The sequence below is a fragment of the Eubalaena glacialis genome, chromosome X, assembly GCF_028564815.1.
Source record: "Eubalaena glacialis isolate mEubGla1 chromosome X, mEubGla1.1.hap2.+ XY, whole genome shotgun sequence".
Lineage (NCBI taxonomy): Eukaryota > Metazoa > Chordata > Mammalia > Artiodactyla > Balaenidae > Eubalaena > Eubalaena glacialis.
In genome coordinates, this window is record NC_083736.1 from 122,249,768 (window position 1) to 122,393,946 (window position 144,179).

At 39.5% G+C, this 144,179-nt stretch overlaps 2 protein-coding genes and 3 pseudogenes across 6 annotated transcripts in view; 2 read left to right on the top strand and 3 right to left on the bottom strand.

Moving 5' to 3' along the window:
* PABIR2 (PABIR family member 2) overlaps nt 1-11,677 on the bottom strand; it is a 23,545-nt gene extending 11,868 nt beyond the window's left edge. For 2 of the 5 annotated variants that reach the window (XM_061178651.1, XM_061178649.1), the window contains exons 1-8: nt 10,627-11,677; nt 8,390-8,468; nt 4,002-4,058; nt 3,655-3,698; nt 3,516-3,570; nt 3,144-3,245; nt 2,696-2,778; nt 2,098-2,159 (exon numbers count right to left, since the gene is read on the bottom strand). In XM_061178651.1, the coding sequence (XP_061034634.1) occupies nt 2,098-2,159; nt 2,696-2,778; nt 3,144-3,245; nt 3,516-3,570; nt 3,655-3,698; nt 4,002-4,058; nt 8,390-8,468; nt 10,627-10,724 (580 nt within the window). In that variant the 5' untranslated portion in view covers nt 10,725-11,677. Of the gene's footprint in view, nt 1-2,097; nt 2,163-2,695; nt 2,782-3,143; nt 3,246-3,515; nt 3,571-3,654; nt 3,699-4,001; nt 4,059-8,389; nt 8,469-10,626 lie in introns of all 5 variants that reach the window. The other 3 variants (XM_061178650.1, XM_061178648.1, XM_061178647.1) reach the window with 2 other exon arrangements.
* Nucleotides 11,678-14,991: 3,314 nt separating this feature from the next.
* LOC133081903 (P2R1A-PPP2R2A-interacting phosphatase regulator 1-like) lies at nt 14,992-69,017 on the top strand (annotated as a pseudogene).
* LOC133082083 (annexin A2-like) lies at nt 36,982-38,242 on the bottom strand (annotated as a pseudogene).
* A 24,013-nt stretch (nt 69,018-93,030) lies between the features above and the next one.
* On the bottom strand, nt 93,031-115,229 carry MOSPD1 (motile sperm domain containing 1). The gene is made up of 6 exons (XM_061178500.1): nt 115,091-115,229; nt 103,218-103,471; nt 103,031-103,106; nt 101,340-101,557; nt 97,056-97,217; nt 93,031-94,634 (listed from the first exon to the last, which is right to left on the bottom strand). Exons 2-6 carry the CDS (start codon nt 103,369-103,371, stop codon nt 94,603-94,605), a joined length of 642 nt encoding a protein of 213 aa, XP_061034483.1. The 5' UTR covers nt 103,372-103,471; nt 115,091-115,229; the 3' UTR covers nt 93,031-94,602.
* A 5,676-nt stretch (nt 115,230-120,905) lies between these two features.
* Nucleotides 120,906-122,889, top strand: LOC133081904 (transcription factor A, mitochondrial-like; annotated as a pseudogene).
* The last annotated feature ends 21,290 nt before the right edge of the window (nt 122,890-144,179 follow it).

Here is a 144,179-nt window from a genome sequence, read left to right on the forward strand (position 1 = left end):
TCTTGATTTTATATATTTTAATATCAGAACATTTCCTGAGTTGAAGTCAAGTGGATTCAAAAGCATGCAGTCTGATAAAGAGCATATAAATCAAAGGTTGCTTTAGGCTACCTAGTGAAAATGAAGATTAGAAAATATAAGTTTGAAAGCACATCTGTAATCGAAAGCAATTATTAATTAATTCACAAAATTGATGTTGTACTGGCTACTTCAATCCCACAGATTTTCTCAGAACTGGGAATAGAAAAACTTTGCATCAGAAGAAATAATGCTTAACATTTTGCCACTGGGAGTGCAAAGACTAACAACCCTAAATTAGACAGAAAAGCCCCTTTTCAAATAAGCTATGATTTAAAACATGCACATACCTTGGTTTCGAAGCTCTTTATCTGAGCTTTAAAATTGAACGTTAAAGACAATTTAATTCATGGGCCTATCTACACTCCATTAAGAAATTAGCAACCATGAACTTAAACCTCTACAAGATTCTTATGATGGAAAAAGATCAAGGAAGAACAAATGCAACATTCATTTTTCCCCATATTATTAATTAATTCATACTATCTTTCCTCTGGAGCTATTCTGAAAATTACTGAAATTCAAGAAAGGTTATGTTTTCATTTGCTTTTTTCCATGCTTTAATATGCGGCTTTTCAAAGCTGCTGCCGGGCTTTCAACACCTCATTAGCAAAAGACTTTAGCCCTTTTTAGCAAGGAATCCCTCCATCTGCTGGTATATTTTGGAATAGCTTTGAAACTGAACAACCATATTACATTATTCCATCAACTTCCTACAACATATTTAAAATTAATACTAATAACTATACTAGCTTTAATTTCCAAGTTTTATTTTCACATAATAGCTCCTGAGAAGGTTCTTCGGATTGTATATAATTCCTTGCAGCCTTAAGGAAAAAGACTATTAGTTTATAAAATAAAATTTATTCACTAAATACAAACATTGTCACTGTATCAGCATCTATTCCCCAGAGCACACCATCTTTAATTTTAAGTTGTCTGAAATATAGCACTTTTTGAATCTGTGTATGATGCTATACCACTGGAAAGTCTTCGCCGAAGCTGCAAGTATCCGTTTACCTAACATTAGAAGAGTTGATTTGTTTACTAGCTCCAGAGGTGATCTGCACAAAAAAAACCACTTACTGAATTGCTTTTTTAAAATGATCATTAAAACTCTCATTTAAAATGACATCCAACACTTGTAATCATGTGGTCATATCCCCAGGAATAATGACTAAACCCGTGTTAAATTTCTTTGCCTTTTTTTTAATAGACTCCATTGGGTGCCCTCTATAAGCATGTAAAACTAGCACTGAGTGAGATCATTTTCGTTTAGTGCTTTGTGGTTTAAAATAAGGTAATTAAGAGAGCACCCCTTGGGAGTTTGGGGCTAGTAGATGCAAACTGTTACACATAGAACAGATAAACAACAAGGTCCTACTGTAGAGCACAGGGAACTATATTCAATATCCTGGGATAAATCATAATAGAAAAGAATATAAAAAAGAATGTCTGTCTGTGTATAACTGAGTCACTTTGCTGTACAGCAGAGATTGGCACAGCATTGTAAATCAACTCTACTTCAATAAAAACATTAATTAAAAAAAAGAAAAAAAAATAAAGTGTATTTCTTATAAACCACACACACAAAAAAAGAGAGCACCCTATTATATCAAAAACCCTATAGAGACTCAAATGGGAGGCATCATTTGGTGGTGACTTATATTTGAGCATACAGCATGTGTATGGACTTATTTGCTATGACATTAACACATATTTCTGCAATGTATCAACTTACATCTCTTTTATATTCAGATCACTGAGAGGCAAAATTTCTGGAATATATATTGATATTATGAATATCTGAATAAGATTCAGTTATGGAGTGTAAAAAAATATAGACAGTATCAAATAACTAATTCCCAGAATTTAGAATCAGTAAAGCATACATTGGAAAGAATATTTCACTATTTCTTTAGAAGAAAGGAGTCATGCCTTGAACTAATTTCAGACAGAAATGCTAATTTGTAATTCAAGCTAGACTACGTTTAATAGCAGAAGGGGGATGACACGTACCTTTTCTTTTAAGAGGACCAAGAACACTGGGCCTAATGCACTTGACTGGACTCTGGCTTCTCCTGCTTTAAAGAATAAACAAACAGGATGACATTAAAGTACTTTTGGCAAATCAATAAAATTGACAGATACATAGGGAGAAATGGACAACGCCTGTGTTGAAGGTTGAGTACATGATCTGACCTGGCATATGACAATCTGGAATAACATGGCATTTTAAGCTATTTTAAAAACTCGTTTTCTAAGACAAAATATCCACAACAGCTTAAAAAAAAAGATAAACCTTCTTAATAAGTTGTTTGGGATTTTGACTGGTCTACAATCTTAAAAAAATTTTTTTCCTTATCCTTATAAAGAATGTATTTTCAAGTGTGTGTGTCCCCTCTGAACATAAACTGGCATAAGTCTCAAAAAAATAAATATGGTAAAATGTTAATGGTAGAATATATAGGTGGTAGGTATATGGATGTTCACTGTGAAATTCTTTCAGTTTTGCTGTTTGACAATTTCCATAATAAAATGTTGGGGAAAAAGTTCACCAAAGAGACAAATTTAATGAACAGCCTTTCAACCACATTTAAAAAGCAGGTTTACTTACCTGGAAAAGCGTCTTGGACTAGGAACGGGACTTGGTGGTAGTCCGCTGCTGCTCACAAACATTTTTAAGGATGGTGAAAAACACTGCTAGAAAAAAACATATTATAATACTTCTAGTGCTCCAGTTTTCAAAAGGTTCTTATCAAAATGACAACAACAGCATCCTTAGAATTGCTTACCTGTCTGTCTCTCATACATGTGTTTATGAGAGAATACATAGATAGATAGATAGATAGATAGATAAGACAGACAGATGGATAGATTGATAGATTTTTTTCAAATTACTACTATAGACTTTTATTAATTTTCCTTCCAGTCATTGAATTCATCAAAATTGAGGTGATTTGTGTGTGTGTGTGTGTGTGTGTGTGTGTGTGTGTTTGTGTGTATTTTAGAGAGTAAACAGCTCAGTGTGTGAAAGAGAGTTAATATCTTGTCAATGAACCTACCTTTCCAAATCCTCTGGTGGGTGATGGTGCTGGAGAAACCGGAGTGAAGTCAATCCTTTTAGGAGAATATAATTTCTCTGGCTTGTCAAAATCACTATCACTCTGTAAATAGAAAGTGTTATTTCCTCATAATTCACAACTCAACACATCACAGTTCTTTACTACACAAATAGGCCTACATTTTTAGAGTAGAAATGTATAGACTCTAAAAAGTTGCAATCTCATATTCTGGTGGGAAAGCAGAGATCAAAAACACTGGATTCAAATGTGGAAACAGGAGAGCCAGAGGTAAATGAAAAAAATGAATGAAGCCAATGAACAATATAGCAGGTTCTAGAAAATATACAACAAGCATATATGTGAAAACTTTACCAGGCTCAAGCTCTCATCCCATGATTGGCTTATCTGCATTGCGGTTTGCACTTCTCTAAAACAGACAAAAATGAATGGCCATTAGTGCTCGTAAACAAGACATACCTTCGGCCACACCCTGTTCTTGTGAAGCACTAACCTTTCATGTGCAGTTTCTCTGTTCATCATATCCATGCCTTCCTCCTGCAAAGGCAAACATGTGCTGAAAACATAAAATTTATCCACACAGTTCTCTATTTCAAAGAAAACGAAAAGGACTTTTCTGCCTCATTTGACATCATCACAGTACAGCGGGACTGACATTTTAAGACTGTCACCTGTACCACATCTGTATTTTATCTGCCCACTCAGAAGAATCTGAACCTGTCCACAACTAACCAGAGTGGCAGCCTGACTCATTTTTAATATCTAAATCTGCAAAATGAAAATAAAATCAAAATGTAAAATGCAGAAAATTACAGATCTGAGCCAGTAAGTAAAATTTACCCTTTTGATTTGATGCAGTCTGCCGCTAGGAATCCGATTAGGTGAGGATGACAGCAACTGGAAAGAAAAAGTAAACATTTACTATTTTTGAATCACAAAGCAGCGGTCTGCTGTCAGTGCCAGTGTACAACCTCTTCCTAGATAATTTTTCATACTCTTCTTAGAAATCGAGCTCTTTAAATCACTGAACATTAATGCACTAGAGAGGCAGTACATTCAGTCTTTTTTTTTTTTTTGATCACAATGTAATTGATAAAGAAATCTGGTTACAAGAATTATGACTGATTATAATTTTAACCCTTGAAAACCTTCATCTCTGGCAAAAACCAAGAAGCAAGTAATTGTGCATTTCCTGGTTGGAAAACAATGCTTTAGTCTTCCTCTCCTAAGCAGGCAAAGGTAAGTAAACTGAGAGCCATTCAGCAACTAATGTTTCAACATTTTATCCTATTTGAAATGACCCACGAGTACATTCAGTCTTTAGAAAGTACACCAGGTGTCCAACCTCAAAGCACCATCTGTCGCTAGACAGGCACTGACTTTAACATTTTTCCCAAAATGAATGCAGAGCCGTGTACGTTTATGTAAAAAAAGACTCCAGGTCTTAGAAATAGCCATGACCTCACTTATCTAAAATAAGGAACTCTATACAAAGGGAAAGCAAAAACACTGATTCTATTCATTTTTATTACCAATGCACCGACGGAGGAAGACAAGCAAATAAGCCCAATATAATATATTGTCTATGATTAATGTTTATCGAAAAAACTTTAAAACTGCAATAAGGAGATTTTACTTGCATGATCTAAGTCAATTCTAAAATTCGATCACTAACGCTATCACCACAAAGCTTACTAGTTCAGAAAAAAATCAATGTAGAGGCAAGGTGCATTTTTAAGATAACTGTTGCTTTCCCTTAGATCATTTTTTAATAACACAAAGATGAAATGATTTGGGGGCCAAATTATGTTCCTTCAAAATCATCATAATCTGATCATGAAATGTAAGGTACAATTTATATCAACATCTTACTGAGTGGTTGGCGGGGGGAGAGTCTATAGCCATAATGTAAACAACTACTATTTATTCCATGATGAAATGCAAATGAATTTGTAATACTATAAAACCAAATATGACAATTATCCTGCTACAAGAGCCCCTATCCTATTCAAACTTTAAAAAAAATACTCATGTAGTGAGCATTATAAAATGGTGATAAACTGCTCTAAGGTTTTTAGGCAAAAGCTAATTCTGGTGAAATTTTTTAAAAGTTATCCACTAAAATAAGATTTTACCTCAAAAGAGATCCCTTCATTTCCCACCCCTTTCTTTTACTTCTTCCTCTCCTAGGCTTTGAAACGAGAAAAACTTTACCAGTAAATTCCTTTCCAAAAGTATTTTTTTCCATTATGAAAGTAATACATGTTTGCTGGTGAACTCTTGATAAGGTCATTTGAAAAATGCTAAGCTACTAGGCAAGTAAATAAGGCAGGAAAGACTCCATCAGGATACTGTGGCAGAGAGCATGAACATGTCAGTCAGGGAACAAAAGAAACCCCAAAGGCAACGAAATAATCAGGAAAGCCAAAGTACGGATTGCCAGAAGCTGACTGTGGAAAAAGTCACAAGCTTAGATGATACATCTATATCACACACAACTCGTCAATTTGAGACAGAACTGGAGAGTAGACCCGCAAGAGGGACAGAGAACAGCAGAGCTGTGTCTAGTACCAGCAACAAGAGCAATGGATGGGCTGAGCAAAAAGCCAAGAACCTCAAGGAGGCGCCAGTTAATGGTGTGAAGTTAGAGCAAAGGGCTTAAACGGGACCACAACAGAGGCCCCTGATACTGGGGACTTCAGCAGCATGGTTTTGAAGTGGAGTTGTGGTAGATGTAGTGAGATTATAAACTGGCTGAATTGTTGGCAAGGAATCAGAGGCAGTTGAGTGTGGATTAAACTTTGAAAAAGCTCGGAGAGGGGAAGGGAAAAAGGGAAAGACAGACGTACGAAAAAAAGAGAAGCTTGTCTTCCAGATATGAGATGTGTGAGTCGGGAGAAGAAGGTAGGAGGGAAAGAGCCAGCAAGGAAGAGACTGAGGACACAAGATAGAGCAGAGACGACAGACTAAGCAAAGGCACAGGGGAGTCCGACAAATTCCCAACCATTAGCAGAAAGCACCCCATGTGAAGGGAAAGACACTTCCAGGAGAAGAAAGCTGCCGGTTATGGAAGAGAGGTGTCTGCCTTCTCTGAGAAGTGAGAAGGGTCATCTGCTGAAAGTGAAAGGGGGTGAGGCAGGACGACTGCCGTTTCTGAGAAGATTTTTGAATATTGCTTTGGAGAACAGCATGGGGCCACTGGCACCTTGAACCCAACGTGCCTGGAAAGAATATATCTGCTTTCCCTTCAAACGACCAATTCCTCTTAATTCTCTACCCAGAATAAAGGCAACACTTTTCCCCTGGTCACCAAGAAACAAAATTTCAGTCACTCTTGAGTCCTCCTTCTCCCTGCCTTTCTAGCTAATCAGTTAAATAATGAAGGTCCTAGATCTGCACGGCTCTTTCTTCAGCCCTGCCCCCCCCCACCAGCCCTTTCCATTTCAGTCTGCAACACCTTACTTTGTGAGGGTTAAGACGGGACATAGGTAAGTATATTAAGATTTGTAGAGCACACGGTGATATAATGCATATGGTGTAATCAATATTATAATAAGAGCAGCCAAAGGGTGCTGGGGAAGGTGTCCCAAACCAAAAAGCCAGAGAGGAAAAGGGGACGGGGTGAGGAGGGCATAGGGATCAATAAAGAACAGTGGGTCCACGCGGCCCCTTCAGCAAACTCGTGCATTTTAGTAGAGCCAGAAGGAAGGTTATTAGTGAGAGATGCACCCCGCCAGAGTTGATAAGAATCTTCACATCTTAGAAAAGAGCCAAGTGAAGTTCAGAGGAGCAAAATCATTTTCCCTTCTTTGCTATGCTATTGAGATCAGAACACGGCTGTAGAACATATAGAAACATTTTTCACATACACAGCAAAAACGAGTAGTTCTATGTTCTAGTATCCTCAGGGAAGAAGGGGCAGTAAACGAAATCTCCAGAGAGCTACCATTTCCCCCTTGAAGTAGCTGTAGCCACTTCAGCTGGAAATCTTTCTTAAAAGTGTTATATTCCCCACCCCCATTTCTTAAACAGATTTGACCAAACAGAATGGCACTGGAAGATCTCTATTCTAATCCCAGCTCTGCCACTTACTAATTGTGTGATTCGGAGCAAGTTACTTAGATCGGCTGAGTCTTAGCTGTTGCCTCTTTTAATTGGGAAAAACATCTTTTGCCCTGCCTACTTCACAGGGGTTGCTATGAGAATTAAATGTGTGAAAGTACTTTGTAACATGTAAAATACCATATGAGTGTAGGTATTACTATAATTTAAGGAAAGGTTAATGACCCAGGTATCTGTAGGAACATCAATGATTTTACAGTTCAACGCCAGTGACACCCTCAGGGTCTATTAACAGGCTCTCAGCCCTAAGACCAAGCCACGGGCTGATTTTGTAAGAATCTCTGTCCGCTTTTCAGTTTTCCCCTCTCCTCCCTTGCTGCTAATACACCTTTAACCCAAATGTACCTCTTCTGATTTGCTGCTTCTCACACACTACTGGGTTGGAAGCTTATTATAATTGTGCATAAATTTTAGATGATTCAGAGGTCAGAGAGCCCCTCCTACAAATAAACTGATGAACCTTTGTGCACAGTCTATGGAAATCTGGTTCAGCCCTTTAGAGGTCTATTTGCTTACATCTCGTATCTTCCAGGGCGCTGCAATTACCGGATAAGTGGGCTCCACATGTGAAGGGCTACTACGTAAAAACCTCATCATAATTTCTCCCAACACAAACAACCAATGAAAAAGGTGTTTCCTGATGGCTCTGGCTATATAGACCAGTCACCATCAGCACCTCTACTGGAATACAAATCCAAGCATTTTCAAATAGACTTTACTTTGAATAGATAGCACTGTCCAACAGAAATAAACACTCTGCTACCATATACATGATTTTTGCATCCTAGGACTAATAAAGACCACTGTTCTCAGTTATAATTAGAAGTTAATCCTGACTTACCTCACAACCATGATGCAAGTAGTAACAAAAAACAAGGAACAATGTTTAAAAATACCAAGTCCCACAGCCAAGAAAAAATTCTAACCAGGTTTCCTTTTTGCACCAAAAGCTGAAAATAGCCACAGCATGAGCAGTAAACAAGACAGGTAAAATCATTTGTTTCTTTTGTAAGCAGTGGTGCATAGCACATCACCTCAAGAAAGAGCTACATTTTAAAGTGCTTCCCCCGATCCCAACTACTAACGATACTTACTCCTATACTTACCAAGCTGTGACGGCTCATGATGGCTGTACTATTCCTCCGAGTTCTAAACGTGTAAGGTTGAAAAACCTGGGAAAGGTCACTGAAAAATAAAAAATAAAATGATTAATGTCTTCTCATATAAGATATCCTTCGACTGTATTAACGCCAGCTCTCTGGTTAACACTGAAATCGACAATGGCTCCTCGTTTGATAAAATGAATCAACTCCTCACCGTCCTCTTCAGAGCTTCCGGAGGGGTGTGCTGTGGATTACAGGTTGGCTGATACTGATCTCCTCCGGGTTGCGGGACAGCTAGGAGAGGTATGGGGCGGAGCTCCAGACTGGTTGTCTCCAGCTCCTTCTGGTCAGAACTCACGCCCCCAGACCGGTTACCACCAGACACTGGCAGCCTCATCTGTTTACCCCAGAGGACCTACCCGCAAATGTTACTGCTTTCTACAGGTGCCGTGCCGTGAGAAGGGCTGGGGAGCCCTGATCTCCAGTGGGAGCCCTATCAGCACATCTCCCACTATTGCCCTAAACATGTGCTCTACTTTGGAACCCTGCTGTCCAACTACATCAGCACACCTGGAGTCTTGCGCATGTTGCCCCTTCTGCCTCAAATGCCTTCCCTCCCACCACCATCTGTCCAAACCCTTCCTCTCCTCCAACACCCATCGAAAATGCCAGACCCTCCACAAAGCCTCTCTTCATTGCACAAACCTAATGCGATCATTCCCTCCTTTGCATTGGGTGGGAGCACAATGGGAAATCAGATGCTTCTTCAGACACCGACTTTTTTATTAAAGGAAAGTGTGCGTGTGGTTTAAACCCCTTGGTAGAGGTGTTTTGGTCATCCCTGCAGTCCCTAGCAGAGTGCCATGCCCAGGACAAGAGGTCAAGAAGGATTTTCAGGGCTGAACCGGATTGGGCTTCAAGGGACCGTGGAGATCACCTAATCCAGCTCTCTGAAATTTTAAATGAGAAAACAGAGACTCGACAAGGCTAAGTGACTCATTCCTGATCACAGCCAGTTAGGGAGAAAATTGGGACTAGGCCTGGTCGCCTCACTCCTTCTTCTGTCGCATCATGCCACCTTTCAAATAATTACTTAAATCATGATTCAAAAAAACCCAGCATGTTATTTCTACAACAGTCTAAATGCAGGTTAACAGGATCACCCCAGTCCCCAGCAATTGCTGGCTTATGAGATTCAAAAAGACAACCAGAAAAGACCAGTTTATTCCTATAGTGTCAAAAATAAATGTAGAGCTGAGGACAGCATTAGAAAAGCAAAGAGTCACTCCACCATTCCCTCAGTTTTGAAATATAAAAAAAAAGGTGAATCTATTTTTTCCCCAAAATAAAGATATTATAATCAGTTTGACAGACAAGGATTACCTCTTCCTTTGCCTTCACTGTGCCTGATTAGTGTTTTTGGCTAATTCTACTCCCATCCCCTTTTTCTGGAGTCATTCCATTTCTACAGGGTCTCACGAATTGGCTCTAAGATGAATTGCCCACTTACAAAAGTGAAATGTAATAGGCTCAAGACGTCTGCCAACCTAACCTTCACTATCACAAGCGTCTACCTTAAAATAGACCCTCTGGTGACTTAATTCACATGAAAACACAAGACCTTACACTAAAATTCAAGGGTCAATTCTTTCGATTATTTTCGAAAACCTGTGCTTTCACTGACATGTCACCCTTCTTTTTTTATTGACCAGAATGCGTTTCAGGCAGTTTTAGGATCTGAAAACATTATGACAAATCCCAATCACTTAATAGGACATGAATACGCTATTTAATTACAAGTTATTAGATAAATTGCGATTTATTGAAGTAAACCTGTGTTAATGCCAGGGTTCCTAAACTAAGCTTAGAAATAGCAACTCTTAGACGCAGGTGTCAAGTTGCAATCCTAGTTCCAGGGGCTTCAGTCTGACATTCAGTGGTGTAAATTAGGCAGGGCAAGCAACTTGTTAGAAAAGCCAGAAGCTTCCTGTAGTTTCTTTTACAGTGGGCCAACAGAGCCCCAGGTAGAGAGGGCCCCATTTTCCCCACACTGCCCAGAGTTTGGGGTCAAACTTTCACTCCACCTTGGGACCCAAGTTACAGTCAAGCAGACAAGTCCCCACCCCCTCAGCATGGAGGACCCAAATGAGCTCCAACTCTCACTTGAGGGAAGGAAGACTGCTTGCAGGGGGTCGAGGAGCCCCTGAACCCTGCACTCCATCCTCCCCAACCGTGCTCACCTGAGCCCATGGATCAGGGGAGCGCTGTTGGATCTCCTCAGAGTGACCCCATCAGATGTGTCAGACTCAAAGTCCAGCTCCATTTTCTCCTGAGCCATGTCGGAGACTTGCCGGCAGGCACGGCGGACAGCGCTCAGCTCCTGGTGCTTAGCTATGGACTCCCAAGACTCTCACTGCAGGACTGAGCTGCTGGGGACCGTCAGCTGGGGGCGGGGGCTAAGGGGCGGAGGCTTGGGGGCGGGGGCGGAGAAAATCAGGAGAGGAGGGGGAGGGAAGGAGGATGAGGATGAGGAAGGGAGGATGAGAGTGAGGGGGGGGAGGAGGGTGGAGAGGTCGTGGTGGAGGGTGACAGGATAAAGGAAGAGGAACGAGGAAGGAGAGGGATGGAAGGAGGAGGTAAAAGAGCAAGAGGGAGGGAAAAAGGATAGATGGAAAAGCAGGAAGACAAAGAGGGTAAAAGGAGGAGGACAGAAGGGGGAAAAGAAGAAGACGGGGGGAAAGGAGGAGGGTAGGGTGGAGGGAAAAGAGGAGCGAGGGGGAGTGAAAGAAGAAGGACGAAGTATGGGGAAGAGGAGAGAGAAAGGAGGGAGAAGAGAAGGACGGGGAGGAAACTAGGCAGCGGCGGAACTCATGCTGCTATCTTTTGGCCAACGACCTCAAGCGGGGCCGGGCTACAGACACCCCAGCTGCCCGGGCAGCACTAGCACCGAGAAGCTGACAGTCGGGCAGGGCCCGGCCGGGCAGCCTCGGAGACTCCAGCTCCCCATGCTCGGGGACCCGGTCCAGTCCCCCATGCTCCGGGACCCGGTCCGGAGGCTCCTCAGCCCTGCGATCGGTGCTTCTCGTCTCCTCGCCCCCTCCTCCCTGCCTGGAGGACAGGTGGGGGGTTCGACCAGCCGCCGCCGCGGTGCCTCCCTTTCCGGTCTTGGGTTCTAATGGCCCGGGGGAACCCCTCGGAGCCAAGGCCAAATTCTACAACCTGCCGCCTCTCACGCCTCAGAAGCGGGAACCTCCGCGGGGCCAGGTCTTCCGCGTCCGGGGACCCATCGGGTCCTGCGCACGCGCCCGGCGGCCGCGCCAATGGGCCCACGGGCACGGAGCATGCGTGGGAGCCCCGCCCGGCAAACTTCCTCCAAAGGGGAGGAGCGTTTCCAGGGAGCCCGGAGCCTTTTTTGACTGCATTGGCCCGGGGACCCTGGCGCCCGATTTTGAAAAGGACCAATCGTTTGGAGATACTGGAGCATCATCTTTCCGGAGGAGTTTGGGCCAGTATTCACGGGAAAAAGAAACACGTGGTTTCCACGTTTTTTCGTTCCCAATTCGTATGCTCTGACTTCTGTGATCCTCGCTCATTTCTTAAATCCCTCGACTTTGTTGGTCTCTGTCTGGAGGGGCAGATTTCTTTTTCAGATCATCCATTTGGATGCACTAGACCAAAGGGAAGTGAATAAACAAAAGCAATGGGGTAAAAATAAAGAGAATCTAGTGAGAGTTCATATAGTTAGTGAGAAACACTCGTCTCCATTATACAAGCACCGTTCGCTTCAATGATACTAGGTAAAGTCCTGACGAACAAGTAGCAGAACCAGATTTTTTTTTTCCCTCGGCTTTACGAACGAAGACTCTAACGATCACGATTCAGCTTGTGTGAGACCTGGAATTACTTATTTTATTGAACATCTGCGTAGCAGTTACTGTGTGCTAGGCAGTATTCTAAGAGCTTTAGAAATATTAACTCATTTAATCCTCACCACTTGAATGACCCTGGGAGAGAGATGGCCTCTGTGCTGTGTTAATCATACATACCTAGAAAATACAGGAAACATAATAATCAGGAAATTTAAAATAAAAAAAAGAAAAATTCATCTTTTGTAAAAATAGTTTTACCTGCTTCTTCAACTCAGTTGTACCATATTAAAACTTGCCAAGCCTAATCGTCATTTTAATCCTCAATATTTATGTGTTCTGACGGTAATAGAGTTTTTAAACCACTTTTAGATAGTTTCCTTTAAATTGCCTATATTTTCCTGCCAGCTGGATTAGAAACACGAGCTCTGTGTTTAGATATCAGTAATGTTTAGACATGATGAGATTTGATTGGTCTATTCATTCAGAATATATCCATTAAACCTTATTACCTGCCAAGAATAGTAACAAACTCTTTGAAAAGTAAAATAAGCGGTAGAGTGGAGGTAAGAGCTACCTGTTTTCTGATGTACTCCATACTTTTCTCTTATTCAAACAGTTTGGTTTTGACCCTCTGTTCTGTATTTAACCATTGCCTTCTGCAGTCACCCTGACTTTACTAAGCTTTAGCTGCCATCTTTCATAAACTTTCCAGCTTACCCTGGGAACTTCAGCAGTGGCTTTCAGGAATCTTGGTACCAGCCCAGATTCTACTGCTACCTAGTTATGTGCCATTAATCTCTCTGGAATTTTATCAACTGTAAAATATAAATGATTTACCTACTTTACAGGATAGCTGTGAAGGACAGGTTATTTAAACCTGTATTTATTCATAAAATAATTTAATAAGTATTTATCGAGTACTTATGGGTACAAAAATAGTGTCCAGAGAAATATCCAGAGGCGCCTGGTCTGTCTTTTCACTTAAATAGAAGGGCAGAGGAATCTTGGCTTTGCCACTTAGTAGTTGTAATTTGAGTAACCCCTCCCGGCTTCGGTTTCCTCCTTTGAAAAATGGGCATTGTGATGGCGCCTAACTCACAGAGTTACTGTAAGCATTAAATGCGATCACATATTTCAAGTGCTTAGGACAGTACCTGGCACATAATAAGTGCCCCCCAAATGGTAGCTATTGTTAACCTGTCTTATATCAGGAATGGAGACTCCAAATCGTCCTCATGTCTGGGGTTTAAGTAACCTAATTCTGCCCAATATGACTACACTTTTCTTAGTCTATTCTCAGAATGAATGAAGAATGATTATGATACTTCATGTTATACATGAACTTGTCATGAACTGTCTCAAGATAATCCCATTATTTTAAATTCACCCCTGATTAGCTGAGCAAGGTTAATGATTGAACCAATTGAGATAAGTATGTGAAAACATTTTTTTTAAAACTGTAAAATGCTATACCACGTTATGACTATTTTAATAACTCCCATTTCACTCGTTTCACTTGCCTTCTCTGCCAGTTCTCTATATGGTTCCTAAAATGTGTGGTTTTTCAAAATTATTAGCATGGAGTTAAGATTTCACTACTCAGTGTGGCTCATTAACTGGTGGTGAAAAATTCTAAAAGAGCAGTTCTTAGAATGTTTCGAGCCATGATAGCATTGTTAAATGGAAACACTGGGATGTATACTAAATTCTGAGATATTTGCTTTAAGAAAATAAGCCTCCCTGCTTTAACCCCGATTTTTTTCTTAGGTGAATAGCTTCGAGCAGCTAGGTTTTATTCATTGTAAAAATATACTGTATGATTATGGTAAAACACACACACACGGAAAACAATGACTTGTTTGTGCGACTGGTTCAATTGTGTTAGCGCCTTACCAGGACCCTTTGGGAGTGGGTCGTCTCTAAGCACTTAAAAGTGTCCCCGCCCACACCCCCAGGCTTCAGTGTTTTTTAAATTGCAAAGGTGTAGGGTGTCTGTTGTAACAGGATGGAAAAATTCGTCCTGGGAGGTAACAAGCTTGTTGGCCTCAGTCATAAGGGGACACTGGGCTAACCAAAACTGAGAAAACTGAGTATTAGACTTAGGGCAGAAAGGATGGCGCTCCCATACACCTCATTCCATTCTTTCTTTCCTAAACAATGGTTAACGAAACCACGCCAGGGTTAACACAGGAGCGGAAGAACAACCAAGGTGAGTCTGCACTAGGGATAGAGAAGAGAGAACTGGGTTTGGGGGGGGAAAGGCGGCTCCCTCACTGCCTGTGCGCCCCCAGCAAGAATGACACAGGCGCCTGCGATAATGCTCATTGCTTGCGTGGTAAACAGGCGTCAGCGGGCTGGACCCAGGACGCATGCGCAGAGGGGCGGTGCCCAAATGATTTATCCAGGGCTGCAGATTGTAGTTTTTGTTTTGGCCGGAGAGGCTTACCCGGGGTTGCCTTGGCTGAGAGAAATAAGGGAGAAGGATTCACGGATTAAGATAAATTCCTCATTTTCATTACAGGCTTGGAGGTGGAGGATCTCAGTGTTGGTGCCCCGAGCTTGGGAGTTAGGAGGGTCGGAGCCAGTCCTGCCCCACTTTGTGCCCACCGGTGTTAGGGATTGTAGGGCTGCAAAAGTGAGCACGCACTCGTCTAAGCGCTTCCTCCTTTCTTCTCTTTCCCCCCTTTTCCCTCTCTCCCTACATCAGCTCCTCACTTTGACTTGTGCTTATGTGAACGGGAGCCAGAAAACCTTAAGAGCTCCAAACTAAGCTTCGGCACGGACATGGCACAGGAGAAAATGGAACTAGGCTTGGAGGTGCTGCCGAGTTCAACCACCACAGAAGACAACACTCTGAGAAGATCCAACAGCGTCCCTTTGATCAGTGGGCTTGGGTGAGCAGGACTGAGATACTGGAGGAGGCAAGCGGGGGCGGTGGAGGGTGGCAAGAGTTGCAAAAAAGTGACTTCCAATAGCATTCCCACCTCTTTATTCATCAAGGTTCTGCAGGTATGTCCGGTGTTCCTGGTGTCCGGAAGATCCCACCCTCAGTCTGGGGGCGGGGGGAGGCGGGGCGGGCTGACCGGAGGGCGAGCGCACACAGGAACCTGAAAGTCCTGACAGTTCATCGCTACCGGAAAGCAGCAACCATTCGGTTTGGAGCACGACTTTTTCTAACTTCACCCCATCTCTTACCCACTCTTGAAGAAACTGTGCACTCCCCACCCTCGCCTCCAGATCTTCTGTAATGACTGTAATTTTTGTCATTCTCTCCGCTGCTTTGTCACCTCTGACCTTCACCTTCAGCACACTTGGAATGGAAATAGTTGTCAAGCAAATAAGCTTGGGCCTTTTTTACACCTAGGTTTTATTTGAACGAAAAGTTGAGGTATCACAGAAAATTGATCTCCTAAATTTTGCATTCTCAATGGCCGATATTGCCCCTACTTAGTTCTTGGTGGGTGAAAAATTTTTTTCTCATATGTATAAAGCACAGATATACATACAGCACATAGACTGATATGCAGTATATTTGTGCTTTTTAAATGGTGTGGGGATTTTCGAGGAGGAGTTGGGGGAGGAAATGTCTAAAAGGCTCTTTAGAGCTCTGCTGATGAAAAAAGATTTAAAAGATTTAACTAACTGATGGTTAACTGTATTTCCTGCACATATCCAAAGATCTGGCATGACTTAAGCTTATTATTTCTTAAAATAGAATTTTAAAGTGAGGTCTTGGATCTCACATCCCAGTATCATAAGGTTTTCTCAGTATTGTAAAAATGTCTGAAAAATGCATTAACTGTTACAAGGGAACTCAAGAGACCAGATCTATCCTCCTTGTTTAATGTATGGGGAAACAGGCCCGTGAATCTCCAAAATGTCATAGTCAGTAGTAGAGCCAGTACTAGGAAGCTGTGTCTCCAAACTCCTAGGCTAGTGCTTTGTCTACTACTAATCAATATCTAAGCTGATTAACTAAACAGATGCAGCTTTCTGGTCATTTGAGTTAAGGGAGAATATGTTGTAACAAAATGAAAAGCAAACTAAGTGACCAGAAAATAATACATTACCTTTTTAAACAGGCAGATAGAAAAATAAAGGGTGGAGGCAGCTCTGCATGTTGTACTGAGAACAAGAACATTCTATAAATTGAGGATTCTACTCTAAATCCTGTTGTGTGAATAAATGAACTGTTATGGACACACTCTGCTAGTAGAAGAAAACACTTGAGGATAATGTTCATTTTATTGAAAGGCTTTATGAAATGAACAATTTGCAAATACGTAGATGACAGAGGATATATATTTGAAGGAACGTGTGGATCCTGCTGGGGCGGGGGTGGGTGGGTGACCAGGCCCCTTTTCCCCATCCTCGAAGTCCTGGAAGCAAAGAGTGATCCCAGTTATCCCTTCATACTTTGCTTTGTTCTGCAAAGGATTTGAAATTTTTGCTTTTATCATATTAGAGCATGGTTACAGTGTTGAATTCCATAGCTTAAGATCCTGATGCAGGAAGTGAATTTTGTACAGAAAGGTTAGGGGCAGTTGCATATTTATCTAGTAGGAGTTAACCCACAAAGCAGACCAAGTCCAGGGACTCTTGTCTGTCAAAAAGAAGTAGCATAGGAATGGTATATCACATGCCCGAGGTCATGTAATCAATAAGAAAAAATTTAGAGTAGAATTACACTGAGCCTTAGTTGAATTCATTTCCCCCCAGTTGTTTGCAGTTGCATATGTCCACTGCTCACTTTTCCCACTTTCCTTAAGGTGGGCCTCTAATACTCATTGCCTGGCCTCTATCACAGCTCACTAAATATTGTTGCACTTCTTTCAAGCAATTTTCCAATTTTGCTTGATGTTTCCTGTATATAAAGACTTTCAGTCTCTCTTGCACCAGCATTTGCAGAATTTCTTCTTTAAATGTCAACTCTTTAATACAAGTATCACTATTTTTTAAGAAGGTCCTGCATAGTTTTGTGTTCATCTTGTATTAATAAAAATACCAATGTCAAAAGTTTTAAACCTCTTGGTTCTTTATACTCTTTAGCCCCTCTAGTTGGCTGACTTCGATACCGGTGTCAGTGACTTTATTTAAAGGTAGTATTTTTTTTCTTCTACTTCTCTGGCCCTTATTAGAATTAGACATTAAATTCTTGGATTTCTGCCAGTGGCTTCCCCCTTTAAATACCGCTAGCCTGACCCTGCATTTAAACTGTTACTGCCTCAGTTTTGTTTGAAAGGTAAACGACTGCCTGGGGGCCAAATTGAGCCTGCTGATTGGTTTTGTAAATAAAGTTTTATTGGAACACAGCCACACCCATTTGTTTACTTATTGTCCTTGGGCCACTTTCCCACTACACTGGCAGAGTTGAGTAGTTGCAACGAAGATTGTATGGCCCACCAAGCCCAAAACATTTACTGTCCGGCCCTTTACAGAAAAAGTTTGCCAACTATCGGGTTTATTAAACTTGTGCAAACCTGGAAGAAGAATAGTGGCCATGAAGAGTGATTGCTTTGGGAATATAACTGGCATAAATATACTGTAGTTTAGACAGATACTGATCACTTAAACATTATCTAGTTATATTACTGCTTACTGATCACTTAAACATTATCTAGTTATATTACTTTCACTTTTTCCAAATTGTAAGTAGCACTTAATTCTAGATATCACCTAGGATTTTATGAATTCATGTTGAGTGACTCGTATCAGTTGAAATACATGCTGCCTCAATGATTTTTTTTTCAGTTATAGTCTTATTAAATAAAATTGGCAGACGAAAATTTAGGGGAGAATATAATTGTCAGCCTTAAGAATTAGCCCGGGCGGGGGGAGAGATAAATTGGAAGATTGGGGTTGGCATATACACACCACTATATATAAAATAGATAACTAATAAGGGTGTACTGTGTAGCACAGGGAACTCTACTCAATACTCTGTAATGGCCTATGTGGGAAAAGAATCTAAACAAGAGCAGGTATATGTATATGTATAACTGATTCACTTTGCTGTACACATGAAACTAACACAACACTGTAAATCAACTATACCCCAATAAAAATTTTTTAAAAAAGAATTACCCCCCACACACAAAAGACAGTGGAAATCTGTAACCCATTAGTTTCCCTCCAACTTCCTAGTAGTGACTGCTAAAATATATTCCTGTTCTCGTAGGGGAAAATGACTGGGAAAGGAAGTAAAAATTAGACCTGTACATATATCCTCTCAAAAAATATTGAGTTACTGCCTGTTATATGCAAGTTACTATTCTGCAAAGATGTATATCTAGGCTCAATAAGCTTTTTAAAAAAATTTATTTATTTTTGGCTGTGTTGAGTCTTCGTTGCCGTGTGCGGGCTTTTCTCTAGTTGTGGCAAGCGGGGGCTACTCTCCGTTGCGGTGCGCGGGCTTCTCATTGCGGTGGCTTCTCTTGTTGCGGAGCACGGGCTCTAGGCGCGTGGGCTTCAGTAGTTGTGGCACGTGGGCTCGGTAGTTGTGGCACGTGGGCTTAGTTGCTCCGCGGCATGTGGGATCTTCCCGGACCAGGGCTCAAACCCGTGTCCCCTGCATTGGCAGGCGGATTCTTAACCACTGTGCCACCAGGGAGCCTCTCAATAAGCTTTTAATAGGGAAAATAAATACTCAAAAGACTTCAATGTATGGTAGAATGACATGTGCTTAGGGAAAGAAAGTGCTAGGGTAATTAAAAGAAGGGAGTGAGAAGTGACAGCAGAATTGGTGAGGGATACAGGAAAGATTCTTGGACAGGTGGCATTTAAGATGGGCCCTAGCAGATTGACAAGATGCAGACTGGAAGAAAGGGGGCCAGATAGCTGGACAGCATTCCAAGAACACGGAACAGGCTTGGAAGTAGGAAAGCATAGGTGTATTCCAGAATGCTGGTCAACTCTGTCTGGATCACTGGCTCCCAAATGTTCATATGCTGACCAGTGCTGATCCTAGGGGACATTTTACCAATCCATGGTTTTAAAAAGTTACAGCATGCTTTCCTGGGCAGGACTGTATTTTACTCAGATTGTTAGTCCTGCTTTATTATTATTATTTTTTAATAATAGCCCTGCTTTTTTAAATAACAAAATATCCTTTTATAAATGAAATGATGATGTTGATAGTTGGTGAGATTTTTAAAGAATGACCTTACTTGGCAAGAGAAAATGGTAGCAACTGTATGTTTGTGCCAAGATTTTGTTTTGAAATTTTCCCAGTCTATGAAATCCAAAAGTCTGTGGAGCTAAATTGTGGAAGGCTTTGAAAGTTATAGGAAAGAATGTAGCTGAATTCAGCAGGCGATGAAGAGAGTCATTGAAAGTTCTGAGCAGGAGAGCAAGCTGATTGCAGTAGGGAAAGAACAGAGGTGAGCCAACCAATTAGGCTATTGCAGAGTCAGTGGAAAAGTAAAAATGCTTTGAATTGGTTTTTGGCAAGGAGCCTGGAAAGAATAAGATGGACATGAGAGATCACAGAGGTAAAACCTAAAAGACCTGGCACCTGATTGGATATAGGTGGCAGAAAAGAACATGTTAAAGATGCTTTCTTATTATCACTGGGGAAATATACACACACACACACACACACACACACATATAACTGAATCACTTTGCTGTACACCTGAAACTAACACAACATTGTAAATCAACTATAGTCCAATATAAAATAAATTTTTTTAAAAGTTATAACAAAAACAAAACATAAAAAGGAAAAGAGGACTTCTTCAGGGTCCCAACCCAAATCAGGCCGAGGCCCGCCAGGCGAGCACCTTCAAAGCTGGGCGAACAAGGACCATCTTCAGCATGCAGCGGCTGCTCGGCTTCAGTACGCTGTTGCCATGGGGGAATGTGGCCCAGTGTGGCAAAATCTTGCAAATTTTCATTTGGCCTACATATCTGAAAATCCCAGTTCTGTCGACCCCTGCTACTGGCTATCCCTCATTCATGTGAAAGTTTGGGAGTCGAGAGGGAGTTGGTACTAGCACATAATAGCTTCAATCATAAATTTAAATCGGTTACAGGTTTACACAGAAAACGATGTCTCTCCAAGGCCACAATAAATTATATTTATTCTTGGTAGCATGATTAGAGGTAACGTGGCATGCTTGAGGATTCCTTACCTTACATGGACAGTTGTTTAGGCTCAGCCAACCAAGGCTGTGTGTGTGTGTGTGTGTGTGTGTGTGTGTGTGTGTGTGTTCTATTTTCTACATCTGCACAGCTGTCTCCACAAAGAAGCCATTTACATCAATGGCATTGTTGTTTAAGGATTTGAAATGTTATTTCTTTAAAAAATGTTTGTAATGGATTTTAAATGACAAATGTTTTCCTTTTCTTCTTAGTGGTAATTCACAGGTGTTCCAATCTGATACATTAAGAACTCGAAGAAACAGTACATCGTGTATGGCACAGCACTATCTGGTAAGAAAATGCTTATAGACTTGCACTATTGGTCTTAGTCAGTGGTTCTCAAACTCGAGTGTGCACCCGGAAAGCTTGTTAGAACAGACTACTGGCCCTCAACCCCAGAGTTTCTGATTCAGGAGGTCTCAGGCAGGGCCTGAGAATTTGCATCTCTAACAAGTTCCCACTTTGAGAAACATTGCTCTAAACATTACTGAAGGAAAAATAAACACATTGACTGCGGTTATGATTGGTACAGCTGCTGCAGCTGCAGCAGAATTAACTTGTAAATCCCACATGGATTTAACATTGAGATTTGCTTTTATATATAAAACCATCTGGCTTTCAATTTTTAAAAGAACATTCTAATTTTGAGAGGAAAACTTGCAGGCTCTCCTAAGGGTAGTTTTCAGGCTTAGAGTTGGACTTTATCTCGCATTTATCTTTTTTTTTTTTTTTTTTTTTTTTTTTAAACATCTTTATTGAAGTATAATTGCTTTACAATGATGTGCTAGCTTCTGCTTTACAACAAAGTGAATCAGTTACATATATACATATGTTGCCATATCTCTTCCCTCTTGCATCTCCCTCCCTCCCACCCTCCCTATCCCACCCCTCTAGGTGGTCACAAAGCACCGAGCTGATCTCCCTGTGCTATGCGGCTGCTTCCCACTAGTTATCTATTTTACATTTGGTAGTGTATATATGTCCATGACACTCTCTCACCCTGTCACATCTCACCCCTCCCCCTCCCCATATCCTCAAGTCCATTCTCTAGTAGGTCTGTGTCTTTATTCCCATCTTGCCACTAGGTTCTTCATGACCTCTTTTTTTTTTTTTTTTTTTTTTTTTTTCCCTTAGATTCCATATATATGTGTTAGCATACTGTATTTGTTTTTCTCTTTCTGACTTACTTCACTCTGTATGACAGACTCTAACTCCATCCACCTCATTACAAACACCTCCATTTCGTTTCTTTTTATGGCTGAGTAATATTCCATTGTATATATGTGCCACATCTTCTTTATCCATTCATCCGATGATGGACACCTAGGTTGCTTCCATGTCCTGGCTATTGTAAACAGAGCTGCAATGAATATTTTGGTACATGACTCTTTCTGAATTATGGTTTTCTCAGGGTATATGCCCAGTAGTGGGATTGCTGGGTCATATGGTAGTTCTATTTTTAGTTTTTTAAGGAACCTCCATACTGTTCTCCATAGTGGCTGTATCAATTTACATTCCCACCAACAGTGCAAGAGGGTTCCCTTTTCTCCACACCCTCTCCAGCATTTATTGTTTCTAGATTTTTTGATGATGGCCATTCTGACCGGTGTGAGATGATACCTCATTGTAGTTTTGATTTGCATTTCTCTAATGATTAATGATGTTGAGCATTCTTTCATGTGTCTGTTGGCAATCTGTATCTCTTCTTTGGAGAAATGTCTATTTAGGTCTTCTGCCCATTTTTGGATTGGGTTGTTTGTTTTTTTGTTATTGAGCTGCATGAGCTGCTTGTAAATCTTGGAGATTAATCCTTTGTCCGTTGCTTCATTTGCAAATATTTTCTCCCATTCTGAGGGTTGTCTTTTGGTCTTGTTTATGGTTTCCTTTGCTGTGCAAAAGCTTTTAAGTTTCATTAGGTCCCATTTGTTTATTTGTGTTTTTATTTCCATTTCTCTAGGACCTGGGTCAAAAAGGATCTTGCTGTGACTTATGTCATACAGTGTTCTGCCTATGTTTTCCTCTAAGAGTTTGATGGTGTCTGGCCTTACACTTAGGTCTTTAATCCATTTTGAGTTTATTTTTGTGTATGGTGTTAGGGAGTGTTCTAATTTCATACTTTTACATGTAGCTGTCCAGTTTTCCCAGCACCACTTATTGAAGAGGCTGTCTTTTCTCCACTGTATATGCTTGCCTCCTTTATCAAAGATAAGGTGACCATATGTGCGTGGGCTTATCTCTGGGCTTTCTATCCTGTTCCATTGATCTATATTTCTGTTTTTGTGCCAGTACCAAACTGTCTTGATTACTGTAGCTTTGTAATATAGTCTGAAGTCAGGGAGCCTGATTCCTCCAGCTCCATTTTTCGTTCTCAAGATTGCTTTGGCTATTCGGGGTCTTTTGTGTTTCCATACAAATTGTGAAATTTTTTGTTCTAGTTCTGTGAAAAATGCCAGTGGTAGTTTGATAGGGATTGCATTGAATCTGTAGATTGCTTTGGGTAGCAGAGTCATTTTCACAATGTTTATTCTTCCAATCCAAGAACATGGTATATCTCTCCATCTGTTTGTATCATCTTTAATTTCTTTCATCAGTGTCCTATAATTTTCTGCATACAGGTCTTTTGTCTCCTTAGGTAGGTTTATTCCTAGGTATTTTATTCTTTTTGTTGCAATGGTAAACGGGAGTGTTTTCTTAATTTCACTTTCAGATTTTTCATCATTAGTATACAGGAATGCAAGAGATTTCTGTGCATTAATTTTGTATCCTGCTACTTTACCAAATTCATTGATTAGCTCTAGTAGTTTTCTGGTAGCATCTTTTGGATTCTCTATGTATAGTATCATGTCATCTGCAAACAGTGACAGCTTTACTTCTTCTTTTCCGATTTGGATTCCTTTTATTTCTTTTTCGTCTCTGATTGCTGTGGCTAACACTTCCAAAACTATGTTGAATAATAGTGGTGAGAGTGGGCAACCTTGTCTTGTTCCTGATCTTAGTGGAAATGGTTTCAGTTTTTCACCATTGAGGACAATGTTGGCTGTGGGTTTGTCATATACGGCCTTTATTATGTTGAGGAAAGTTCCCTCTATGCCTACTTTCTGCAGGACTTTTATCATAAATGGGTGTTGAATTTTGTCGAAAGCTTTCTCTGCATCTATTGAGATGATCATATGGTTTTTCTCCTTCAATTTGTTAATATGATGTATCACGTTGATTGATTTGCGTATATTGAAGAATCCTTGCATTCCTGGAATAAACCCCACTTGATCATGGTGTATGATCCTTTTAATGTGCTGTTGGATTCTGTTTGCTAGTATTTTGTTGAGGATTTTTGCATCTATGTTCATCAGTGATATTGGCCTGTAGTTTTCTTTCTTTGTGACATCCTTGCCTGGTTTTGGTATCAGGGTGATGGTGGCCTCGTAGAATGAGTTGGGGAGTGTTCCTCCCTCTGCTATATTTTGGAAGAGTTTGAGAAGGATAGGTGTTAGCTCTTCTCTAAATGTTTGATAGAATTCGCCTGTGAAGCCATCTGGTCCTGGGCTTTTGTGTGTTGGAAGATTTTTAATCACAGTTTCAATTTCAGTGCTTGTGATTGGTCTGTTCATATTTTCTATTTCTTCCTGGTTCAGTCTCGGCAGGTTGTGCATTTCTAAGAATCTGTCCATTTCTTCCAGGTTGTCCATTTTATTAGCATAGAGTTGCTTGTAGTAATCTCTTATGATCATTTGTATTTCTGCAGTGTCAGTGGTTACTTCTCCTTTTTCATTTCTAATTCTATTAATTTGAGTCTTCTCCTTTTTTCTCTTGATGAGTCTGGCTAATGGTTTATCAATTTTGTTTATCTTCTCAAAGAACCAGCTTTTAGTTTCATTGATTTTTGCTATTGTTTCCTTCATTTCTTTTTCATTTATTTCTGACCTGATCTTTATGATTTCTTTCCTTCTGCTAGCTTTGGGGTTTTTTTGTTCTTCTTTCTCTAATTGCTTTAGGTGCAAGGTTAGGTTGTTTATTCGAGATGTTTCCTGTTTCTTGATGTAGGCTTGTATTGCTATAAACTTCCCTCTTAGAACTGCTTTTGCTGCATCCCATAGGTTTTGGATCGTCGTGTCTCCATTGTCATTTGTTTCTAGGTATTTTTTGATTTCCCCTTTGATTTCTTCAGTGATCACTTCGTTATTAAGTAGTGTATTGTGTAGCCTCCATGTGTTTGTATTTTTTACAGATCTTTTCCTGTAATTGATATCTAGTCTCATAGCGTTGTGGTCGGAAAAGATACTTGATACGATTTCAATTTTTTTAAATTTACCAAGGCTTGATTTGTGACCCAAGATATGATCTATCCTGGAGAATGTTCCATGAGCACTTGAGAAAAATGTGTATTCTGTTGTTTTTGGGTGGAATGTCCTATAAATATCAATTAAGTCCATCTTGTTTAATGTATCATTTAAAGCTTGTGTTTCCTTATTTATTTTCATTTTGGATGATCTGTCCATTGGTGAAAGTGGGGTGTTAAAGTCCCCTACTATGATTGTGTTACTGTCGATTTCCCCTTTTATGGCTGTTAGTATTTGCCTTATGTATTGAGGTGCTCCTATGTTGGGTGCATAAATATTTACAATTGTTATACCTTCCTCTTGGATCGATCCCTTGATCATTATATAGTGTCCGTCTTTGTCTCTTGTAATTGTCTTTATTTTAAAGTCTATTTTGTCTGATATGAGAATTGCTACTCCAGCTTTCTTTTGATTTCCATTTGCATGGAATATCTTTTTCCATCCCCTCACTTTCAGTCTGTATGTGTCTCTAGGTCTGAAGTGGGTCTCTTGTAGACAGCATATATATATGGGTCTTGTTTTTGTATCCATTCAGCCAGTCTGTGTCTTTTGGTGGGAGCATTTAATCCATTTACATTTAAGGTAATTATCGATATGTATGTTCCTATTCCCATTTTCTTAAATGTTTGGGTTTGTTATTGTATGTGTTTTCCTTCTCTTGTGTTTCTTGCCTAGAGAAGTTCCTTTAGCATTTGTTGTAAAGCTGGTTTGGTGGTGCTGAACTCTCTCAGCTTTTGCTTGTCTGTAAAGGTTTTAATTTCTCCATCAAATCTGAATGAGATCCTTGCTGGGTAGAGTAATCTTGGTTGTAGGTTTTTCTCCTTCATCACTTTAAGTATATCCTGCCACTCCCTTCTGGCTTGCAGCGTTTCTGCTGAAAGATTAGCTGTTAACCTTATGGGGATGCCCTTGTGTGTTATCTGTTGTTTTTCCCTTGCTGCTTTTAATATGTTTTCTTTATATTTAATTTTTGATAGTTTGATTAATATGTGTCTTGGTGTGTTTCTCCTTGGATTTATCCTGTATGGGACTCTCTGTGCTTCCAGGACTTGATTAACTATTTCCTTTCCCATATTAGGGAAGTTTTCAACTATAATCTCTTCAAATATTTTCTCAGTCCCTTTCTTTTTCTCTTCTTCTTCTGGGACCCCTATAATTCGAATGTTGGTGCGTTTAATGTTGTCCCAGAGGTCTCTGAGACTGTCCTCAGTTCTTTTCATTCTTTTTTCTTTATTCTGGTCTGCAGTAGTTATTTCCACCATTTTATCTTCCAGGTCACTTATCCGTTCTTCTGCCTCAGTTATTCTGCTATTGATCCCATCTAGAGTATTTTTAATTTCATTTATTGTGCTTGTCATCGTTTCTTGGTTCCTCTTTAGTTCTTCTACGTCCTTGTTAAATGTTTCTTGCATTTTGTCTATTCTATTTCCAAGACTTTGGATCATCCTTACTATCATTATTCTGAATTCTTTTTCAGGTAGACTACCTATTTCCTCTTCATTTGTTAGGTCTGGTGTGTTTTGACCCTGCTCCTTCATCTGCTGTGTGTTTTTCTGTCTTCTCATTTTGCTTATCTTACTGTGTTTGGGGTCTCCTTTTCACAGGCTGCAGGTTCGTAGTTCCCGTTGTTTTTGGTATCTGTCCCCAGTGGCTAAGGTTGGTTCAGTGGGTTGTGTAGGTTTCCTGGTGGAGGGAACTAGTGCCTGTGTTCTGGTGGATGAGGCTGGATGTTGTCTTTCTGGTGGGTTCGTCCACGTCTGGTGGTGTGTTTTGGGGTGTCTGTGGCCTTATTATGATTTTAGGCAGCCTCTCTGTTAATGGATGGGGCTGTGTTCCTCTCTTGCTAGTTGTTTGGCATAGGGTGTCCAGCACTGTAGCTTGCTGGTCGTTGAGTGAAGCTGGGTCTTGATGTTGAGATGGAGATCTGTGAGAGATTTTCGCCGTTTGGTATTACGTGGAGCTGGGAGGTCTCTTGTGGACCAGTGTCCTGAAGTTGGCTCTCCCACCTCAGAGGCACAGCCCTGATGCCTGGCTGGAGCACCAAGAGCCTTTCATCCACACGGCTCAGAATAAAAGGGAGAAAAAAATGGAAAGAAAGAAAAAAAGAGGATAAAATAAAATAAAATAAAATAAAGCAATTATAATAAAAAATAAGAAAAAAATTATTAAGAGTAAATTTATTAAGAAAAAAAATTTTTTTAATTTTTTAAAAATAGATTTATTAATTTTTTATACTAAAAATAAGAAAAAAATTATTTAGAAAAAATTTATTAAGAAAAAAAAAATTTTTAATTTTTTAAAATAAAAAATATGAAAAAACTTATTAAAAATTTTTTTAAAAATAGAAAATAAGGAAAAAATTATTAAGAAAACATTTATTAGGGGAAAAAAAAAACAAAAAAAAAACAAAAAAAAAAACGGACGGACCTAACCCTAGGACTAACGGTGAGAGCAAAGCTATACAGACAAAATCTCACCCAGAAGCATACACATCTACACTCACAAAAAAAAGGAAAAGGGGAAAAGTTAATATATCCTGCTCCCAAAGTCCATCTCCTAAATTTGGGATGATTCGTTGTCTATTCAGGTATTCAACAGATGCAGGCACATCAAGTTGTTTGTGGAGCTTTAATCCGCTGCTTCTGAGGCTGCTGGGAGAGATTTCCCTTTCTCTTCTTTGTTCGTACAGCTCCCGGGGTTCAGCTTTGGATTTGGACCCGCCTCTGCATGTAGGTCGCCTGAGGGCGTCTGTTCCCCGCCCAGACAGAACGGGGTTAAAGGAGCAGCTGATTCGGGGGCTCTGGCTCAGTCAGGCCGGGGGGAGGGAGCGGTACGGAGGAGGCGGGGCGAGCCTGCGGCGGCAGAAGCCGGCGTGACGTTGCAGCAGCCTGAGGCGCGCCGTGCGCTCTCCCGGGGAAGTTGTCCCCGGATTACGGGAGCCTGGCCGTGGCGGGCTGCACAGGCTCCCGGGAGGGGCGGTGTGGAGAATGACCTGTGCTCGCCCACAGGCTGTTTGGTGGCGGCAGCAGCAGCCTTAGCGTCTCATGCCCGTCTCTGGGGTCCGCGCTGATAGCCGCGGCTCGCGCCCGTCTCTGGAGTTCGTTTAAGTGGCGCTCTGAATCCCCTCTCCTTGCACGCCGCGAAACAAAGAGGCAAGAAAAAGTCTCCTGCCTCTTCGGCAGCTGCAGACTTTTTCTCGTGCACCCTCCCGGCTAGTTGTGGTGCGCTAGACCCTTCAGGCTGTGTTCACGCAGCCAACCCCAGTCCTCTCCCTGGGATCCGACCGAAGCCCGCGCCTCAGCTCCCAGCCCCCGCCCGCCCCGGCGGGTGAGCAGACAAGCCTCTCGGGCTGGTGAGTGCTGCTCGGCGCCGAGCCTCTGTGCGGGAATCTCCGTTTTTCCCTCTGCGTCCCTGTTGCTGTGGGATCCGCGCTGATAGCCGCGGCTCGCGCCCGTCTCTGGAGCTCGTTTAGGCGGCGCTCTGAATCCCCTCTCCTTGCGCGCCGCGAAACAAAGAGGCAAGAAAAATTCTCTTGCCTCTTTGGCAGCTGCAGTCTTTTTCCCGGACTCCCTCCCGGCTAGCACCGAAGCCCGAGCCCCAGCTCCCAGGCCCCGCCCGCCCCGGCGGCTGAGCAGACAAGCCTCTCGGGCTGGTGAGTGCTGGTCGGCACCGCTCCTCTGTGCGGGAATCTCCGCTTTGCCCTCCGCACCAATGTGGCTGCGCTCTCCTCCGTGGCTCCGAAGCTTCCCCCCTCTGCTACCCGCAGTCTCTGCCCACGAAGGGGCTTCCTAGTGTGTGGAAACCTTTCCTCCTTCACAGCTCCCTCCCACTGGTGCAGGTCCCGTCCCTATTCTTTTGTCTCTGTTATTTCTTTTTTCTTTTGCCCTACCCAAGTACGTGGGGATTTTCTTGCCTTTTGGGAGGTCTGACGTCTTCTGCCAGCGTTCAGTGGGTGTTCTGTAGGAGCAGTTCCACGTGTAGATGTATTTCTCATGTATCTGTGGGGAGGAAGGTGATCTCCGCGTCTTACTCTTCCGCCATCTTGCCCCTCTCGCATTTATCTTGAATTGAAAATATAGTTTGTTTTTCATGGTGTTATGATGCAATCTCTAAACTAGAACTCATCTACAAATTATCCTGTAAACATAGGAAATATGCTTGTACATCAGTAAGCCAAAGTGAATAAATGATTCACTCTATGAATCATTTTATTGAGGTGAAATTCATATAACACATAGTTAACTATTTTAAAGTATACAATTCAGGGGCATTTGGTGCATTCACAATGTTGTTCAACCACCACCTCTCTCTTGTTTCAAAAAGCACACATCCTTGTCTTGTTCCTGATCATAAGTGGAAAGCTTTCAGTCTTTCATCATTGAGTATGATATTAGCTATAGGTTTGGGTAAATGCACTTCATCATGTTAGGGAAATTCCTTTCGACTCCTGCTTGCTGAGTATTTTTATCATGAAAGGGGTGTTGAATTGTTTCAAATGCTTTTTCTGCATCTATTGAGATGATCATTTGTTTTTTCCTCTCTATTCTGTTAATATGATTTATTACTTTGATTTTCTTATGTTGAACCACCTTTGAATTCCTGGGATAGACCCCACTTGGTCTTGGTGTATAATCCTTTTAATGTACTATTGGATTTGGTTTGTTATTATTTTGTTGAGGATTTTTTCTGTATTCATAAGGGATATTGGGCCGTAGTTTTCTTTTCTTGTAGTATCTTTGCTGGCTTTGGTACCAGGGTAATGCTGATCTCATAGAATGTGTTAGGAAATGTTCCTCCTCTTGTATTTTTGGCAGAGCTTTATTAGGGTTGGTGTTGATTCTTTAAATGTTTGGTAGAATTCACCAGTGAAGCCATCTGGCCCTAGACTTTTCTTTATTGGGAGGTTGTGGAAACAGATTCTATCTCTTTACTTGCTTACAGGTCTTTTGAGATTTTATATTTCCTCTTGAGTTGGTTTGGTAATTTGTGTGTTTTTAGAAATTTGTCCATTTTGTCTAGATTATCTGAGGAAATTGTTGATATACAGTTATTCATATACAGTTTCTCTTATATGATTTAATATGATGGAAGCTATAGAACATTTTTTTTTTAAATATACCTGCTGGCTTTTTTTTTAAATTTATTTATTTATGGCTGTGTTGGGTCTTCATTTCTGTGCGAGGGCTTTCTCTAGTTGTGGCAAGTGGGGGCCACTCCTCATCGCGGTGCGCGGGCCTTTCACTGTCGTGGCCTCTCTTGTTGCGGAGCACAGGCTCCAGATGCGCAGGCTCAGTAGTTGTGGCTCACGGGCCTAGTTGCTCCACGGCATGTGGGATCTTCCCAGACCAGGGCTCGAACCCGTGTCTCCTGCATTAGCAGGCAGATTCTCAACCACTGCGCCACCAGGGAAGCCCTATAGAACATATTTTAATGAAATGTTATAGCTTGGAACCTATTTTAAAATATTGCCTCCTAATCTTAAAACTGGACATTTTCCTCTTTATAAAATGATATTCAATATTATTCCCACAAATGTACTAATAGTATATTGGGAAAAAAATAGAACTGTTCATTAAACAAATCTTTCTTCCTCTACCCACCCGCTCATTTACTCATTCATTCAACATTTACTGAGCACTTGCTTGTCTATCAAAGCCCTCCATACCAGATCAGCTCAGTGCTTTGTGACCACCTAGAGGGGTGGGATAGGGAGGGTGGGAGGGAGGGAGACGCAAGAGGGAAGAGATATGGGAACATATGTATATGTATAACTGATTCACTTTGTTATAAAGCACAAACTAACACACCATTGTAAAGCAATTATACTCCAATAAAGATGTTAAAAAAAATTTTTTAAAGCCCTCCATACCTATCCAGTCTTCTTTTCTACTCAGCCAAGTCAACAAATATTTTTAGGAACCTACTATGTATTAAGCCCTGATCTACTTGCCAGGGAGATCTAACCTAGTTTGAGGGATTTAGAGAGGAAATGACATACTCGTTGAGATCTTACTGCTGTGTAGGAGTTAGCTAGTTTGGGATATTGGTTACAGGAACAGACAATATTCCAGGTTAAAAAAATGGCATGTTAGAAGGCCTAGAGTGTGGTGTGTAGAGAACAGAGTGTGTAGAGAATTTGAAAGAAGTACATTCTAGCTAGAGTGGAAGATGAAGCGGTGAGAAGTGAGGTTGGAGATATAAACTAGTGCAAAATCTTGTGGGGCTCACCAAGTCATTTTAAAGATTTTGCACTTCGGGAATTCCCTGGTGGTCCAATGGTTAGGACTTGGTGCTTTCACTGCCAGGGCCCCGGGTTCAATCCGTGGTCAGGAAACTAAGATCCCACAAGCCACACAGTGTGGCCAAAAAAAAAAAAGATTCTGCCCTTTATCCTAAGGTCAGTGGAAAGCCGTTAAAGAATTCTAGGTCTGTGATTGACCTGATCAAATTTGCATTTTTGTTTTTTAAATTTAATTAATTAATTAATTAATTAATTAACATTTATTTTTGGCTGCATTGGGTCTTCGTTGCTGTGCGTGGGCTTTCTCTAGTTGTGGCGAGCGGGGGCTACTCTTCGTTGTGGTTCACAGGCTTCTCATTGTGGTGGCTTCTCTTGTTGCAGAGCACGGGCTCTAGGCACGCAGGCTTCAGTAGTTGTGGCACGCGGGCTCGGTAGTTGTGGCACGTGGGCTTAGTTGCTCCGCGGCATGTGGGATCTTCCTGGACCAGGGCTCGAACCCGTGTCCCCTGCATTGGCAGGCGGATTCTTAACAACTGTGCCACCAGGGAAGTCCCAAATTTGCATTTTTAAAAGGTTACCCTGGCTGCAGAGGGGGAAAGTATTGATAGATTGGAAGAGGACAAAAGTAGATACAAGAAGCTCAGATAGGTAACTGCAGTAACCCTGGCAAACAGCTGATAGTAACTTGGACTAATGTGATGGCAGTGGGCATGGAGAACGGTGGCAGATGCGTGAGATATTTGAAAGGTAGAATCATTTGGTGATAGATTCGATGGAGAGGGGGAAACAGTGGAGGCAAAGATGACTACTAGCTCTCTGGCTTGGGCAACTGATGGGATAGTGGTACCACAGAAGAAGGGAACATTGGAAGAAGAGTGGATTTAGAAGGGAAGATGAGTTTAGTTTTGGACATGTTAAGTTTGAGGTTCTCAGATCTTTAAGTGGAGATGTTATGTATACTAGTTTGAAGCTCGGGATAGAGATCTGGGCTAGAGATACATTTAGGAATCATCAATAGATTATTATTTAAAGCTATGGGAATGAATGAAATGACCTATGGAGAGAGTATAAAAGGAGAAGAGAAGAGGCTATAGGAAAAAGCTTTAAAAATCACCAGATTTAAAAATCAATCTCAGAAGAGACCCCACCAAAGAAGACTACGATGGAATGGTCAGAGAGGTGGGAGGAGACTCAGAAGAGAGTATCATGTTAGGTGGTCAAACATGATAAAGACTGAAAGGTGTCCTTTTGAGTTACCAAAATGGAGCTAATTCATGAACTTGAAAGTTCAGTGGAGTAAAGGGTAGGATGAGAAGCCAGATTGGATTGGGTTAAATAATGACTGAGAGGAAAGGACCTATAAATGGCACCATACATATGAGCTTGATTATTTGGGGGGGCAGATTACCCTTTCTATGCCTTAATTTCCTCATCTGTAAAATGGGAATGTAATAGTATCTGCCTCATAAGTTTGTTGTGATTATATTAATCAGTGTAAAGCACTCAGCACAGCACTGGTACATACTAAATGCTCAATAAATGTGTTTTTGTTATTAATAGTACATATGTAGAGACACTATATACCTGACATTTTTTAAAATGCATAATTTTCCTTAGGATTTCTAGGCTCTTAATTCCCATAAGGTTCAGCTTAATATCATGCATATTTAAAATAAACCATCTTGTACAATGGATTGGGTTTGGCAGAACTGAAGTCATTTTAACTTATCTGATGATGGGAATTTCAAGGCTTATTGGTTTAGCTTGCTGTAACAGCATTATGCATATGCTTTTATTTTGTTCCAAGTATCACCTCATTATAAGACATATGGAGGTATATAGTTGCCTTAAGTATAGATAGGCTGAGTTATCTAGGAAAATGACATAATAATTAGAATGTTTGGGGCAGAAGTAACAAAATTCAATTAGAAGTGACTTAAACAATAAGGGACATTTATTATCTCAAATAACAAGAAGTCTTATGAAAGGAGGTTCCAGGGTTGGTTAATTCAGTGGCTCAGGGATGTCATCAGAGACCCAGGTTCCTTCCATCTTTCCACTCTACCATCCTGAGCAGCCTCACTAACCTTTGTACCTAGTAATTAGACCCAAGGTTCAGAATCACATGTATAGCATGATCTTCTATATATTTACACATGTCGAGAAGGATATGTATCAATCTATTATTAGTAGTTATCTCTGGAGCATGGAATCATAGGAAGAATTTTACTTCCACCTTATGCATTTCTATACTATTTAAATGTTTTTCACAAAGCGTCAACAATAGAGGTGTTTTCATTTCTAGCTGATATACCACATTGCAAAATAGAAACATCCCTGTTGAAAAAATATTGTTTTGAAAATACAGTCGTCCCTTGGTATTGGCGGGGGATTGGTTCTAGGACCCGCGGATGATACCAAAATCCGAGTATGCTCCAGTCCCATAGCCCACCCTCCATATCCAAGGGTTTGAATCCTCGGATTCAACCAGCCACAGATTGTGTATTAAATTTGCAATCTGTGGTTGTTTTAACCCGTGGATGGGAACCCTCAGATACAAAGGGCCGACTGTATATTTATTGAAAAAAATCCAGGTGTAAGTGGACTTGTGCAGCTCAAACCCATGTTGTTCAAGGGTCAACTGTACTTGAAAAGTGTTATTGAATGATATCATGAACCATAAGTTTAAGGATCCTATCCCATACTAGACTGTCCTTAAAATTGACACTGCAGGAATCTAGAGTATTCAAATTCCCAGAGACAGAAAGTGGAATGGTGGTGGCGGTGTTGTTTAATGGGTATAGAGTTTCAGTTCTGCAAGATGAAAAGGATTCTAGAGATTGGTTACATAACAATATGAATGTACTTATTTAACACTACTGACCTGTACACTTAAAAATGGTTAAGATGGTAAATTTGATGTTATGTATATTTTACCACAATTTAAAAAAATTTTAACTGGCGCTGCTTTTAATGTATTAAAATGTAGGTAGAACAGTGTTTTAGAAAAAATTGCGGTGATAGAGGGCATTGAAGAATCACGGGTGCCATTTAACACACAAATAGAGACGTATATTTACAAACCTTGTAAAAATCTGCTATCTCACAATTATTTTCTTAATTAAGCTCAAATGTTTTCTTCACCACTATCAGGAAATCACCCCACCCCATTTCTGATGAGCAGAAACCCGAGGCCCTCTTCTGGCTATGGAGACTATGCCTTCCCCTTGAATTACCCCTTTGCTGTATCCCCTAAGACCTCCGAGGTTGGCATGCCTGTTTCCCCACTCTTCTGCTCGGAATTCTCTTCCTGGAACCTCTGTTAAACTTGGTGCAGCCTTGTCTTTTCTCCAGGAAAAGTATCTCATCTTCCTGTCAGAAACGGTTGTACTTTACTTGAGCAATTTGTCCGTTTTAATTTTATGGCTACCAGTATTTACCTGATTAGGTTTTGCTTTACACATTGGCAAATATGAACTCTAAATCCAATCGATGGCCCACCCAGTAGTGAGTGTGTAATACATTCCTTGCCCTGCATTATGCTCTGTCCTTCTAGCCTACATTCAATTCATGTTCAGTATCTTCGTAAGCCACCTTAAATCATTTTGGGAACTAGGCAGAGACATTCATAAACATAGCATACAACCCTTGTTCAGAATTTTCTAAGTGCTTTATCTCTAGTAACTACAGTAGGAAATGGGTTAAAAATAGCAAACCTAGGAAAGTTAAACATCATTTAAAAAAAATTTAATGTCTTTACAATATTAGTTTTCTGTGGTCTCTCTTAAATGGAACTAAGCATGACCTTTCCTCCTATCTTAATTCCTTCACTAGAGATAACACTTGGGAATCAGCTTCACCCAGCACCCTCCCAACCCCCCACTCCCACTCCTACCCTCCCTGCCCTGTGACATCATTCCTTGCTGCTGGGACTCTTGCTTCCTCCCAAGGACTTTTTTTTCCCTAAAGTGTGAGAGAATGGCACAATGGGAAATTTACACCAAAGATACCAGTGAGGTTTATTGACATCTCAGGAAACTAGTTCTATTTTAATACCTTGTTTCATGTAGAAAAATTATCTGAGGTAATTCCCTTGCATATACCACGTACAGTACTTAATCTTTGGGAGAATTCTCTTCCAGATGCCTTTTCTACAATTAATTTTCCACGTTATTACTAAAAGAACCAACCAAGTCCCATAAATGATCCATATTTTGTCCAATTTAAAAGCTTTACTGTGGCTTATACTTCTATAGCTCAAGTTCAAATCCTACCTTCCCCAGACATTTCAAACTATATGCTTGCAGATGTCATCAACTTCAGTCGGGCAATCTTCTCAGGATTTCCTGGATAAAGTTTTCCAGTAGGAAATTCTGAGCCGTTGCCTGAAACTAAACTGATTCCTTCCCATCTCTTAGATATCAATTAAAAATAATCTCTTCCAGGAAGTCTTTCATAATTAGTTAAGAACAGTTTGCCACACCATACAATTCTCTTCTTTTGGCTTTTTAAAAAATAACAGTCATTTATAAAACAGCTAAAGTACCATATTTTTCTGTATATAGGGTGTATGTATATATTTAAGTTCAGGTTAACATGTCTTTTCAATTAGATTATAAATCTTATAAACCTTAGTATTGCACGTTCTACATTGTGAACTTTCTGGGCATTTGAATGAGGATGATATGAGCATCAGTAATATGAATTAAACTTGTTAAAATTCTGCTTGTTCAAAGATATGTGTGTGGACATATATTGGATTGGCCAAAAAGTTCGTTCGGGTTTTTCTGTAACATCGTCCTAAAATCCGAACGAACTTTTTGGCCAACCCAATATATTTGAACTTTTTAAAGGTAAACCTAAATTTTTCAGATTTGGTGCATGTTGCCGCACAACTTCTCAATGATCAATGCTAATAGACGGGCACATTGGGGGAGAATATCCAAAACTGTGGATAAATCACAATATTTTCTACTTGCTTTGGAAAATAGATTATTTTTTACAGTATGCCTTAAGAGTGGGCATACTTTTTTTTAAATTAGCAATAATATCTAATGTTGGAGAAGTACAAGGAAATCAATTTTTTCATACACTGCTGGGAAGTGAATTTGTATAAGCTTTCTGTAGGGCAGGTCAGCAATGCGTGTCAACAGCCTTGTGACCCAGAAATTCCAACTCTATGAATTTATCCTAAAGAATTCACTAAGGATGTGTGCAAAGATTAGCTTAAAGGTTATCATAGCATTATTTATAAAAAGCAAGCAGAAAATGTGGCAACAGTATGAATGTCCAGCAACAGGGAACAGATTAAATGAATGAGCCTTCCTTATCTGTGTTTGAGTCCCAGTTCTAGCAATTATTAGCTGTATGACCGAGCAAGTTGCTTAATTTCTCTGGCCCTCAGTCTTCTAATCTTTAAAATGGGGACAATAATAATGTCAATTTTTCTACATGAAACAAGGTATTAAAATAGAACTAGTTTCCTGAGATGTCAATAAACCTCACTGGTATCTTTGGTGTAAATTTCCCATTGTGCCATTCTCTCATGGGATTGTTGGGAGAATTGAGTGAGATTAGACACGTCTGGCACGTAAATAGGTGCTTCTTATTATTATGGTACTTCTATATGGTATAATATTCAGCCTTTAAAAATGGTGTTGCAGGTGAATTTTAACATGGAAAGATACTTGGAATGTATTTTGGGTTAGTTTTGTTTCTAAAGTAAAAATTCAGTTTATTCATCTGTTTACTATACAGTACAAGAGAGGCAAAGTGTTTCACATCATAGATTTCACTTCCAACTCCTTGGAATGTTCATTTCTTTGGCTAAAAGGAGAAACTTGCTGGGAAAGTCAGGCAATGCTTAGGCAAGGTGAGGGATGGGTACAAGGGGGCTGTTAATTGCAAACTGAGTTTCTAGAACTGTCACCTGGAATCATAGGAGCCCCACTTCTGGACACTTGTGCCATCTCAGGCATCACCCCCACCACCCAGGCACAGGGACGCTTACTGGTAGTTACCCTTGCTGTCCTCCTGGATGTGGTAGTACAGGGCCCCGCCATACTTTCTCTTGAATTCAGACCTAATTTTCAACGTGTCCCCTTCCTTCACTGCAGGAGACTGTGGTTCTAATCAGGACCGTATCGTGAGTCCACTTGCCCTTCATGGAGTTGTACAGTCAGTCAGCAAAATACAGGGACCTCTTGTTCTGAATACACTTGACCAGGTTCAGGAAAACATTTTGCAGGTCTCCTTTGCCCTCCTTCTTGATCATAAGGGCTATTGCTGTTGTACCTTTCAAACACTTTCTGGAGGTGACACACACCGCTCTGTCATGATGCTGATTCACTTGGAAACATCAGTTCCTTTGCTGTTCATTCCAGCATTATAGAGATCTCAAGTATGTCGGGCCAGTCAGTTCATAGTCAATGACAGATCCATCCTCTGCTCGTCTACCCTTTGCAAGGGCAACTATCAGCTTGCAGAAGTCATCAGATGTGTCAGAAGCAATGTCCTGGGACTTCCTGGTGGTCCAGTGGTTAAAAATCCACCTTCCAATGCAGGGGACATGGGTTTGATCCCTGGTCGGGGAACTAAGGTCCCACATGCCATGGGGCAACTGAGCCCACGCACCACAACTTAGAGAGCCCATGTGCCACAACTAGAGAGAAGCCTGCTCGCCGCCATGAAAGATCCTGCGTGCTGCAACTAAGACCCGACGCGGTCAAAAATAATAAATAAATAAATATTTAGAAAAAGAAAAAGAAAAGAAACAACGTCCTTCTCCAGATCAAGCTTGTACATTTCCTTGTAGACTGTTAATTTCCTGCAGCCCCTGGTTGGTCCCTGAGCAGGTGATTTCAATGAGAGAGTCTTCATCTGTCACCAGCCCCTTCATGGAGCAGGCTTTCAACTTGGAATCCTCGTACTGAGTGGGTGTTTTCAGAAGGCCCCAAATCACCTTCTCCAGGTGGTTGGACAAGTCTGACTTCAGTGCTGATGAAAGTTCCTTTTTGGTCCTTCTCTGATAGGCAAAAGTAATATTCCGTCTCTGTTCATTGCTGCAGTTGGTCAAAATGTTGACGATGGTGACCTCATCCACACCTTTAGTCTTGATGACCGTTTCAATGTTCATAGTGTCCCGCTCAGCATCCCAGCTGGTATATGCTTTGACTGACCTGTCTACATTTGGGGGTGGATAGTGGTCACCTTCTAAACTGCACTTGCACAGAATTCTGTGAACAGTAGACATTTTGATAGAAGCTGGACCAGGAGCTGAGAGCTGCAAGTGGCCCCAGATGTGGAGCTGGAATGTGTTATTAAAAAAAACCAAAAAACTCAAACTGCAAAATAGTATCTGGAAAAATAAACACTGAAATATTTGCTATGGTCATCTCTGGAGAGTGGATGATGCTTTTTTCCCCCATTAATTATGTTTTATACTGAGCATGTATTGATTGCTTTATAATGAGAAAAAAAGTGAGTCAATTTCTGTTGAAAAAATTAAAGATCAGGATGATACTGTAACAATGGATTTGTGTTATTATACATTCGTCCAAACCCATAGGATGTATAACACCAAGAGTGAACTCTAATATAAGCTATGAACTTTGGTTGATGATGTGTCAATGTCATTGAACCTTGGCTGTTTCCTCCATCTTCTAGCAGATGATTAGAAAAAAACTGATTTCAACACTTTCTTCAGAAAAATATGATTGGTGAGGTAATATCGCCTTTAAAAGTCATATGATAAATTTTAAAATGTAATAAAAATTCAGACTATCTGCTTCATAAGAACATTTATTTGTCCAACACGCTCCACTTACTGCCTTTCTTGACCACCATCCATCTATAGTTTCGGCTAGAACCCCCAGGCCAACCTTTAGCTCTTTTTACTTTCTTATCATTTCTCCAGTCTGCCTCCTTGTCTTCATCCCTCCCTTTTTCGGTCAAACCCTTGTCATCTTTTACCTGGCCCGTGACCCGGCTTCTAGCCCCTCTTCCCTCCACCCTCAATTTGTTTTGCATATGCTGCTAGGGTTGCCTTTCTAAAATAGATATGATCTTCTTGTCTAAAATACCTTTGAGGTTTAAGACCTCAGAGGGACCTATGCTTTAGGTTTCCTATTAGGCTCAAAGGCTAAAGTACAAAAACAACAACCTGGTTTCAGCCAAATTTCCCCCAAGTTTGCTTCTTGCCATGCACTATCGTGTGCCAAGTTTCAGTCACCCTGAATCTCTCTGTTCCCCAAACATGGCTCTCTGCCTGAGCATCTCTTCCCACTCCCTGAAATAGCCTCCCTCCTCTTTTCTATCTAATGAATTCCTGCCCTCTTCTGTGATGCCATCTCGAAGACCCCGGGCAGAATCATATTCTCTGTCCTTTGAACTCCTACAAATCCTAACTTGTTCTGGCACTTACCTGTGGCCTAGTTTTCCCTACCTGGACTTTGAATTTCTCAAGGACAGGAAAATGTCTTATTTGTCTTTGGATCCTCAGGGCCTAGCACAGTGCTTTAGCATATGGTAGGTGCTCATTAAATACGTTTGAACACACAATTCAATGTGATCTTAAGATATAATGTGAACATAAGATATGGTAAATTCATTATCTAGCATTTCAAGAACCAACCAGGCTACAGCTAGAATTGATAAATGAATTCTAGAGGTAATTTTCAAGCCTTATTTTCACACAGCTTTAAATCTCTCCATTCTTTCATCTCCCTCTTGTATGGGTCTTCATAAGCTTTGAGAAAAGACCAAAAAGGACAAAATAGTCCTGCAAAAGAGAAAGGGCCTAGACAGCAAGTATCTGACCAAGCAAGAGTAAAATGTGTTGAACTCCTTGAACATGATTGCCTTTAGTCATTCCTTATTATGAAAGTTTAGTTTCCCCAGCTAGATTCCAAGGTATTTGGAATTATTTTGTTTGTTTCTTTTATATGCTTATTAAGTTCGCTGCTGATTTAATGACTGTTTCAGTTTTTTCTGGATAATGCCTATCACTAAGCTTTAATAATGAGCTAAAAATGGCAAGGAAAAATGAAGTGATTTTAAGGTCTTAGTGCTTTGGGAAGGGACAGCTAGAGTTAAACAAAATGTTCTATTGATGTTCTGCCCCGTATTTATGTTAACAATTATTTTGTTCTGTTATGATATATATAGACTTTCAAGTAGTATAATTTTCAGACAAGATTCAATTGGATTTTTAATTTTTAAAAACTTTAAATTTAATTAATGCTGTTGCTAGCATGCATTAGGCATTCAAGAAATATTTTAAGCCATTCAACATTGACTTAATTAATGTTTAGAAATAATCAGAAACATTAAAGGAAACTTGACTTTTATATTTTAAATTTCAGTTTGTGCCACCTTCTCCCATTCAGGCTTCCACCAGTCACCTTCATCAAATCAAACAGGTAAGAAGAAGTTTTGAGAAACTGACAGCTGTTCATTAAAAAAAGTAAATTTTATTTTTCTTTTAAAAAATACCTGTGGTTCAGTAATTCTAAGTGAGGTCACATGTGATTAAGTTTTTAATTCCAGGAATGGTTTCTCTAAAAAAAAAAAAAAAAGAAAGAAAAAAGAATCCAAAACAACTAAGGAGCCCTCTATTTATTTGGGTTATTAACTATCTTATTAAACTGATAGTTTCCTGAAATACTGCATACTCTTACCTTGAATCTAATTTCTTTCAGGGATCTCAAAGAAGATGATGAATGCTATATATGAAAATTAATTTTCAGGTTCATAATAGCCATAGTTATCATAGTTTTCTTAAATCCCCAGATGAAGAATTTTTTTTGACACATAAAACGGTCTTTATGCTATCATCTTGTGTTCACTTCTCAGTGATTTGAGTTCAGGGACACATTGTACCTCACTGTCTTATGTTTTGTGTGTGTGTGTGTGTTTAATAGCAAAAGCCTAATACAGAATTAAATCTTTGATTTATCCAAGGATTAGCCACAGAACTCAAAAGATCAAATCGCCATTCCACCACAGGTGGTGGGATTTTTTTTTTCACCCAACTACAAGCAGACTTTTGTTCAAGGCGGGGGCGCTTAACTGTTATGAAGCACTTATTATTCACTTAGCACTATAATAGGTCTCATCTGTGGTCTCATTTCATCCCACAACAAATTTATAAGGTCAGAAACCAAAGATGGCAGAAATTTAGTAATCTACCAAATGTCCAGAGTTAGCAAGTGTCAAGCGAAGACTTAGCCCCAAATTACTGGATTCTTTTACAGCTACCCTCACCATGTTTTCAGTGGCACAAAACCCAGAGTATCTTGTAACCCTAGTTTTTTGTACTCCAGCTCCTGCTTCCTTTCCCTCTCTCCCTCTCTCCCTCACACCATGGCTTCCCTAACGCCCAGCTTATCATCCACTAGCAAGAAAGTATTGTTTAAAAGATCCTTTTACTTTTTAGTAAATAAGACATTCTTTTACTGTTTGTCTTTGTGAGTATGTAGCTATTTAAGAAATTCTTAATGAAAGAATCTAAAACTAGTAGTTAAAGGGACCTCTGATTTATTCGTGCAATTTTTTTTTGCTTCCCCTAAATTAGACCAAATATTTTAACATTGATTACTACATGTTTCTATTTGATTATGAAGCTTGAAATCAGGACTAATTTAACTGGTTAGTAATATAAATTGTAAAGCAACTTACTTCCATAGTGACAGAATATATATTATAAACATTTAAAATGAAACACAAGTGGTGATCATTTTTTGTAATATATAGAAATACTGAATCACTATGTTGTTCACCTGGTGAATTATACTTCAGTAAAAAATAAATTAAAATTTAAAAAATTTAAATAAAATTATAAAACAAAAATTAAAACTAAAATAAAATAAAATGAAACACAAGTAGAAAATGAATGAAATGGGAAAATAGAAATAACATTAACTTTCAATCTGGGTGCTGATTGAATGGAAAATTAAGACTTATTTTCAGCAGTTTAATTGTCTGATAGATATCTTAAGTTGCATATTTCTTTACATGCATTCTTTAACCATGACTTCTTTTTAGCTATTGAACTTAACTTAACCTTTTAAGTACAAAACAGAAATGTCTGTTTCTTGCCTCATTACATTCTGAACTTTCACTCTAATGACATTAACAAAGGCATTTACTTAATTTCATTTTGTAGCAAAATGGGGGAACTAATAGTAGCTACTTCATAGGATTTTTGTGAGGATGAAAGGATTTAATATATGTGTGGTTCCTGGCACACTACATTAAAAATCGTTTAATGGAAATTTTAAAACATGCAAAAAAGAACCTCCATGTATTCAATATCCAGCTTCAACTATTGATTACATTTTGTACATCAGTTTTCAACTATCCCCTTCTGTTTTGGGGGGAGGAGCGTGCTTTAAAGTAAATCCCTAATATCTTTTTACCCTTAAATACTCAGTATGAATCTCTGAGGACTTTTTATTTTACATAATCGCAATACCATCATCACATCTAACAGAGTCATTCCTTAATTTTATCTAATAACCAGTCCAGGTTAAATTTTCCTGATTCTCAAAAAATGCCTTTTTCACTGATTCAAACATGTTCCAACCATGAGCTTTTAGGTCTCTTTTATTTGAAACAGCCTTCCCCTCCCGTTTTTGTTCCATGACACTTCCTTATTGAAGAAACCAGGCCATTTGTCTTGTGGAAAGCCCCACATTCTGATTTTGCTTCCATGATTTTGCTTCCATGCTTCCATAATATGCTCTTTTATTCCCTGTATTTTCTACAAACTGATTTGATTATATTTGCTTTTATTCTAAAACAAGCACACAGCCCCAAGTCAATATTAGGTTCTGGGTCAACTTTTAAGTAAGGGTATGGTTTAAGTTGCCCTTTTCCTATTAGGCATTTAATGGACAATTTCTTCTTTTTTTTAAATGAAGCCATTTATTTATTTATTTATTTTAAAATTTATTTATTTATTTTTGGCTGTGTTGAGTCTTCGTTGCTGCACGCAGGTTTTTCTCTAGTTTTGTGGTGAGCAGGGGCTGCTCTTCGTTGCGGTGCGCGGGCTTCTCATTGCGGTGGCTTCTCTTGTTGTGGAGCACGGGCTCTAGGCGCGTGGGCTTCAGTAGTTGTGGCACACGGGCTCAGTAGTTGTGGCTCGCGGGCTCTAGAGTGCAGGCTCAGTAGTTGTGGTACACGGGCTTAGATGCTCTGCAGCATGTGGGATCTTCCCGGACCAGGGCTCGAACCCGTGTCCCCTGCATTGGCAGGCAGATTCTTAACCACTGCACCACCAGGGAAGTCCCGGACAATTTCTTCTTGACTGTGGTAGTTAGTTGTTTTCTAGGTATTAGAGAGCTTGAGAACATCAAACTAGAAGTTAATTTTCTTTTTTTTTTTCAGCTTTGAGATATAATTGACATATAACATTGTCTAACTGTAAGGTGTACAACGTAATAATTTGATATGTGTATATACTGCAAAATGATTACCATGGAAGTTGATTTTCTAAACATAGTAATTCTTCCTAAATATTCAGGAATTATTCTTTTTATGTCATTTTCCTTTCCTAATAACAATTGAGCTTATACTTCAAGAGGTTTGAAAGCACTCAGCCTTTATTTCCCTCTCTCCCAGTCCCCTGAACAAATAACATCCCTGCAGAAATAGTTCGTGTATTAGTTTGCTAGGATTACCCTAACAAAGTATCATAAACTGGGGGCTTAAACAGAAGTTCATTTTCTCACAGCTCTGGGGGCCTGAAGTCTGAAATCAAGGTGTTGGCAGGGTTAATTTCTTCGGAGGGCTGTGAGAAAAGGATCTGTTCCAGGCCTCTCTCCTTGGCTTGTAGATGGCCATCTTCATGTTCACATGGTGTTCTCCTTGTACAAGTGTCTATCTCCAAATTTCTCCTTTTTATAAGGACATTAGTCATATTGGATTGGGACCCACATTAATGACCTTATCCTAACTTGATTACCTCTGCTAAGACCCTCTCTCCAAATAAAGTCATATTCTGAGGCACTGAGGGTTAGGATTTCAACATATGGATTTGAGGGGGGAACAATTGAACCCGTAACAGTTCGTTCACAGCATATTATTCTATAACTTTACATTTATTTCCCTACTTGTTAAATAAAAAATAAAATCATTGGTACCCAATAAGAACTTGACTTTCTCTGTAGTGCCTTCAGTAAAATCAATTAAAAAATTATCTACTTACATACTACCTCTGCATTTCTAGCATCCCTTGTATTTATATCTTCACAAATGTAAACTTTAGCCACACATTTTACAGTCTTCTTTTTATATTACGTAGCTTGGATAGATTAAACTGGGTTTAGACACAAACGTAGGGGAAGTTTATGAGATGAGGCCATTTAAAACAGATTATACCAGCTGGAGTACAGGGCATGAATGTGATAGGGACAATTTAGATATTGTCTGTTACATAAGGTGTGCCTGTGAGCTTTTTCTTCTGCTGGCCAGGTTTCACAGTTAGTCTGTCTTATGGACTTTGTTACCATTTTTTAGTCTAGTAAAGCAATGACATTAGATTTCTGTGATTTGTTTTTGAGTTTTCCTTGGAACCTACAAAGTACCTAGTCTCTCTTATGAAGAGACCCCTCTAAGGGAATAGCCTAGCTTGTTTTAAAAGAAATTTAATTTGATCTTAGTTTACAAATTGTTTCATTCCTTCAACAAGGATTTATTGAGCAAGGTGCCACTGGGCAACTAAAATCTTTCAAGCATACTCTCCTTCAGAGAGCAAAAGTGGGTGACTTCCTATTTTCATTTTTACCTTAGATACTAAAAAGTTGAAAGCTAAGTTCAGTGCTCAAGTACAACTGTCCTTAACCTAGGTTTCTAGCATGCAGTACTCTTTGCCCTTGACAGTTACATGGCTCTTGACTTTTAATCCTTAATTTAACAATCTTATTTTATTATAAGCCATCTCATATCCGTTTTGGAAATAGGCAAGATGTAAATAATAAAAGTGTCAACCCACTTTTCCTAATGATCCTAAAATAGCTGATGTTGGGGAATGCTCCAAATTTCAGTGGGAGAAACAATAAGCAAAATTCTGTCCTAGTTCTGGGAAAACTTGCTCTTTACTTGTGGATTGAGTGAATTACAAAATACTTTGAGCTTCTCCCTAGAGGAAAACATCTATGTCAATATTAAATGGAAGAACTATACTAACAATTACATTTCGCTGAAAAGATTTACTGTTATTCCATTGTTTTAAAAGACTGATTAACTTCTTAAACTTCCTTTCCCAATTTCCCTCATTTTCCATAATGGCATCAAAATAGTCAGTCTCACAGTTTTAAGACTCAAAGCTCTAGGTTCATCTTCAATTCTTCCTTATTTTTCTACTGTATCCAATTAGGCATCTAATCCTATTAATTCTTCCTTGACGACACCTTCTCTGTTCCCATTACTACTTCCTTCTGTCCCTTGGGTCCAGATTACTGTAATAATATTCTAATAGATTTCCTATCTCTGCTAATTTAATCCGACTTCCACAACCAACACCAAAATATCTTTTTTTAAACATTATTTTCATCTTTTTCTCTCCTGTGCAAAAAGGTACAATGGCTTCCCATTACCTTCTGAATAATAATCAGAAGAAGAATAGCTAGGCTGTATTGAGCACTTACTATGTGCCAGACCTTTTCATAGGAGCTGTACAAACACCTCATTATCCTTATTATTATCATCATCTTTATAGGATGAAGAAACTGAGGCTCAGGTTAAGTTGCTTGCCTAAGGTCACACAGGTAGCAAGTTATGGAGCTGGGATTTGACTCAGTTCTGTTTGGCTCCAAAACCAGTGGTCCTAACAGCTATGCTATTCTGCCCAAACTCTTTAAATTCAATCTCTTCCATTACTTAAGATCCCATAAATCTGGTGCTCTTACCAGTTTTCTTTCTCATTGCTCTGTAGTGCAAATTGCCTTTCAGCCAAGCTAGTCTCACTACCGTCTATATATAGTCTCACTAACCTGCCATATTCTTTCTCTCCTCTAAACTTCTGTTCATATGGTTCCTTCTGCTGTTACAGCCTCCCCTCCACCCTCTGCTTGTCCAGATTTTAAACATCTTTCAAGGCCAAGGTCAAATTGTAACTCACACAACTCACACCACTCTTTATTACAGACTATTTATGACATTTATTGTTTATACTGTAGCCAATAATATTTAAACTCTTTTAATCACGCACTGCATCAATAAAAACTGAGCACATGCTTCCAATTTATGTATATTGTATTTACATTATCGCCATATACTGTGAATATAGTGTATATTGAGTGCCAGCATATAGTGTGAATCATAGAATATATGCAAGATAGAGATATAACAAGGATGAGATGAAGATGAAATGATGTTTCTAGAAATTTTTAAATTTTATTTTATTAATTATAGATGATTATTGAGAGTCAATATGAATTCATATTTCCAATAGTCTTGAGGATTAGAATTACTTTAGCCAGCTCCTTGACAAAGCAGATTAGCTAAGCATTGTGTTTTCAGTCAGGGGGCTGATGAGGAGTTGTGCCAGGAGAGGCTGTTGTCTGCACAGACTTGCATTACTAATCTCTGTCCAAGGTTTCTCGTGGGAATCTTGTTAAGGCACTTGTCCATTTTGTGGTGCTTGATTTAGTTCAAACTAGATAATATATCCATAGGCCCGCCTAACCTGGCACAGGCGAACTGCAATTAGTTGTACTTAGCTAAAGGCCAAAAAAATGCTCTTCTCTCACAAGATCTTTGGACCCTATGGGCTGAGTGAGGGCACCAGTGTCAATCTGTATGTCTAATATCGGCAAGCTTTCATTTCTTACTGTCTTAGATTTTAAAGTATATAAATTAAATTTCTATTTTTTTTTCTTTTTTCTTCTCAGTGGATCATCTTGTACACCTCCTGGGCTATGACTATGCTTACTTTGGAGATTGACTAAACGTATATAATAAAGCTTGTCTTTCCAATATGATTCTAGGCCCCTTTAAGGGAAGGCTCATCTGCTTATTTCATGTTCCGCATAATATTTAGCACCATATTTCCCCAGCACCATCCTAAGTTCTTCATTATTTGTGAAGTATGTTTTTAGGAATGCCAGGATGAATTTGGACTGTGGGTTGTTGCGGTTTTCTTTAACTATTTAACCATTTTTAAGACTACAATTCAATGGTATTAACTACATTCACAATGTTGGGCAGCCATCACTACTCTACACTTCCAGGACTTTTTCATCATCCCAAACAGAAACTCCGTACCCATTCAACAATAACTCCCCATTCTACCCTCCCACTCCTGTAACCTCTGTTCTACTTTCTGTCTCTATGCATTTGACTATTCTAGGTAGCTCATATAAGTAGAAGCATACAATATTTGTTCTTTTGTGTTTGGTTTATTTCACCTAGCATAATCTTTTCAAGATTCATTCATATTGTAGCATGTGTCAGAACTTCATTCTTTTTATGGCTGAATAATATTCCATTGTATGTATATACCATCTAAAAAAACTATTCATCTGGTAAAGGATACCTTTTGGCTATTGTGAATACTACTGCTATGAACACTGGTATACAAGTATCTGTTTGAGTCCCTGCTTTCAATTCTTTTGGGTATATACCTAGGAATGGGATTGCTGGATCATATGATAATTTAATCTTTAACTTTTTGAGAAACCAATTTTTTCCCAGAGTTTGCACCATTCTACATTCCCACTAGCAATTTATGTTCCAGTTTCTCCGCATTCTCACCAACACTTGTTTTTTTCCCCCATATTTTAAAATAATGCCTATCCTAATGCATGTAAAGCAGTATCTCATTATGGGTTTGATTTGCATTTCCCTAATAACAAATGATGTTGAGCATCTTTTCATATGCTTATTGGCCATTTCTATATCTTCTTTGGAGGAACATCTATTCAAGTCCTTTGCCCATACAGATTTTCCTCAACTTGTGATGGGTGTATGTCCCAATAAACCTATCATAAGTTAAAAATATCCTAAGACGAAAATGCATTTAATGCACCGAACCTTCTGAACATCATAGCTTAGCCTAGCCTATCTTAAACGTGCTCAGAACACTTACATTAGCCTACAGCTGGGCAAAGTCATCTAACACAAAGCCTATTTAATAATAAAGTGTGGAATATCTCATGTAATTTATTGAATACTGTCCTGAAAGTGAAAACAGAATGGTTGTCTGGGTACAGAATGGTTGTAAGGGTATCGGATGTTTACCCTCATGATTGCGTGGCTGACAGGGAGCTGCCATGGCTGCCGCTGCCCAGCATCACGAGAGAGTATCTGACTGCATATCACTAGCCCGGGAAAAGGTCAAATTCAAAATCGAAGTAGGGTTTCTACTTAATGCACATTGCTTTCGCACCATCGTAAAGTCGAAAAATTATAAGCAGAACCATTGTAAATTGGGGACCATCTGTATTTCAAGTGAGTTGTTTTGTTGTTGTCGCTGAGTTGTAGGAATATTTTATAAATTCTGGATATTAATCCTTTATCAGATATATGATTTGCAAACATCTCCAATTCTGTGATTGTCTTTTCACTCTCTTTTGATGCAGAAAATTTTAAATTTTTATGAAGTTCAATTTATTTTTTCTTTTGTTACCTGTGTATCATATCCAAAAAAATCATTGCCAAATCCAATGACATGAAGCTTTTGTCCTATGTTTTCTTCTAAGAGTTTTAAGTCTTACGTTTAGGTCTTTGATCCATTTTGAGTTAATTTTTGTATATGGTGTAAGGAAAGAGTTCATTCTTTCTCATGTGGATGTTCAGTTTTCCAGCACCATTTGTTGAAAAGACCGTCCTTTCCCCACTGAATGGTCTTGGCATTCTTATTGAAAATCAACTGACCATGTACGCAAGGGATTATTTCTAGGCTCTCTCTATTCTATTCCATTGGTCTATATGTCTGTCCTTATGCCAGAACCACACTGTTTTGATTACTGTAGCTTTGTGTAGTGAGTTTTAAAACCAGGTAGTGTAGTCCTCCCAAGTTTATTCTTCTTTCCCAAGGTCATTTTTCTATTTTGACAGAAAATGCCATTGAGATTTTTTTTTTTAAACAATCACTTTTGTTATTTATTTATTTATTTATGGCTGTGTTGGGTCTTCGTTTCTGTGTGAGGGCTTTCTCTAGTTGTGGCAAGTGGGGGTCACTCTTCATCGCGGTGCATGGGCCTCTCATTATCGCGGCCTCTCTTGTTGTGGAGCACAGGCTTCAGACACACAGGCTCAGTAATTGTGGCTCACGGGCCTAGTTGTTCCGTGGCATGTGGGATCTTCCCAGACCAGGGCTCGAACCTGTGTCCCCTGCATTAGTAGGCAGATTCTCAATGACTGTGCCACCAGAGTAGCCCTGCCATTGAGATTTTGATAGGGGTTGCCTTGCATCTGTAAATCACTTTGGGTAGTATTGCCTTTTTAACAATATTAAGTCTTCCAATTCACAAACACAAGATGTCTTTCCATATGTGGGTTATTTTTTAAAGTAACTATTTATGTGAAAAATACTTGCATACTTATAAAAAGGTCAAACAATATGGTAAAGTACAGAGAAAGAAAGAACAAATTGCCACAGATCTCACTACTCATTGATAAGTACTGTTAACTTTTTGGGGAACATCCTTCTGAGCACCTCTCATTTACAGTTTTACATAAAAAGCATCAGTGGTTTTTTCCTACTTAATATGTAATACATGTTTTTCAATGTCAATGACTAGATTTAAATCATGCTTGTACCATCATTTGCTTAAGCAAACCCATGCTGAAAGACATTTAGTTTGTTGGACTGTGAGTACTATTTGTTAATATCATAGTATTAATGGTTGGAAAAATAGTTTAATGTTTAATGTTTGATGTTTTCTCTTTTGAATGAAGAAAGGTACAAAGTTTTTCATCTAATCAATTCCTGCATATCCAATGTATTATAATGCATAAGTAATAGATCTCTGGTGCGTTAGGTGCAACAATGAAGAGTAGAGAACCAGACACTTGTTTAGAGATTTGTTTATACTCTAGCTCTACTATAGCCCAGTGAATAATAATAAATGTACAGCCAAATGAAGGAAAACTTTGTAAAATCATAAGAACAGGGTATTCAGTTTATTCTCACGTTCTCACCTTTCAGGAAGAAGCCATGGATTTAATGAATAGGGAAACAATGCATGAATGGTGAGTAGTGTGCATTGAATTACTATTCTGATCATATTCAGTTGTATCTTTTTTTTTTTAGATAGGTAAACTTCAGTACTGATATCTTTTCTTTTGTAAGGAGGTACAAACTGCAATACAGATGGGTCAGTCTTGGAAAGAAACTTTGAAGTATGGTATGGTATGGTATTAGCGCTTCAATTTTGTAGAAAATTTGAAATTTTTACTGATTTTTAATGTTGGCACTACCTAGTTTTGCTGTAATTTCTAGAAATTTAAACTCTCATTTGAAACTAAAATTATATATGCTGCATAATTTTTTATTGCTCTTAAGAAACAGTTTATGATTTACCCATAAAAATAACTAATTGTTTGAGAGTGGGGTTCAAAGTAAATAGTTGTCTGATACAAAACCACTGTTCCTGTGGATCAACTTCCTCTCTGTCCTAGTGAGTCTAAAAAAAGTTCAGTTGTGCTGGTTGAATTGCTTAGATGATGAAATGATAAATGATTTCACTCCCTTCTATGTAATTTATTAACTATATATTAGAGTTTTAAACCACAGACCATGGATTTACTGGGAAAATACTGCATTTTTATGCCTGTAATACATATACTCCTACTAACATTTTAACGTACAGCCTTTCATTTAAACATGTTTGGAATGTAGTTACATTCCTTGCTAACAATTTTTATGTCCCTGTACATATTATAATTACTAAGTTGTGGTAGTTGAATGATGTTTAGGGTTCTTTTCCATAGACATCTCAGATAATGACAAAATAAGAACTGAGCTGAAATTTGAGTAGAAGAGGTTCTGGTTAGATGTCAGTTTCTAGATTTGGGGATTATTAGGTAGGGAAATGGGTCATCAGCAGAAGCAGTGACATCGTATTTTCTTTTGAGCCCTGAGCGCCTTAGATGGCCATCTATTCCTGATTTAGGAATAAGTCCTGAAGAATGAGTAGATAACCTCTGGAGCCTGTCACTTTTCATGTTTTGGTGCTAATACAATTTATAGAGGCTCTTGGATTCCCTTAACTGACCCAATTCTAATTACTTTAAATGTTGGTGTGAGTGAATAAATCTGCAAGTGTGTTAGAAAGAGGAAAGAAACATGTAATATAACTTTACTTGTGTCTTGGAGAAGAAGAGAGCACGTTTTAAAATCCTGAATTGTGTGGTCCTGATTTTGTCCACATAAAATCTATAAACATTTTTATAGTTGTTTATTTTTGTTGTCCCATTTGTATCTTAGTTCTAACCAAAGCTTTTTTGATCCTTTCCTGGACACAGCATTGTAGTTTTCAATAACACAGCACAGGTCAAACCCAAAGAGAAAGACTGAAATTTAGGATTTGTGTATATGTTAGGTATTGCTCAATATTGAGTAGTCACATTCTAGGTCTTTTTTGGGTGCTAGGGAAGCCCCTTATCCGGCATGTAGCTCTCTTTCCCAAAGGGCAAAAGGTGCCTTTGCTTATTGAAGTGAATCTTGGGCTCCCTGCTTGCTTTAGGATGGTGAGAGCTCCATGGTACAACCACTGACACAGTAAGGATTCCCTTCCCCGTGCCGTAGCTATCACCCTCAGCACTTGATAAGTGAGCAATAGGTGCTACAATTGGACACTGCTTATAAAGAGTAACAACGATTGAGAGAAACCACCTTCTCCAAAGTCCACTGATTTAATTCTAGCACCCCCAACAGCTTCTCTCACCAGGGCGACTGAGAAGGTAAGAAAGGAGTGTCTAAAAGTCTGTGTCCCTTGAAATACTTATAAAACATCAATGTTTCACCACCCAAATCTTTTGGGGGATACATTTTGCTATAGTTATATCTGATTCAAAATGGCAGTTTTCCCTTTCATTTCTTAAACTATTATTTACATATTACAAAAGTCACCAGCCTTTAAGTATACGATTTGATTAATTTTGGTAAATGTGTACAATCCTGTAACCGTAACCATAATCAAGATATAGAACAGTTCCGACACTCTGAACAGTTTCCTCGTGATCTTTCGCACTTGATCTCCTCCCCCTCCACCCCTGCCCACCCTAGGAAACCACTGGTCTGCTTTCTGAGAAAAGTTATACCGGGTTCAATCCCTGGTTGGGGAACTAAGATCTGCAAGCTGCACGGTGCAGCCAAAAAAAAAAAAAAAAAAAAATTAAAGCTCCAGGTTCTGTGACAACCAAACAAGTAATGTCTTTTTAGCTAAATTAAAATGTCATTGTTTTGGTTTATCATTTTGTATTATTGAAAAGAGTCAACTAAGAACATGTGAGAACATGTGAACATATGAAGAATCAGTAATTCATTAAGCCTGTCTGAACATAGCCTTCCTCTGACCCAGCTTGTTCGTAAGGATCAGAGCTAACTCTCCAATGAACGAATGAACGTTTAACAACCGTACCCGCTCATTCACTCATGATTTTCACCTTGTCTTAAGGCAGGTCACAGCCAGGAATACAGGTCCTTCTAGCTTTTTTCCCCCACAACTTGGGAAAATCCTGAATCCTTATAAGTTACAAGACAGTTTTCTGTCCTGAGGCTTTCCTGTTTTTACCTAGATTTAGAGAAAAGCAATGAAATCATGTGATGTGGGATACTACATAGAATCCTCTTTTAGTGTATATCCTTAGATCTGTTATAACGAAATAGTCACAGCTGATCTTGTTCAAATGTTTTCTTGTAACGATTATAATTTTATTTTAGAAGTCAAAGCCCCAACCAACACTGTTAGACCAAGTATCCTTGGACCATTAAAAAGAAAAGGTACTTTTATCTACCAACAGAAATAAATATAACTTTATTTTCATAAGATATCACATAAAATCAAGTATTATACAAAAATTCATTTTAAAGGATTTATTTATTTAAAATATATTTGATAAATTACTAGAGGCCTTTTGTTTTACTGAAATGAAACTATATGTAAAGACATTTTGAAAGCTATAAAGGGCCATATAAATGTGAATTGAAAAGTTTAATTCCAGTTTAGTCAACTATTATGATTTTCATTATATAATTCGCCAAGCTAGCTGCCTTAAATACTTTCTGAAACAAGGTGGGGAATGAATGAATAAATAGAGTGATTCAGCCATCAAGTATTCTCCTGAATCTCAACCCCTGACCTGCCCCACCACTACACGTACACGTTGATATCATATGAATAAATTGACACAAATTAGATCCACTTACAACACTAAAAATATACGCTAAAGTGTATGTTGATGTTTCAGTTGTTTATGGGGGTTATGTTTGGTTAAATATATGGAAAATGATCCACCTATTCAGTAATAAAAGGACAGGGAAAGAACAGAAGTGTTTTTCATTTTTAAACTGCCACAGTTCTGGATCCCCTTTCCCACCCCTGCCTCACTAAGCTATGTACTTCTTCCTTTTTTTTGATATAACTACTGAATTATAGGCTTAATACAAAGTTAAACTATAATAGGGAGGGAAAATGGATAAATGGGAAAGGAGATTAAACTTAAAAATGTATATTTGTGAAAAATCCATTAAGATGGGAAAGAAGAAGGAGAAAGAAGAAGAAATGGAAGGGGAGGGGGAGGGGGAGAGATAGGGGAAGGAGAAGGAGGAGAGCAAAGCTAGAGGGAAGGAAACTGAAATGTACTGCCGTGTTCCCTGCATTTGGCATGAATTAATGGCAATCTTCCTAACAACATACCGAACTCAGCGTGTACTCGTTATATTCTAAGACTAAGAGGAGATCAGTTCTGGAAAATGCTCTTTTACAAACTAAGCACATTGTTTTATGACAATGGATCAATGACCTAGCTTAAGTGTCTTTTACCTGTGCTGTGAAGTTTGGGCTAATGTTGAAAAAAACATTCAAATGTATTAGCAGTTGAAGAGCTGTTAGGAAGTTGGGGGGTCATTTGAGTATTTAAAATCAAATACACTTAAATTAAAGACAGTGTTTTACTAAATTAAAATAATTCTTCTTTTAAGATAACACATAAAATGTTTCATGACATTGAAAATGCCTGGAATTTTCTTAGAATTTATGATTTTAAAAATTGTTTTTATATTTCAATTTTGACATAATAGACTTGGTTTCCATCCTGTGTTTTGGTGGATGTGGCATGTTCCACATGAGCTTCTTGTACCTGGTTTTCAGCTGCTCTGGAAGTTGACTGCCTCATTTCTTTGAGGTGTCCCTAAGAACTCCAAAGCAAATCCTGTAAGTACCACACGGTCTATATGTTTTAAGTCAGACCCTCCCAAACATAGTCTATACAGATCTGGTCAAAGTTTATCTGACTTTCCAGATGTAACAACAGATTAAGCAGAAATTTAATTTTATTTATATATTTTGGAATATGAATATTTATTTGGGAAACAACAAAGTATGTCCGATTATCACATTAATACAAGTGAAGTGTGGGGAAAGATGGTATAAAAAATCAAAAAGAGGTCCTGGGGGGAAAAAACAAAAAAGAATGAGGACTCTCTGTAAAGTGGAGGAGAAATAAGGGTTAGAGTCTCCAAGCATATGAAGGCATATTTTATGGTGATTAGCAGCAATTACTTCCTTTGGGAACAAGCAAGAAAAAATAAGGATTCAAGTGGGAATTCTGAGAAATCTACAGAGATTGGGCAGCTGTAAATATTGTTTTACAAGTAATAATGATTTTAGCAAAGAAAATTTTAATTTTCTTCTATAATGAATTTGTTTTGATTTGTCTTGTTTTTAATTTAAACCAAAAAGGAGAGATGAGTAGTTTTTCCATAATGGTGTAAGTGTATCTGGCATGGGACAATACCTAGACCTCTTTCGAGCTTTATGAGCCATGATTATACTCCTAAGGAAGGTCTGGAAATCTCTATTCCTAGGGATATTTTTTAATGAGTAGGTGGCCTTAGTGTTTTATCATTCAAATATATTCCACCCTAGAAGTTATGGACTTGATCATCAGTTTTACTCACATCCAGACATGGTTATCACATGAATGTGTAACATTTACTTCAAAGTGAAGATTATAGCATGTGTTTTTTTGAGATTAAGTTTTTCTCCCTAATCTTTGAAAATGTATTTATTTTGTTCATTGTATGCTGTAAAAAAAAATCGATCTATTTAGTTCATTGTGTATGTTTAGCAAAATAAGGAGAGCAGTAACAAAGTTTTAAAATAAGGAATGAGATTAAATTATGGTACATCCTTACTACATAGCTATATAAACTTATGTTGTAGAACTTAGTTACTAATATGAGAAAAATTATAATCATTAAAAACAAAAAGTAGATTACATATCAGTATTATATACAGTACAAATCCAATTTTGTTTAAAAAAATCATGTATACACACACATTCAGGAATTACTGAAAAATGGTTATCTCTGGATAATGGTGATGTAAAATTTTTTTCCTTTTGTTTTTCTGTATTTTATAAATTAATTGCAATGAACAAGTTTTACTTTTGCAATTAAAAGCATAATAAACACGTTAGACAGAATATATCTACCTTGATCTGCATTTTTGTCATAGGTGAAATGACATTTGAACATCAGCCAAAGAGATTTTTCCAAGACACAACCAACGTGCTTTCTTCTGATACTACCCAACTGTCTGATAGGAATGTATTGTGAGTATTAACATGAGATTTTAAGCATTCGTTGGCCACTTTTAACTTGGTTTTTAAGTCTACTTTGGTTATTGTATATACTCAGAAGTATGGTATATTATGAAATATTTTTAGAAGTTTTAAAAAATGAATATCCCAAATGGATACTATAATATTAACTTCAGTTCTTCTCCCCAACACTTATGTGTGACATTAATATATGGTAGACACATTTTTATTTTATATCTTTATTGGATTATAATTGCTTTACAATGTTGTGTTAGTTTCTGCTGTACAACAGAGTGAATCAGCTATATGTATACATATATTCCCATATCCCCTCCCTCTTGAGATTCCCTCCCACCCTCCCTATCCCACCCCTCTAGGTTGTCACAAAACACAGAGCTGATCTCCCTGTGCTCTGCGGCTGCTTCCCACTAGCCATCCATTTTACATTTCGTAGCGTATATATGTCAATTCTACTCTCTTACTTCATCCCAGCTTCCCCTCCCCCCACCCCATGTCCTCAAGTCCACTCTCGACGTCTGCGTCTTTATTCCTGCCCTGCCACTAGGTTCATTGGTACCGTTTTTTTAGATTCCACGTATGTGCGTTAGCATACAGTATTTGTTTTTCTCTTTCTGACTTACTTCACTCTGTATGACAGTCTCTAGGTCCATCCACCTCACTACAAATAACTCAGTTTAGTTCCCTTTTATGACGGAGTAATACTCCATTGTATATATGTGCCACATCTTCTTTATCCATTCATCTGTCAATGGACATTTAGGTTGCTTCCATGTCCTGGCTATTGTAAGTAGTGCTGCAATAAACATTGTGATACATGTATCTTTTTGAATTATGGTTTTCTCAGGGTATATGCCCAGTAGTGGGATTGCTGGGTCGTATGGTAGTTCTATTTTTAGTTTTTTAAGGAACCTCCATACTGTTCTCCATAGTGGCTGTATCAATTTACATTCCCACCAACAGTGCAAGAGGGTTCCCTTTTCTCCACACCCTCTCCAGCATTTATTGTTTGTAGATTTTTTGATGATGGCCATTCTGACCGGTGTGAGGTGATACCTCACTGTGGTTTTGATTTGCATTTCTCTAATGATTAGTGATGTTGAGCATCTTTTCATGTGTTTGTCGGCAATCTGTATGTCTACTTTGGAGAAATGTCTATTTAGGTCTTCCGCACATTTTTAGATTGGGTTGTTTGTTTTTTGATATTGATCTGCATGAGCTGCTTGTATATTTTGGAGATTAATCCTTTGTCAGTTGCTTTGTTTGCAAATATTTTCTCCCATTCTGAGGGTTGTCTTTTCGTCTTTTTTATGGTTTCCTTTGTTGTGCAAAAGCTTTTAAGTTTCATTAGGTCCCAGTTGTTTATTTTTAATTTTATTTCCATTACTCTAGGAGGTGGGTCAAAAAGGATCTTGCTGTGATTTATTAGACACATTTTTAGAAGTGGGGTTTTGGCATTAGATTAAGAGGTATTAGAGATATACATAAAAATGCAAGCTTGGAAAAGAGTCATCTTCTGCCCCATCTTTTCTATCTTGGATTTTTGTGTGCTTTGTTAGGCTGAGCATATTATTTAAAAGTGTGCCAATAAAGCAAGTTTTAATGATCAAAATGGGAAATACAGTGAATGGATTTTTATTACTGTTACTGTTGGTTTTGTTTTACTGCTCTTATGAAACTGCTCTTGTAACTAATGCCAGTTCTTTGCTTCACATATTTTGCATTCATTTGTAGACAAAGCACAGAGATCTCTTGAATTCTGTTATCAATGAGTGGTATTTTCTTTTTCCTAGTCTATCTTCAGATGCTCTTGATAGAAACAGCAGCAGTGCAGGGTCTTCTCATAATTCACCAGCTAAAATCAGCACTGTCACAAACTCTCCTGTGTTGCCTTCTGATTCTAGTTCTCTATTCATTCTAGCAGATGAGCTTTTAACTAAGTGGTTTACCTATCCCAAGGCTCTCCCCAATAGAGCAATGGAGAAACAAACATGCACTCGCTTGATCTCTCTCTCTCTCTCTCTCTCTCACACACACACACATACACACACACACATTGGAGCAATAACAGGATTGTACGTGGTATAATTTAGGCTATTTCCTATTTATCTTTTTTTCTCAGTTTCCTAGAATTCTGTTTATCTATATAACTTGCATGTCTAATTCCTGGGTATGCCCTTAAGAGCAATGTAGTAATACTTTCAAAGATGTTTTCTAAATAAGAAGTATGTTGATGATACAATCATACATCTTCAAGTTGCTAATGTATAGAAATATGCTGTACCTTGATTTTTTAAAAAAATAATTGAGAGCTCTATCTATTTATGTGAATTAAAAAATAAATAAAATTATACATTCTAATGAAATATTGTTCCATTAATCAACAGGTAAAATGATTTTTCAAATTATGTACTGAATATTTATGCTAGTTTTTAATATTTTCAGTAATTGCTAGTTTCCATTTGGTAAGGAAAAATCATCTATCAAAAGCAATTTTAAAACTAATCTAGTTATACTGTACTGATCCAAGGATTGCCAATTTTTGACATGAATCCTTGGATGTTTAATTTGTTGGGGAAGAATAGGTAGGGGAAGCAAGATGAATGGAAGCTAATTGAATAGCAAGAAAATAATATGTAACTGGGGCTTCACTCAATTTGTACTTAACCTGATTATCTCTGATCAATTTTGTACTCTAAGTGTGGAAAAAAGACAATGTGGATAAATTGTGGTCTTTTACATTTCTATGAATTACCTTTTGTTCATCATCATGACTACTGATTTGATTAAATATAGGCTTAATATGTTAGGGCTTTTCTGCAAGAAACATGCACTTCCAGTTGTTCCCAAAGGGCTATAAAGGTTTGTTTAAAACCCAATTTTCTATTCAAAAGTCTTAAGGATTTTTTAAATAAGAAAAATCATGTATTGAAAATTTTAAATATAAAGTAAGTGCTTTAGGTAATTGGGGGTAGTATTAGCATTTTGAATAATAGAAATGTATCTTCATGAAATGAAGTTGAAAATTGGTTTAAATTTCCTCAGCTAATGAAGGTAGGAATGGCTGTCTAAAATATTTATTAAACATTTTTCCTTGTCATTAGAAATAATCAGAATGATGGAAATCTGATGTAGGTATATTCCACATGGGAAAAAGATTGGCATCAAGAATTTTTTGACAATAGCCCTGATGGAATTGATTAGAATGTATATATATGGTGGGGGGAGATTCTATTCACCTATGAATAAATGAAACTGAATATTTCTGAGATGACTGGGATCATATGGTCTCCTGAAACTGGGATAGGATTCTACAAATTGGCTAAGGACAAGTGAACTATCAATATTGCCTTTGTTACTTAGCTTCTTGCCAGACTTTAGTGGACGAGTTGTGAACATATAAGGGGGCCCTCATGGAATGAGGTGTGATTGCAGTGGTGTTCCTTGCTGAAATTATAGATCAATGACAGAAAAAAAGGTCCCCATGCACTATCGACACTTCAGCAAAAAAAGTTTTTCAGAATGATCAAGTACAAAGACTAAGGATGGATAAAGTGAACAATGGGGGTGAGACTACTACTCATTTGTGTGAGGAACTTTCATCAATAAATCTTGGTAATCTTGATTATCTCATCTCAATATACTTTTTTTTCAACTCAGACAATTTCTTTCACTCTATTTGGTTAGTTTTTATTGTTTTAGTTGAATCCTAGGATGCCACAATCACTATAATATGCCCAGAATTGAGGACTTTGTACTTGGTTTTCCATTCTGTTACCTTTCGAGCTTGTGTATTGGGGGCCTGCATATCCTAAATGATTTTCCATTTATTAATTTTCAGACCAAAGCAATTCTAACTTTTACATGAGGTATTTTGTGGTTGATTTTTTAAAATTATGGAAAGACTATGTTTTGTTATCCTAAACATGCCAAGGAATTGTCATGCCAGTTTTCCACAGGGAAGGACATGTATTAGTTTCCTAGGGCTGCCATAACAGAGTACCACAAACTGGGTAGCCCAAGACAACAGAAATGGATTATCTCATAGATCTGGAGGCCAAAAGTCCAAGATCAAGATGTCAGCAGCATTGGTTCCTTCTGGAGGCTTTAAGGGAGAATCTGTTAATGTCTTTCTCCTAGCTTCTGGTGGTTGCCAGAAATCCTTGCCTTGCAGACATATTACTCCAGTCTCTGTCTCCATCATCACTTGGGGTTCTCCCCGTGTCCCTGTGTTTTCACATGGCCTTATAAAGACATCAGTCATTGGATTTGGGGCCCACCCTAATCCAGCATGACCTCATCTTAACTTGATTATATCTGTAGAGACCCTATTTTCAAATAAGGTCACATTAACAGGTGCTGAGGGTTAGAAATTCAACATTTATCTTTTTGGGGACACAATTCAACCCACAACAGGATAGTTTTGGTATTTTGATTGTTCCAATTTTCTTAAATTAGTTTTTTAAATTGTCTATCTTATAACCCATCTTTAAAAAAATGTAAGAACAAGAGGTGATCATATTGTATATGTGTTCGTATGTCTTCTTCCTATATATTATAAATGTATATATGTGTATATATATGCTAGTTTTCACATTGTCACTAAGAGGATAAATGAAAATGGAAATAGTTTTTCATATATTTTAAAAACATCATTTTTAACCCTTAAATATGTGTTCGTGTTCAATCAAGTATTCCTATTTTACTTATAACCTTACAAAAGAGCAGCGCTCAGATACATCCTAACATGAAAACTCACTGCAGTAATAAATTAGATTCTCAAACCAGGGAAAAAAATATGGTTCTTAAAATTTATAATGACTAAGTCAACTAATCAAGCTTGTAATTTCAAGTATATTCAATACGTATCTAATGAATACTTTCTGTGTACATAAACTATACTTAAAACTGTAGGTTATATGAAGATGAGTGAGATACCATTGCTATCTTTAAGCAGGATAACATAAGTGCAAAAATAATGGTACAAGGCAGTCTAAGATAATATGACTATAAATACACATATGAAAGGACCTCTGTACTATAAAAGTATGAGAGAAAGACAATATTGAAATCACAGAAACTTAGAACTTAAAGGATTTTAGAAGTCTTTTAATCTACCTCTCAATGCAAGAATCCTTTTAAGAACTCCAGACAGATTACCTTTTAGCCTGAGTTTGAAATCTTGTGATTTCAAAGTGACTGACTGAACTCCCTCACAGGCCAGTTCATTCTATTGTTGGACAACTCTCACTATTAGAAAGCTCTTACATTAAAAATGGGTATGGAGTTAGAATTTGTATCTACGTGGCCTGTTTCACTGGCTCTTTAGAACTGAGGCAAATCAAGTGAGATATTAAAAGCACATGAGTTAAGATTCTAATTCTACATTAATCTTTGTCCCTGCTCCTTGAATTATTAGTACTCCCACTACAGGATATTTAATCTCATCTGCTAAATGAATTTTTAAAATTCACCTAGAAGCAACTATATATAAATATCCATGATGAAAATGCATGTATGGTACTTTGGATATCTATGGAGAAAACTAATTACAATTTGCCTGAAGTGTTTTTAAATATTTTAAATCTTAAAAGTTGAGCTTGAAAAATATATCATATAGGTAGACTTCACTCTCAGATAGTTGAAATTGTGCATTTTTAAAAGGCCAGAGAACAATAGGTTACTCTGGTGAAAAGGTAGCTTTCTTTCCCTTAAATTCCATGATATCTCACAGCATTTCTTAAAATGTGCTTCTTAACCCAAGAGTAAATAAGATTGATTTTTACAAATGTCCACAAGGTATAGGTGGAAAGGAATAGGAATAGGAATCATATAGGAATATAGGAATCTTGGAAACTTGCTCAACTTTCTTAATAATGGGAAACAATGGCCCTAGTCTCTCAGAAGAAATGTGTTAAACTGATGCAGTTATTAACTGAATCCCATAAATTGCCCAATAAGCTATTGTATGAAATTGGAGATCTCTGTGGCATTACTGACAGCAAAGCAAATTGGTAACATTGGTTCACACCAACCTTTTAGGCGAGGGAACAGCCTACATTATTAGTGAGTACAGAAGTCAGGAAGCCTGACTTGTAGGTCCAGCTCTGTCACTAGCTCTGTATGACTTTGGGCAGGTCACGTCACCTCTCTGGGTTTCATATTTCCAATCTGTAAAATAGAGTTGGACTAGATATTTGTAAGATCCCTTCTGCCTCTTAAAATTTTATTGATTCTGTAAAAACATCTGCCTTCATCTTTGCTAGCATGACAGTGAAAGTCATGATGACATTAAACTTCAGAAGGCCTTAAGAAAATATTTAGGAAATTAGAGAGCTTTGTACCTAATATTTTGATTCTTTCTGGCAAAAAGAAACTCATTTTGTTCAGCCTCATCAATAGTTTCCTCTCTTCTATGAATTATGCATGCTTTATGATGAAATGTGGAAAGCTAATTTCCCCCTGGTTTCTTGTTTTGTGTGGATAGATGATCCTCTAAGGATTTCCATATTAATAACAAGTTCCCACTGACAAAACACTAATCATAACATTTTCTTTCTACTATAACTACAGCTTGAGACAAAACAAAATAAAGGTATACTTGGCATATTTGTTTCAAAGAAGCAAAGGAGACAGGGCCAAAAGCAACATCAACTATAAAAAATTCTGTCCCAATACACATTTGGAAGTACTCAACTAGTACTAAAAAGCAGATAACCAACAAAATAGCCTTTCCTTTTTCCTTGATAATTATTATATGGCTATAAGAAAAATTTCTTCCTCTAATTTCAGTTTAGTTGATTTTTTGGCATGACTCGTGTTTGGTAACTCTCCATTGACCACAAATGAAAAAGGACACACTTGAAAGTCGCGAACAGCTGGTCTGTGACTTTGTGCTGAGGAAAGAAATATTTTGAAATTACACTATCCAGCAGAGGAACCTAAACATACTTTTCATTTCTAGTCCCGCTTTCCTGAGAGGAAGGGTTTAGTTTGCTTCCTTAGCTAGACATATTAAACTCTGCAGTGGTTTACATCAAGTCTTATTCTTAGATAATCTTTTCATAAGTGTGAGGTCTTTGGAGAGGAAGGTGCTAAGGCTAGCATGTTCGGGCTGTCAAGGGAAGTTCAGCTAAAACTCCCTTAAACTTGATTTGGAATACATTTCCATGCCACATTGATTAGCAGAGATTTAAAAAATTTTATAATAGACAAGGCTGTTAAGAGTGTGGGGAAAGTGGTATTTGAATTCACTGTGGTAGATTCCTAATGTCCTTTCTGGAGGAAGTTTGGTAGTATGTATCAAAAGCCTTCAAAATGTGTACATCTTTTGATATAGCAACTCATAGGAACTTTTCTTAGGGAAAAATATAGGACAGGTTGAAATGGATGTTTACTGTAATGTTCTTTGTCAGTGTGAAAAACCTAATGTTTTTAACAAATGGGGCTGGGGCAACTGAATATCCACGTGCAAAACAATGAAGTTAGATTCCTGCCTTACGCCATAGGCAAAAATTAACTCAAAATGGATCAACGACCTAAATATTAAGACCTAAAACCATTAAACTTTTAGAAAAAAAGGGGGTAAATCTTTATGACCTTGGATTTGGCAATGGATTCTTAGCTATAGCACTAAAAGCATGAGCAACAAAAGAAAAAAATAGATAAATCGAACTTTATAAAAATTAAGAACTTTTGTGCATCAAAGAACATTAACAAGACAGTGAAAAGACAACCTATAGAATAAGAAAAAAATCTGTAAATCATATCTGATAAGGGTTTAATCCAGAATATATAAAGAATTCCTATAACTCAGCAACAAAAAGATAACCCAATCAAAATATGGGCAAAGGACCTCATGAATAGACATTTCTCCAGAGAAGATATACAAATGGTCAATAAGCACATGAAAAGATGTTCAACATCATTAGTTATTAGGGAAATGCAAATCAAAACCACAAAGAGATACCACTTCATACATGAGGATGGCTATAATCAAAAAGACATATGATAGCAAGTGTTGGTGGGGATGCAGAGAAATAGGACCTTCGCACATTGCTGGTTGGAATGTAAAATGACACAGCAACTGTGGAAAACAGTTTAGCAGTTCCTCAAAATATTAAACATATAATTATCATATGATCCAATAATTCCACTCCTTGGAAACAAAGACTCAAACAGGTACTTGTATGCCAGTGTTCCTTGCAGCATTATTCATTCACAATAGCCAAAAGGTGCAACTTGTGTCCATCACCAGATGAATGGATAAAAATGTGGTATATCCATACAACAGAATATTATTTAGCCACACAAAGGAATAAAGTTCTGACACATGCTACAACATGGATGAACCTTGCAAACATTATGCTAAGTGAAATAAGCCCGACACGAAAAGATAAATACTGCATGTCGCCACTTACTTAGAATAGACAAATTTGTAGAAACAGAAAGTAGATTACAGGTTACCAGGGGCTGGTGTGAGGGAGAATGGGAAGTTATTCTTAATGGGTACAGAATATCTGTTTGGAATGATGAAAAACTTTTGGAAATAGATAGTGGGAACGGTTGTACAACATTGTGAATGTAATTAATGCCACTGAATTGTATACTTAAAAATGGTTAAAATGGCAAGTTTTATATAAAAAACAAAAAACGTAGTACTAACACTAAAGAATCAGTTAAGCCAGCACTTATCAGGGTGTTTTATAAAATGTGAATAAGTAAGTGTCCTGAAGAATTAAAGAAGGGAGAGGCCATGGAGAATCTATGGTCAAGTAAGTTTGGGAAACTCCGTTAATTCATTTCTTTAACATTGTGAAAGCCCAAGAAAGGGGATATGGTATGGAGCATATTTAAACTATTTAACCTAAGTTCTCTTTTTGGAGGGTCATCTTGTGGAATTGATGTTATGTAGAATGCCCTTTGGGAAACATTGGATTAAACAAATTACGGTACATTCATTTCATGGAAATCTCTGCACCCATTAAGAATGATGACATGGTCATATATTACTTGATATGAAAAGATGTTTACACTGTATCATAAAGTAAAAAAGCAGTGTGATTAATGGGATCTCATTTCTGTTTTTAAAAAGTATATGTATATATTTTATAGGGATCTATAACAGAAAAAAGTCTGTAAGGCTATATGCCAAAATGTTTACGTCTCTGGGAGATGGGAAGATGCATGATTTTGTTTTCATTTGCATCTCCCTTTGCTTGTCTGTATTTTCAATTTTTTGCACATGGCATATCTGTTACTTGTATAATCAAGAAATAATAGAAGTTAAATATGTTATAGAAACTCATATGCAGTTATTAATTATGTGAGGGACAGGATAAGAGGATCAGCACTCCCTTACTGCTATTGGATTCTTCACTTACTTCTATTTGAATTTTCACTGAAGGAGAGTCAAAGAGCCTATCAACTATTGGAAAGTTCTACTCATTCAAAAATTCCCCCAGATATTGAACTAAAGTCTGTCTTCCATCCTTTGGTCTTAATTTGTCATAGGGAATGCCACAAAATAGGCAAAGTCTATCACCTCTCCCATAGATGTAGACTTTCAGATGCTTGGCAACAGCTACCACGTCTAGACAGATCTTTTCTCCTCAAGGTTTCCATTCTAGTCTTTTTTTCTCTGAGATGGTTTCCAGGCCTTGTTACCATCCTGGCCATTAGCCTCAAGTTTGTCAATATCCTTCAAGTGTGGCACCCAGAAATGACCACAACACTCCACACTTGTTTTTCACATTTCATTATCAGTTCCTTAAAGACTGTGATATTATTAGATCCCTCTGATTAAAAAAGTGATTTCAGAATATTTCCCAGTGTGGTGTGACTGTACTCTGAATCCTATCCTAAGATTATATATGAGAGATACTCAATTATCTATTTTTCCCATCTTTTAATTTCTAAAGCTATATAGATGAATAAAATATTCCAGATATGTTCCTCATCTGATCTCCTGCATTTATTAAAACCTTAGTAGAATTTTTTACCAAACACTGAAAGGAGAATGAGAGAGCTTCCACACTGATGCGGAGGGCAAGGGATTCCCTGTAGTCTGGCCAAGGAATCTGAAGAACCTCTTGTCCTATACCATTTTCTACTGTTTGTCCCAGTTATTTGGTACCAGTTTTTAGATAAGGTCAAGCTGCATCCACATTAATTGGCCTCCTTACTGAGAGGCACCTCACAAGATGACAGTGACAAGCCAGGGTTCATGGTGATGTACTGGAATATCATTTCTTGTCATTGATCTGATCCCAGATCTCCCAACCAACCTAGTGTATATTGGTCTCCTTTCCAGCCTAATGAATCCTTTCCTTTTATTCCTTTTGCCAATCCTTCCACATGGTAGGCACTATTTAAAAGAACCTGGTTAACTGTATATACCAGCTCCAAATAGCATTGGGCCCAATGCCTTCCACCATGCATATGTTCCTATGTGCTTAGTTTTTTCAAGAGAGTAGTTTCCTAATTGTAGAGACTGCATCTTGGTACACAATTTGCACAGGATACTTAATACTTACACTTGCTAAGCAGATATAACTTTAAATTTTCAACTTTTGAAGAGTTTTCATTTATGCTATTTTAAAAATCAACTCTGTTGAGATATAATTTACACACTTACTATAAGTTTCACCTATTTTAAGCTTGCAGTCAAGATATAGCCACTTCCATTGTCACAGAAAATGTCCACTGACTCTTTATAGTTAATCTTCCTCTACTCCTACCACTGGCTCTAGGTTACCACTGATCTCCTTTTCTTCATCACTATAGATTAGATTTCTCTTCTATAGAATTTCATATATATGTATAAAATCATACAGTATATACTCTTTTGTGTCTTGTTGCTTTTGCTTAGAATGTCCTTGAAATCCATTCATGTTGCTTCCTGTATCGGTACTTAATTACTTTTTATTGCTGAGTTGTGTTTCATTGTATGTATATTCACCTTTTGATGGACATTTGGGTTGTTTCCGGTTGGGGGTTATTACAGATAAAGCTGCTATGAATATTTGTGTTTAAGCTTTTGTGTAGATGTGTATTTTAATTTCTCTTAAGTAAATACCTAGTAGGATTGCTATATTATATGGCGAGTGCATGTTTAACTTTATAAGAAATTGCCGATCTGATTTCCAAAGTAATTTTACCATTTTATATTCCTACCAGCAATGCATGTTCATTTATGTGCCTCATGTATGTAGTTTGTTTAAATAATATTTTGATTTTGAAATCCTATTTTTCCAAAGGATTTGTTGTGTTAAATGTTGCTTGAGATAAGAAAGCCATCAATGAGAGTGAGGAAATATGTTTAAATATTTATTTTATCAAAAATGCTCATCAGATTATATTTGTTTTCAAAGAATTTACCTTGTATATCTTGGGTTTTGGTATTTGGCCAAATGCAATTATTCATTACTGTTTAAAATGATCAGCTAAAGGGAATACTTCCTTCAAAAGATAATCCTATTTGATTTAGAAAATAAACTGACTTGACTTTCTCCAGAGGCTTCTGAGATTCTCAGGAATAGCATCATATAACTTCCCACTCCTTTTAGATAACTTCAAGATAAATTCATAGATAAATCATAGTCAGTTCAAGAGAATCTATGGCCTGCTAAAGTCTCAGTGACATGCTAAATGTGTATGTAGGCTCCCAAACTCCCTCACCTACTGGCAGGAGAAGAGTCTGACTTTCATAGGCATTTGCCAGTGTCCTGTTGGTTAGGGGGTTGTGGGTACCTGGAAAGATATGAAGCATGGTATTAGCCTTTGGATCTTGGTGACAAGAAAGAAAGAAAAAAAAAAGCAAAACAAAATAGTGGATGTACTTGGTCTATTTCATCATACCCAAGATCCAAGCATTTAATAGAGCACATGTTACCAAGCAACAAGCTTTGCTAATTTCACTTTACCAAACAGGAACTCCAGCAGAAGTGCCAGGGTCGTCTGAGTCTTGTCTGGGACTCCTCAAGTGTTGGGCAGGAGAAGGAAGCTATTTGTGTACTAGAAAATGTGGTACCGCATTCACCAGGCTATCAACTAAAGGATTTTGCTGTCTCCTTTCCTACACTGTGAAAGCAGGGGTGGTGTACTTGCCTTTAGGGATGTCTATCCCATCGTAGATGGTCTGCAACAAACAGATCCAATACTGTTTTCCTTCGTGACATAGGACCCACATAATATCACATTTGAGGACTATTGGGGGTCATTAGGCAATGCTTGCTCTATGTCAGAGATATAACCCTTCTTTTTTTTAAAAATTTATTTATTTATTTATTTATTTTTTTAATGCTATTCTTGTCTGCTTACATTCTTTTTATGTATGTATGTATGTATGTATGGCTGTGTTGGGTCTTCGTTTCTGTGCAAGGGCTTTCCCTAGTTGTGGCAAGCGGGGGCCACTCTTCATCGCGGTGCGCGGGCCTCTCACCATCGCGGCCTCTCGTTGCCGAGCACAGGCTCCAGACGCACAGGCTCAGTAATTGTGGCTCACGGGCCCAGCTGCTCCGCGGCATGTGGGATCTTCCCAGACCAGGGCTCGAACCCGCGTCCCCTGCATTGGCAGGTGGATTCTCAACCACTGCGCCACCAGGGAAGCCCCAGAGATATAACCCTTCTGCTCCTAGTTTTTTTGTTTCCATGAGAAGCTTTTCTTCAGTCTCCAATTTTCTCTAAGCTATTTAAAAATATTATTATTTACTCCGTTCAAAGATTCATCTTCCCTTTAGAAATCAAATATTGAAGGACTGCATTACTATATTATATTGAACTTTTCTTGGTTGTAAGCCTTTCAGGGAACCTGGCTTTATCTCTGTGACTTTATGGGAATCTCATTATTCAATGATAACTGAAACCAGGAAAAGATATATCTCGGGTTCAGATTCTTAGGTTGAGTGGTTCAAAGTCCCATATTATTTCTTACGAATGAAAGTGGCTTTTTTTTTTAGAAACAAAGCTCACTTCTCAGGAAGTTGAATAGCAGTACTACACTTTCAGAGACTAAGCATGTTAACAGAAACTAGGCACTGTCTCTCTGCTGATGTATTATTTATTGTATTTATATTGTTTCTTTCCCCAAAGGACTTGAATTAGAGACAACCGAAGTTGATAGCTTGTCTTTAGTTTTGTCCCACCTTGCTTTCTGTTGCCTCTTTCCCTCCAGCTGCCCAAGTGCCAGCCTTCCCTCCCTCTGCTGGTACCTTCCAGGTCTGCCCTCTTCCAAAAGGGGCCGGGGCTGATGCTCCAGAGGTTCATCTTCTTCCCCTCTTCTAATCAAAACTCCCATCCTAGCGAGTCTGTAATCAGTTTGGACATTCTGATTAAAGTTCTTCGCAGGAAAATTAAAGTGACCAATAAATTTAACTCTGAGGGGAGGTGTTTGTATTTTAAAGCAGTAATCTAGCTCTAACCTCAATCATTGGATTTTGTGGGGTTGGTGGTCAGGGGATGATGTAGCTGGGAGCTTCTGTTCCCTTCCTGTCCCCTCTCCAAGTCTCCCCCAAGCACGACATGGAGTAAGCAGAAGCCATGGGCCCTCCTCTCCTATATTGCCTTTTTTAAAAAATAAAAATAAATAAAATTTTAAAAGTTTTTTTAAAAGTTTATATTTTATAATAAATACTCATAGAAAAATTGGAAAAGTCAAAGAACTACAAGATTAAAAATTTACTAATAGTCTTAACTCCCAAAGGTAATCAACAATATTTTGATGTACTTCCTTCCAGTCTTTTCTTCTATGCGTATTTTTGAAATATTTTTGTGATCATGCTGTATATATAATTTTATGTGTTTTGTTTTACTTATTTAAAATCTTAAAAGTTTTTTATGTTATTATAAACTCTGACTAGAAGCTATAAGTATATAATTTCTTCAATTAGACCCTCATTTGGGGGCATTTAGGTTATTTTCCTTTTTAAAAAAATGAACTATAATTGACCTACAACACTATGTTAGTTCCCTGTGACTCATTTATTTTGTAACTGAAGGCTTGTACCTCTTAGTCTCCCTCACCTATTTTACTCAGCCTCCCAACCCACCTTCCCCTCTGGCAACCACCTGTTTGTTATCTGTATCTATGACTCTATTTCTGTTTTGTTATGATTGATTGTTCATTTGTTTTTAAGATTCCACATCTAAGTGAAGTCATACGGTAGTCTTTCTCTATCTGACTTACTTCACTTAGCACGATACCCTCTAGGTCCATCCATGTTGTCGTAAATGGCAAGATTTCAATCTTTTTTTTTAAAGTTTAAAAAAAATTTTTTTATATCTTTATTGGAGTATAATTGCTTTACAATGTTTTGCTAGTTTCTGCTGTTAGTTTCACAACAAAGTGAATCAGCTATATGTATACATATATCCCCATATTCCCTCCCTCTTGAGACTCCCTCCCGCCCTCCCTATCCCACCCCTCTAGGTGGTCACAAAGCACCAAGCTGATCTCCCTGTGCTATGCCACAGCTTATAGCTGAGTAATATTCCATTGTGTATATATACCACATCTTTATCCGTTCATCTATCGATGGACAATTAGGTTGCTTCCATGTCCTGGCTATTGTAAATAGTGCTGCAATGAACATTGTGGTACATGACTCTATTTGAATTATGGTTTTCTCAGGGTATATGCCCAGGAGTGGGATTACTGGGTCGTATGGTAGTTCTATTTTTAGTTTTTTAAGGAACCTCCCTACTGTTCTCCATAGTGGCTGTATCAATTTACATTCCCACCAACAGTACAAGAGGGTTCCCTTTTCTCCACACCCTGTCCAGCATTTATTGTTTGTAGATTTTCTGATGATGCCCATTCTAACTGGTGTGAGGTGATATTTCATTGTGGTTTTGATTTGCATTTCCCTGGTGATCAGTGCTATTGAGCATCTTTTCATGTACCTGTTGGCCTTCTGTATGTCTTCTTTAGAAAAATGTCTATTCAGATCCTGTGCCCATTTTTAAATCAGGTTGTTTGGAGTTTTTTTGATGTTGAATTGTATGAGTTCTTTGTATATTTTGGGTATTAACCCCTTATCAGATATATCATATGCAAATATCTTCTCCTATTCATTAGGCAGCTTTTCGTTTTGTTGATAGTTTCCTTCACTGTACAAAGCTTTTTCGTTTGATGTAGTCCCATTTGTTTATTTTTGCTTTTGTTTCCCTTGCCTGAGGAGACATATCTGAAAAAATATTTCTAAGACCGATGTCAACAGCATACGCCTATGTTTTCTTCTAAGAGTTTTATGGTTTCAGGTCTTACATTTAAGTCTTTAATCCATTTTGAGTTTATTTTTATATATGGTGTGAGAAAGTAGTCAGTCTGGTTTGATTCTTTTGCATGTAGCTATTCAGTTTTCCCAACACCATTTATTGAAGAGGCTGTCTTTTCCCCATTGTATATTCTTACCTACTTTGTCATAGATTAATTGACCATATATGTGTAGGTTTATTTCTGGGCTCTCTATTCTACTCCATTGATCTATGTGTATGTTTTTGTGCCAGTATCATACTGTTTTGATTATTGAAGCTTTGTACCGTAGTGTGAAAGCAAGGAGTGTGGTACCTTCAGCTTTGTTCTTCTTTCTCAAAATTATTTTGGGTATTTGGGGTCTTTTGTGTTTCCATACAAATTTTAGAATTATTTGTTCTAGTTCTGTGAAAAATGTCATTAGTATTTTGATAGAGATTGCATTGAAGTTGTAGATTGCCTTGGAGAGAGTGGTCATTTTAACAATATTAATTCTTCCAGCCCATGAACACGGTATATCTTTCCATCTGTTTGTGTCATCTTCAGTTTCTTTCATCAGTGTCTCATAGTTTTCTGAGTATAGGTCTTTCACCTCCTTGGTTAGATTTATTCCTAGTATTTTATTCTTTTTGATGCAATTATAAATGGGATGGTTTTCTTAATTTCTCTTTCTGATAATTCATTGTTAGTGCATAGCCATGCAACAGATTTCTGTGTATTAATTTTATATCCTGCAACTTTACTGAATTCATTTATTAGTTCTAATAGTTTTTTGGTGCTGTCTTTAGGATATTCTGTAGTATCATGTCATCTGCAAACAGTGGCAGTTTTACTTCTTCCTCTCCAAATTGGATTCCTTTTATTTCTTTTTCTTGTCTGATGGCTGTGGCTAGGACTTCCAATACTATGTTGAGCAAAAGTGGTGAGAGTGGTCATCCTTGTCTTATTCCTGATCTTAGAGGAAATGCTTCTAGCTTTTCACCATTGAGTATGATGTTAGCTGTGGGTTTGTCATATATGGCTTTTATTATGTTGAGGTATGTTCCCTCTATACTCACTTTGTTGAGAATTTTTATCATGAATGGATGTTGAATTGTGTCAAAAGCTTTTTCTGAATCTACTGAGATGATCATATGATTTCTATTCTTCAGTTTGTTAATGTGGTCTATCACATTGATTGATTTGTGGATATTGAACCATCCTTGCATCCCTGGGATTAACGCCACTTGATCATGGTGTATGACCCTTTTGATGTGTTGTTGGATTCAGTTTGCTAATATTTTGTTGAGGATTTTTGCATCTATGTTCATCAGTGGCCTGTAATTGGCCTGTAATTCTCTTTTTCTGGTAGTGTCTTTGTCTGATGTTGGTATCAGGGTGATGCTGGCCTTGTAGAATGAGTTTAGAGGTGTTTCTTCCTCTTCAACTTTTGGAATAGTTTGAGAAAGATAGGTGTTAAATCTGTATCCTCATTATTGTCCCCATTTATTTAGGAGGAAACTGAGGCTTGGGAGAATTAATCACTTGCCCAAATTTCCTCCTAAAAAATGGGAACAACAATGGTACCTACAGCATAGAATTACTGTGAAGATAAAATTAATTATCTGCTGCATGTAAAATGCTAAGCTACCTGGCAAATAATAAGCACACAATTTTAAAAGTGCTGGTTGTTATTGTTCTTATTTACTAGCTGGTCTCTGTAATGAAGGGAAGAGGCCAGTCCTAGTATCATCCAGTACCCCCTTCTAGGCCCTCATGGCATGCAATACTGGGTTTCCATTTATGCTGGTGTTATAAAACTTCATTTAAAATAAATTTAATTCATGAAAGGTAAGTTGATTTAAAGAAATCATTAGGTATCAAGTATCAGGTGGTATGTGGATATGGCACAGATGATGATGAATATATATGAATGCCTACCTCAGTGATTCCTCATTACTAGAATAAGTTTAAACTCTGCAATGGGACAGCCACTCTATTTAATATTGCACTGTGCAATATTAATATTAATTATTAATATTTAATAACAATATATTATAATATTACAATAATATAATAATTCTGCTCCCAGCACTCCTGATCCCCTTTAGCCTGCTCTACCTTCCCTTTTCTCTTTTCACCTTCTAACACTGTCTATAGTTTACTTATTACTTTTATTGTTTGTATCTCTTCGCTAGAATGTAAGCTCCCCCGGGGCAGGAATCTTTTTCTGATTTTGTTCACTAAGTGGATAAAGTGCCTAAAACAGTGCATGGCCTGTAATAGATAGTCACTAAATATTTAGTGACTGACTGAATGAATAAATGTGGCATTCACAGTCCTTTATAGTCTGGTCCCAATTTATTTACAGCCTCACCTCTTGTCCTTCTCCCCTCTGTGTGTCACTGATACTAGCAGTTTCCCATGTACAACATTTGCTCCCCCATCTCTGTGCATTTACTCATACTCTTTCCTTTGCCCTGAAAAAATAATCATGGATCCATGCAAATATTTAGTTATAAGAATGTTCTTCACAGTCTGGGTTTGTATCAGTGAAAAATTTGAAAACAGCCTCAATATTCATCAATAAGGGATAAGTTAGAGAAATCATGGTAACTTCCACTTGAGGAAGGGCAATTTGACAATATCTATGAAAATTACAAATGTGCAGAGCTTTTGAACCGGCAGTTGTGCTTTAAGGAGTTTATCCCACAGATACACTTGCTCATGTACCAAATGAATATGTGCTGGTGAGTCACTGCAGGGCTTTAGTCACTCCTATTAGACACAACACTGACAGAACTCATTACATTATTATGTACAGCTATATTTATTGACGTTGGAAGATCATAATAGCTAACATTAATTCAACTTGCCATGTGTCAGGCACTTTGATAAGTGTTTTTATATATTTTTATCTCATTGAATCCTCGCAACAGCCCTGCAAGGTGGTTACTACAATAGTCCTCATTTTACACAGGAGGAAATGGACTCAGTGATGTTAATTTACTTAACCAGGATCAGACAACTAATAAATAGCAAAGCTAAGATGTCTGAAATATAGTATGACAGCACATTGTGTACTATGATCCACTTTTGTAAGAAAAAAATACATATAGATACGTAAATGAATATATGTGCATATAAAATGATTGGAAAGAAATACACCAAAATATTAACACTTACATGGTGGGATTGTGGGTGGTTTTTATTTTCTTCTTTTTACTTATCATTATTTTCTGAGTTTTCTGTTAAATTTTGGGGCTGACTTAGAAGGAAGAAGTGAAGCCAGGAGGCATGAATTACTTGTGTCATTTTAAAGATGACTAAATTTTCAAAGTTTCTTGGTAGTGTGGAACAGTGACACCAATATGAGGGGGGAAGTGTTTTTAGGCTGAGAGGGAAAAACTAGCAGGGAGGGAGAGCTTGCCCAAAGGGAAAGAGGATGGCCCCTGGGGCCAAGTGCAGGAGAATGCAAGAGGACTTAGTGTCAAGGGCCCAGGTGGAAGAGGCAGCCTTGAGGAGGAAGTCCCTTGTTCTCTTGAGGCTGAGGGATGGGGGATGTGCAGGCATAGGCGAAAATGCGGAGAGCCAAGGAAGGGCAGGGTAAAGAGCCGAGAAAATCGAGGGAGTTCCTGCTCGATGACCTGGGTCCTGTCATTGAAACCCAATGCTAGGCCCTCAACTGAGAGGTCGGGGTGAGAGTGGGGAAAGGGACCTGAAGAGAGGGAGAGGATTTGGAACAATCACTGAGAGAAATTTGATACAGATATATAAAAGGACTGCCTCGCAGCCCTTGGGGCCCCGCTGAGGCTGACTGGCCTGGCTTTGTAGCAGAGCCAGTCTCATGACCTTCTCCAGCAATAGTTAGCAGGCTGGGACTGGGGGATGGAGAGAATGGATGGTGGGGTTTTCACAGGGCTGGGGATTGGCAGAGCAGGTACTGCAGAAGGTCATGGGGAGAGTGAGTCCAGCGTTCAACACTAGCATGGCTAAGACAGCTGATCATGGGGCCAGCTTGGAAGGAGGAAAGGAAGCTGGCAGGCTACTGATGACCTCTGGGCAAGGAAAGGGGAGGAAGAACAGGCCGGTGGTCGTGTGGCCAGAGTGGTAGCGAGAGACCCATAGGAGGCTGAGGTCAGAGAGGTGTTTCTGAGTTTGATACGTTGAAATGGTCCCCTACAGGGCCCTTGGAGGAAGTAGAAAGGAGCAGCAAGAAAACTGCGCATGATAAAAGGGTGAAGACGGCATTAAAATAACTCCTACCTGATTGAGGGCAATTTGGCAATATCTATCAAAATTACAAGTTCATGTTCCTTTTCATCCAGCAATTCAGCCTTGAGGCATTTCTCTTACAGATATAAACACTTACTTGCTTTGATGCAAGATGAATGCGCAAGGTGAGTCATTGCGACACTGTCTATAGCAGCAACAGATTGGAAACAGCCTAAAAGTCCACCAATAGTGATTTGATTAGTTAAATAAATTGTGGTTCTTAAATGGAATGCTAGGTAGCTGGAAAAAAGAGGAAGCTCTTTATGTGCTGATATGGAATGATCTCTAAAATATTTTGTTAGTTGGAAGAAGCAAGGTACAAATCAGTGGGAATAGTTTGCAATCTCTTTGCTAACGTATGCGTAAAACGTCTCTGGAAGGATACATAAAAAGCTGTTAATGTCGGTTGCCTCTGAGGAAAGAGAGCTGTTGTCCTTTCGCTTTGTACGTTTTTTTTTTTGGTTTTTTGTGTGTTTTTTTGCTGTATGGAAGTGTAATTACAAAATAAAAATTGTATATATTAAAGGTATACAACAGGATGTATCTTTTGAATTTTGAGCCACATGAATATACTACTTTACTGAGAAAATTAAGTAAAAACATTATAATACATATGTATATGTAATATGAATCTCTTTTATAGGTATTAAATCATTTATTTAAAAGCACAACAAAAACTCCCACCAGAGATTTGCTTCAAATTAGTTTGCCAGGGTAATGGGTGGGGATTTGGATGAAATGAAATTGATTATGTGTCAATAATCGCTGAAGCTGGGTGATGGGTATATGGGGGTTCATTTTCTTTCGAAACATGAAATTGCCATTTTTGTGGGTCAAAAATTGTCACATTTTGGCAGTTTTATGTGGCTTAAGCCAATGCTGTTCTCATTATTTTTATAAATTTTCCATAATATAAAAGTTTTCAAAGAAAGGAAAAAAATGAGCTCCCACCAGGCCCTTGGTAGGAACATTCATGTACTTTCTCATCCTGGCTCTTATATCTAATAATTGAGTGGAAATTCCCATTCCCCCATTGACTTCTGAAACAGCAGTACTGCCTTGCTGATTTCCCTTCATTGTGGAACCCAGCACTGTTCTCAGGATTTTTCCTATTAACAACAATCTCTCCCCATCCTGTTGTGTGTTAATTGGGTACTACCTTATCCTTATTGCTGGTAAAGCTCATCCTGTTCTTGAAAAATCACTTCTTTAGTTTCTTATGATCACTTAATGTCCTCTTCCTGCCTCACAGTCTATTATTAGCAATCCTAGCTAATTTGGGGCCATGCCCTTATCCAGGCTACTTCTATTGATATTTATCAATCTAGGGGCTGATGTCTCTAGGACATTCAGTTTTCGCACCACAAAGTTCATCCTAAGTCATCAGTAAGCACACTTGTGTTCAACCTTTCAGCTTCAGGTGTTTTTGCTTATGCCTGCACTTCTTATGTTACCTCAGAGGCTATAGTGATTTTGGCCTGGCCCCTGACACCTGCTAATCCAGACCTTGTTGTCTGTCCTCAGGAGGCACCTCTTGTCTATAACCCACAGTCTGTTGGTCAGCTCTGCTTGCATGTCCTATTGGCACCCCAAACTTAATTAGTTCCCCCAACATTAAGCTTCTCCTTTACCTCATCTGTAAAGAGCCTTCCGCAACCCACTCACCCTAGGAAGTCTGGGTTTAGCACACCTCCTCTGTGCCATCCTTTACCACACTGAATTGTGCTGGCCTCTTTTTTGTCCTGCCAGCCCCAGACCATGAGCTTCTGGGTTAAAGACAGAGACCATGTCTTGTTCTCCCTTGAATATCATACCTAGCACAGCATCAGGCACTATGGTTAAATGCTCAAAATAATATATTTTTAAAATTTTAATTCAAGATATTTTCAACTTACAGAAGATCATATGCAAAGGTAGTAAAAAGAAATTTCACATACTCTTGATGAAGATTTATCTATCGTTAGCATCTTATTACATTTACCATTGTCTCTCTACGCGCGCGCATACGCACACACACACACACATGCACGCACACATTTTTTTCTAAAACACTTGAGAGTAAGTTGCGGACATCCTGTCCTATTGCTCCCTCATACTTCAATGTGTGTTTCCTAAGAACATTCTGTTATATAAACACAGTAAAGTTAGCAAATTCAAGAAATATAACACTGATACAGTATACTATTATAGAATCTACAGGTCATACTCAAATTTTGTTCATTGTCCCAAGAATGTCCTTCATAGCTGGTTTTTGCCTAGTCCGTGTTCCAGTCTAGAATCACCTGTTGTATTTGGTTGTCACGTCTCTTAATTCTGTTAAATCTCCTTAAACCTGGAACAGCCCTCAACCTTTCTTTGTCTTTCATGACATCAACATTTTGGAAGAGTACAGGCCAGTTATTTTGTAGAATGTCCCTCAAATTGGGTTTGCCTGATGTGTCCTCATGATGGGAGGTTATGCCTTTTTGGCAGGAGTAAAACATTAAAAAGGCATACAATGAATTTTGGTGATGTTAACTTTGATTCCTTGGTTAAGATGATGTCTGCCAGGTTTTTCCACTGTAAAGATACTGTTTTTCTTTTTGTACTTAATAACTAATGTATTGGGAGGTACTTTGAGACTACATGAATACCATGTTTCTCAGAAAACTTTCACTCACTAGTTTTAAGATTCATTGTTGACTCTTCCCTAAATCGGTTATTACTATGGTGGTTGCCAAATAGTGATTTTCGAAATAGTACATATATATTGATTAAGTGAATCACTCATTTGTCCCACAGAAGGGATGCCTCTTTGCTAGGACAGCAGCCTCTGGCTGGCAGCTTGGCTCTAAAGCACAGTGATACTTTGCAGTGCTTGGAAACCTTAGATGAGGTCGGCTCTCCTGCAAGCCCCACTGGCCTTTATCAGGGTCCAAAATGGACTCCATGGCTTTCCCAAGATGGTCTCCATGCTGTGGGCTAGCAGCAGTAGCTGCTCTTACTATTTTCCATCAAACTTGAGAGCAGAGAAGGTAATGGGGGTACTTTTGCCTTTCATTTTGACTTGTTTGAAAAACACAAAATGGAATTCAGTATTCTGCACAAGCTCTTCTGCCATTCTGGAGACCCACATTCTTAGGCACTGGAGTCAAGGCATCATTTTCATATGGATTCATGTAGAGAAGAGGAAAGGACACCATGAGTACCTGGAGGGCAGAGGGAAGTACGTGTTAGGGCTATTTCTGTCTGGGGACTATATTAGTTTGCTAGGGCTGCTGTAACAAATTACCACCAACTGGGTGGCTTAAAAGAGCATAAATTTATTCTCTCACAGTCCCAGAAGCTAGGAGTTTGAAATCAAGCCTCTGGGGAAGGATCCTTTCTTGTCCCTTCCAGCTTCTGGTAGCCCCAGGCATGCCTTGACTTGTGGCTGCATCACTCCAATCTCTGCCTCCATCTTCACATGGCCTTCCTCCCTCCGTGTCTGCGTGTGTCTTCACATGACATTCTCTCTGTGTATGTGTCTATGTCCAAATTTCCCTCCTCTTATAAGGACACCAGTCATATTGGATTAGGGCCCACCCTAATGACATTAGTTAAACTTGATTATATCTGCAAAGATCCTATTTCCAAATAAGGTCACATTCACACGTACCCAGGGCTACGACCTCAACATATCTTTTTGAGGGACACAAATTAACCCATAACAGGAACCATGTCTGAAATCCAATCCATGTGAGAACACGAAGTGGAGTGCCATTCCCTGTAATGCTTCAGCCCAGTATAACAACTCTCTGTCCTTCTGACTCACTCTTGGTTGGTGTGCCAACAAGTAAGGAAGGAAAATGGGAGAACATGCTCAGCGCCATTGAAATAGGCTTCAGACATAATTTTCAAGTGATCACAAGCTATTCATGTAACCATTACATACAGGACGATAATAGAGAGCAGTCACAGTTGCAAGTCTCTTGCCCCTGCATTCCCTCATAGAATTCTCATAATTAGGATATAAATAGATTTGCCACCATTTGACAAATGGCAAGCATGAGACCCAGAGAGGTAAAGTAACTTCCACAGGTCACACAGCTACTGCTAGTAAATTCCATGCAGGCCAGGATCGTGTCTCTGAAGCACAGAGCCTAGCCCCATGGTAAGCACTCAGTAAATATTTATGGGCTGAATGAGTGAACAAATGACAAAATCTGGGCCAATAGCTCTGGTTCTCAGTTCCTGATCCATTGCTCTGTTCACTGTACCTCACAAAAGAGTATAGACTAAGGTGTGGTCCCAAGGCAATGACTGGAATATAGATGTGACTGGGTCAATTTCAGATTCTTCTGCTATATTTGATAACCTTCTGAATTCTGTGGTAATAAGCGTGTCAGTCTGGAATTGATTTTTTCATGCTTCACACCTGATAAACTGATCAAAAAGCCATTTTGCCAAGTACATAGTCACTGACTTTATTTATTTTTTTTCACTTGCTACGTCCCCAGGCTAGCATTTATTTATTATTTATTTATTTATTTTTAACATCTTTATTGGAGTATAATGGCTTTACAAAGGTGTGTTAGTTTCTGCTTTATAACAAAGTGAATCAGCTATACATATACATATATCCCCATATCTCCTCCCTCTTGCGTCTCCCTCCCACCCTCCCTATCCCACCCCTCTAGGTGGTCACAAAGCACCGAGCTGATCTCCCTGTGCTAGGTGGCTGCTTCCCACTAGCTATCTACTTTACATTTGGTAGTGTATATATTTCCATGCCACTCTCTCACTTCGTCCCAGCTTATCCTTCCCCCTCCCTGGGTCCTCAAGTCCATTCTCTATATCTGCATCTTTATTCCTGTCCTGCCCCTAGGTTCTTCAGAACATTTTTTTTCTTTTTTTTTAGATTCCATATATATGTGTTAGCATATGGTATTCGTTTTTCTCTTTCTGACTTACTTCACTCTGTATGACAGACTCTAGGTCCATCCACCTCACTACAAATAACTCAATTTTGTTTCTTTTTATGGCTGAGTAATATTCCATTGTATATATGTGCCACATCTTCTTTATCCATTCATCTGTTGATGGACACTTAGGCTGCTTCCATGTCCTGGCTATTGTAAATAGAGCTGCAATGAACATTGTGGTACATGACTCTTTTTGAATTATGGTTTTCTCAGGGTATATACCCAGTAGTGGGATTGCTGGGTCATATGGTAGTTCTATTTTTAGTTTTTTAAGGAACCTCCATACTGTTCTCCATAGTGGCTGTATCAATTTACATTCCCACCAAGAGTGTAAGAGGGTTCCCTTTCCTCCACACCCTCTCCAGCATTTATTATTTCTAGATTTTTTGATGATGGCCATTCTGACCAGTGTGAGGTGATACCGCATTGTAGTTTTGATTTGCATTTCTCTAATGATTAGCGATGTTGAGCATCCTTTCATGTGTCTGTTGGCAATCTGTATATCTTCTTTGGAGAAATGTCTGTTTAGGTCTTCTGCCCATTTTCGGATTGGGTTGTTTGTTTTTCTGATATTGATCTGCATGAGCTGCTTGTATATTCTGGAGATTAATCCTTTGTCAATTGCTTCATTTGCCAATATTTTCTCCCATTCTGAGGGTTGTCTTTTCGTCTTGTTTATGGTTTCCTTTGCTGTGCAAAAGCTATTAAGTCTCATTAGGTCCCATTTGTTTATTTTTGTTTTTATTTCCCTTTCTCTAGGAGATGGGTCAAAAAGGATCTTGCTGTGATTTATGCCATAGAGTGTTCTGTGTATGTTTTCATCTAAGAGGTTTAGACTGTCTGGCCTTACATTTAGGTCTTTAATCCATTTTGAGTTTATTTGTGTGTATGGTGTTAGGGAGTGTTCTAATTTCATTCTTTTACATGTAGCTGTCCAGTTTTCCCAGCACCACTTATTGAAGAGGCTATCTTTTCTCCATCGTATACTCTTGCCTCCTTTATCAAAAATAAGGTGACCTTATGTGTGTGGGTTTAACTCTGGGCTTTCTATCCTGTTCCATTGATCTATATTTCTGTTTTTGTGCCAGTACCATACTGTCTTGATTACTGTAGCTTTGTAGTATAGTCTGAAGTCAGGGAGCCTGATTCCTCCAGCTCCATTTTTCTTTCTCAAGATTGCTTTGGCTATTCGGGGTCTTTTGTGTTTCCATACAAATTGTGAAATTTTTTGTTCTAGTTCTGTGAAAAATGTCATTGGTAATTTGATAGGGATTGCATTGAATCTGTAGATTGCTTTAGGTAGTAGAGTCATTTTCACAATGTTGATTCTTCCAATCCAAGAACATGGTATATCTCTCCATCTGTTTGTATCATCTTTAATTTCTTTCATCAGTGTCTTATAGTTTTCTGCATACAGGTCTTTGGTCTCCTTAGGTAGGATTATTCCTAGGTATTTTATTCTTTTTGTTGCAATGGTAAATGGGAGTGTTTCCTTAATTTCTCTTTCATATTTTTCATCATTAGTGTATAGGAATGCAAGAGATTTCTGTGCATTAATTTTATATCCTGCTACTTTACCAAATTCATTGATTAGCTCTAGTAGTTTTCTGGTAGAGTCTTTAGGATTCTCTATGTATAGTATCATGTCATCTGCAAACAGTGACAGCTTTACTTCTTCTTTTCCAATTTGGATTCCTTTTATTTCTTTTTCTTCTCTGATTGCTGTGGCTAACACTTCCAAAACTATGTTGAATAATAGTGGTGAGAGTGGACATCCTTGTCTTGTTCCTGATCTTAGTGGAAATGGTTTCAGTTTTTCACCATTGAGAACAATGTTGGCTGTGGGTTTGTCATATATGGCCTTTATTATGTTGAGGTAGGTTCCCTCTATGCCTACTTTCTGGAGGGTTTTTATCATAAATGGGTGTTGAATTTTGTCAAAAGCTTTTTCTGCATCTATTGAGATGATCATATGGTTTTTCTCCTTCAGTTTGTTAATATGGTGTATCACATTGATTGATTTGCGTATATTGAAGAATCCTTGCATTCCTGGGATAAACCCCACTTGGTCATGGTGTATGATCCTTATAATGTGCTGTTGGATTCTGTTTGCTAGTATTTTTTTGAGGATTTTTGCATCTATATTCATCAGTGAAATCGGCCTGCAGTTTTCTTTCTTTGTGACATCTTTGTCTGGTTTTGGTATCAGGGTGATGGTGGCCTCATACAATGAGTTTGGGAGTGTTCCTCCCTCTGCTATATTTTGGAAGAGTTTGAGAAGGATAGGTGTTAGCTCTTCTCTAAGTGTTTGATAGAATTCGCCTGTGAAGCCATCTGGTCCAGGGCTTTTGTTTGTTGGAAGATTTTTAATCACAGTTTCAATGTCAGTGCTTGTGATTGGTCTGTTTGTATTTTCTATTTCTTCCTGGTTCAGTCTCAGAAGGTTGTGCTTTTCTAAGAAGTTGTGCATTTCTTCCAGGTTGTCCATTTTATTGGCATAGAGTTGCTTGTAGTAATCTCTCATGATCCTTTGTATTTCTGCAGTGTCAGTTGTTACTTCTCCTTTTTCATTTCTAATTCTATTGATTTGAGTCTTCTCCCTTTTTTTCTTGATGAGTCTGGCTAATGGTTAATCAACTTTCTTTATCTTCTCAAAGTACCAGCTGTTAGTTTTATTGATCTTTGCTATCGTTTCCTTCATTTCTTTTTTTTTAATTTTTTTTAAAATTAATTTATTTTTGGCTTTGTTGGGTCTTTGTTGCTGTGCGCGGTCTTTCTCTAGTTGCGGCGAGCGGGGGCTACTCTTCGTTGCAGTGTGCAGGCTTCTCATTGCGGTGGCTTCACTTGTTACGAAGCATGGGCTCTAGGCAGGTGGGCTTCAGTAGTTGTGGCACACAGGCTCAGTAGTTGTGGCTCGCCGGCTCTAGAGCGCAGGCTCAGTAGTTGTGGTGCACGGACTTAGTTGCTCTGTGGCATGTGGGATCTTCCCAGACCAGGGCTCGAACCCGTGTCCCCTGCATTGGCAGGCAGATTCTTAACCACTGCACCACCAGGGAAGCCCTTCATTTCTTTTTCATTTATTTCTGATCTGACCTTTATGATTTCTTTCCTTCTGCTAACTTTGGGGTTTTTTTTGTTCTTCTTTCTCTAATTGCTTTAGGTGTAAGGTTAGGTTGTTTATTTGAGATTTTTCTTGTTTCTTGAGGTAGGATTGTATTGCTGTACTGACTTTAATTTTACTTGAGGTACATAATATTCATCTAAAATTATATTTGCACTAAAGGTGGGCCTTATCACATGGACAGTTTTACTATAACAATGTATCAGGGAAGTAAAGAATTCAGCATGTTACTTTCATATCTTTGAAATGGAATGTTGATACACCTGAAAAATATAATACTGTAAGTCAACTATAACTCAATTAAAAAGTAAAATTTTTAAAAAAAGAAAGTGAAAAACAAAAACCCAAAACCAAACAAAACAGAAATGAAATGTTGATGTTCCTTTATGCCCATTTCTGGGTCTCCATCAGTAGTATCACTGAGGCAGCTGGGAAGGCACCATTTAGCCTAGCCAATAGGGACTCATTAACAGTGTACTCAACCCGATGCTAGGTACAGGGGGAGAAAGAACAGAAAGAAGCTCTCTCAAGGAGCTTCCATTCTAGTGGGTAATGTGGCATCCACACTGAAAACAATGAGCAGAGCAAAGAGAAGACTAACATTTGCTAGGCACCTACTAGGTGCCAGACACTTTACAAACCCTGTAAGGCAGGTATTATCCCCATTTGCCCCATCTGCAAACTGAGGGGCAGAGAAGTTAAGACAACTTGCCCAAGATCACACAAATAATAAGCAGTAGAACTAGGATTTGAACCCAGGCCCCTATGACTCAAAATAAGAGAATAATATGAGACAGCTTATAGTCATGTGCTCTGGGTCAGATGAGATGGATTGAAGAAGTTTCAGAGAGATGCATGGAATCTATGAAGGCCAAGCTGGGGCCTCTGGCAGATAGTGTGTCAGGAAGCTGACAGCCCGTGGCAGGTGCTCCCATCACAAACCCCTTTATAACCTGCCCGTTACAACCACCTGTTCCCACTGAAGGGCTCAGGCTCTGTCCACCTCCGCTTCTGATGGACTTGGGGAGGTGGGGAAGGAAGCTGGTTCACATTTCTACATTTGACTCCAAGGGCCCCCTCTCTGAGCCTAGTTGAACTGTTTACCTTTCAAGTGCCTGACCTCCTGGGGCAATTTCTCTACGCTTCTCAACACCAGAAGCACAGAGGAGCTGAGAGGAGCCTCTCTGCTTTACCACAGGACCCCAGACCCTCCGGACCTGTCCTCTCCCTCCTGCCTACCCTTATGCTTCTATTCACATGCAAGGCATGACAGGAATTTAACATGTTTCTGCTTTTTTTCCATTTCAGAGAGAAGAGCTGGCTTAGTCAGACATAGAACCTCCCCGTCTGTGTCTGCTCAAAGCATTACCAACCAAATAGCTCCATCTGAAACATCAGACCTGTAGATTAAAATTTAAAAAGGGAAGATGCATTCTCTGACATTTTTTTCCCCAATGAAGAAATTAAGATGGAAAAGGAAAAGTTTGTTCCTAAGTCTGTAGTTCTAATCCTCAAGAGTGAAGGAGTGTGGTGTGTAGGGTAGGGTTCTCTTAAAAAATTTAAATTTAGGGTATGGTGTGTGGGGTAGGGTTCTCTTAAAAGAAAAATTGTGTAAATGAAGTGTTTTGTAGGGCACTTAAAAGAAATGCAGGATTGTGCTTGATGTTTCTTAACTTTTTATTGTGAAATAATTATAGACTCATAGGAAGTTCCCCTTCACTCCGTCTCCCCCAATGATTACATTGCACATAATTATAGTACCATATAAAGGCCATAAAGTTGACATAGGTACAATGTGTGTGTATAGTTCTACGCCATTTTATTACATGTATAGATTCATGGAACCACCACCGCAATCAAGACACAAAACTATTCTGTCACCACAAAGATCTCCCTGGTGTGCCCCTTTATAGTCACACCTACCCCATCCCCCTCCACCATTCCTAACCTCTGGTAACCATTAATTTGTTCTCCAGCTCTATAACTTTGTACTTTAAAAAGTACAGTTTCTGTAAGAAAATGGATTGGCACCTCTAGTTTTCACAGAATTTCAGGCCTGAAGGAGTAACTTCTCCAGCCCAGTCTCCCATCCCATGCCCAAATTCTGTCTACGACACCTCTTCCAAGTGTCCAGCCAGCCCCTATGACATGCAAACCAGAACGTTCTCCAGGATTTTAGGAGTGTTGAGGTATTTGATATAAATATTTAGACCAAGGACATTGTTTCTTTCCATAAATTTATTCAGTAGTTAGCAAAACTCTTACCTTTAGATTAAATATTACAAAATGCCCTCTCACCTGCTGATTTTTCCCATCACACACTGTCCTGTCCCAAACAAACATCTCCTTTTTCCATTCCTTTTACGTAATGAGAGGGAAGAGATGCGGGAAGCCTGGAAGGCTCACAGAAAATTCCAGAAATCCCTTCCTTAACTACAGATTAGTCTGGCTCCCAGCAGCTGGGGCCTTTCAAATGTATGTGGTTCATGTGTGGAATTTATTTCTTGGGCTGATTGTGTGTTATCTACATGGTATCTACAAGGGTCATTCTGTTAGATAATCCGAACTGGAGCCCAACTCCCCAGGACTCCCTTGTGGGGAAGAGAGCTTTACGGGGCACCCTATAGCCCATTGTAAGAACATCAGAAAATAATGACTCAAAGTCATGGTAAAACTGGAAGGCGCTAGCAGAAGCGAAGCTATGGGGGTTCCCCCACCTCCTCTCCCCTGGACTATTTTGAAATCTTTTCACGAGCTTAACTCGCTCTTCACGTCACAAAGAGCGCTGTGCTCTCCTCAACTGGATAGCAGCACATATACAGATCCAGACTCAGACCCATTAGGACGCGCCCTTTAGAATAAATTCAAACTAATGGTTCCCTCCATAGCCAGCCCCAGAAGTAGAAGTGGGGAAGGCATCTGACTTTGGCCCAGGAGACACTGCAGTCTACTGAATGTCCTCTTCTTGAAGTTGGAACAACAGTGCCCCAGCTCCCTACTTTCTGAGTAGGGGCCCCTGCCTTCCAGAATATTCCTGACTTCCCCTTAGGTGGGGAGAGTATGAGCAGTGAGGAAAGGAAGGACAGAATGCAGCTAGCTTTGTGCTCCACCCCAAGTGCCATTCCTCTGGGTCCACATCACAGCTTACAACCCAAAGGCCTTCAGTACTCGTGTCTCAGTGTCTTCCCCCTCACCAAATAACCCATGGGTGTAACTTGTAATTTCCAAAGTGAAAAGGTATTTCCAACTAATTTAATAATCTTGACATGTTCTCAGCTGCCTTTTAGTTTTCTCAGGGGGTAGTTTTGTGGCTACTCTTGTGCTATCTTTTTCTTCAGCCTGTGGTAAGTGGAAAGAAGAGAGGGCCGGCTCACGATCAGGATGCTGGTCTTGGCTGTGCCCTTTCCTTGCTGGAGGGCAATTAACTTCAACTGTCAGAGCCTCTGCTTCCTCATCTGCACAAGAGGGATAAATAATAACTGCCCTCCTAACCTTACAAAGGTGCTCATTTAGATAAACAGATCTTAGAAATGTCTTTGTGAAATTTTCAGAGGGAAAATATAGTGATCAAAATATTCAAATACAGTATTAAAATACTATTTAACATCTCCTTCAATGTTTAGAAAAACATTCTTAAAATAACTTTCATAAGTCATCTATTTTACCTTAGGTGGCTTTATTTGGGCCTCTTTTGACTCAATTCTTAGTATTGTTCATTATATTTTTTATCATGAGGGCAAGGTTGGCCGTAAAATGTTATGAAATCTATTAGAATGTGGGATTTAAAAAAAAAAAAGAATGTGGGATAAAGTGATCCAAATAGGTATTTACAAGGCAGAGAAGATACACTAGGAATTTGATTTCATGCACGTAGACAATTAGCTTTGTTGAGCCAGTGGGTTTACTATTTTTCAGTAGGAATACTGTTTTACAACAGCAGGTTGCGTCCAGGTCATTTGGTTGTAAAGTAGAAAGTCAATCATAAGCCCTGCGGGCCCCTCTCACCAGGCCAGTTTGTGCGCCTCTTCACCTAGTCTTTTTTTGTTGAGGACAGATTGCCCTGAACTAGATCCCTGGGGCTTTGAACTGAGAACTTCATCAGGTTTCTGCTAGAGGCTAATTAATCATCAGATCAGCTCATTGCAAAAGCAAGCAGCCATGCTGATCCCCTGAGTCATTAGGGCAGCAGAAATACTCTTTCTTTCTTTTAGGAAACGGCCTAATCTCCTCCTAGGATTAGAGGGAGAACTTCCTAAGATCTAATGAGTTTCTGCTAAACTTGGGGTGTGCTCCCAGAATTACGCTTTTTCTCTACCTTTTCCTGTAATATTCCTTTCAAAATGCTACCCAGAACACAAAGGGTCCTACTGCATTGCCCAGCAGTGCTCAGCCATTTCAGGCTCCCTTCTCAGTATAAGCAGAGCTGTAGGCTAAAACTGCCCAGCTGGTTGGAAAGTGAAACCTGCCTTTCCTGCCTATACGATGTCAAACTGGCCTGACGGATTTTTAAAAATGCATTTACCAGTTATGTGAGTCTATAGCGCATCTTCTCTCTGTTCTGGGAAAGCGTATGGTTTGCAGTTTGGTTCATATTTGGGTCAACAGATACTGTCAAGGGGGACTAACTTTGATAATTGCTCCAGTTTTTTTTTTTCCTGACCTCTGACCGCTCTGAAATATTTAGCTGTCTACACGATTCCATAATAACTGGTTGAAAAGTGAAAAAGTCTTTCAGTGGAGCAAGTGATTGCGTGCATAATAGCAAACTGTTTGGTTTTCTGTTGTTGTTGCTGTCATCATCGCTGTCGTCGTCACTGTCGTCATCATCTGCCAGGATGACTGGTTGGTCCTCTGTTGTGTAAACACATGCTACCATCTCCTTTTCTTTTTCCACTGAGTTAACCCAAAAGTGAGCCCCCTAGCTGGGAGGCAGCATGCTCTAAGCGGTAAAATCATAAACTCTGAAGCCGGACAAATCTACGTTTAGCTGTGGAGACCTTGAAAAGGCCAAATAATATCTCTGAGCTTTAGTTATCTCATCTATAAATTGGGCATGATAGTATCTGCCTTGAGGAGTTGTTGCAGGATTGTTGGGATGCTATTTTAAGTGTCTACCCTGGACCAGGGAGTTGGTGCTTCTTAACTTTCAAGTCACATACAGATCACCTGGGGGATCTTGCTAAACTGCTGACCCTGATTCCGTAGGTCTGAGATGGGGCCGGAGAGTCTTCACTGCCAGTGAGCTCCAGGGGATGCCCATGCTGCTGGTCTACCGACCACACTTGGAGTAGCAAGGGTCTAGATAACATTTGCAAAGTACCTAGCACAGTTAGTGCTTAATACATGGTCACTCCAAAATAATTCAATCACTCACTTAACTGAGAAGAAACCCTTTTTCCACAAAAGTAATACCAGTCTGCCTATAGCTCCATTCTCATAGCCTTTGCAAAATACCTCATTGGGATTGGCCATGGTTGGTAATTTCTGAAAGCAGGCGATGGGTAAATGGGAGGGGTTCATTGTACTATTCTCTCTGCTTCTGTACATGTTTAACATTTTCCATACCAAGGTTTTTAAGTTAAAAAGGATTCTTAGGGCAGTGATACTATTCTATATGATACTATCTATGTGATACTACTCTAATGGTTGATACATGCATGGCATTATGCACTTGTCCAAACCCATAGAACATACGACAAGAGTGAATCCTATTGTAAGCGCTGGACTTTGCTTGATAATGATGTGTCAGTGTAGGTTCCTCCATTATAACAAATGCACCTCTGTGGGATGTGGATGGTGCAGGAGGCTATGCACGTGTCGGGGGTTAGGACAGGGGTATATGAGAAGTCTCTGTACTTTTTGCTCAGTTTTGCTGTGAACCCAAAACTCCTCTAAATAATAAAGTCTATTAAGAAAAGCCCACAAACAAACAGCCTGCAAAGAGTAGAAGACACAGGTAACCTAGTACAGTGATCAGCTCCAAAACATGTTCATTAGGGGAGAGAGGGAGCTTTCGTTTCAATTTCCCCAAATAAATCCATTCCTAACCTCGTCTGCCGTGACTTGTGATTGTGCAAAAGTAATTTACCCATCCCTCCCAGGGTTAGCACATTTTTTCCCTTTAGCATCATCACAGTTCACGCTTCATTTTGTCAAGAGAGGTTTTGCATTGTTTTCCTCTACCTTGGTGCACTAAAATCTGTCTATATCCTCGTGAAATCATTTCATTTATTCTCTTCACTTTGTTGAATGAGGGCTTTCCCCCATCCTGAACTGCCCAGCTTGTGTGTTCATTAAGTCAGTGATTCACAAAGCAATCTCCCAGCTAATTGGAAAATGCATTTAGTGAGCTGGACATTCCCCATCATCATCTTCCTTGAACTGGGCCCCATTTTTATTAGGTACTGAGCTGACATAGCTCAGGGTAGGTGCCACTTTAATTTTTTGGACATAGTTAGATTAATTAAGTGACAGGGGCAAATTAGAAACTAAATGAACAAAATAAAGGAAACAGCCAGCTTGAGTTTAGTCCAGTATCCTAATTGATTCTTCTTTTTTTCTGCCTATGGCTTACTTCAAGGGTCTTTGATGTGGTAACTGGACAAGGTCTCATCCCAGTGGCCCGTAGCTGGGTCAACTCTTTGTTATTTTGTTTGGTATTTAATCCTGGAGAGTAATGTTCTGCTCTGGTATGTTGTTTAATCACTTCAAGATTACAGGTGTAGCAAATATTTCCCTAATGAAATAATCACTAACTTGACATTCTGCTGCTGGGATAATACAGCGAGACTCCCTCCATTTGAATCTCCTAGTGTAGCTACACCGTCCCAAGCACTCCCCTACCTGCAATTTCCTTTAGGTCTATTTTAAATTGTTCCTTTTAGGCCTGTTCTCTCAAAATGTCAGGGCTTTAGGTGCTACTTGAAATCTTCAATCTCTTTTATAATAGCAAAGTTTTGAAACCTCAGAGTTCTGTTTCCATGTTCACGTTGAAACTCTGTAGGTGTCTCCTCAGCAGCTGCTATATAGTCTTTCTACTTAATTGTTCGGTGAATGAAAACGTCGAGGAGACACTCGTTTCCAGAATCCCTACTAGAAACCTGAAGCTTTACACGCTGACTTTGTATAACCCCTTCTGAAGTGAATTCGGGTGGCAGAATTGTGCAGGCCTAACGATTTCGAGGCGGCAGAAACACCTACAGTGACAGATAATTACAACTATTGCCATGCCTCTTGCTGTGCGTTTCCTGTCTGCTAGCTGCCTTCAAGATGAATCATATTCATTTTCACGATGACAACTTCTTTACCATGTCCCTGATTAAATTCTGTAATGCCGGTGGCCCCTTGGCAAGCTTGGTTCCTTCCTCACTAGCCTGTGTTCAGCCCCTTTAATCATGGCAGAAAAGAAGTTTTCTTCATGGTAGACAGGAAATAACGGCACACACAATCACAGTCTCAAATATCTCCCTGGAAATCGTTTCAAAACAACTCACCTCACCTCGTGGCACATTTATCCTTGCCTTTTCTTGTGAACCCCGCTACTCTTTGTGTATGAGTCAGCCCACCGTTTAAGACCAGTTCAGGCCTCTCCAGCTCCTACAGCATTTGTGGGGTGTGCCAGGCACTTCAGCACTGAATTGGATCAAAGGCTATTTGAGGTGCCACCACACACTCGGATGTGGGCTGCCAATCTACACAGTGCAGACACAGTGTACGATCACTTGCCGGTCACCCAGTTCTTGTTGATTGTATCGTGTCAAAATGCGGCACGTTTGAATTAAACGGGAGAACGTGAGTTGAATCAAGTAATCTCTAAAAGGGAAAAATCCAACCGGTTTATGATTCTGGGGATCTACTTTGAAAACTCATTTGGGGGCGGTCCTTTTACAAAACTGGGAAGTTACACGCTGAGGAGGGGAGTCTCCTACTGCCCAGGGGAGACATTGGTTATGAATTTACTCTTTCATATGAAATACTGTTACTGAGTCATCCAGAATTAACCCCTTCCAAGATTATAAAGGAATTAATTCTCCCATTCTGTTGTCTAGCACCTTGATGGTTTCATCTTTTTATATTTAAATTTTTGATCCATTTGGAGTTTATCCCGGTGGAATGCATCAATCCAACTTCAATTTTTTTTCTAGGTGGCTATCCAGTTTTCATGCCATTTATTGACCAGTATATTTTTTTCTCCACTGTTTGCAGATGACACCTTTATCTAAATTCCTGGATGTATTTGGGTCTATTTGTGTACTCCAATTCTTTTCCATTGGTTTGTTCACAGGCCAATGGCACATTATTGGAATTATTGGAGTTATATAAAAGTTTTAATTTCTGGAAAAATTTCTCCCTTTACTCTTCAAGTTTTCCTAGCTATGCTATTTCTTCATATGAACTCTAGAGTCAACCTGTCTAGGTGAAAAAAAAAATACCAAAACTTTGTGGTATTCTTTTTGGGATCATGTTAAATTTATGTAACTTAGAAAGATAGGAAATCTTTATGATGTTAAGACTACACATCCCAGATGTCTTTCCATTTGTTCAGGTCTAGTTTTGTGTTTCCCAGGAGTGTTTTATTTTATTTATTTTATTTTTATTTTTTTAGGAGTGTTTTAGTTTCCCTTATAAAAGTTTTGGGACTTTAAGTTTAAACCTAGGTTTTTTAAATTTAATTTTTTTGCTATTGTAAATGGACTATTCTCTACATTATATCTTCTAACTGGTGTTTGTATGCATGTGCGTATCTATGATTTGTTACCTTGGAGTGGGGCTTTCTAACTATGATTCAAAATCCAGAAGTCATAAAAGATTCATAAATTCAACGACTCCAGAATAAGTTTTGCATGGTAAAGACACCATAAGCAAAGTCAAAGAAAAATGATAAACTGAAAGGAAATATTTGCAACTCATATCACAAGGAGCTCCTACAAGCCAATAAGGAAAAAAACCACCCACCCACCAGAAAGCAGGGGGTGGGGGACCAAAGATGCAAATAAGCTCTATGAAAAGATGGTCAACCTCACTTTTTTTTTTTTTTTTTTGGTCAACCTCACTTTTAAGTTAATAAAAATTAAAACTACACGGATATACCATTTCTCAGCTATCAGATAGGCAAAACACATAGCTAATGAGACTGTGGAATGCACTCTCATGCGTTACTGGTAGAACTAGTCAGGAACTGGTAAAATGAATTATGCTATAAGCCATGCAAAATATTATGCAGCTGTAATAAGAAGAAGGAGGATACTCTTTAACTACTGATATAGAAAGTTCTTCCTGGATATAGCGTTAAGTAGAAAAAAGCTAGGTGCAGTACAGTATGTAGAACATGTTACCATTTATATATAAAAGCATTAAAATAAGAATATATATTTGGAGAAACAAACGAAGTGTATATAAACTCATAAAAGTGGTCACTTGTAAGGAGCTGTGTGGACAGGGATGGCGCGGAGAGATTTTTCACCTTTTTATAGTTTTTGATTTTTGAAGCACATAACTGTTACCTATTCAAAAACTGTAAAAACAAATTAACTCCTTTGGTAAATTAAAAAATTTAAGACATTTTAGCTCACAGATTTCACTTCTTATTTTTGCTTATTTAACTCACAGGAATAGGAGACAGCTTTAGGAAACAGGAGACTTTGAGTTCCTCAGAGATATACCGAAACAAAATGTGTCAATCGTTGTGAAACTTAGGTCTCCATTTTCTTTTATTTTTTTAAAGTAATTTCTGTCCTGTACAATGTGTTATCACATGCACACACACGTGCGTGCACCTGCACACGCACACGCGCACACACGCGCGCACACACACGCACGCACACACACGCGCGACTTGAGATGGACAGAGAAAGAAGGATAACCTTCAAACACAAGGGTTTTTTTTTTTTTAACAAAGTTCAAAATAGATTACATTTATGTGCTTTTTAGTCATTACACAACGTACAGACATGATCCATTTAATGATTTATGCTCCCCAAATGGTTAAACAATGAGGATTTTCTATGAAAGAGTATAAGTAAAAGCTTTTACTTTAGAAGCAAAGTACTGTTTCCTGCAAAACCCAACCTCAGGCGTACATCTCGTGTTTACATATATCCCTTGAGAATACTACAGTAGCAGTGCATAAGTTCATTCTGTAAAAAGATCTGGAAGATGATTTTCAAGAGACTCAATACATTGTGCTCTCAGATAAAAATCCTAAGTCAAAAGATCAGCTACTATAACAATAAGAGTTAAAACTGCATATATATGTTAGAGATCAGAAGAGGCTATAAAGAAATGTACATAGTTGTGCTTTGGGGACTTTTTTTGGTAAAGTTGTTTTAATAATAAATACAAACTTAAAAAATGTCTCAGTGACTGATAAAAAATAGACACAGATATTAAGGATTTTTTATACTTGGCTTAGAGTTTAAAGGTGAAAAATCATCTCCACATAAACCACCTGGCATTGGTAGTCCCAATCTGGGCCAGTAGCTTACAGTCAGGCAAAGGGCTGGGGAGAAAAGATAAAGTGATTTTTCCTCCTATTAACATAAAGCATTATCCAGAGGTAAAGCCAGGTGTACCAACTAACTAAACAAATGCCTACCTTCCCTCAGAATTCTTAGACCAAACAGAATGGTCACCCTACTTCTTGGTGGCTGGACCACAACCTATCCTGTAGTTCACCAGATGAATTAAATATGTCCTGTCTTCTGTGAGACCCTAAGATAAACACGATCCCTCAGTACTTTATGCTTTTTCATTTTTTTACCTTCTACACATTAACTGTAAAACTCTTGTTTTAGAAACACCATGGCGACTGTATATAATGATAGAGGACAAGGCATAATTTATATAGTAACATTGATGTTCGTAGCTAGGAAATAAATGTAATTTTATTTTCAGGCTGGTCAGTTTGCTCTTTTAGGCCTTTAAAGGACACATGACCTCAACAATCAAAGTGAATTAGAAAAAAGATGAGAAAATAACAAATGTCTTAATTAAAGTCTTTTGCACAGTAGGCTTAGATATAAAAAGAATTTCTTCAAAAAATTTCCTAAGTGTCACTCAGAAGCTTCCTTGCTGTCTGTAACATAATGTGCTGGAGTCCTTGGAATAAAATTATAGAGTAATTTAAAATATATATTATACATTTGCAATGATTGTAAATCAATCAATAGTTTGTAGCATGTTAATGGGGTGAAATAGAGATAAAAGGCAGTCCACATTCATATTTTCAAGATAAATTTACTTCAGAAGTCAAGTGAATTCCTTGCTCATGTTCTAAGTATAGCCATTGTGATAAGACCTGAAAGAAAAAATTGGAGAACAGTTAAGGACATGCATTTTACAAAATCTTCCATTCAATAAGTAATTGTTTACACCTCAATGAGCAAATAAAACACAGCACATAGGCAGGCACTCTACCAAGAACTCAAAATCAACTTGAATTTAGCTGCTACTATACAGAAGAAATCCAATTTACAGCAATAGGCAGTCATCGGATAGATTTAATGCAATCACTAATGTCTGGCCGTAGCTAATTTTTTAACCATCAAATATATCTCTCACTTTATCCAGTCACATCAACTATAATAATAGCAGACATGGCATTTTAAAGTGTCAGTAAAGCCTGCTAATTTCATCAACAAAAACAATGCAAGCCTGTTTGTATCCCAGGGCCCTAAGGCCACAAAGAGACAGAAGCACAGTATTTCTGCTTAGCTTGTTTCTTTTGAAGAGACTCCATACATAAAACCATAAAAAAATTTAATAATATAAGAATATCCTCAGTCCTAAATGAGTGGTTTTTAAAAAGTGAGTGATAAAGTACAGAGAAGGAAAATAATCACATAGGACTGGAGCAGTCAGAGAAGGTCCCCCAAAAGGTCAAGCTGAAGTAAGCCTAAAAGATGGACAGGAAAGATATAGAACAGTATGATGGGCAGGCATTTCAGGTGAGCGAATGGCAAGAACAAGGGCATGGAGGTAGGACCGGGGCTCCAGATGAGCTTTTTGGGGATCAGTAAATAATCTAATGCACTCTAATCAAGAATTTACATAGGGAAGCAGCTAGGCAAGAGTAACTCAGAGAGGACTCAGAGTGTGGAGAGTCTTCAATGCCAAACTATGGGGTTATACTTCATTTTATGGATTATGGGGAATCACTGAAGGTTGTCGAGTAGGGAGTGGTGGTGGTGAAATCAACACAGGATGGAAATCAACCTGACAGTAATGTGATGGATGATTTGTGGGGGGAGATAATGGGGGTAAAGGGGAGGAACAGGAATAGGAGGGACACAGACAGAAGTTGGAGACAACTTAGAAGACAATTTGGAAATTTTAAAAAAGGGAGCACACCGAGGAATTCTGAGAGAGAATACTGAAAAGGGTTGGCACCTCAGAAGAGGTGAGAGGAGACGATGAGGAGAGTCATTCATCACCAGAACCCTAATCCTTGACACATGGTAGGTACTGAATGAATGTTTGTTCATTTGAACTAATTATAAGATTTCAAGCCAGGATGACTGAAAGAATGATTCAACAGGAAACAAGGGAACTGGTTTAAAGAGAAAGGGTCACAACATTAAACAAGGCTGCCCTGTTCATCTTTATCACTGTATGCGCTTTGTATGTTTCCCTAGGATCAATTCCTAGAAGTAAAAATGCCGTATCATGGAATGTATGCATTTTACATTTTATACATGTTTTATACCATTGTAAATCAGCAAAAGGAAAATAACTGAAAAATACAGTATCAGGTACTAGATAAACAAGCTGAAAAGAACTAAATGTGAGCCAACAATTAAATCTTAAAATGCACTTTACCTCAACGTGCTTTTGAAGCAATCTGTTTTTCTTTTAAAAAAAGTCAAGCCACCACCATCACCCCACACACACATAAAGGCCACCACTACCACTCCAGGCCATAAAAACTGCCTACACAGGGAGGGACAGAATAGGGGTGGGGCAGTGGGAAGTACAAACTATTGGGTGTAAGATAGGCTCAGGGATATATTAGACAACACAGGGAATAGAGCCAATATTTTGTAATAACTGTAAATGGAAAGTAACCTTTAAAAACTGTATTAAAATTTTAAATAACTTTTTTAAGAAGAGAATCAACTGTAATCAATAGACCTTGGGCAAGCCATTTAAAGATTCTGGGCCTTGATTCAGGTTAGGAATCCTTGGCTTACTGAAGTTTAATGTTAGTGTTTCCATAATTCTCATGTTTTTTTGTTTTTTTGTTTTTTTTTAAATTTTTTTTTAACCCCACATTTGTTTATTTATTTATTTTTGGCTGTGTTGGGTCTTTGTTTCTGTGCAAGGGCTTTCCCTAGTTGTGGCAAGCGGGGGCCACTCTTCATCGCGGTGCGCGGGCCTCTCACTGTCGCGGCCTCTCTTGTTGCAGAGCACAGGCTCCAGACGCGCAGGCTCAGTAGTTGTGGCTCACAGGCCTAGTTGCTCCGCGGCATGTGGGATCTTCCCAGACCAGGGCTCGAACCCGTGTCCCCTGCATTAGCAGGCAGATTCTCAACCACTGCGCCACCAGGGAAGCCCAATTCTCATGTTTTTACAAATGTATTTTGCAAGTATTTAGGACACAATTTAGTCCAGAAGAGAATTTTTGAAGAAAGAATGGAATAAATAAAAGAACAATGTATTATTCTTTTCAAGAAAACAAATTGCCTACACATATGCCCCAATGCATCTTTAAAACACTTACCTAAGATATAAGCAGCCACTAATTTTTGATTGACACTTAAGTGGAGGTAGAGAGGCACCAGCGATTCCACATCCCCCAGCGTGGGAAGCATCAGAGCTGCAATACACACCACTCCCAGGAAGACAGTTAGTAAACTAGGTCCTGAGGAGACAGTTCTGTTTTCTGTAAAAAGATAAAAATCCCTGAGCTTGCTTCTAAAAACAACTTAAGACAAAAGTTCATTCACACAGACTGGCCACCACTCACCAGGATTCTGGTTTTGTCTAACTTAGCTCTGATTCTTTCCCCATCTTTCCCATTTCGTGGGGCCTTATCTGTTGGACTTATCTGGAAGCCCATTACAGGATGGAATGTGAGGTAGTGAGTTCCTACTGAAGAGAACAGTGGTCATCATCCTTTCCCCACTATCCCACCGGAATTCGTAGAAAGTGTTCAAGCATGTATTATCTGTGCAGAGAATGGGCTAAAAATAGATAGAAATTGAAGTTCTGGCATTTTCTTCCCATACCCCCAATGCATTGCTTGTGTGTACTGCATTTTGGAGCCCACTGCAGTAGAGCTCCACTACCTTCTGGGAGTATCTTTGGTAGGTCTCGAGACAGGTTTGGTCCTAATACCTGCAGCATCCTGCTATCATTTTTGAAAGTGTTAAGGCGGCAAAAAGGTTCTACCTTAATGTTACTAAAGCTGCCTATGAAAATTCTTGCCTTCCACTCTACCCCCATTTATAGCATAGAAGTAAGAAAGCAGCAGAAACAATGTCAGGCAAATATTATGCTAAATGAAATAAATCCATCACAGAAGGACAAATACTGCATGATTCCATTTATATGAGGAATCTAAAATAGTCAAAGTCATAGAATCAGAGAGCAGAATGGTGGTTGCCAGGGGCTGGGTTGCTAATCAATGGGCATAAAAATCTCAATTATACAAGATGAATAAGTTCTAGAGATCAGCTGTACAGCATTGTGGCTATAGTTACCAATACTATATTGTACACGAACATTTGTTAAAAGAGTAGATATCATGTTGTGTTCTTACCACAATAAAATAAAATTTAAAAATATTTATTATCGGCCTGCTATTCTACAGTTCTGGTTGTGTGTGTACAATATTCATACCCATATTTTTAAGAAACCCACCAGCATTTTCTGTCATATGGCTTTTCCCACTACCCTTCCTTTCATTAAAAGGAATAGCCAACAGCAACACAATCTTTGTGTTTTATTAATGAAATAACACTGTTCATTTTATTATTAGATGCAGCTTTTCTAAATTATTAATACCATAGCTGTTGTGTGAAGTTTAATTGAGCCTCACCAAAGACAGACAGGTGCAAACAAATTCAAATCTTATAGTGATTATTGCTTGAGATGAAACAATAGCATAAATGCCTAAAAACAAGTCTGTCTTTCGCTAATGAATGTAGTACTTTTATATTTATATTTGTTGCAAAGGTAGGTTTTCAAGGAAAATATTTATGACAACTACACTGTTCAATGCAAACCCACAGTAAAGATTATGTCAAGGAATTTTTACTATTTAGAGAAATTCCAAAAACATTCACATAAATGCTTGACATTTTTCAAAGTGGAAAGTTTTTCTGATACTACAGGGTTGTAAAAATTTTAGAGATATAGAAAACATAAAGGTTCCTCTGTAATCCCATCCTCCTAGAGATAACACTGTTAACAGCTTGGTATAGATCCTTTCAGATTTTATAAATGCCCATATAAACACGTAAAATGATTTTTTACTTAAATGAGACCATATTATACATACTGTTCTATAACTTTTTTTCTCTCACTTGGAAATATATTCGAACCTCTTTCTATGTCAATATATAACTATCTACCATTCTATCAAATCCTTGTAAATGTCTTCCTGACATTCCATCTTATGAATATTCGTAATTTAATCAATCCCCTAAAAGACTTTTAGGTCAGTTTCAATTCTTTATTATTATAAACCATAATAAAGAACGTAGTTTTCTTAAGCCAGAGAGCACTGGCTCAAACCTGGCATAGACATAGCAGTTCATTAATAATGTAATTAAGACAAACCCTCTAAGATTCAGCTGAATCTTTTTAAAATAACTTTTTAATGACCTGGGCTTTGATATTTTGTGAAAGTATGCTTTGTGGGTTTCTCTTCAATTTCTGTTAAATGAAAAAAAAAGAATATATATATATATATATATATATATATATATATATATATATAAAATTGTATTTATGCACATAGACGAGGTCTAGAAAGTAACGTGGAACACATGTAAGCAGATCTGTTAAGTGTGTGGGATTATAGGTGCTGGTTGCTTTTTTTAATTTGTTACTACTATATGTCTTTTTATATAATACATAACTTGAGAAGAAATTTCTCATTTGTACTGCCTTTCACCACATTTTAAAATCCAAATCTTTCACGATACAGCCTCCAACGATTTTTCCAGCTAAACTCACAGAGAGACCCTCACAACATTGTTGTACCTGCGGGGAGCGGGGAGCTCTACCGTGTGCTGTCGCCCTTGCTCTAGAGACTAGCGGGGACCGTGGAAACCTTGTAAGACAAAGAAAACCAGTCCAGCCGACCCTACCAGCTGAGAAGTCCAGCCTTCCTAGTGAGGCCCGCGCACATATTTCCTGCGTAACCACTGTATGCCGGGCACTGTGCTGAACAAGTGATGAACTTGATGAACAAGACAAATAAGGTGAACATAATGATGAACAAGACAAATAAGGTGTCTGCCTTCCTTGAGCTTCCTGACCAGGATGGCTTAGAGAGGTGTGTGGGTTTTTTTTTTCCCAAAACAGAGACCACCATGTGCTATGCCAATATCACCTATTCTATTCATCTACCTACTCCAATTTTACAATTAGAAGAATTCTCTAATGTACTTCAGATACAAAGGTTCGTTATAAAAATAAAATAAGAATAAAATGCTCAATTAATACACATTTGTATTTTAGGATGATTTTCGCTTGAATTCTAACAATTTAAAAATAAAAGAAAAAAATATATATATAAAGCAGTAAACTTTTAACCCTTATTATTGTTCGGCATTAAACCAGTCTGTTAAATACCAAAATGATCTGCAACGACCACTTTACTTTAAATTATAAAATTAACACCCCAAACCAAATGCTCAAATGGCCTTTCTTGTTCTACAGGAGGCATTTTAAAAGAGGAATCTTGCATTTCATATCTATTTATAAGTCAACTTCACAGTATTGATTGGACATCGAAGTGACATTTGACAGAGATTCTCTTTCAGCTTCGAAACATGAAAAACTGGTCCTGTCGGTTAATAATAGTTGCTGAGAAGAAAACAATCTACTAGTTACTACCTAGTTCCTAGTCTCGGTATCACCAGAAAATCTGGGCACTCCTTGCATGGAATGAGAAGACACTTGGCTCCAGTAAATCAAAGAGGCATTACTCCCTGTCTTGTCGAGATAAACATTCTAAGATGAACAAACTGATAGAGATCTATGAATTAATGTAATGACAAGTAGATGGTTTTTAATCCCTCATATATAATGTTGCCATTTCAAGGACAGCTGCTATCACATTCATATATCACGGTCAAAAAGTTTCCATGCTTTTCTATGGAAAATTTTATCTTCCTCCCCTTATAATAGGGTTGGAGGGAGATAATGAGAAGTTCAGAGGGAGGCGGAATGACGTCCAAGAGTTGAATATGAGGATAGTGTCGCTGTTGAAAGAATATATCATAACACTCCTGAATATCTAAGCTGGAAGGAAATGAGGAATGGAGAGGGATTCAATTAATAGCCCACAGGGGATATTATAATCTACTTAGTTTAATTAACTTCAACTTTAATGAGATTTTTTTTTTCAAAATAATATGAACAGCGCACCAAGCTTGGCCTATTGCCAAACACAATCTCTCTCCTTCTTCGAATTAATTAAATGAGAAAGGATATAGGAAAGTCACAGAAACAAAAGTATAGAATTGCCAAATTGTGCTAGCATTATAAAGTACAGTGCCTGCAGTCTCAGGTTTTATAGATTGAAAAGGCTCTGGCAATGACTGCCCTCTCCTTACAGCCTCATCTAGTGGGAGCCCTTCTCTCCGCTGAAAGGCCAGCTCTAGGCCTCTTGTTCGATTCTAGGTACCTGATCTCTACGTTCACTTTTGAAGTAGTCGACTAGGTTTAGAGTGGCAGGTTATTGTTCTAGTAATTATTCTTTGCTCCCTGATTCTCTTAAAGTAAGAAATGTGTAAGACCTCAAAAGGGCTTTAAAAACAATCCAGACTACCTGGTTGAAACGACTGCTCAAAAAATAAACTTTCAGTTAAATGTTCCTTTATTCTTTTTTCCTCTTCTTCCTTTTGTTGTTCTTTTGCCGACGGGAGAAGAGTAGCCACGACCTCTTTCCTTCCTAAAGCCTTCCTCTGGCTTTGCTCGGAAACTTGGAGACGGAATTTGTCTATCACACCATAGTGACAGGATCGAACATCTCTATGACGAATCACACTGGAAACATTAAAAAAGAACACGCTGTTTAGGTTTCTGGGGGCCTGTCGAGCAGAATTCAGCAAGAGATTTCATACATATTAACTGACTATAACCAAATACTCAAATACAGAAATTTGCTAGTGATACTTTAAAAAAAAATCACAGTATAACCCAAAAAGAAATGGGTAATTCTGAAATATTTGATGAATAAGAGTCATCTTAAGAATGATAAGTAAAGAAAAGTAAAAGAATGATAGGTAAAGAAAAGAATGATAGGTAAAGAAAATTCTTTTTAGCAATGACATTTTTTCCTGGCTATCTGTGTACAGCAATATTCACTAAACAGGATATGTGAAATTGTTTCCTCCCCACAAAAGTCTCATAAATTCCTATTGCCACTTTTTATTGTTCAAGTAACAAAATAACAAACCTCACCTACACTTAAAATTGAAGTCCGTGCATGAAGGCAAAAATAAGCAATTGAGTAAGTAGGTAACACAGTAAGACCAATGCAACAGAAGGCTTACAATGCATTTCTGTATTTCTCTGGAAAGAGTATATAAAGTACTATAAATTTTATGCAAGTTATCTGCAGTGCCATTTATTTTACTTCGTTCTTAATAGAGAACACAGAACAACTGGGTCAAAGGTAACACATTGATTAGGCAAGAGACTATATTTCTTTGCAATAGTCCGTGCTTATTACGTACTGAACGAAAATCAAAAGAAATGTGCAAAAACACGTCCTCAAAGATACATCATTTTATGGCTCTGAGATGATGAAAATGTATGCAAGAGAAAAGACTTCTGCTTCTCATTCTCAACGGAAGATTTAAACAAATACAGTTTACTTGGTAGCTTAAATTAAGGGCTGGTCATTGGATCCATCTGGTCACCACTAGTTCTAAAGTGAAAATTAAATATGAACAGCTTGAACAAACAATCATTTATCTGACACTCTAAGACGAAGTTATCTGGAAGAGCTCAGATAACCTTTTACAGATGAGTAGTTACACACTCGCTTCCTGTTTGTATAGACTTTCAGTTTTATTAGCTGAATCATTTCAGATGAATTTATATGACCATTGTTCTGAGAGCATAGTATTATTAGCTCCACAAATGACACTATAACAGCAAGATGTTCCAAAGAGGGCTAAATTCCCTCTTATAGCTAGAGAAATTTAAAGGAATAAGTTAGAATGTTGCCTCCATAAATCTCCCTGCTATGAATAAAAGCACAACAGTGAGGAAGTGTTCGTGGAAATATTAACAAACACATCAGCTCCAACATAATGCATTATTGTTTGGCCAACCTGTTTAGAATTTCTTAGAAACTTCTTAAAAAGTATGTTGCGAGACAAACTCTCAGCAAAAATTCAAAATATAATGAAGGCCTATGTGGGAGCAGCTTCAAGAAAAGATCTTTTTCAAGTGAAACACATAAATATGAACACACTGAAAACATGTTACCAGGAAGTGGTTGTGACTTACATATCCACACAACACTGAGGCTTTACTGCACCTGCAGCGTCAGCGACAACATACTTATTTGGAGTAGTACACAAAACTGAAAGAAAAAGTCACAATGGCCATTAGTGTTTTTTAAAAAATTAGTTTCTACAAGTCAAAAATTAGTAGGGAGTAGTGAAAATCCAGAAAACACACCTAGGAGACTCACCTTTGAACTTTAAGGCAAACTCATAGGGATTATACAGCGTCAACACTTGCTTATGTGTTGACTGGTCATCCGCGTAAAATATCAGCTCTGTGGGAAACACAAAGACAGGAAGATTTCCTTCCACTAACTCTGGCTGTCTTTTTTGTTGATGCATTGGCACTGAATCCCCCTTGCTGCGCTTCAGTTTTTACAGTCTCAAATCTATTTTGGGCTTTTCTTAAAATCACTTAAAAACTCCAAAGCATTTTGGCAATCTGGAAAGAGAAGAGAAAAAGCAAGCTGAGTGATACCTGTTATCATGAGCTAGCTATGACTAGCATGGTTAGCATGCATTATAACAGTCCCCAAATCATTTCAACATGCCTTTTGACTTTTCCGCTTGGCTTACTTATACAGCTTCTACCAAACTATGCAAAGAAACTTACACTTGCTCCTTTCACATTCAGGATATCAACCTATGATAAAGAAGGCTTCCTACTTAAAATTAATCACCCTCAAAAAGGTGAGATCAAAAGGATGTCACTCATTTAAAACCTCAGATTAAAAAAAAAAGTTTTGTCACAACTGATTTTATGTGAGCCAATCAGAATTCTTAAAGATGAAAATAAAATATAAAACAAAGTAAGCGTCCATGATTTACATAGGAAACACACGAGACTCACTTTTTTAACACTCATTTCAACAATGCTTTAGTTAGTGCCTTCTGGTAGCATGGGTGGAAGAGTTCTCTTAATCATTTTTTCTACCAAAACCCAAGACAAGGAAAAATATCTTGAAAAGAAGACGCATATCCAAACTTGCTAAGCAGTCCTTGGAGTTTTCCATGAAAATTCAAAGTCAGTAAGCAGGCCTTGGCACGCAAGTGGCACCGTGCCTCCCCTCCTACATCACGTACACAGACTTCATGAGAGCTATTTTCTTCCAACTTCAGAGACCTTTTTGGATTTCTTCTGGGGTTGTTGAATATGTTCCAGAGAGTTGTAGCCTGTCTGATAAGTAATGTTTCTGTATTTATCTCCTAATCTAATTTTGATCAACAACATTCTTATTTAGCTAGCGTCCTAAGTGTGGCTTTTTAAAATAAAATGAGAAAGCTAAAACATACAGTCACAGAAAATGTCTGATTTTCACCCTGTAGATCACACCTATAAAATACAGTAGGCCAAAATCCATTTAATACTTTGCACTCAGGTTCTCATACACTCAGAGAGAAATATAACAAATGGTTACATTGTTTGGTTGTTTTTTTTAATTATTATTGTGGTATGACTGCTTTGCAATGTTGTGTTAGTTTCTGATGTACCATTGTTTGGTTTTTACCAGCTATCGGGGCTCAGATTCTGATTGAGGCCTTGCCCACTTTTATCAAATAGGATACTGTATAATCATGTATGCAAATTTTTATTCTTCTCTCTCAGCTGAACATTATAGGCCAGGAACTATGTCAAGAGCTGCACAGAGATACAAAAATGAATAATGCACAGGCCCTGCCCTCCAGAAACTCAAGTATAATTGAGGAGACAAAATAAATATTTAAGCTACCTTTATTATAATGCATACCGTTGTATATAAAGCGCTAGGGAATTAGAAGACTGCATGAATAATTCTACCTGGAAGAGAGGCCAGGAGACAACATTTGGGGTGGCCCTTAAAGAAAAGGATACGAGCTTCTGTGCTGGGGGAAGTAGGTAGGGAGGGCATTGAGACCTGGGGATCAGCCTAAGTGAAGACAGGAATGTGAAGGTAAGGGAGAACCTTGGTAAGGTCATCATCCACAGGCTGCCCCAGATTCCACTTTCTATTTGTATACTTTACAGCATGCATGTAGCCCATAACAGTGTTAGGTTGTTTTTTGTTTTTTGGGTTTTTTTGACTAAGCTGAAAGCGCCTATAGACATATTTATTAGTAATAATATTTTACATTTGTTTAATTCACAACAGATTACAAATTCTTTATTAATTACGTATACTGAATGAACTGATCTATGTAAAGCCTTTAGCACTTGTTATAGGCAAGGCGCTGTTCTAAGTATTTGTTGTTATTACTAAATTAGGAAGAGACCAAGGGAGATAAAAAAAATGCCAGCAGGCCTCTCATAGTCCAGTATTCTTTCCACTATACCAAACTAACTGGCCATTTCAATAAAATAAAACTAAGGTTATTCTGAAAAGCATCTGATTAAATCATTTTAATTCTGAGTTTTTATTTGCCATGAATTTCTTTTCTTTCCTAAGAGCCATACATATTTCTATTTGGATAATGTCCTCTCAGAAGTTTGGCATGTTATTTTTTTCAATAGAAAATGATAAGCTCTACAATTACTTTCTTAGTAAGCTTGGCTACCAGGAATAGAACATCCAAATTTGGCATCACTGAATAATACTCAACGTCTTATTCTAAAACTCAGTTACGGTGAGAATTTAGCTTATGATAAAAGGTGACATCTCAGGCTTCCCTGGTGGCGCAGTGGTTAAAAATCTGCCTGCCAGTACGGGGGACACGGGTTTGATCCCTGGTCCGGGAAGATCCCACATGCCGCGGAGCAGCTAAGCCCGTGCGCCACAACTACCGAGCCTGCGCTCTAGAGTCAGCGAGCTACCACTACTGAAGCCCGCACGCCTAGAGCCCGTGCTCCGCAACAAGAGAAGCCACCGCAATGAGAAGCCCACGCACTGCACCAACGAGTTGCCCCCGCTCACCACAACTAGAGAAAGCCCGCGCGCAGCAACGAAGACCCAACGCAGCCAAAAATAAATTTAAAAAAATTTTTTTTAAAAAAAGGTGGCATCTCTAATTCATGGAAGATAGTTCAGTCAATAAATGTTGATAAAACCAGGTATCCATCTACAAACACAATTGAGTTTATCCCTCACTCCTTATAAAATTCCAGAATTTTATTATGGTAAATTCCAAATGGATCAAAGCTTTAAATGTATAAAAAAACCAAAAGCATAAAAGCACTAGAAACCATGGAAACTCTTTTTAATAATCTTAGGCTTTCTAACAACCAGGAACCAAAAACTATTAATAAATTCAACTATATAAAAACTTTTAAAGTTCTGCATGGCAAAAAATTTTATAAGTAAAGCCAAAAAAACATTTTCAATTCATATCATAGGCAATGTCTAATTGCCCTACTATATATAGAGGACCTCCAAATCATTAAAAAAGACAACTCAATATAAAAATGAGCAAACACTATAATATTTTATAGAAAAGGACATACAAATTGTTCTTAAACTTACAAAAGGATGTGTAACCTCACTCACAAGAGAAATACAAACTAAAGCTATACTTGAAATACATGTTTTTACCTGTCAGATTGGCAAAAATCAAAAAGTTTGATAGTACATGGTGGGAGCAATCAGGCATGTTCTTACATTGCTGGCGGGGATATAAATATAAGTTGGTACAACCACTATACCTGCCAAAATTGAATGCACCTAACCCTCAGATCTAGATGTTCTATTTCTAGGAATTTCTCAGGCATAAATATTCCCCTTGTGTGAAATCATATATGTGACAGGGCTTTTTTTTTTTTTTTTTTGCAGCACTGAGGATTAATAAAATAATTTATGTGAGGCACATAGAACGAAGCGTGGCACGCAGTAAGAGCTAGTTGTTGTTGTCAATAGCAAAAGATTGGAAACGGCCCAACTGGCCATTAATAGGGGATTCATTAAGTAAAGTATGATATAGCCATTCGTTGGGATACCAGCTATCTGTCAAGAAGAAAGAGGAAGCTCTCTGTGTGGTGTGGATATGGACTGATCTTCAAATGCAGTATTAAGTGAGAAAAGCAAGGTGCAATGCAGAGAGTAGGGTATGCTACCATTTGTGTAGAAAAGGAAGATAAAAGACTATGTAAACCTATTTTCTTGGGTATGGGTAAAATATCTTTGGAAGGACAGCCAGGGCTGCCCCTGGAAAGACAAACTGAATGGCTGGGGACAGGGGTGAGAGGGGAGTTTTCTCTGGATACCCTTTTAAATCTTTTGAGTTCTGAACCCCATGAAGACCTAATTCAAAACTAAAAAAAACAAAGTTGACTCAAACAACAACTCTACTAGAGGCTAATTTGAAAAGGGTCCCAGGTTTTTTTTTAACTTTTATTTTTATTTTATTTTTTTGGCTGTGCCACATGGCATGCATACCCCCTGCAGTGGAAGCACAGAGTGTTTACCACTGGACCGCCAGGGAAGTTCCAAAAAGGTGCCAGTTTTGAAACATAAGAAGGAATTTAGAAACAATGTGTGAAAAATCTGTTGATTGCATTTTCCATTTATGATCTTTTAATAACATTGAAAACCTTAAACTATGTGTTAAATAGAATGAGTTTTTAATTATTTAAAATAATTTTATATGCAACAGAAACTCATTACAATGGGAAGAACCAAGATTTATTTAAGATGACTTGAAAACTTAGGAAAATGTAACACTTTCTTACAAAGGAGTATGAGATGGTTTATAAAGCTGGCTGGGGAGTCAAAATTAAACACACAGAACAAGTGCTAAACTCTTGCTTCTAACCTCAGGAAGTTAGTTGGCATAGGTCAGAGTAGAAATTTTACTAGCTTTAAATGATGGCTTAGTAGCAATTCTTATTTTTGAATTTTGAAGCTTTCTCTTTATGAGTTGAATATTTTCCCATGAATTGTGAATAGGCTGTCTGTCCCCTAGTCACCATCTTAAAAGTGTTGAATCATTTTTGAGCAGTTTACTATCTCTTTTCGAATTTGTGTTCCCATTTCTCACTTATCTTGGCTAAGATATAAATTGCCTCCCAAACTCCAACCAGAGGAGATTAGGGAGAAATTAGCACCAGGTCACCAGTGCAATAATACAGACTCTGCCAACAAACATGATGGAGCATGATACCTGCCTTTAATTGATGGTTTTCCGGAGACTAACACTTTCTCTTTGCTCTAGTCAATATTGCAAAATGATAAGAGTGCAAAAATTCTGGAGAGAGATTATACACTAAGCCGGTAAAACCTCACTGTGAATCAGTTAATAAGGTTGCTTTCCAAAAGTCAAGCACACACAGAGTCAAAGGATGTCAGCTCCTAACCCTTCTTATTTTACCAACAAGGAAAACAGGCCCAGGATGGTTAAGGGTCTTACCCAAGGTTGCACAGGATATTGGTGGCAGAACTCTGGTCTCCAGACTCGCACTTCCCTACACGATAATCATCTCCTCTGCGTCTCAGTTCAAAAACCCTGCTTCGGGGACTTCCCTGGTGGCGCAGTGGTTGGGAGTCCGCCTGCCAAGGCAGGGGACACGGGTTCGAGCCCTGGTCCGGGAAGATCCCACACGCCGCGGAGCGGCTCGGCCCGTGCGCCACAACTACCGCGCCTGCGCTCTAGAGCCCACGTGCCACAATTACTGAGGCCCGCGCGCCTGGAGCCCGTGCTCTGCAACGGGAGGGGCCACCGCAATGAGAAGCTCGCGCACCGCAGGAGACAGGGGCCCCCGCTCGCGGCAACTGGAGAGGGCCCACGCGCAGCAACGAGGACCCAGCGCAGCCATAAATAAATAAATAAATAAATATTTTTAAAAAACCCTGCTTCCCTGATGCTGATGGCAACACATGCCCTCATCTCTAGGAAATTCCCCTGCTTTTCCAGAAGAGAAGAGTTCTCAAAGGATGATCCAAAATTCAAGTCTTGATGCATGTGTTTCCTTTTCAGTTTTATCGAGAAAAAAAATTGAGAGACAATTTCACTTACTAAGTTGCGCACACTTTCTTTTCCTGATTGTGAAAGCAGAGCTATGGCTGTCAGTAACTATTCATTAGGGTGATAATAACCAAGGTTTATTTTATTCTTCCTCTCTGGACACCAAAATTTTACACATTCTTCAAAGCCTAGTACAAATGTCCCCTCTTTATGGCCTTCTGCTACTGTTCTGATCTACAAGCATTTCACTAATTTTATTACATTGTTTTTTAATGTACTTACTGGATAGAGTGAATACTTTGACATTTGTTTTGTGTGGACTAATTGTGACTCCCCAGATTTCAGTCATAATGCCGTATTGTTTTTCTGTGGGGTTTTTGTTTGTTTTGTTTTGTTTTGTTTTTTGCATCCAAAGACTCAAGCTCAGTGTTAGGCACTTAGAAGATACTGAACTTTGGGCTTCCCTGGTGGCGCAGTGGTTGGGAGTCTGCCTGCTAATGCAGGGGACACGGGTTCGAGCCCTGGTCTGGGAAGATCCCACATGCCACAGAGCAACTGGGCCCATGAGCCACAATTACCGAGCCTGCGCGTCTGGAGCCTGTTCTCCGCAACGAGAGGCCGCGATAGTGCAGGGCCCACGCACCGCGATGAAGAGTGGCCCCCGCTTGCCGCAACTGGAGAAAGCCCTCGCACAGAAACGAAGACCCAACACAGACAAAAATAAATAAATTAAATAAAATAAAAGATAGCATCATGTAATGGCAATTCTATAAATCTGGGTTTAAACAAAAAAAAAAAAAAAAAAAAAGAAGATACTGAACTTAGCAGTTAATCTACAGGTATCCACTAATAACTCTCCTCCATCAAGGAACATTCCCCTTCCCCATAGCTGAACACCCTTCATCCACAAAAGAGAGGCAACCGATCCCAATTAGAGGAACAGTATCTCTATGGTGGCTGCTTGCCATGGGCTGCAGTCAGAGGAGAACGGAGAGCATCGACACTCCCAGCTGCCTCTCCCCTCCTCCCTCCCTCCCACTTCCCTCTCCTCGTCTTCCCTGCCTCCTCGTGCCCAACTGGGCCAGCAGGGTTTAGAAATCTGAGGCTCTGACATACCCCTGACTTAACAGGGAGACAGAACCGCTGGGAGCTGGTGGTACAGGAGACTGCCTCATCCTTTTCCTGATCCCAAAGCACAGAAATGCAAACATGAATGAAACTTGAGCGAAAACCTTATGTGTGCACACCACCTTGTGACCAGTCTGCAAACTACTCTCCCACCAAAAAAAAAAAAAAAAAAACCCTCAACACACTGAAATCCTCACCCACACTTTCCACCATCAGTCCAGAGAGACCAATACCCCAAGTGTGATCATTTTCTCTGTCTTCCTCACTTCGGATGGACCAGAGGAAGGGAAAGATAAGGCTCTGAGATAAACAGGGGAGTTTCGAGATCTTTTATCCCCAAAGATTCAAAACCTGGAGACTTAAAGGGCATAGAAACCCCTTGCAAACCATATGGTCATTTGCCCTCCACCCCCGCCCCGCCCCGCCCCGCCCCGCCCCGCCCTTATCTGGGGGAGAGGAGGCTGCAAGAAAAATGAAATAAGTGATCCTTGGGGATTCTTGCACCGAAGTGGTTCAAAGTTTGAAACAGTTAAGGATGATTTGAAGTACAGCCTCTCCCAGAAACTAGTGACCCATCTGCTTGGCTACAGTGCACCAGCTACTTACTACCTGTGCCTGGCTCTTGTGTTTACTGATTAGGGTTCCCAGCTCCACCTCCAGGCCCAGCTCCCTTTTATCTGGGCACAGGGGCTATCTCTTTCCTCCATACTTGGTGCAGTCCTTGCCAATGGCCAACTGCATAGTAAATAGTGAAGAGCAATATGTTCTTTTGCTTTACTCTCACTGGTATTAAAACCTCTCTTTCCTTCCCATTTCATAAAGTCAGCTCTCCTCATCTCTGAGTTTCCAGTATCGTCTATTAGGCTTTTTAATGGCTGGTCTGTTCCTAAAATCGGCTCTTTCACAAGCGATGTTCTAATGTTCACGCTATATTTTCAAATGGTTCACTGCTCCATATTAGGCAATTTTGTTTTTATACAATTTCAAGGGTTTTTTGTATAATTTGATATCTTACTAATGAGATTGACTGCTATCAATGATATGTAGTGCTAGGCTATTACGTATGTAAGACGTAAAACTTAAGTAGTGTACCTTTGAAGGTTTAAAAGAAATAAGGATGGGGAATTCCCTGGCAGTCCAGTGGTTAGGACTCCGAGCTTCTACGGCAGGGGACATGGGTTTAATCCCTGGTTGGGGAACTAAGATCCCGCATGCCACGCAGCGCGACCAATAAATAAATAAATAAATAAATAAAAGAAATAAGGATGCCCTCCAATAATGTCTTTTTTAAAACATTTCTTTCAAACTAGTTCTTTCCAACCCTTGTTTTACACTATCCCAATGTCTTCAGTTATTTCATGATGTATGTGCAATTCTGAAAATCTATATTAATTCATTATAGGAAATACATATGTTGCTACATAGAGCACTCTCAGAAGTTACAGAATCACAAATTATTTCAACAAACATTTACTGAGCACTTATTATATACCAGGCACTGTGCTAAAGCATATGGAGAAAAGATGAAATCATGGTCTCAGCCCTCCTAAATGAGTCTAGCAGGAAAAATGGATATACATAGTAATTAGGATAAGATGTGACAAGTGTTAAAATGCTGATAGATACAAAATGCTCTGGGAGCATAAAGAAAGTGACAGTCTGCCTTAAATAGGGGTTTGCAGTAGGAGTGGAGGGAGAGGGGGGTGAATTCCAGGGAAGAGTATGTGTGGAGGCATGAAAGGGACTCTTAAAATGAGCTTTGGCATTGCTTATGGTTAAAAAATAGCACGTATGGGGGAGCGGCAAGAGAGAAGGCTGGAAAGGTAAGCTGGAGGCAGATGGTGAAAATCTTGTAAGCCAAGTTTGAGAGCTTTAGACTTGATTCTGGATGCCAGTGTTTCTCAAAATGTCGTACCAGACTAGCAGCAGCAGCAGCTTCACCTGGAAACTTGCTAGAAATGCAGATTCTTGGGTTCCCCCCAGACCTACTGAATCAGAAATTCTGGGGTTGGGGCCCAGCCATCTGTGTTTTAATAAGCCCTCCAAATGATTCTGATGCACACCATGCTTTGAGAAGCACTGCTGCAGGCCAAGGGAAACCTCGGAAGGATTTTAAGCAGGGAATTGACTGGATATGATCTGAAGTAGGAAACTGGTTGCCATTGACCCGTCAAGCACAGCGCCTGACTCCAAAGTAGTTACAGTAAAAAATAAATAAATATTGAATGAATGTGGCATGGAGAGATGAGGGCCTACACTAAGGCAGGAGGAATGGAGAGGAAACAGATTTCAGAGATGTTTTTCAGGTGGCTCAAGTTCAATCAGGTGACTAGGGTATATCCATACAAAGGTATAACCAAAATGGTTTTTATATAAAAGCAAGCTATAATTTTGTCAACTGTATCAGCTACTAAGTGTTTTAAGAAGTGGTCCACACAGACCCTAGAAAAAAGGGGAGGTCAAGAGCAATTTCTATGTGTTCCCACAGTGTCAAGACCAAAGGGTGCCCTGGCTTGTACATGAATCTCTGGTCTGCTTGGCAGTTCTACGTCTCCCTTTATTAATAAACTGGTATTCATATTAACATAGAAATCTCTTGTGAGTTTGGTTCGTATGGATCAATCCCTGAGACTGACTGATAGTTTCTAGATGTGCTGGCAAAATGTAATTTTGAACCCTGAAAAGCTGAAAACCAGATACTGGTTCTGGTGATCTAATCAAGGTACTGCCAAGGTAAGACCCTGCTAGAGCTGTCTTTTTATTCTAATTTCATCACTGATCACATAGCCCACTTAATTCAGGAAGAAGCTGGAATGAGTCAAAGAATAAGACTTTGTACTATGCCCTGAAGATCAAGAAAGTCAGATGGAACTGTTATTTCTAATGTTTAGCGGAGGCAATCTTCAATTCCCTGATAGAGAGGAGGAGAGACAGGTACAGGTCAACCTATACGGTTAATTTACCTAATGAGAATTTTGCAGAATGCAGTTCCTATTTCTATTAGGATTCTGGGTACTTCTTGTTACTTACTGCATGTTCCTTTTAGTGGATACCAACATCTTGCCTTATTTGACCAGCTTATTTTATCCAAGAATAGTGCCCAATCAAAAACTACACCATTTTATGGAATTTGAGAGCCATTAGGGGCTCTGGAGATTAAAACAAAACTTTCATATTACACATGAGGAAATGGAGGGCCTCAAAGAGTAAATCACTTAATCTATTTATTGTAGGGCAAGATTCTCCAGAATGCTACAAGGTGGCAAAACAAGATTCAGAACACTAATAATCTAAGTTTCAGACAAGATTTTAAATTATTTTCCATCTTAAACTTTTTAAAATCAGAAAAAGAATAACAAATTACTTCATTGGGCTATTAGAGGAATGGGAAGCTTTTCTTGCAGTTTCTTGTTTTCTGCTTTTCAGAAATTGGAGTTATATGTAAAAGGTCCATGAGAAAAAAAATTGAAAATAAAAAATTTAGGAAGAAAACGTGCATGAACAATTTAAGGGGAGAAACATGCATTATGTTATAAGCTATTTGTTCTATTTTCTATCTTTGCCTATAACATGGTAACTCTGTACTGAATATTGTCCATTACATTTAATTATATTCTATAAATAGAGGGAATCCAAATAAAGGGAATTCCAAATTTTCAAATATCCTGGTATTTGAGTAAACCTCTTATTTTGAGAGTTCTAGAAATGCTTCAGAAACTAGTTTAATCTCGAATCCTGTTTGGATATGTAGACGTGAACAACTTGAAAGGCACATGTGGCCCCGTTTCCTGTTTTCCAAACTTCCCACTGCTTTATAACCAAATATACGTGTAATCTAAAAGTTGGTGTCCACTCCCTATTCAATATCCTGTGTATGATATTTTCTCGGCAGAGATTTCCCGGCACTTAGAGGAAACAAGTGGACAAGATTTTCACCATCAAGACTATATTAAATCCCATGTGCGCCCTGCCTGAAGAAGTAGATTTTTGTCTGGAATTCACATTAAGAACACAATGCATTCCGAAAGTACAGGACTGCTTTTTAGGCAAGATCCAAAGGACCCAATTTTTCAGGTTTCCGTCCTTCTCTTAGTTCCCTCAAATGTAAACAAAAATCCGGGACCTTTTTCACTTAACATTTTCCCTCTCGCTCCCCGAAGTGAGGTCTCTTCGATTCTACTGGGGCAGAAATGCTACTTCAGTCCGGAGAGGACAGATGTCAGTTACTTTACCCAGAGGGGACACCACAGAGCACTGACGAAGGGCTGGAAGGCTGAGGAGGGAGTCTCAAACGATCCATCCTAGGACTTCAGCTCCACCAGCCCGGGGCCCAGCCTTTCCAGCCCTCGTCCCCACACCGGCCGGCTCCATGTGAAACCGGTCATGTGAGCCTGTTTACAGCCCAGCAGCTGGTGCAACCATCAGGATCCGTGCGGAGGTCCAGGAAGGGGGAAGACACAGGCCACGTACCCCTTACATCCCCCGCCAATCATTTCAAGAAGGCGTTTGCTCTCACTCCCAGCCTCTCCACCCCGCTTTCATCGCCCTCCAGCCATCCCGGGACGCCTCGCTCCAGCCCCGCCGATTTCCTTCCAATTGCTCGCCGCGGGGACCCGCTGGACTGGAGGAAGGACGAGGATGGTGTCATCCCGAACAGGGAGTCCACCTCCCTCCCCCAGCCCTCCTCGAAACATCCGCCAAAGAGTCGTCCCTGGAGTCGCATCCCCGGGGCAACCGAACTCTGCCGGGCAGGCACCGGGAGGATCCAGAGCCAGCTGCCTCCGCCCGGGCAAAAGCGAAACACACACGCGCCAGCCCCACCCGGGGGCGGAGATCCGCGGGCGGCGGGGCAACTGACAGTCAGAGATGGGGCAGAAAGGACTCCATCTGCCTTCCCCCCACCTCCCACCCGCGTCCCGGCGCCACGGAGCCCGGCTGTCAGTCACAGAGCCAAGCTCGGGGTTTGGGTACAGCTCATTCTTTCCGCGGGGTCTCTTGGCAACGTAACTTCCACGTCTTCCCGAAGTCGGAGGAAGTGGGTGACGGGACGGTGGGGGACTCTCACCTCGGCAACACCGGGTCCTCGGAAAGCAGCTGCGACTGCTCCCTCCAGTCCTTTGTCAGCATCTCTAGGCTGCATTGCCTGCTGGGATACCGGAGGACTCAAATGCCACCTCTCTCCGCCCTGGAGGATGAGCTGCGGTTGCGGGGTGGGTGGGAAGAGGGAGAAGAGGTGGAGTCGGAGGCGGGGCTGGATCCGGGGGCGGGGTTTCCTTACTGCCACCTGGCCTCTGGATTTCTCCCTGCTGTCTCTGACCTGCCCCTCCTCTCCCTTCCTGCAGCCCCTTGAGGAAGGAGAAAGGGGACTCTTACAGAGGACCATCTCTCATTGCACTTGTTAGGCAGTGACCCTTGACTCCTCCCTCGTCTTATTCCCCTACACACACACACACACACACACACACACACACACAGAAAGAGGACAGAGGCTAGTTGATTCTGCCTCTGAGATGTCTTACTAACCACCTCTTTCTCCACGCCATCCTCAGTGCTACAGGCTCTGTTTAGGCCCCATGATTTTTTGCTTGGACCGTTGCAGTAGCCTCCGGATTGGACTCTCTCCTTCCACTCTTGTCTTTGTCTAAACCATCTCCTAGACGGCAACCAGAGAGATTTAAGATGTATACGTGACAAGTTACTCTTCTGCTTAAAACCTTTCACTGTCTCAGCAGTATCTACAACCCCTTAGCATTTTATATGAGGTCCTCTGCAATCCTTTTCTGATAACCCAACACTTGAGCCCATCAACTGGCCATCCATGGAAGACAGTGGGGCCTGGGACAACTCAACTAGCGCTGGCTGCCCAAAATACTCCCCCTTGAGAGGAGGCCACACTGTCAGTAATGCTCATAGGCCCCTTGAGTATCATTAAAGAGAATTTTGAAAATTAAATTTGAATCATGTCCATTAAGGAGAGTAAGGTACAGCCACTCCAGGTCCCCTCCCCACAAGTATAAGGCCCAAAGAATTTCCCCCAGTTGTCCCGCCCGAGCAATGGGCTGCCAGTAGATCTCCCTTGGGCTCAGGCTTCGGATGCCTTTGCTCACAGATTCCCACAGTTTATAATGCCCTTCTGTCTTTCAAGGCCCAGTGGAAATGTCTCTTCCTCCTGTAAACCCTCCAGGATCGTCCATGAGAACCATTAACTCCTGCTCCACCATCACAGAATGTTACTTTTTCTGCTTTGCAATTCTTCCTGACTTAGGTAATCACTAGTCATGTATATGTCTTCCTTTCTCTCCTGCCTAGCCTAAGAATTTCTCAAAACCCACCCATAGCTGGCAGCAGAATGCCTGATCCAGAAGAGACATACAATTGGATGAAATGAATGAAATCCTTCAACTTCACTGCATCTGAAGCCCTAAGTAGGTCCAGAAAGAATCCTAGGCGAAGCCTCGTATAATCACCACCTTCCCTTCACTAGGACATCTCCATCTTGACCCAGCCACATGAAACACAAACTGGTTAGTCAGCAGAGCATTGCAAAAGGACCAAAGCTTGTACTTCCCTTGCAAGTCAGACTGGTCTGTGGTACAATATGTGGTTGTGGAAGATATTACTGGTATAGTTCACATGACAATCCAGTGTAGAAAGATTTCACGGTGCCATAGAAAATAACTGAGTTTCCAAATGCAGATGTATCTCCTACTTTTGGGAAGCTTCAGTCTCCTATTTGCTTCAGGTTACCCTTGGGCTCCATCCACATCCCTTCAGACCTTGTAAACCGTGTTATAAGGTATCCTTTTACAAAAGTAGGCATCTTGCTTTGTGTTGTTCTTGCACCATTTAATGCGTATTTGTTTGCTCTCCAATTACATTACAAGATACACTCTGGCGCAGTTTCCTCATCCGTAAAATGGGGACAAGAATCCTTGTCCTACCGAGTTTACTGGGCTGTTAGGAGGTTCTGATGTAGTAATATTTATAGTATATGTGAAAATGTAACTGTAGGATGCTTTTCCAGTGTAAGGTCTGTTTTATTATTACGTTTTTAAAACCTTTACACTCTACCACTTAGGTATGTGTGTTTGAGATTTTTATTCAATAAGTCTGGGTTATTTTGATTAGAAATCAAAGCCTTTATTGTGAATCCCTGGGGATAATGCTTTAAATCATGGTTTCCCAAATTTGCCTGAAGAATTACCTGTAACTGTTGACTTGAAGAAAGACACACAATATAAGAGTTGTGAGTTTAAGTTTTATTTGGGGTCTTGCTGAGGACTATAGCCCAGGAGGCAGCCATTCAGTTAGCTCTGAGGAAACTGCTCCAAAGAGGTAGGGGAGAAGCCTGTTTATCCATGACTTTCGGCTAGGAAATATGTGCAGTCAAGCATACATTCTTGGTAAAAGATTATTGCTATTCACAAAGAACAGATACCTCAAGTTAATGATTTTAACTGTGCTTTCCTATGTATTAGAAGATGCAAGAATCTGGGGTCATTGAAATTCTTCCTGAGATATGCATCTAACTATCCATGGGGCCTGCTTGTCCAAAGCACAGAGTGCCTCATCCTGTTTTTCATCCTGAATTCCTCTCAGCGTACACTGTCCGTCAGCAAATGCAGTGGGTTACAACTTAACCCTTGTAGAACTGGGTGGTGAGCAACGCTCTTTGCTCTTCTTTGTTCACAGAGCCCTTGTTAAAAACAGATTTCCATGATGTCCACAAAAGAAAGCCACGAATTCAGAACTATTCTGACATTCAGAGCTTGGACAATTTTCTGATCCCCTTTGCTATGCACTTCAGAAAGTATCTTTTCTTCTAGTTCAGACTTCGCTGGGGCTTCAGCACGTGTATGTCTGATTTGTGAGCCCAGCTGCATTAGCCTGTTCATTTTACAAAGCCTGCAACTTCATGAAGGTGTAGAAAACGAGCAGAGAATTTTAAGGAGAGTTGCCCATTTTCAGAGAATAAATAGTCCCTGCTTTCATATATTATTTGTACCTGAAAAAAACAAAACAAAACACATTTCCAGAACCTACCCAGACTTACTGAATAAAAATTTCCAGGTAAGATTCTGCTCCAACAATTCTAAAGTGTGGGCTTTTCCACACCACTAACCAACTGTCTGACACCGGCTGGGTGTCCTATAATTCAACTCCACTCTGGCACTCTCTACCCACAATTGAACTCCACTCTGACACTATCTACCCAGAGATAGTGTCAGATCCCACAGGTTAAGGGCTCAGTCCCACAAGACTGCCCTCCACTTCAGATATCAATCACAAGTCCAGGTTATCACCTGTACTTCTGACCAATTGGCTATAAATCAGAGGTCCCCATGACCCCCTCCTTTGGGTTTGATAAGTTTGCTAGAGCAGCTCACAGAACTCAGGAAACCAGTGTACTCGCTAGATTACTGATTTATTACAAAGGATATTAAAGAATATGAACCAATGGCCAGATGAGGAGATACATAGGGCGAGGTCTTGAACAAAAGAGCTTCTGTCCTTGTGGAGTTTGGGGCCCAGCATGGTGGCACACGGAAGCATTCTGGTTCACCAACCTGAGGGTCCTCCAAACCCTGTCCTTTTGGGTCTTTATAGAGGCTTCATTACATAGGCATGATTGACTAAATTATTGGCCACTGGTGACTGATTCAACCTGCAGCCCCTCTCCCCTCTGGAGGTCCCCATCCTTAGGGTTTTTCCAGAAGTCACTGCATTAACATAAACTCAGATGTGGTTGAAAGGGGTTTGTTAAGAATATCCAGACACCTTTATTGCTCTCATCACTTTGGATATTTCAAGAGTTTTAGGAGCTCTGTGCCAGAAATGGGGAGGAAAACCAAATATATATTTCTTATTATAAATCACAATATCGCACCAGGAGAAAAACAAGATCAACAGTATAATTAGGAACGACACGAGGTGATTCTAATCCTCAGAGAAACCTGGGAGACACTGCTCTTACCAGTTATTCACAGATCAGAATGAATTCATTTAGGATTCTTTCTGGGAAAGGCCTCTCAGATAAGGAGAAATCAAAACTGGAACAGATCCTGAGAGGAGGCTCCAGAAGGGCAGAAAAACTTCAGTTTGCGTCACAATTGTGCCCACAACTAGTAAAGCAAAACCTTCCCCTGGGTTTCCTTGTCCTTGCTCCAAGAGCCCAGAAACTGGCTTGAGGCTCTGTGGCTGGCAGCTAGTCTGATTTCCCAGTGGAAGCCAAAAACAGGAGCCATTACTGTCTCCATCCAGTTGGTGATTTTCCAGGACTTTCTCAGTGCTCTGTGACCAAAACTCCCTTTAGACCCCTCTCTTCAGAGTCCCCCCAGCTTCCCAAGCAGACCTCTTTCCCAGCAGTTAAACACGGTATTGTCACTGTTTTCCTGTTTGTCTCTGAGGTGGCGAGAGCCGGACTTGGTCTTAAACACCTTCGCACCCCCTGGGCTGTGGCACTGTGCCTGATGTATTGTCGGTGCTTCTGTCGTGCTGTACCTATGAAATTGTTTAATGTCTGCTTCACCGACTTGACTGGGAGCTCACCGAGGGGAGCCACAGTTCAACGCCGTATCCTCATGTCCTAGCCTCGAGACATGCACAGAGTCATGGGTCAGCAAATGTTTGTTGAAGACCAAATGGTCTCCCTTTTGGTAGCGCCTACGTTAGCTACTTCGGGAGAGATGCAGGCTGCTAGGCACTGGCGCTGGTAATCCTGGGGCAGGGATACAGGGAGAACCTATTGCTCATAGCCCTGATGTACGTGTGCTCCTTTTGACCTGAGCTGAGTTCGAGAAGGGCCTTTTGAAAAGAGTGGGGAACATGGCCTAGTTCTCCCAATACCTTGAGGCAAGCGCTGGGCCTGGAAGATGTGGCTAAAACAGGACTGAATACCAACAAGGTTTCGGCTGCATTCTCATCCGCTGACCATCCGGACACGTGGCAAATCCAGGCACACAAAGGCATTAAAGGCCATACCGTTCACCCTAGATTGTTCAGCCATGTTCATCTATATTGCATTGCTGTTCCATTTTGGAAACCTTTGCCCAGAGCTCCTCTCCTGTTCTTGCCATAGCTCATTTTGGAAAAAATTAAGCAATAAGAATCACAATTGCAGGCATTCGGTGGCAGGGCAGAAAGAGAATTTTAACTGCCTAGAGTACTTTTTGCAAAAGTAGGGGCCGACTTCCATTGTCCCACTAACTAGCTGTACGAACTCAGGCCAATCCTTTCTTCAGCCTGGGCCTCAAAACTCACCCATTTGTACAGTAAGGTGGCTGGACTGCAGTGAGTCTGCGGCAGGCCTGGCCAGAAATCTTTGTTCAAGGTCCAGGAAATAGATTTTTCTCCTGCCCTGATTCCCCACCCAAACTTATAGAATCAACCACAGAAAAACTGTTCTGTATTTCTCCTCCCCTCCACCCCACAACCCACATTATAAAAATAAAAGTTACTAAATTACTGATTAGTCAAGACCATTTATTGAATTACCTACTAGATGCCAATACTATGTACGAATGATTTTGTTTTATTCTTTAAATAGTAGGAGCATTTTCCATGCTCCAGGAGCTTGAGATGGTCTCAGTGATACCAAGAGAAACCTATGACTTAGTGAGCCTGTGGGCAGAGCTAAGGATGGTTTGTACCTTCTTTTGTGGCAACCAGGGTACCTGTACTCTTTGCATCTCTCGGGTTACAACAGTTGCACAAGACTCTCTATTCACTATGCCCGAAAAAATTGACCAAGATAAGGAGATGGTCTTAGGCATAGTATTAAGGGGAAAGAGGTAAAAGTCAGGAATTCCTTTTGAAAATAGAAGGCAGCTGTGGAATGAGACATGTGAGGCCGAGTGCTTTACTAGAAGAAGCATGGAGTCATGAGCTATGGAAACTGGGGTAAGTTGCTTAACTTCTCTGAGGTCAGATCCTTCAGCTATGAAGCCTTCTTTCAGATGATAGCCTGGATAGAGGAAATAATGCATGTTTGTAAAGAGCCTAGAACATAGAAGGAAGGCACTCAGTACGTTAGTTATTACTATGAAGAATCTGAGACCTGATAAAGAAAGAAAAGCCATGAGCCACTGAGACAGGTCAACTTTGTTATACAGATTCAAGGAGAGTCCATACTAATGATGGTGTAGCCCAGATACTGGCTTGGGGCAACCCCAATTCCAGCCTATGTCTCTGCACTCTCCAGAGGATTTCCGTGCTTTTACATCCTCACACTTCAATGCCTCCATGCTCTCGGACACTTGTGCCTGCCATTTTGGCTATCCTGTGTCTAACCCAGAGAGGCTTTGCCATTTCCTACAAGAAATCCAGATACTCAACATTTTCTAAATTTGGTAACTTGACTGAAAACGCTCAAGGTTGTTGGGGAGCTCCTACATCGTGTCCTGGGGAGCTGACTGCTTTCTTGTCTACACCCTTTCACTCTGTTCCATCCCAAAGCCTGTACTCCCCGTGACCCAACCCTTAATGCTTAGCTCCTCGACTTGTCTCATAAATGGTAGCGTGATCTGGAATTTTCTATCTAGTAATCTGGTGGGTGCTCAATGAAAATGTATTTATATTTAAAGCTTAAAACTGCACTAAAACTTTTGGGCCACCCTGTTGAGGGAACATGCCAAAGGGTGGCACTAAAATTTCATTAAGCATCCAAGATGTATAACTTGTCACACTCACCTACTTATCTACTCACTTTATGGGCAAACTTGGAAGGCAGACTGAACTAACACTGAAAACAATGTTAAGGTAAGCACGCACGCCACAGCACATCTGAGAACAAGTCATCATAGAAGCGCAGATGATTTCAATGACTGGGACGGATAAGCCATGGCAGGGAGATCCTGCAGTAACACATACTTAAGATGTAGCTTGTATATAATTATACTTCACATCAGCCCATGTGATTTTGTACTTCAAAAGTGACCAACCCTATAATCCAGTTTTAAGTATTTTCCAAACGTCCACTGCAGAAGACAGGTGTACGGTACTGCAGCGCAGTGGTTTAAGAGCATGGATAAAAAGCATTCCGATCCGGGTTAAAACCTCATCTTTGAGCGGCGGGCATGACAGCAGATTCGGGAGGGTTGCTCGCGGGTTCAAGTCGTCGTTGCTGGGGTTGTTCTATTGCGCCAGTGGGGCGTGCTGGGTGCTCTGGGAAAGCCAGGAGCGGACCTCTGCGCGGGCTGTGGCCGTCGACTGCGCTCTCCCTTCAGTTTTGCGAATGTACCAAGTTGCTTTTCATCCAACATGAGTGGTTATCCAAAGAAGCCTATGACTTCATACGTTCGATTTTCTAAAGAACAGCTACCTATATTTAAAGCTCAGAACCCAGATGCGAAAAATTCAGAACTAATTTAAAAAATCACCGAGCTACGGAGGGAACATCCTGATTCAGAGAAAAAGATACACAAAGATGCTTACAGGGCAGAATGGCAGGCATACAAAGAAGAGATAAACAGAATTCAGGAACAACTAACTCCAAGTCAAATGGTATCTTTGGAAAAAGAAATCATGCAGAAACGTTTAAAAAAGAAAGTGTTAATAGAAAAGAGAGAGTTAACAATGCTTGGAAAACCGAAAGGACCTCGCTCAACTTATAACATTTTTATAGCTGAACGCTTTCAGGAACCTAAGGATGGTCCATCACAAGTAAAGCTGAAAACTGTAAGTGAAAACTGGAAAAATCTCTCTAGTTCTCTAAAGCAAGTATATACCCAACTTGCTAAAGATGAAAAAGTTCGTTATTGTAACGAAATGAAATCTTGAGAAGAACAAGTGGTTGAAGTTGGAAGGGATGATCTTATACGATGCTCAATGAAATACCCAGCAAAAAATGACCCTGAGAAGTATTAAAATAGAAGACTGAAAAAAAAATATAGAAGACTGAGTTACGTTTGTAATGGATAGACACAAGAAACCAATTAGGTCTCAATACCCGAAGCTGTTGTAAAATTAGAATGGATAAAGTTGGTAAACGTTTATATTTAATTCCTTTTCTGTAGTCCATGGACTTCTGCCAGCCAATTCAATACATTTTGTATTGGTGTCTTGCTTTGGAAAACCCAAACTGATAAGAGTTCATGTGGAATTTATTTTGTGTTTAGGAACTACTGAGCATCAAAATAATCCATGAAATGTAGCAGTGAATCATTTTACCTTTGATAAAGGTAAATCAGACTGTGAAGTTTTTTATACTCTATGACTATGGAAAGAATATTCTTGTTTCCTTATATTATGGAGGCAGGAGTTTCCTATTCAAAAGTGTCTCAAAGTTTGTAGAAGCCATAGTGTTCTACGATATAATTGTGCATTTTAAAAAGAGCATCCAGAACTCATGTTGGTAAATTCCAAATCCTAAGTATAATTCATATTGTAGTCAGAGTTGATGGTTGTACATGCAAGGGATTTCTGGTGTCAGCTGCAACTTTTATAAAAGGGATAGAGAGATTTATATACCTTTTCCTCATTATCTTTTTTCCTAAATTAAAAACTAAAAAGTTATGTACCAAATCTATGCATATTGTTTTATATTGCATAGAATAAAAATTTAAGTCTTTCCTAATTATGTTTTAAGGTGAAACATTCATTTTACAGCTTTCTGGGGTTGTTTTTTTGTTTGTTTTTTAAAGTAGGAATTTGTATTCTGAATTATTTTTTCTCTTATGTGAGTATATTTATCTAGAAAGTAGAGAACTTATTTGGTATAAGTTTTAAAATGAGAGATCTAAAAAAACATAAGTCTCCTAAGTCTCTAGACTTGGAACCTGTAGTTTTTAAACATTTTGCATAACATATGAAAGCCTATATAAGGGACAGCCAGCTCTGGCCTGTTGGCCAAATCCAGCCCACTGCCTGCTTTTCATGGCCTTGCGAGCTAAGAATTGTGTTTACAATTTTAAATGGTTAAAAAAAAAAGAATATTTCAAGACACATGAAAATTAATATGAAATTCAGTGTCCATAAATAAAGTTTTATTGGAACACAGCCATACTCATTGTTTATGGCTGCTTTTGTACAACAGTGACAGAGTTGACTAGTTGCTACAGAGATGCATAGCCTGCAAAGACTGACCCCTATACCATGGAATGAGACGATCTTATTTGCTATGGCTCAGTAAAATAAACCTTAAGAATTTGCCAGTTAGCATATAAAACTTACCATCTTTTAGCATCTGTTTATCCTCTTAGGAGAGTCAAGCAAAGTTTTCAAAATCCACACCAGCTTTTTGAGCAAAATATTCAACTGTCATCATCAGTTCACAGGAATAGGATAACTCAAAATTTATATTTACTTTATATTATACAAAATATTATGCCAAAAAACTGTGTATTCTACATCTCCAGAAACAAATGAAGATTTTTGTAGTTTGTGGATAGAAAATAGGTAAAAAGTCACGAAAAAATGGCTTGTTACATACCAAATTTGGCAAAGGTAGGGACTGTAGAGAAAAATATAGCTTAAGAGGAAGCCTAAGATTTAAATATATGAAGCTGAGTTTATTCAAACAACTTTCCTCTGTGGATAGGAATACAGGACAAAGTCTACCATTAGGTAAATAGGCACCATGAGGCTAGAGTATTTTGGGGAGGAAGGGTTAGGGAAGAAAAGGACGTGCGCTAGTGTCTATCACAAGCTTTTCTCAATTAGGTTTCCAGGAGAGAATTAAGCCCTAATTCCCTACGGCATCTAGAATGGTACTGATTTTGTATCATCCTCAGGAGAATGGAGAAAATAATCACTCAAATAATTTACTGTGTTCTGTGCTTCAGATGAGCCCAGGGAGCACATAGGAGTCAGTGTTTGTACTGAATAGTATAGAATGGGTGAGGTAGAGAAATGAGTTATGTAAACACCTGCAGGACAAGTGTAGTATAAAACACATCTTTGCAATTACTTTCTGAGCTCTTTTAGCATTTAAGTACCTATATCATTTTGTACCAAACACATTCAAATCTTATCTTTCCGAATATACTGGGAAGTTCAGTGTCTGGTAAGTTCTTAAATATTTACATCTTAATATAGGGAGGAAAAGTATGAAACGGTGAAAGGAGCTAGAGCAAAACCATTTTATGATAATGTCATTTTATTTGTTTTTCTTTGTTTCTAAAAGAATGTCATTGTTAATACTTTAAATATTAAGATAATCTGATTTCACACCTTTCTTAATAAACTTCAGTACATGTTGAAGACTGGCATGCCATATATCAAATGCCATCCAGTTTAACAATATACACAAATATTCTATTGTTATAAAGAATAAGAGCTTACATCAATAACCAGTGGCCAGTCATATAAAGCCTTACTTTTTAGACTTTTCTTAAACTGACCCAACAAAGTAATTGCTGTAAGAGCTAAAGAATAGTGCCAAGGGAAAGGATGCTGAGGAAATGAAAGCAGTGTGTATGCTCTCTGAGCAGTTGGTCATAAAGAGATGTTTATACTTTTGTTCATTAGAATACCAATATTAGATTTTTTGAAATAATTTGATGACAGGGGTCAGTGTGTAATTATTTTACTTTCTGATGTTTAAGGGATATTATGTGCAAATTCAGCCTACTGTAATCATGTAATTTTGCTATTGCTTTTGGCTAACTCCTTTTTTGGAAATGCCTCCCTTTTTTTTTTACAGGGCATATGCTTTTTTAAATAGTTGGCTATGAATGTGTATATTTAAATTTCTGAATTAAAATATTACTACAAGTGGAAAAAAAACACACCTCATCTTTGACACTTACCAGCTGTATGTGACCTTGGGCAAGTTTGTCTCTCTTAGTTTCAGTTTTCTTATCTGTAAAATGGAGTGATTATATAAACGTTGAGGTTCTCAACATAACTATACAAAATGCATTTTTAATGTTAACATTTGGAGTAAAATCAGAGTCTAGATATATATTTAGAATCAGTAACTTTACTAAATAAGTGAAATACAACATTTAAAATACCCAAGCTCCATGTTTAAGAAGCCAATTCTAGTTTAATCTGGTTACACACACCCAAACAAGTTCCTAGTATTTGAAGCAAACCCCCCAAATAAAACCATGTTTAACCAATAAAAACTGTTACAAATGATTGTGTCATCAAAATACACTTTGATTGGCCAGTGGTACTTTTAAGCTGGGATACTGGAGCTTGTGTAACTATATATTCTCAGCAGTGATGGAGAGCCCATGATTGCAAAGAACCAAGGAGTTTGGGGTCCAGTGGTACTCTTTGGTGGCAACATTAGCAAGCCTCTGAAAACAGGCAAGAAAAAACTGCTAAGGCAATTTTCCCGTCAGCAACTCAAACCACTTCCTTACCTTTAGTCATCTACCAGTGCTGCAGCCTTTTAGGTAAAATTGACCCCAATGGAAGTGACTAGCTGTAGTCATATTGCCTCAATACATCACAACAAACCAAGAGACCAGATTAAAACTGTAGAGGTTATTTAGGTAGGTAACAAACCCCTTTATTTTGTTTGGAGCAGTATCTTTAAATATTTAAACCAAGAACAATCCTGGCTCCTTTTGGTCCCATTGATAATAGCAATCATATAGTCTTTTTTTTTTTAAACTAAATTTGTGTTCTGTTTATAGCACTTGATAATGATTCTTTGTAACTGAATAGATGCTCTGGTAGAAGCCCCTACAATTTAAAATAACTTGAATGGGATGGTTAGAAACTGAAAAAGTTTATTTCAAAGCTGCAAGCATTTTCCATATCTTAAGAGGTATGGATTTGCAGACTTCTTTGAGGCAGACATTCTTTTGTTCTGAAAAAAACTACCTGAAGTGTCCTTTAGTCTAACAAAATATAAGACCATCAGGTCCTATCCACCCCACTCCATCCCATCCCTAGTATCCTCAGGACTTGATAACCTCATGGCCTTTTTTTTTTTTTTTTTCCAAACCTTAGTTGAATTCTGAAAGTCTAAGCCTGGTCCTCCCAGAGGCCGGCAGGACTAAATCTAGGGTAGTTTACGGGCTTACATTCAGAGGTGTTTTCTCAACTCTAAGCCCCTCTAGTCATATATTCCCCTATCTTCCCATCTCCCAAGTATACTTTTCACCATAATACTGTTTCTCCTCCTGTTACCCAAAGTTCCCCTCTTCTCTCAGCAACCAAACATTCCATCATGCCTTTTCTGGAATGGCTGCTACATAACTATCACACTCCTTTATATCCTCAATGCCTTTTCTGAGCATTTTTTTTCCACCTCCTTACCTTAATGGAAATCTGATTTTCCTCTCAGGACACCATTTCCTTTGCAGCCCTCTTGAATGGTGCCTACTTCATCTCTCAACACCCCACATTCCGTAGTCTGGGAGGTAAGGTTGGTGCCCTCCACATTGGGGAATGCCACTTTCAAGTCATTATTCCCTCCTTTGAGGTCCATACTGTTTGGGTGTGCTACCACTTCCCCATCTTGGTCCCTGTTATCAACTGAACTTATGGTCGCTCTTCTGTATTCACTGGAGACTTCAGCAACTGGCTCCTTCCTTTCTATCCCAAGTCCTGCTGACATCATCCTGGGGGATTTCAGGGTCCACATGGCCAACCTACCCATTACCCTGGCCATTTTATTCCTTGACTTCCTTGTTTCAAATGACCCTCTCCTCCACTCAGCCACCCATTCCAACAGTTACACTTCAGATTACCCTTGTAACCAGCAGAAATTTAACCTAACTCAAAATTCTACTTTCTGATTACACCTCCCATTATGCCATTTCTCACTTAATGATTTTACTACACCTGTGTTTTGTTGTTGTTTTTGTTCATTGAAAAGACATTTGGATGGTATCAACACTGATTCTGCTCCTCTTTCATGCTACCAGAACCCCACTTTCTTCCACTATCCACGTCTCAGGGAATGTGACTCTATTCACCAGTTTAGGGTAAATCCTGATTAACCTAAAAGGATGTTTTTCAAATTGTGGTCCCTGGAAGTCCCTTTCCAAGGTCCCGCAAGGTCAAAACTGTTTGCATCATCATCCTCAGCGGCAGCAGCCTTTTTTTTTTTTTTTTTTTACTGTGTGGACATTTTCACCGATGGTGCAAAAGCAATGGTAGTTAAAACTGCTGGTGCACTGGCATGAATCAAGCCAGTGGTATCAGACTGTACTAACAGTCATTGTACTTCTCATCACCACACGCTTGAAGAAAGCAAAGTAAAATCCGATTTTACCTGAGGAATCAGTAAGAGGTATTAATTTTATTCAATCTCAACCCTTGAGTACAGGTCTTTTTAATATCCTGTGTGACAAAATAGAAAGTATGCATAAAGCGCTTCTGCAGAAAAAAGTGTGATGGTCATCTCAAAAAAATGAACTTGCCCAGTTGAGTTACAAACTGAATTACCTGTTTTCTTCACGGGACTCCATTTTTATTTGAAAGAGTGATGGGCAAACTATGGTTATTTAAACTTAGTATTTGGCAGATATTTTTCTCCATAAGTGAACGAAATGAGCCTGGCACTTAAAGAGAACAACCTTTGTTTTCAACTGCAGTCAAGTGTAACAAATGCTCCTGAGATATCAGGGAAGATGAAAATCAAAAAGTGCCCATTAAGTTTAGGAACATGAACGTCCTGCCAACCTTCTCAAAAGATTTCAGTGGGTGGTGAGGGTGGAATACAGATTGAGGTAAGTTGAGAAGTGAGTGGGAAATAAAAAAAATGGAGGCGGTGAGAACAGACAACTCTTGGGAGAAGTTTAACAATGAGGGGGGAAAAAGATAGAAGGATAGCTAGAAGGGGAAGGTGGGTATCAAGGAGAATTGTTCTAAAGATGGGAAAGGCTTGAGCATGTATAAGAGATGATGGGATGGAGAAAATAAAGAAGGAGTGACAGAAGAAACTGGAGGGGGAATAATGGGCGGGGTTCAGGAGAAGAGATTGGGATCTAGGTCTCCGTTGATGATGATGGCGGTGGCGGTGGTGGTGGTGGTGTATGTTTGTGTGTTGGTTGAGTAGGAGTGATAGAAGTTTTGAAAAGGGTGGAGAAAGCATGAAATTGTCATTGCAGAAAGTGGGAGAGCAAGCAGACCAGAGAAACAACGTAGTCTTGCAGACATTGTTGATCTCATCTACACCCCTTGCTTCTACCATTTATACATTGCCGGTTCCCAGATCTGTACCTCCAGTCCGTGCACTTCCTCTAACCTCCAGGCCCACATATCTCACTGACCACTGGATAACTCCACTTGGGAATCACATAGGGCATGTCACTCACTGCATCCAAAATCAAACTCATGATCTTCCCTCCCAAACCAGGTTCTCTTTTAGTGTTCCTTATCCATCATCCATCTTGCCACGCAAGATAGAATCCTAGGAGTCATCCTTGTTCTGTCCATTTTCCTCACCTTCTACATTCAATCACCAAATGCTATTGATTCAATATCCTTAGCATACCTTCAGTCTATCCACATGATCCCAGCCCCCTACTTACCACTTTAGTTCAGGCCAGTATGACCTTGTATCTGGACTCTTGCCAAATCCTCCTACCTGCCTCCCCCACCCTTTATTTTATTTTCCATAAACAGAGTGATCTTTTTCAAAAGCAAATATCATGTCACACTTATGTTAAAAACCCTTCAAGAGCTTTTCACTGCCCCCAGGCTAAAGAACAAAACTTTTAACTCTGCCTCTTTCCTTTCATCCCGACTCCCACCTTCTGTCACACAGTTCATATTCCCAATCCCCTTATCCTGCCCCACTTTTTTTTTCGATAGCACTTACCACCGTCTTACGGTCGATATACTTTATTATGACTACTGTTTATTCTCTGTCTCCCGCCTCTAGAATGAGACCCCCTCCACGAGACCGTGCATCTTTGTTTTGTGCACAGCTATATCTGTTATGGGCTGAACTGTGTCCTCCCTAAAATCCATATGTTGAAATCTTAACCCCCCGTACCACAGATCGTGGCTGTATTTGGAGGGAGGACCTTTAAAGAGCTAATTAAGGTAAAATGAAGTCAGGTGGGTGGACCCTAATCCACTATGACTGGTGCCCTCAAAGAAGAGGAAATTAGGACACAGACACATACAGAGGGAAGATGATGTAAAGACACAGGGAGAAGAGGGCCATCTACAAGCCAAGGAGTGAGGCCTCAGAAGAAACCAACCCTGCTGATGCCTTGACTTCCAACTTCTAGCCCCCAGAACTGTAAGAAATTAAATTTCTGTTGTTTAAGCCCCCCACCCCGAGTCTGTGGTGCTTTGCTATCGCAGCCCTAGTGAACTGAAATAATCCCAATCACCTAGAACAGCTCCTGGCACACAGTAAGCACTCAGCAAATATTTGCTGAAAGAACAGATGAATGTGAGGCCCAGCGCGATCTGGCCTCTGCTGCCCTCTCTGACCTCGTCTCCTGCCCCTTTCCCCTTGGATCTCTCAACTCCTTCCAAACAGGACTTTTCTGAACTCTTCAAACATGCCATACCCTTCCCCCTCAGAAACTCTGCGCACTGTTCTCTCTACCTGGAATTCTCTCTTCCCCAGCCCACTACCCCTCCCCCCGTGTCAACACTACAATTTCACACTATTCATTCTTCAGTTCTCAAATTAAGTTTTAGAAACTATTTTTCACATAGATTAACCGAAGTAGAATGGATATACAACAAACTACACATATTTAAAATGTACAATTTGATAAATTTTGACATATGTGTACACCCATGAAATCATCACCAGTCAAGATAATATAGAGATATACAGATACATAGATATATAGGTATAGCACGCCCCCCAAAGTTTTCTCATGGCCTTGTTTAATCCCTGCCTCCCCGCCTTACCCTGCTCTTCAGTCAACCACTGATCTGCTTTTAGTCACTACAGATTCATTTGCATTTTTCGCACTTTATTGAGGTATGATTGACACACAAAAAGCTGTACACATTTAATGTCTAGAGTTTGCATGTTTAGAGTTTTATATAAATGGAATCATTTAGTATGTCCTTTTAATTTTGGTCTGGTTTTTTTGACTCGGTGTAATTATCTTGATAGTCATCTGCATTGTTATGTGTATCAAAGGTTCATTCCCTTTTATTACTGAGTAGCATTCCATTGTATGTATATACCACAGTTTGCTTATCCATTCAGCAGCTGATGGACATTTGTGCTGTCTATAGTTTGCAGCTATTACAAATAAAGCTGCTGTGAGCATTTGTATACAGTCAGCTTTATTCCTATTTTTTTCTTAGGGAAATGTTTTCCATCTCCGGATTAAGTTAGGTCCTTCAGTTCTGCTCTCTCGTCTATTCATTTCCTCTTTCTCTGTAAGTGTGTATTTGCTTAGGAGGAATGTTGTGTTAGTTTGGAAGAATGATTTTGATAGATCACTCAGGAGAGTGAGACCCACAGAGAGACAAGAAGAACAAGAAGAACTGATTTTTCTCTTCAGTGGGATGGGGATAAGGAGGGTGGAGAGAACACAATCTTTGGATTCGTCTGTTATAATTTGACGCATACACGATTTGGTGACAATTTCAAGTGTATTAGGCTTTTTGTTTGAGAGATTGGTAAGAGACCATAAGATCAATTTTAAATTGATCTACATTTCTTTTAATAAAGAAAGGGTCTAGTGCTGTGATTTCTGCTTATTATGGGATCCTAGCATTTACACAATTTTCCTGTATCCTTTATCCAAATATCCACTAGCTAAGACCTTCTACTCACCCCATTATTCCTGTATTCTTCCCCCTTTTACTATTGTAATCTGCTCCTCTCAGAACTCTCTCTCTTCTTCGATGACTGGCTGCTGGATCTGATCCAGCAACTCAGGACCTAGCAACCCAATGGAGGTAAGAGACCCACCCAGCAGCCTGGCTCAAGTTCCAGGCATACAGAGCCCTGTTTCCAATCCTGCTGGTCCTAAAAATATACCAACCATTGGCAGGTGGCTATGCTATTTTCAACCTTGGGGGCCTCAGGAATCAAAGGATTCATGCCAGGCCAGGAAGCAAAAAAGCAAGTCCTTATTGGTGGGCTTCAGATAAAAACAGCTGTCTTGTGGCACGGGTTCAACTCATTCTCAAATGTCTAACTGGCATTGCCAGCTGTTTCCCTCTTTAGGCTCAATCATATTTTCCATTTCCACTCTAAAACATGAACCTGGGACAGCACATGCAGATATTGGGAGGATAGGGTGGGAGGCCAGAGAAATGTTTTTTTCTTCAACTTGCCCAACTCTGTGTTGTTCTCAAGTTACAGAGGAGCTCTGAAATAAGTTACAGAAGAGCTCTGAAGTTTCTCTACAGTTTCAGGCTTAAACATCACGCATGTCTAGAAAGTGAGTCATGGTGCCTGCTTCTGCTGGCAAAATTAAAGTACTATTATTATCATCCCCATTTTATAGAGGAGGAAACCTAAGGTTAAATAACTTGCCCAACTAGAAACTGGCAAAGCCAGAGCCAGGATACAAACTCAGATCTGTTGGACTCCAAAGCTTATGCTCTCAATCTCTAGTGTTTCCAAGTGTGGCCCTAAGATGTCTCCCAGAATTGTATTAAGTGGATGACCACCTTATAACCAAATCCTGTCATGCAATTTCAGCATCAGAATTTGCATTTCTATTTACAATCATAATAGTACAGAGAGTCCTCTTTTAATTGTTTTGGATCCTAGAGAAAAGAACAGAGGTAGACCTAATGCATAAATGATGTATTTGTTCCAAACGAAGGTAGATAATATCATAGTTACTTCAGAGGAAGTGTTTTAATAATGCTCATACCAGTATTCACACTGGGGAAAGTGATTTAGTTTCAGCAAAACAACCTCAACCATCATATTAAATTAATGTTTGTGATTTGAATGTTTGAAATTAATGTTCAAATTTGAATTTGATTTTGTAGTTTTGTTTGCATTTAATAGGCAAAATCAATCTGGTTTTATTGTTGTTTAGCTATAAGCATAAGGAGCTTATGTCTCATTTTATGTTACCATCTATTTAAGTAATATTATAGTAAAAGATCAACACTGAGGGTCTGAAGGAATTTCTTTCCCAGCAGAAAGTGTTCACACATTGTTCATATTTGAGAAACTGCTGTACAGGGAGTTGAAGACTGGAAAGATCTGCATGACTGTCCAGGGATTCCTGGTATTGGAATTTTGTTTTTGTTGCTGTTATTACCTTGGAGATATCTCAAAGGTTCAAGGTGACCCTGGCCTCCCTTTAACCACTTGTTGCATGTATGCAGTAAAGCTGTGGGTCTTTGGCATCCCTTGAGTATTCGGTCTAGCTACTATATCTTAGTCATTTGTGTTTTATGCCATTGCTAGTAGATTGTTTATACTATTTTCTCAGTTGTTTCTCCAAACAAAAGTGATGCAGTGGCAGGACTTGAGGCAAGAAAAGAGAAAAAGAAAGGAAGAGCTCTTGTTTTCTTTCAGTTCCTCTAAGTTGCATGTTACTTCCTTTCTCTCTACTTCTATCTTCTTGCAAACCTGGAAGTGGTTATGGAATTGAGCAAGAGGTGGTGCAGAATGATTTTCCACTCCCAACCTTCCTCAAAAAGAAAAAAAAAAACAGAAGCAAATCAAAGTTCCTTAAGGAAGAACTGGAAGGCCCCATTCCATCCCAAAAGTGAAGGGAGATGTTCGGGGTGATGCAGACTGGGACTCCAACTCCAGCTTTGCAAGTTATAAGCTATGTGATCTGGAGCCAGTAAGAACCTCGCTGAGCCTCAGTTTCCTTATACATAAAATGGGAATAAGACAATAATATTTCCGACCCCATAGAGTTGTCGTAAAGATGGAAGTAAATGACATAATGTACGAGTATCATCTAGAGAGTGCTTTCAAATCTCCTCAAATCATCTTCAAATCTCTTCCCCAGCAGCACTGCACAAATCTTTTATGAACTTAAATTCCCTCTGACCTACAGAGCCGATTTTATTCTCTCTGTCCTCCTTTCAGGGCAGACACATGGAAAAATGCTTAAGATATAATGTTAAGCCAAAAAAAAGAAAAAAAAAAGGTGAGGGGGAATAAAAGTGCAAAGTGCATGTACACAAGGCTTGCAGCCAGGGCTGGGACTTTGTCTTTGCTGTAAACTCAGTTCCTAGGACAGTGAGTGCCTGCTACATGCTACGGCATAATAAATACCTGTGGAATGAATGATGAACTGTGGAAACATCTGGAAGCAGGTGAACAAGGACTGAAGGAAGCATCTGGGAATGAAAAATACTGGGATTGGGTTAGAGCAGAGGTTTTCCCTCTCCCTCTCTCTCTTTCTCTCTCTCTGTCTCTCTCTCCCAGCCTCCCGTCCTTCCTTCCTTCCTTCTTTCCTTCCTTCCTTCTCTTTCTCTCTCTTTCTGTCTCTGAAAAACTATAATGTTATATTTCCAATGAAAACATGGGAAAATAAATGCATTCTGTTGGCCTTACAGAAAAATGCACATCAGCTATTTCAGTAAGGCACACCAAAGGAGCCACGAATGTATTATTAAATTATAATCCGGTGCTAAGCAGGCTTTACTGGGAATGTTCCTTGGTCCTTTAATTGTGCTCTAAGGAGAAAATATTCAGAACATTTCGAAGCATTCATGCTTGTCAAATAAACATAAAAGAAAGGGGCGATTTGGCAGTGGGTGAAATGTCATGCAGGCTTCAACATGTGAACTGAATGGAGCTGCTATAGAGAGCATGACAAGTGAATTTATTAGAATTTGTTCTTGAAATAATTTACTTTTAGTGTGTAGACAATGGACCTTGCTCCAAGCTTTTGTATTTAGACTCTTAAAGTTTTGGATGTACCTTGAAAGAGTTCAACCTTCTCATTTTACAGATAAGAAAACTCAGCCCCATTTGGAGATGTGACTTGCCAAGGTCACATTTGTACTTCTATCCCTCGACATCCTCATCTCCATCATCCCCTACGCTTGCAGAGCACTTCAGAGTTTTCCAAGTGTTTTGACACACCTTCTGGTGTCTCAAGCTCTCCATGAGTTAATGGGGGATAATTAATTATCCTGGGCACTACCCGGTGGGGGGGGGTAATGCCCAGTTAATTGGCACTACCTCATTCAAGGATGTTGTAAGAGTTAAATGAGATAACTTAGCCTTCAGTAAGTGCTAGCTATTATTAATATCTTTATTGGGATAAATCCTATCTTGGGGAGTCTTGTTCACAACCTTGGGAGGCGGGCAGCACAGGCCATCATTTCACTTGTGAGCTTATGGAAGGGCAGAGGGGTTACGTGGCTCACCCGGCTTGTAGGTAGCACAGTCACATCTGGTGGCACGTTCTGCCACCCAATGCATTGGTCAACACCTTCAAGATCCTTTGCAACTCTAAAATTCTGTAGTTCCTATAGAAAGGAGTCTCGTGGTCAGCCTTTTGAAAACTTTTAATGTGGTCAGCCTTTTGAAAACTTTTAATGTCTTTCGGCTCAGAGAACAAGAAAGTAGCCAAGGGTAGGGCTCACAGGAGATAACACTGAAAAGAGCCAGCTTCCTAGGACTAATAAACCAGTGATGTCCCATCTACCACATTTAATTCAGGCCAATTCAACTCCTCCCTCCCCGCCCAATACAGGAAAATAAAAGAAAGACAAAGAGCGAGTCACTTGCCATTCCACTCAGTGAGTAGATGCCACAGGATGAGCGTGAGACAGAAGGAAATCAGCTGGACAGGATGTACGCAAAGGCACAGATAGTGTACTTCAGGATATTCGTAGGACTTTTCGAGAATAATTTTAATGGGATTTCGACTTAACTTTATAATGTCACTTTCACATTAGATGTCACACCACTACTGCTATTAATAGCTACTACCATTTGCTGAGCAATTACTATATGCCAAAGTGCTAAGTGCGTTATTTCATTTAATTGCCGTAACAATCCTATGAAGTAGGTACTTAATTATCCCCATTTTAAATGGGAATTTATAATAATAGTAATAATAATAAAAATAGCTACAACTTCTTGAATATCTTACAGTTCAAAGAGGTCACTTGTCCAAAGTCTTAATAGCTCTCAAGCATCAGATCCAGAGGTTGACCTCGCTTCAGTGAGGCTACAGACATCACTCATCAAATATGAAAGGCACTGAGATGTGATTTCTTATTGGTCATCATAGCGCTATGGAAACTTGTGTCTAAGAGCCCTGGAATGGCATTTGGAATGGGCACACTTATTTGAGAACAGGCATTTAAATCCTGGTCAAGACCAAAATGGCTTCCCTGTCACCCTGCCGGCAATTGAACTAAATTGCTTATGTTTTTCTAAAACTCTTTGGATAGGTTCTTTTTTAAAAGTTATTTTGTAAGGTAGCTATTGTTTTTGCTATTAGTGAAAGACTGTTCAATTGAAGCAATACCTAAAGTTTCGAAAATCATATAACTTGGTTTGTTCACAAGCTTTAAACTGATTTCCATGCTGCAGTGGGTTAGAAATCTGGAGGCCACTTTCCGTACTAAGGCTCTAGGTGACCTTGAAAAACCCACCTACTCAGCTTTCTTTTACTAAAACTGAGATGATATCTTAAGATTCTGTCCAGGTTTAATTGTATGAATTGAAATATTCCTGGATTCTCTTTATTTTTTTAATTTTTATTTATTTTATTTTTGGCTGTGTTGGGTCTTTGTTGCTGCGTGCGGGCTTTTCTCTAGTTGCGGCGAGCGGGGGCTACTCTGTTGTGGTGCGCGGGCTTCTCATTGTGGTGGCTTCTCTTGTTGCAGAGCACGGGCTCTAGGCGCGCGGGCTTCAGTAGTTGTGGCACGCGGGCTCAGTAGTTGTGGCACACGGGCTTAGTTGCTCCGTGGCATGTGGGATCTTCCCGGACCAGGGCTCGAACCCGTGTCCCCTGCATTGGCAGGCGGATTCTTAACCACTGCGCCACCAGGGAAGCCCCTGGATTCTCTTTAATAACTGAATAATTCTAGTCCTTATAAATGGCTAATCTTTATTTTATCAGTTACTAAGTCTAACTATTGCCTATGATATGAAGAGCAAAACTTTCAAAGAGTTCTTCCAAATTTGCGGGATGCTGATTTTCATAGTGATGTTTGTGCCACCAAATCTGGAAACAAGTTATAGACCTGAAGACTACCTGCAGGAGCCCATTAACACTGAATGCAAAAGCAGGGATTTTCTGAACAATTGTGGAAACCACTCTGAAAATATTTTTCTCTTTTACAAGCTTGATGTTAAAGATGAAATCTAGTGCATACTTCTCTGTCTTCCTGAGAATCTAATTTAGCTCTTGGGCTGTCTACTTCGTATTCATTGTACTTTCTAATCATATCTTCATTTACCCAAGAACTTTCTGATGCGTTCACCAACCTGGAAGCTCCCTGAACCTCCTACTATTGGGATTTTATGGAGGTTTTGTCACGTAGGCTTGATCAATTATTAACTCTACTTCTCACCCCTCTCTGGAGAATGGAGGGCGGGGCTGAAAATTCCAAGCTTCTGTTCATGACTTGGTCTTTCTGGTGACCAGCCCCCTCCATGCAGGAGCCAGCCAGGAGCCCACCCAGAGTCCCCCATTAGAACAAAAGATCGCCTAGTGTTCCTATCACTTAGAGATTTGCAAGGGTTTTAGGAGCCCTGTGTCAGAGACTGGGGAGGAAGACCAAATAGATATTTTATATTATAAATCACAATGAGAGACAGAGAGAGAGGTCTTGACTATCACACAGAACCCTCATAACACTCTGATCACTCTGATACCAGATGTGCGGGGGTTTTCCCCTACCAAGCCATTCTCTGACACCAGCTGGGTGTCCTACAATTTAACTGAATTCTGACACTATCTACCTGGAGACAGCGTCAGATCCCACAGGTTAAGGGCTCAGTCCCACAAGACTGCTGCCCCCCCTCAAACTTCAGATGCCAATGGCGAGTCCAAGTTGTCACTTGGGCTTCTCACCAGTTGGCTATAAATCTATGAATCTGAGTTTCCCACTTTTCTGGTTGCTTTTTCTGGGAAGGTGACACATCCCAACTCCATGGGCACAGAAACTCCTCCTGCACTCAGGACCCTCCCAGACCTTGCCCTGTGTATCTCTTCATCTGGCTGTTCATCTGTATCCTTTATCATATCCTTTTCCAATAAACTGGTAAATGTAAGTAAGCGTTCCTCTGAGTTCGCTGAGCTGCTCTAGTAAACTAATTGAACCCGAGGAGGGGCTCACGGGAAACTCAGATTTACCGCCGATTGGTCAGAAGTGGGATGGGCAGTCTTGTGGGACTGAGCCCTTAACCTGTGGGATCTGACGCTCTCTCCAGGTAGATAGTGTGGGAATTGAGTTAAAGTGTAGGACACCCAGCCGGTGTCACAGAGAATGGCTTGGCAGGGAAAAACCCCACACATCTGGTATTAGAGTGATCAGAGTGTTATGAGGGTTCTGTGTGAGAGTCAAGAAAGACGCAAGAGGAGAAGAGAGTTTTTCAAATCCATTTTCTCTCTCTCCCTCTCCCTCTCCTTCTCTCTGTTGCCCTGGAGAATCCTGACTAATACAGCCACCAAAGCCCAATATAAATAACAGATACAAGTGAAAAAGCTTCAGCTCTGACAGGGTTGAGTGGGCCTAGAGCCCCATCCATTCAGAGCCTCTCTCTCCCTCTGGGCTCCAGAGTTTTGATGAAAACCATTTATCTAGGGTCACCACTTAGCTCTTAAACTTGATGAATTTGTTTCTTTTTCTCTTAAAGAAGAGTGTCAATTGAAAAGTAAAAATATTTCAGCGTGTTCTCTGACCTTCATAGCCATTTATATTAGTCTCTTATTGCTGCTCTCACAAATTACCACAAATGTAGTGGCTTCAAACAACACAGATTTATCATCTTATAGTTTTGTAGGTCAGAAGTCCAAAATGGATCTCACTGGGCTAAAATCAAGGCGAGCAGGGCTGCATTCCTTCTGGAGGCTCCAGGGGAGAATCTGTTCACTTGCCTTTTCTCCTGCTCCTGGCCACTTGCATTCCTTGGTTCATGCCTCTTCCTCCATCTTGAAAGCTAGCAGTATAGCATCTTCAAGTCTCCTTCTGACCTTGACCCCTTACTCTCCTGCCTCCCTCTTTCACTTATAAGGACTCCTGTGATTACATTGGGCATGCCCGAATAATCCAGGATAATCTCCCCATCTTAAAGTCAGCTGATAAGCAACCGTAATTCCATCTACAATCTTAATTCTCCTTTGCCATGTGCCAAAGCATATCCATAGGTTCTGGGGATCAGGACATGGACAACTTTGAGGCCACATTATTTTCCTTACCACGCCATTCCTTAATGGTGGCCACTGAGAACAGCTTTTTCCGGAAACATTTTATGTATATGCAAGTGTTCATTCCTGTGCAGAGTGCAGCAAAGGAAGACGAATCAGATGCCAGTACTCCAATGATAACATGGCATATCTGATTCCAGTGACTACAACAATTTATTTGCTTCAACTAATTTTCCTTTAAAATTAAAAAGAAAATATGGGGCTTCCCTGGTGGCGCAGTGGTTGAGAATCTGCCTGCCAATGCAGGGGACACGGGTTCGAGCCCTGGTCTGGGAAGATCCCACATGCCGCAGAGCAACTAAGCCCGTGAGCCACAACTACTGAGCCTGCGCGTCTGGAGCCTGTGCTCCGCAACAAGAGAGGCCGCGACAGTGAGAGGCCCGCGCACCGCGATGAAGAGTGGCCCCCGCTTGCCGCAGCTAGAGAAAGCCCTTGCACAGAAACGAAGACCCAGCACAGCCAAAAATAAAATAAATAAATAAATAAAAGTGAAATTCTTTTTAAAAAAAAAAAGAAAATATGCACATTGTTAAAATGATTTAGCATATAAAAGGATGTACAGTGAAAAGTAGGTCTCCTTATTAACCACAGGCCCACAAAACTACGACTATTAACTGTATCCTGTGTGGCCTTCTCAAAATTGTTTTATGCCTATATAAGTACATATATATGAATGTATCCTTTTGAGGGCATGAATACAAACAGAATCATACTACACTCAATGCTCTGTGAAACTTGCTTTTTTAAAAAAAACTTTTCACTTTGAGTTAATTGTAGATTCACATGCGGTAAGAAATAAAACAGAGGATCCCATACACCCTTCACCAGTTCCTCCAACAGTCACATCTTAACTATAGAATACTGTCACAACCAGGAAATTAACATTGATACAATCCACGGACCTTATTAAGATTTCACCAGTTTTACATGCACTCGTGTGTGTGTGTGTGTGTACAGTTATATGCAATGTTGTCACATGTGTAGATTCATGTGACCACCATCACAGTCAAGATATAGAACAGTTCCATCACAGAGATCCCTTGTGCTACCCTTTTATAGCCAAAGCCATTTCCCTCCCTGCTCCAACATCCCTAAGCCTTGGCAACCACAGTTCTATTCTCCAACTCTATAATTTTGTCATTTCAGAAATATTATATAAATGGAATCATACAGTGTGTTACCTTTTGAGATTGGCTTTTCTCACTCAGCATCATTCTCTGGAGATTCGTTCAGGTTGCTGTGTATCAATTTTTCATTCCTTCTTACTGCTGAGTAGTATTCCATGGTATGGATGTACCATAGTTTGTTCAACCATTTAAAAGTTGAAGGACATTTTGGTTGCTTCCAATTTGGGGCTATGATGAATAAATCTGCTACTACATTTCCTTACCAAAAAAAACAAAAAACAAAACAAAACCTGTGACTTATCATTGCCTATATCGGGGATCTTTATTCTGGGGTCCATGTACTCCAAGAGAGTCAATAAACTTTCTGAAATTATAAATTTGCCATTTTATGATGGCCTGATTTCCATTGGTTCCAATTCTGGTCAGAGATTAATATGTTCAAGGTACTGCAAATAAATGACCTGACCTCTTGCTACATTTCTCTGTACAAGTGGCAAATATTCTCTCTGCTTCCTGTTTCTGCAACCAGGTCAGGGCTTCTCCTGCTTGTGACTAGATGGCTAAATTCATCTAATTTTAGAGGAAGGAGTAAGAAGTCCATTTTGGCCTTAAGGCCATGCTATGTTCTCCAACACAGCTTTATTATTAACAGAGCTCCTACTTTGATTCTGATTCACATGTATATTTCTCTGTTGGTTCAGATCCCATAAGGGAGGGATGTGATTCATTACCATCCTTGATCTCCCCCACCACATGCATAGCTTTTCGTTGAATGCTCAGAGGATTCCATCACACCACACACAGACACACACACACACACACACTCCTTAAGAACCTATAGGATCAAGTCCACAGCCTTTCACCTGGGATTCAAGTTCTTCCCAAACCTGCTTTTCTACATTTATCCCCTAGTGCTTTCCATAACAAACCCTCTGCTTCACTCAGACCAGTCCACGCATCTTTATTCCAGCCACTGAATCTCTACTCAGCCATTTCCTCTCCCTGAGACACTCTCCCTCATCCTACCCATATTTCAAAGCCACATCCTTCTCAGTGAAAACTCTCCTGGCCATTCCAGCACAGAGTTTGAATCTATTCATTGTCTAACGTAAGTTAAAGTTCACTTCCTCCTTCTTTGTCTACACATCTATTCTCCCCACAACTAGATTTGTGAGTCCCTGGAAAGTGTAGATCAAACCATCACTGGGTCCCCTCGAAGCTTAACATGAGTTAGAATCACAATGAATATTTGTGGCTGGAATTTATCTTCTCTTATTCCTCCATTCAGAGCACCGGTTTCCCAAGCTAGCGGTTTTAAGGGTGTTAAATTGCTCTTATCCACCATTAATAACAGCAGTAGACTGTCTTATAAAAAATACATTAACAGCTTCCATTTATTAGGTGCTTAGTCTCTACAAGGCACCAGGCTTTATCAGGATTAACTCATGGCCTCTTCATACAAACTCTTTTAGAGATGAAGAAACTTGAGACTCATAAAGCTTAGGTAATTTATTCAAGGTCCATGAGCCCATAAGGGGCAGGGCCAGGTCTGTCTGAACTTCGAAAGCACTGTTTCTCAACTTTGGCTGCACAACACAGGCTTTAAAAATACTGACGCCTGGGTTCCACACCCCCAGAGATTCTGATGTAATCAGCATGGGTTGCGGCCTTGGCACTGGGAGTTTTGTTTTGTTTTTTTTAAACAAATTTATTTAGTTAGTTAGTTAGTTTTGGCTGCATTGGGTCTTCGTTGCTGCGTGCAGGCTTTCTCTAGTTATGGTGAGCGGGAGCTACTCTTCGTTGCAGTGCGCGGGCTTCTCATTGCGGTGGCTTCTCTTGTTGTGGAGCATGAGCTCTAAGTGCGTGGGCTTCAGTAGTTGTGGCTCGCGGGCTCAGTAGTTGTGGCTCGCGGGCTCAGTAGTTGTGGCTCGCGGGCTCTAGAGCACAGGCTCAGTAGTTGTGGTGCACGGGCTTAGTTGCTCCGCGGCATGTGGGATCTTCCCAGACCAGGGCTCAAACCCATGTCCCCTGCATTGGCAGGCGAATTCTTAACCACTGCGCCACCAGGGAAGTCCCAGCATTGCGAGTTTTAAAAGCTCCCCAGGTGATGCAAATTGCAGCCAGGGCTGGGCTATTCATTTCAACATTCCCGGTCTCCAGTCTCCGGTGTGGGGAACGCGTCAGTGAGGGTGAGATGGTGAGAACCTCTGTTTACTAAGCTGATTCAGCCCAAGCAAGAACTCGGAGCCAGAGGTGTGTGATTAGGAAAAAAGCAGGTTCTCCTCAGAACGCGCAGACACGTGCAGTGGCTCCTATGGATGCCAGACAGGGTTTTAAGCTAATTCTATGGGAATCTCAAATGACAGGGTGACCCCAGTTGACATCTGATTTCACAGACCTCCCCTGCCCACCCCAGATGGTCACTCATTTACTCTGTAACTGCTATTCGACAGCCTGGGGCAAGGCCTCCTTTTCCAAAGTGTCAAGCCTCAAGAGCTTGAGATATTTAAATAAAAATATTTTAAAGTTGCTGATGGAAAAAAGGAGGCATCCTCCATAAGTAAGGCCTTATCAGCTTCTCTCCTGGGTCGGGAGCCAGCAAGACACAAGCCTCTTTCTCTTGCTTTATCTCACTGTCTCCTCTGTGCCCACACCAGGGCTCCTGGGAAGGAGAATAAGTGAGTCTGGCTCAGGGGGAGGTCCCTCTCTGCAGGGCCATCAGGAAAGGCCGTGCTGAGAGCAGAGCCCAAAGGACCAGCCCAGGCAGTCTCCTGGGAGGTCCTGGGCAGGTTTTCTCGGTGGTCAGGAACTCGGTCCCATCTGGAAGGATTCTCCACCTCCACCCCGGCTCTACCCCTTCAGAGAACCAGAGCAGGAATGCTGAAGCAGGCCTGAGGCCCACAGAAATAAGAATATCAACAGTGTGGGTATTACTGGTGCCAAGTAGCAGCCACAGGTGACAGGACAGCCCAGGAGAGGTAGCAGCGAGGTGACTAGACTCATAGCTTGCTGAGCGGCAGTGCTGACGGGGATCTTGCAGAGCTCTGGCCCTTGCCAGGAACAGTGGCTATGGGGTATTGAAATCTGTGTGCCAGGCCCTTTACCTTGTGATATGACACTCTTAGTTACCCAAAGAGATTTTTCTTCCTGTTCCCTGTTTTTTCCCCCCTTTTATTAAGGTATAATTTAAATTCAGTAAAATTCACCCTTTTGAGGTACACAGTTCAATGGGTTTTATCACCCAATCACCACCAGAATAAGATGTGGAACCTTTCCATCACCCCCCAAAGTTTCTGCAAATCCCTTCACAATCAATCCCCTAACCCCTACCCTGAGCTCCTGGCAACCACTAATCTGATTTCTGTCTCTGTAGTTTGCCTGTTCTCTTGGAATCATAGCTAAGGGCCTAAAACTTAAAGCAAAAGACACTCAATACCCCACATTCTAAATTCAGAGGACCAGCAACGAATAGGGCCAGCCACCAGCCCACAGACCTGGCTGTGGGAAAACCAGCTTTACGCCCCAGGGCCCAGTTGATAGAAGAGGTCTAGTTAGGGACTGTGCAATGTTTCCCTTCCCCAAGCCAAGACAGGGGAAGGTCTAAAAGATCCACTCATAAAAACAAGGGTCATTGGAAGTCACCCACCATCTCACTAAGATGGAAGCGGGTGTCTATCCTTCCTCTGAAAGCTGCAGAGCTCCGATGCTGGCGCTGTGCCTGATGCTGCCAGGGCATACAGGAAGGGACTTCGGGAGAGATGGAGACCTGGGGCACTGCCAGGTGGAAAAGGGGCCAAAGCCTCAATTT

Excerpts from the sequence above, each read along its gene's own strand:
- MOSPD1 (XM_061178500.1), bottom strand. The coding sequence starts at position 103,371 with ATGCATCAACAAAAAAGACAGCCAGAGTTAGTGGAAGGAAATCTTCCT. Across the intron at positions 97,218-101,339 it reads TGAGCAGTCGTTTCAACCAG|AAAACAGAACTGTCTCCTCA; the intron begins GTAGTCTGGATT and ends ATCTTTTTACAG. Across the intron at positions 94,635-97,055 it reads AGTGGCTGCTTATATCTTAG|GTCTTATCACAATGGCTATA; the intron begins GTAAGTGTTTTA and ends TTTTTCTTTCAG.